Genomic DNA, 144,179 nt, shown 5'->3' with positions numbered 1-144,179 from the left:
TATTCTGAATATTGTTTAGATGATCTTCTCTGTGATAATCTATCAGGTGCGAGGCTCTTCATCTCTGCATACCCATTGCAGCTTACATCCATTTGAAGCCGCTTATTGTAGTCAAACCTTGGTCTTCCTCTTTAGTCTTACCTGACCACACTTCTCTCCATTCCCAACCTGATTGATTCCTATATATCTCTGGATGCATTTCTGCCGTCAATTTCTTTTCTCTTCACTTCGATTCTATACCTTCAGATACTTATTTGATCTACACATCTGTTTTTCAGCATTCTTCTACAATACCTAAATTCAAACTCTTGTATTATCTTCATGTCTGAACTGTTTATTGTTCACATTTCGGTTCCATATAAAGCTACAAGCTAGACAAATACCCTCAGAAAAATTTTCAGACATTTGCATGTCGTGTTTACAAATTTCTCTTTTTCAGAAATGCTTTTCATGTTGTTGCTAGTCCGCATTTTATATCGTTGACCATCATCACTTATTTTGTTGTCCAAATAACAAAACTCACCTACTACTTTTAATGTCTCATTACATAATAAGTTCTCCTGCGCCACTAGATTTAATTCAACATTTCATTTCCCTCATTTTGTTGTTGGTGTTCATCTTATTACTTCTTTTCAAAACACTATCAGTTACATTCAACTGCTCTTTCTAGACCTTTGCTGTCTCTTACAGAATTTCAGTGTCATTTTCCAAACTGTGAAGTGTCCATTTTAGAAGTATACTATACTTTCTTGGTGAAAAATATACCATATTTTATGGACTAGAAGACGCACTTTTTTCTATGAAAAATTGTCTCCAAAGTTCAGGGGCATCTTATACTTGAAAGTAATATAAAAATGTTCAGTGTTTGATATAAATTCCTGCCAGTCCTAAGAATGCTCATATATTCAGTGGAGTGGGAAACCTCTCTCTATGTGGCAGCATTTGATTCAACTGGCAGCAGCAGTGCACCCATGCAATGAACATGAGTTGTGGGGATTCACAAGCTTGCTAACACTGTCTCCCTCATGCCCCACCATCACAAACTCGGAACACTGTATAGCCTATAATACATCATTGCAGTCTATGGTGCCAATGAACTTCAAAGTGATTTGTGTTATCAGTAACAGTACAATACACTTGTTAGTAGCTAGTTTCGTAAAAAAAAAAAAAAAAAAAAAAAACAACAACACGTTTTTAATTGGCAGGCAAGTAAAGAAGAGCTGAAAAATTGAGGAAGACTAAATGTGCAAATACCAGGTGGGATGGAAAATGGCTAAAACTAGACGATGACATATTGAAATGGATTCAAGGTCATTGTCACAATAGCATTGGAATTAATACAAAAATGATTCAAATACCCGCTCGTAAGCTAGCGCTCCAGTGGAGCTTGACAGACTTCAAGGGTGATGTTAGTTGGTGCTACAGGTTTATGAAGCATCATGAACTAAGCATGTGAGCCAAAAGCAAAATGTCTCAGAAAATTCCACAAGATTATGAAGAGAAAATATCATCTTTCCATCACTTCAGCATTCAATATCGGGGGGGGGGGGGGGGGGGATGTGGGATAAAGTTAAATAGCATATATAGATGAAACTTCTCTGACATTTGATATGCCAAATAACAGAACTGTTGCTATGAAAGCTGCTAAAACTGTAACTATGAAAACAAGTGGATGTGAAAAAATGGACTACACTGATGTCCTTTCATGTTGTGGTGTTGATGCTAAACTTAATGCAGTGATCATTTTCAAGTGCAAAACAGTGCCAAAACCAGAATGAGATTTTAACTCTGCAGCGGAGTGTGCACTGATATGAAACTACCCAGCAGATAAAAAATTGTGTGCCGGACCAAGACAAACTCGGGACCTTTGCCAGGAAGTTTCATATCAGCGCACACTCTGCTGCAGAGTGAAAATCTCATTCAGGAAACATCCCCCAGGCTGTGGCTAAGCCACGTCTCCACTGTATCCTTTCTTCCAGGAGTGCTAGTTCTGCAAGGTTCACAGAAGAGCTTCTGTGAAGTTTGGAAGGTAGGAAACAAGGTACTGGCAGAATTGAAGCTGTGAGGATGGGTTATGCATCATGCTTGGGTAGTTCAAATGGTGGAGCACTTGCCTGCGAAAGGCGAAGTTTGCGAGTTCGAGTCTCGGTCTGGCACACAGTTTCAATCTGCCAGGAAGTTTCATATCAGCGCACACTCCGCTGCAGAGTGAAAATCTCATTCTGGAGACATCCCCCAGGCTGTCGCTAAGCCATGTCTCTGCAATATCGTTTCTTCCAGGAGTGCTAGTTCTGCAAGGTTCGCAGAAGAGCTTCTGTGAAGTTTGGAAGGTAGGAGATGAGGTACTGGCAGAATTGAAGCTGTGAGGACAGGTTGTGAGTCGTGCTTGGGTAGCTCAGATGTGTAGAGCACTTGCCCACGGAAGACAAAGGTCATGAGTTCGAGTCTCTGTCCGGCACACAGTTTTAATCTATCAGAAAGTTACAATGCCAAAACCTTCTGAAATACCACAAGGTGGTGGTGTTCTCATACATGACAAGGTTTGGATGGATGGGTCTGTTATGAAATTGTGGATTGACAGAATGTGAGAGAGAAGGAAAGGTGCTTTACTGAACAAGAGTTCTCTTCTTGTGCTAGATCAGTTTAGAAGTAATTTGAAAAATTGTGTGAAGAGAAGCTGAGACATGGAAATACACAGCTTGCTGTTATACCGGGAGGACCTATTCACAATTGCAATCTCTTAATGTCTCGATAAATAAACCATTTAAAGTGTATATGAGAGAGTAATGAAACTCGAATTTGTGCCAAAGGGAGCTTTAAACAGTTTGCAATCAAACAAGTGTGTCAGTGGATAAAACAGTCATGGTCTATAGTGAAAGAAGACATTATTGTTAAATCTTCCAAGAAAAGCAGCATAAGTAATGCTCTTGGTGGCAGTGAAGACCATTTTATATATGGAGACAACATCAGTGATGATGAAGAGTAAGAAGAACAAGAAGAGAGTTCAGATGATGATTTTTAGAAATTTGAAAGGTCAGTTAGGTTTTATGAACTAAAAAAATTCTTTTTTTAGGCATGGCTTTGCAATATTATAGTAAAACTGGTGAAAATGCTATTTTTTAAAACTGCTTAAGAATTAATGTGCATCTTATGGTCCATAAAATATGGTAATGGCATGTTGACCATATAAATGATTTTTTTACGCATTCAGAAGTTCTTCTTTGGTGTAGGAGAGTGCTCGAACAGATATGATTTGGTTTCTTTTAAAAAAAATATCTGTTGAATTTGTTACATCACTGGATAGAGTGCTGAAACTTTTTATGACCAAATACCTCACTCCTTTCTGTGTTAGACACACATTTTAAATTAAAAGGACTATTTAATCAAAATAAGATACTTTTGATTCAATACTTTGTGCAGATGAGTTTTTATAACTCCATAGCTTCAGGAAAAAAACAAAAAAAATTTAAAACAATATATTAACTGTCAAGTCTTTGTCAGCACAACCATCTGAATCACATAATTTGCATCAGATTTTAAACTACTGGGATGCATTTTTAGTTTGGGAGGAAGAAATAGTTGAGAATTGACAGACCCGGCCAATAAGGTAAATGGTGCAATATTGAGTTGTTTTTCACCAAATAAATGACAATTTCATGCTGCCAATTGGGGTAGGAAAAAAAAGAGGTGTGGGTGAATTTAGTGTTCTAGTTGGAGTCTTAAATCCCTTGTCAAAGAAGCTGTTGGTGCAACATACTCAGTCAATATTGTCTTCAACCTTGTTTTTTGTGAGTGTAGTTTTTCTGCTTGGGTGGTGGTGGTGGTGGTGGTGGTGGGGGGGTTCACTGATACATTCAGGAGTCTGCCCACGTCTTTACAGAATTATAGAGTAAAACAAAATCTTATCACCACTGTTGCAAGAAAATTGAATTATTGTGTGCATACACATACTTCGCCAATGGTCTTGTTGCAGTTGTAACATCGGTTTCCGTCGGATCATCTAAGTTACGTGCTGCCAGGCTGGGCTAGCACTTGAATGGATGACTATCCAGTCTGCCGAGCGCTGTTGGCAAGCGGGGTGCACTCAGTCTTTATGAGACAAACTGAGGAGCTATTTGATTGAGATGTAGTGTCTCCGGTCTCGTAAACTGACATATGGCCAGGAGAGCAGTGTGCTGACCACATGCCCCTCCATATTTGCATCTAGTGATGTCTGTGGGCTGAGGATGACAAGGCGGTCAGTTGGTACCATTGGCCTTCGGAGGCCTGTTCGGATGGAGTTATACTCACACTTCAGTAACAGATGAGCATTGGAAGCGTGAGATGGATGTAGAAAGGGGAGAGAAGGTGAAGAGCAGCAAGAAGAGGAGGAAGTGATGGACAGAGATGGCATAAGAGGAGAAGGTGGGACAGAGGGGGGTTGCAGAAGGAATGGATAGAGGGTAGAGGGGGGGGGGGGGGGGGGAATGGAGTGGATGAACAGAGAGCAGGGAAAGGAGGAGATGGGCAGAGAGAGAGCGGGGGTCCATGTACAGAGAGATGGGCTAGGAATGGGAGGTTCATGAGGCAAGTGGAAGATGCAGATGGGTAATGGACAGGTAGAAAAGGAAGAGGAAGGAGGAGATAGAGATGGGGGAGGAGGAGATGGACGGAGAGGGGGAAGGAGAAGATGGACGGAGAGGGGGAAGGAAAACATGGTCGGAGAGAGGGGGGAGAAGAAAATGGTTACAGAGGTGGCAGGAGAAGAAAGAGCTTTTTGTGTGTGTGTGTGTGTGTGTGTGTGTGTACGTACGTACTCACACACCCAAAATCTGATAAAAAAAAACTGTATACCCATTAGTGGTCCGTAGTATAGTACGTGTCCACTCTTCGCTTTTGTAATGATTTTTCTGCTGGGGATACTTCCTCTGCTGGGGGTGCTTTCAGTGAGGTGTACAAATGTTTTTTAGAGGAATTACAGCCTTTTCTTCCTAAAGAGCTGAAACCAAAGAAGGTCGAATGCAGGGTTCTGGAGTAAAGTCAGTGTTTTAAACATTAACTGATTCAAAATGTGTTACATTTTGTTGAGATCAGAACCCTGGACAAGCCAGTCCATTTCAAGGATATTTTGTGCACAAACCATTGCCTCACAGTCACATGAGCAACAGTCAACTTAGATGGGTTGAAATGTTGCTGATGGATTTGTTACAATGGTGACACCAATGACTAGTCCACGTTCAAAGTCACTGATTTCTCCTGGCCAACCGTTCTGGTCTTTCTGCTTTTCTACTGACAATGCAATACTCCCTGCCTCCTTTTATAGTGGCGGATCCACCTCTTGTGACATCTAGTAGTCAATTCTGCATTACGTAGGGCTGTCTGAATGCTTTTGATGATATGCAAGTGAATTGTGAATTTGCAAAATGACTACATTCCTAGAAGTACATTTTCAGAAAAAACAAAAAAACATTTACTATCTTACTGAAGTGAATATTGCACTAGATTATTGCGTGATATGCTACACACATCGAAATTACATAAGACTGTCATTACAAAAGCATGATCTTGTACTCCCTTCATGTTCTAATTTTGCTTTAAAAAAGAACAGCTTAAGTCGTTTTTCAAATTAACTTCAGTTGTGTTTGTTATGTAATAAAATTCTGACATATAAAAACATACAATTGTGTTTTCTGTATTGAAAAACATTCAGACTGCGTAGAACAGTAAATCACCCAGGGAAATAAACATACAGGACAACTTCCAAAGCAAAATTGCAAATTTACTCATTTGTCTTTGTTTGCCAAGCTGCAATTTTCTCATAAAATACTTTGGATTCATTGCAGTCTGGAATGTACTTGAGCATTTTGCATATATCTTTAATTTTATTTTTGTTGATTGGACGCACACCGTTTGGATAAGCATGTCTGTGTGATAATTCTTGGATACGTTTACATCCTGGCCCAAGGATGAAAATATGTAGAATTATTTTCTTTTAGCGCTAGATCTGACTATGTATTCACACATGTCCTTCGCTGTGTAGTCTGTCCGCACACCTCAAGTTATCTTTTCACTACTGCGAAGTCCCAATCATTTGGCAGAAAGGAGTGTCCTCTGATAGGGAAGAGAAGTCTGATGTTCAAAAAATGCCTGTGAGCACTTAAAACCACTAAAAACCTGATGAGAGTGGTGGTCTTATACTGGCCTGGACAGCCATCACAAAACAACAAGTGTTCTTCAATACTAGATGAGACACAGGTATTGAAACAGTGGAGGAGAAAACTGCATACCTTATTTGGACTTTTGTTAGCTTGCCTCTTGGTAGATTAGTTAGTTTTCATGTTATGCCCAGAGAAAAGTGGAACTGTCAGTTGACAATAATAATACATGTTCTGAAGTGGTATTTTAGGCAAGCAAACATTTTGCATGCAGTCAAATGTTACAGCAAGGAAAATCCTCTCTCTCAGTGCATAACTTGGGTGCATCTTCCAGTGTTTTGTAGTACTTTTTGCTGCGACATTTGTGAACTATGAGTTCTGCTGCAACAACACATTAGGATTGATCATTAAGTGCATTTCTGTTCACTTAAACATTCAGTTCTTCACACTTAATGGATGTGTCTGCACTGGGCCTAACAAATCTCAAAAGGAAATGGTTATTGAAATATCTGTAATAATAGTGTTAAAACACATTGCTATCAAGATATTTGACAAGAAACATTTCATGTGTTATTTTTACAGTTAGTTCACTGTTTACGTAGAAAACATCTGTGTTTCCTTACAGGGTTTGTTTAGTTAGAAATGACGCAATACGAGCATGAGGTATATCGGCCTCTTTTGTGTTTCCTGGTTTGTGTTTTCTACGCTGGTCTTTAGGAGACTTTCCGCTAAGTGGCAACTTACACAATCTCGTTATGCTGGATTTGGTAACACAATAAACACTGGGGAAGGCTTTCTTACATACTGCTATGCGCATGTCTGAATCTTTAACATAATACTTGAATATAGCTGCCCTAGTACCAGGCTCATCTTCCTTTCCTCTTCATCTTTTTATGGCAATTTTTACAATTTGTCCCTGTAAGAACATATCTTGTTCATTCTTAATTTCAAAATGTTTCATCTAATTAACTGCTTCTAACAATGAAGTTTCAGAAATCAAATTGAAACATTATTTCCTGCATTACAGTGGTTTATAAACAAGAGTCTGCATTATTAATGTCATTACCAGTTGCGATAAGCTGCAGTGATGTGTACAGGAACACTGTGTACAACAACATTGTGAAACAAAATTAAATCCAAATAGATTATCCGCAAGCAGGTCATGTTTGTGTAGGTGAATCTACCCCATATGATTTACATGCTCCAAACCTTTAATCTTAGCACATTTTTATTGTTTAAATGATTAATGGAAAATCTCATATAAAGATGTGAAACAAATACTAACAAAGAGATAGAGGGGCTGGCCAGTACTTACCTCAGCTCAGTACAGCCGATAGATACATGTGTATCTATCGGCTGTACTGGGCTGAGGTAAGTACTGGCCAGCCCCTCTATCTCTTTGTTAGTATTTGTTTCACATTTTTATTGTAGCTGTCTTGTATTCTGCACCCCTTTTAAGTCCTTTCCTCCTCATTTGGTCATTATTTTCTTCATTTCTAATAAAACCAATACATAAAGCACTGCTATTAGATGGCATTTTTGTTTTCAGAATATGTATCACAGGTCTACCACACAAACAAATGTAATATGGACCTTTTACCAGCTTAAGTCCTGGACTAAGGCTGTTTTGCTGGTAAACACGAATGTTCTGTTACTGTAAATAATGTAGAGAAGTTACAGACTAAAGTCATTTTGGTATTAAGCAATGTGAATTGGGTATTCGAACATTGCTGTGCCCATAACTCAAAACCTTGGAAATGTAGACTTAAGTTGTTGTGCAAATTAACAGTTCAAGTACAAAACTTAGTGTGTCAACCTATTGGCAATGATGTTTGGTGATAAAAACTACTACTGTTTTGTACTGCCCCAACCATGACCATCAATTACACTGTCAAAATGTTTGTTTTTCTGTTTTCAGGTGATCACCATTTGTGAAATTTCTGTTGATGAAACAGATTATTTCATGGGAGAGAGAGGCAATCAGAAAGGAAAAGTACCAAAGGCGTTCTTAGAAATAATCAATCCATAAAAGAAATGCAGATACCTGCTCAACTAATAGCAATATTGTCACATAGAGTGCATCCAGTTATGTTATATTTGCCATCAGTAAGAAAGTTGCAACAAGTTTTTGAAAGTGCCAGCGCAGTGGGTGTGTGGTGCGATGGGGGATTTGAGGGGGGCGGGGGGGGGGGGGGTGTCACTTACATGCACCTATGTTCATAAGAGAATAAAGGTTTTGGATAAATGTAGTCTAGAGCTTTACTGAAAATGTAGTTATAGTAAGATATTTGAGAATGACAGCTGAGAGAATGGAAAGGAAATAACATTCCACAATCTAAGTTTATTATTTCTCCTCCATGGGAGTAGCCATGGAGGAATCACTACCTTCATTTCCTATAACTGTTGTTACTATTTGGATTTGTGTATGACACTTATATTCATTTGGTCTGTGGGATACTAAACATCACATTAAAAAATCATATTTGTTACACTGGTGTCTACATTGCTGTTGCAAAATCTGCAATACATTCCTTTACTTCATTAAATCCAACAATTATGTAATTACTATGCATAAAATTAATGTACAATATATAGTAATGTAAGTGGGTAATGCCAACTTCTATGAGCTATTGTCCACAAAAATATTGTTGGTGTGTGGAAAACCAAATTCAGAGAAATTTGTAGTGAGTATAACATGGATATGGATTCATGTGTGTACCTTTACTCATACATGTATCTACATTCAGTAATACATTTTGAGAAAAAAATATAAGCTCTGGACTTTGTTTTCCTTGGCAAAATATGTTTTAACTCCTGTTGTGTTGTTTGTTATTCTAATAATTAAAAAATGAATAATGTAGCAGTGTCATGTCATGTCCTGTTACATTTTGGTATAACTCATAAATAAACTGCCTTATAACTTTATGAAAACAGAACGTAAAATTGTATCTTTCCAGTCAGATAGTGTTGGTAATAATCAGGAAATAACTGCAAATATAAAACGATAGAAGACTGATTTTCTAAAAATAAAGCTGAAAATGACAACTGGTTTGTAAATGAAAGATATTGATATTTTATTTCAATTCATTCTGTAACAAAGAAGGTAAAATATGCCCAGTATGGCATATATGCCTAAAGTATTATTTTTTATTGTTTTTATTCGTATGTCTCACACTGTTTATAACACCAGACAAATTAATCTTGTTGCTGTATTGCTTTGTATGACATTATTTTGGCACATAGTCAGTCTCAAAATCCGTGAATAATCTAATGATGTAAATATCAAATTCCATATACTATCTCACTGTAGAATATTCACTCTTTTTGGCAAAAAGTACATGTCATTAATACAACTTTATAGGCAATAAAATCCAAGCAATAAAAACTGTAGATTACAATGTTTCCCAGCACTCAGGTACCATTTGTATATAAACAATTACATAGTTTTCTCTGTGACTTCATATTCTTCTCTATGTTGTCAGTAACTTCCTTATAAAGTTTAAGGAGATACTGAGAAACAGTCTCATATATATTGTGTGTGTGTGTGTGTGTGTGTGTGTGTGTGTGTGTGTGTGTGTCAGAAAGTTAAACTTAAGTAAAGAAAGAAAATAACTCATGCAAAAAGCAACTACATGTTTTTGTCTATCTTTGCTCGGGTTTGGCAATCAAACAAATAAATTTTCACTGAAAGTGCATGTTGTCAAGTATGGTATCATTTTAGTCCCAGTTAAATTGTATGGAGATTTTGATACTCCTGATTTATATGAATTTTAAGCTTATATAGTTTTTTATTTTGTGAAGCCAGAGTTTATTGTGTATTATTGTTATGGATAAATAAGTAGAAAAATAAGTATGTATTACACTGTTTTATATGAAGTAGCCTGATGAAGTGATGTCCTACTTGTTTGTTGCAGCTCATATGAATAAACTAGACAGATGCACATCCTAGAAGGGCTGCTACCTATACACTACTTTGTTTTTCAATGTATTTCATTTTGCAATGTGATGAAAGTTTCCATCTCCTGAGTACAGGATATAAATTACATGATCCTCATGATAATTATTTTCTAAAGGCTTAGCTCTATCATTGCAACAATATCACTTAATCTCATATGTCACTTCAAGGTTTCCTGATAGGCCTTAACATGAATTCAGCTCATTATGATGACCTTCATTCGTATTCATACTTCCATTGCTTCTAGCCTCTGTTTATCTATTCTACTCATTGACAGCTCTCACATCTCAAGTAAGAAAATTCCAAACACTTTCTTTGCCTTGATGTTGATGTATATATTCATTAAGAGACTTTCCTTCACTTGGGATGCACATCTGGCAGTAGTTACCCACAATTTCCACAACACTTTTTTATCATCAGAATTTGTGCTCCCTAAACAGTAAAACTTTTTTAACTTGTCCACTTGCTGATTATCAAAGTACCACATTTGTAGTGATTTGTTGACTCACTGCAGGTGTGAATGTTTTCAGCATTCTGTTCGTATATTTTTCTGAATGTGCCACTAAAGCAATATTTTCATCGAGTCACATGCAATAGAAAGTTTCTTCTTTTATTTTAATTCACTTTGTTTTCACTTTTAAAATGTTAATACTCTCTTCAGTAAATATGTTGATCAAGTATGGTGAAAGGGGGCAATTTTATCTGATTTTTTTTCTGAATATAGTTCTTCCTTAAATAGTTATGTCTTCTGCTTCCTGTGTAGTTCCCTGGTGAACCTTCTATCATTCTCATCAATTCTCATTCTCCACCTAAGGTTGAATGTCAGTTCCAGTATAGCACATTAAAGTTCTTTTGCAAATCAGTAAAAAACTGCTGAAGTCTTTCTTTTTGTTGCCTGTCGACTCTCTAGTATTATCCACAATGATTATAATGTCTGTCACAGTTCTCATGCCGAATCAAATCCATCATTCTTTAAGCAAAATTTACCTTTTTTTGGTTCATTATTACATTTATTACATAGCAATGCCTTTGGTGTATAAAATAATAGAGTTATTGTTTTATAATTACTACTGCTGATATTTTCTTTTTTCAATAAGACAGTTGTTTTACTCTGACACCAGTCTTTGGGAATTTCCTCTTCTTCAAAGCAGTTGATAATTATTTGGAACAAGGGATTAATCACTTCTCAATCTCCTTATTTTTAGAAATTCTTATTCTATGTCATTGATATCCATTACTATTGCATCCATCATTTTGTGCAGAACGTGCTCAAATTCATCTTTGGTGAAAGTGGAAAGTTTCCTGAGCTTTCGTGATTTCTTAATCATTATACATATCTTGTGTGGATTTTTTTCCAGCATGCACATTTCTTTGCTGTCAGTTGGTAGGATCCATTTTTTGTCTTTTCCTTTGTAAATCTTGTTATTACTTTACTTTGAAGAATGCCATATTTAGGGTATCCTCTGCAGTACCAGGTGCCCGCTTTTCAGTTGCTTATGTGTACATATATAAAATAAGATTTAGTAATTCTCATGTAAGCTTTCAGACTATTCTGCTTAGGTTTTTTTCTGGTCTGTATGAGATCTAGTATCTCTTTATGTCAACCAAGATTTTCTTGGCTGCAGCTTTGTCTCGTCTGTTACCTCATCTACAGCCTTTAAACTCCCATACTTTATCTGGTTCAAATTCCAGGTATTTCATCTTAAGTTGTGTGTGATTTCTTAATTATATGGAATTTCTATTTTCCCTATACTCTTAATGATTTTCTGATTTTCTTGAACCTCATACTATCCTTAGCCACAACTGTCCAGATCTGGATCCAGACAACTATGGCTTGATGGTACTTGGCTTCATAACATTCCCTGCCTAAAATGGAACGTCTCTATACCTTGCTGAGGTTACCAGTAGTTGTACGCATATACTGTCTTCAATTTTGCAACTTTGATGTACAATTTTATCATCATCGTATGTTGATCACAGAATTACAGCAGTCTTTTACGGCTCTCGTTCTGTTCTGTTCTGCCATGCCAGCTACTTCTATAGCCTTATCCTTCCTGTAGAAACCAACAAAAGCTCCAAAGTTAATAATTATAATAATCTTTTGTTGTCTTTATAAAAGAGCAGACCATCATTTGTGTAATAAATATTGGTGTTCCAGAAGTTATGTTTGTTGTCATAGTGTACTGTAAGATTATTCACCAATATATCGTTTGAGATACATTGAACAGTGCCTATACAATAAAGGAGGTAGTGAATAGTGTATGGAGCCTTCCTACTGTTGAATGTAATTTAAGAAATTAATATGTATATGGCAGCATGAAAAAATTGTTCATAGATTGTTAATGATAATGGAAATATATAGTAGCACGTTGACATTACTGTTAGTGTTTAAGACAAAAAATTCTACAATTTGTAAATGGAGTAATAATAAGGACTTGCTGATTTTTTTTTTAAAAAACGTGTAATGCTCAAGATAATTCATGTTTCATTTGTACAATGGGGAGACTTTTTTTGGGAGAGGGAGGGGGGGGGTGTATTAGGTTATTGCAGATACACGCCATTTATATTTGAATGTCCATTTGTGGCGTATACTGCTGATGAAATCATCTCCGGCTTCTGTCCAGATGGATGAGTTGAAATTCTGTGATGTTTCAGTGAGTGTCACTCTCATCATCTTCTGGAGAAGTGTCGAGATTGTGTGGGCATCTCGTATATATATCCCTGAGTGGTGACTGACTCTCCCTACCCCATTTCCCATACACAGGTTTCAGTCTCACCCAGACTCACGAAGCATCAACAACTGGATGCATTCTTGGTGTAAAGCTGCTAATGCAGGGTTCCATGGTGAACTTAGCTGATAACCCTCATCCTTGTGTTTTCATTGGACCTTATCTCAGTGGATTCTTTGATGATACTCTCCCAAAAGCCGCTAGCTCATCACAACATTTTTGTTTTACTTAAATTCAAAAGTTCGTCCTTCATTGAGGCTATGTTCTGCCACTGCTGATTCATCTTTATACACCAATGTATGCATCTAATATGTTCCATGCAGCTTTGCAAGATGCAGTGCTGTGTTTGCCCAGTGTGCTTGTGACCATAATCGCAAGGAATGCTGCATATACTAGATATTTGTAGCTTTAGTTTTACTGATCCAAGCATATCCTGCATTTTTCATGTAGTCAAAAGATGGCCTTGAGTTGTTTTTTCCAAAGATTTCTCACAATTTTTCTGAGAGAGCCCCAATGTAGAGGATAAAGCAAGTTTTTCTACCTCTTTATTTTCCTCTATATTGCAGAGACTGTACGATTCATTTTCTTCAGTGCACATCTAATCTGCACTTCGCTGTACCCAGCTGAAAGGCTGCCTTTGTCATATATGGCATGTGCCTTGTGTGCTAGAGTGGTTAGAACAGTGTACTGCTGCACCAAATGACAGGTCTTTGCATGAAGGTACAGATCTGTGTGGGGCTTCTATCTGTATACTGCATGTACATCCGCTTGTCTTATTATTAAAATATCTAAAAATGGAATTCACCCATTGAGTTGTAGCTCCATTGTGAACTGTATATTTTGATGGATGCTGTTCATATGGTTCAAGAACTTGTTCAAGCCTCTCTTCCATGTTCCCACACAATAAAACTGTGACCTACATAATTTAATAAGTTTTTATGTTTGAGCCATGCAGGTTTTAGTGCCATCTATTCACAGTGTCCCATGTGGAGACTGGCTGTCTAAGGGGCAAGTGGTGAGCCCATGTCTACTCTGTCAGCCTATTCATAAAATTCCCCACTGCATTTGAAGTAGATCGTGATTATTATATGTTTAAACTGCTTCACTGTTTTGGGCTCAAAATGATCTGTTAAAGAGTACCAAGGCATCTTGAAGTGGTACTCATGTGAAAAGAGATGTCACATCAAAGCTCACCAGGAGATCATCCTTCTGTAGCGACATCTCTTCCAAGAAGGCCACAAAATCAGCCAAGTTCTTCACTCAGTGACTGGAGAGTCCCACTATCGGTTTCAGAAGTGAGGCTAGATACTTGGCCACCTCATATGTGGGTGCATTATTAATGTTCATTATAGGACACAGTGGGAAACCTTCTTTAAGAACTTAAGCAGTCCATACAAGCGTGGAGGTACTGGATAGAGCTGCTTCCTATCTTTTTTCATTAGCGCTGACTTGTGAAGCAAAGTTGTTGTTTTCTCATTATCAGTGGTGCTGGGTATTAAATACTTTTATCCGTTACACAGATGACACTTTCACTCTGTAGAAATATGGCAGAGAGACCCTGAATAAGTTCCTGGACCATCTGAAAAGTGTCCACCAAAACATACGAGTTCACAGTGGAGCTAGAACAAAATGAAAGTCGTCCATTTTTGGACATTCTAATAATAAGAAAAGCAGTCTACAAGAAGAAGACCAATACATATCAATATCTTCATGTAACAAGCTGTCATCATCCAACACAGTAGTACATACTCTAACAATTCCATTGCATAGGGTACAGGCCATTTGTGACAAAGAATGTAACACCTTAGAGATGTGTTTTGTCAAAATGGGTGCACTTATCCTCTATATTGGGCCTCCCTCAATAAAGATTGTGAGAATTGTCAGAAAAACAACACTGAGACCATCTTTGTCACCACAAGAAACAAAATCTATGCTTGATTTAGTAAAGGACAAACTGAAACTGAAAATACCCGGTGTATACAGCACGCTTTGCAAGTGGTACTGCCAGTACATCGGACAAACACAGTGCTGCAGCTCGCAATGCAGCATGGAACATTTGGACATGTATTTGTGGGGCATTTTGATTCAGCCACCTGGATGGAAGCCCAAGATAATTTCATTATTTATATTATAGTTTTGCAGCTGCAACCTCTAATGGTCAATAATTTCATAACTTTGGCTGTGATGTATATAAATGTTAAACATGTAATTTAATTGCATACTATGTGGATATGTGCTATCTAAACATCATTTGTTTTTTCAGCCTTTAAGGTTGAGCATTCATTTTTGCTGTGACCTCAGATGCAATAAGTTGATGTGATCATTTGTCATGTAGGTAGCTCGGGCATAAAACTCAACATTTCATTGTTCATATTATTTCAAGAAGAAAACCTATTTTGTTGTTTTCTTTAAGCAAGCCGTATTGTCTGATGTCAAGGATTCTGCAATCCAGATATATGTTCTCTGATACTACCTGCTGATGGAAACAGTGGAATAAAACTTTCTATAATTCTTTGCACACAATGATTGTTGTTATACTGTTTTTCCTTATTTCCTAACAAAGCCACTGTCATCAATTTTAACACCTGTTCTCTACTTCATGTAGACTTTCACATAAATGATATTTGAGTTAGACTTAATAGGGTTTACTATAATCTACATAGAGAGTCTTGGTATTTAATCACCAGATCTCTCCGTGATGTTGCACTGGTGCCTGCCTGCATTGTTCATTAAGCCCTCAGAGCCTCAATGATCAAAGTCTTGTAGAATAGCTGACAATTGATTTTTAGAAATTGTGCAGATAATGTATACCACACATATTTCCATGTGATGTGTTGTGTTTTCACAATTATTACCACCACAAAGATTATGATGACGAGATTCAGTTTTACATCAAATGTTTTTATGCAAACCTCTGCACTTCACTACACACCAATGTGGCATTAATAACCTAAGCACTGTCGGAAGCTACAGTCCTTTTTAGATGTAATATTTGAAGAACACAGTAAATGGTCCACAAACTCTAATTTTTGAGACAGTCACCAAGATGAGTAAACATAAAGTGCAGAACACAATACCAGTCTGAAGTAAACAACTTGCATCAATTCAAAAGAATTAATACAGTCAATACTTAAGAAAAGATCATCATATAACCAACACATACGAGTCATTCATATGTACACAGTCGAAAGATCCCCATAAACATGTTCGATATGAACTTCAGAAACATTGAATTGTGTTATTAATAGTGAGCCACAACTTTTCTACATAGAAACATTGTATATAAAGATAAGTTTTGAATGCAAGAATTGACTTTAACACAACCAAGATTAGCCATGGTTTCTCAAGATCCTGCATAGGTGTTGGGTGAATGCTTGCTGGTCCTAGACTGAAAATGTTGGTTGGTGTATGTGTGAAGACTGGCCTGTGAATGCACTGCATCTCCAAAACTATACAGTCATTTGAAAAATGGCTAGGTTAGATTTTTCTGTTTAGTATGAACTATAAGCATTAATAGTAACTTGGTTAGTGCAATATGTGGTTGTTTAGGAATTTAGAAATGATTATGAAACCATTTTATGCCTTCTTATTGGCAATATCCCATTTACACATACAAGCACTATATTGAAAATTATGCAAAAATCTTAATTAACAGCTTAATCAGTTAGTGAATCATGTGAACTCGTGTATAAAACAGACCAACAAAAGTATAATGGCAAAGGTTGGAATTTAACAAGGACGGGGGCAAAACCCGCAATGGAATATGTAGGTGGTCACAAACGTTAATGTTAGTTATGTCATAAGTTAATTAGTTTCACAGAAATTGAAACATATTACTGAAACATTGGAAAACCAGTCTTTCTAGTGGGTGATGTCACTGTGTCCATAAACACATATTAGTTCACATGAAAATTGCAGTGTCATCTTTAATAAAAAGCTCAATGATTTGTATCCTTTGATTAGCCAAGTTTTCAGTAAAACTAGATCCATTAAAACTAATCACTTGCATAATGAATTCAAGCAGGGAAAAACACAGTTAAGGCTTTGACAATGTTATGAATAGGATAGGTTGCTACTTACCTTATAGCAGAGATGGTTTGCAGATAGGCTCAACAGAGACTGTCAACCGAGACAGTGGTTTTTTTTGTGTGTGTGTGTGTGTGTGTGTGTGTGTATGTGTGTGTGTTTGTGTGTGTGTTTTGTCCAATTCTGAAGAAGGCCTTTTGGCAAAAAGCTTGGTTGTTTAACAGTCTTTGTTGTGCCTATCTGTGACTCAACATCTCCGCTATGTTGTGAGCAGCAGTCAATCCTTTTCATAATATTGTCATTATTCTATCCTGAATTTTCCATTGTTTGATTTCAGGCTCTGAAATATTTGAGCACCCACCACATGTATATTACACAGAAATTGTACATAAACTGAAAAATAAGTAAAAGGAGAAAAAATTTATTATTAAAAATTTTGCACTGAGAGCTGCTGGGAGATTCCAACTTATTCTGCTTCATTGTAGACTTCTATGCAAATGATATTTGAAGTTAAAAATTTCATGGACTTCGCTGTAGTGTCCATAGTGTGTCTTAGAAATGATGTGAAGGGTGTTAGTTGTTTCTATTCAGTCTGGTAGAATGAATAAGTTAACTGTTGTACACCTGAAAAAGAATTATCTACAGAAATAAAACCAGAAAATAATGAGATATGCATGATTAATATGATAATGGAAAATTCTGGCCCGGCTGCTGTGGCCGAGCGGTTCTAGGCATTTCATTCCGGAACTGCGCTGCTGCTATGGTCGCAGGTTCGAATCCTGCCTCAGGCATGGATGTGTGTGATCTCCTTAGGTTAGTTAGGTTTAAGTAGTTCTAAGTCTAGGGGACTGATGACCTCAGATGTTAAGTCCCATAGTTCTTAGAGCCATTTGATCCATTTGAAAATCCTGGGTGGAATGCAAACAGTGGAATGAGTGGAGGAAATATTATGCGATGCATGGCACATAAAAAAGAAGTTGCATTTATTCCTTTTGAACTTTTCATCTTTAGAGTTCGTGGATGTACTCTTGTTAGTGCTGGGCTGTCACTGGTTGTACGTTATCATATCCTAGTGAAACACTACACTCACACACAAATACCCAATTGCATTGTGTTCTGAACACTTTGAAAGGACTAAGTTCAACTTCTTGTTCGTGTGTCATATGGATACTTTCAGATTTGCAGTCTGATCCAGTGGGTAAGCTATGAAGAGCAACACTAGAATGTAAAACTTATTGTTATGAACTCTATGAATGCATGGTGTCTGTTCTTTTGGATCTGTCTGAAAGACCAGACACCACACGGAATCCGCAGCTGTGATACATATTATGTAAATGGAAGGTGGAAAGGAGAGAAAGGAAAGGAATGGAACTATTGCTGTCAGTTGGATTGGGATTTTATGTAGAACAAGTGGCGCCAAGAAAAAAGGGGGTGAAAACAGGATTCAAACCTGGGATCTGCTGCTTAGTAGGCAGTTGCATCAACCACTGTGCCATCCAGGTACAGTGTTTATCGTGATTGCATAGATTATCTCAACACACCTCCCAGCTGACCCCCGTTCCCACTTAGCACCACCTACCGTAGTCCCCATTCATGTCCTCCACGAATACTACTTTGTTCTTCTCACAGGAGGCCAAACATACTGTGCATCTGTGCTGAAGGTGTCTGAAAAGACAGACACCACACATTCATATAATTGTTTCACCTTGACAGGCATTGAATCCACCACCCTCAGCGGCAATAGTAATTGTTCTTCCATGGGTTATCGTGGCTGTTTGTTCAGAAAGTTAATTGTAACTGACATTTCCTGCTTTGTCTAACTGACAGTTTGTTCCAGCTGTTGTTGCTTAAAGGATACTCCAGCCTTAATTCCCTAAAATTGTTGTGTGTTTGGCATTAGCCAGTGAGAGCCATTTTTCTGAAGAAGTTTCATTTACTTAGTCATTGGTCAGTAACTAAGGTTGTTTAACACTATTTTATATTTCCTTTTAAAATATTTAATCTAACAGTTTTTACTGGTCATTCATGGCTGTTCCTTGCTTAATGAAAATTTGTACATTTATATACTCATAATGCCAGTTAGTGATGGCCATTCTCTCAGTAAAATTATGCGTTACATTGTTCAACGTACTTAGATGTTGCTTAATAATGCCCACATGCTTAATACTATGCTATTTTTTTAAATTTAATTTAACTGTTTCTACTGATAAGTCCTGGTCATCCTTACTCAATGAAAATTTGTGCATTCACATACTGATACTGCGAGTTAGTCATGGCTATTCTCTTAGTGAAATTGTGCCTTGTATTGTGTAAGTTACTAAGCTGTTGGTTAATAATGCCTTCTTGCTTAGTACTATATTATATTTCCTTTTAAACATTTAATTTAACAGCGAGGCAACCAGTGATCTCTTCATAGCCGATGAGATGCACACCAGCTCCAAATCATATGGGAATTGGTGAAATGCCACAAGTGATGAGGATAATGGGTAAGAGGCAGTACATTGGTAATGTGTGGGTAAGTTGAGAATTTGAGTCTAATGGGTGGTGCACAAGGGGTAGACCGTGCAGTTATCACCACTGTGTCTGGATGGTTTAGTGGTCAGAGAATCTGCCTATTAAGCCAGAGATCTGGGTTCAAATTCTGGCCTGACTCAAGTTTTCAACTTTTCCCCCTGTTTTCAGTCAATGCCTGCTTGCAGCCAATGTCTGTAACCCCTCTGTGTCTTCTTAATGGTCAGTTTCAATCTTCCTTGCTTAATGAAACTTGCAGATTCATATACTGATACTGCCAGTTAGCCACGGACATTCTTTTAGTAAATTATTCTTTTTATTGTTTAATTTACTTAGCTGTTGGTCACTTACTCCCTCTGGCTTAATGCTATGTTATATCTCCCTTTAAATATTTATGTTAACTGTTTCTACTGATCTGTCATGGCCATCCTTGCTTAAAGAAAATTTGCATATTCATCTACTGGTACTGCCAGTTAAGCATGACTGTTCCCTCAGTAAAATTATGTCTTGCATTCTGCTAAAATTAATTGACTGTTTAACATTTTGGATTACTAACATTTTTGGAAGAAATTGGTGTTATTAATGAATGAAATATTGGTGTTCTTGAACTAACTAAATTTGCTCAACTGAATTTGAGTCAGCCGTGGCCATCTTGCCAAGTGATATCTATTTTAAATTTATATTGTGAATATAATAGAGGGAAACATTCCATGTGGGAATAATATATCTAAAAACAAAGGTTCTGTAACTTACCAAATGAAAGCATTGGTACATTGATAGAAACAATAACAGACACAAACACACACACTGTTCATTTTACTGTTAGTTAGCCATGTCTGTTTAGGATGGATAAAAATATTAATGAAAATAGTTTGAAATTTCTATGTGGAGGTACAATCGAGACTGCTCTCTGGAATTAGTGGACTCATATCCTTTTTAAGAAAAGTGTAAGTGCTCTGAATTTGCTTGAGACAAAAAATTTAATGCAAATACGTATTTAATTGAAACTATTTGTATTTCCTAACACAACAGTTGTTCAAGTATCGATGTATGTACTTTTTGCTTTGACATTAAAATAAATGCTAAGTGGGAGCTCAGTGGTGTACCACTCAGGGACCATGATATCCAAGCAAACCAGCTTCAAGGTTATGTACCACCTATCCCCTACCCCTCCTGGGTGTGCTTCAGTAAGTATTTTGTGAAAGTATCAGCTAACATTTCTTCAGAGGTCAGATCTGCAAGTTAATAATACCTAATTAAATATTCCTTCTTATGTCAGTATGTTTGGATCTAGAATTTATCATTAGATTCTTGACTAACTGAATAGTTCTTTTATTACCACAATGTATATTAGGTGGCTTAACGAGACTACTTGGATCTACTTCAGACATAAGTTATCTTAATCACAATAAACCTTTAATAGGTGGTGCCATTTCATGTACTGTATTCAGCTTCACAAATAGAATGTGCAACAGGCTTTTGTTTTCTGCTAGACCACAAAATTAAAGAATTTCATACTTTATGCATGACTCAATTACAGTGTATCTTCCATTGATTTATTTCCCCAATCTGCATCACTGAAGGTCATTATTTGTTTATTGCAAACTCTAGAAAATTGTAGCTTGAGGCCCATGGAGCCCCTTAAGTATCTAAACACTCTTTTTACTAGCAACTAACAGCCCTTATTAAAACACTAATTATATCTGTTAAGTTTATTGACAGCAAAGCATATGTCGGATCTGGAGACAGGATGTACAGAGAAGACTTGACTCCTGATAAGGTACATTCATACAAGTTGATCTGGCTGCCTCATAGCTCAAACAGAGTTCTAGTGATGTTGACAATGGCTTGGCTTCATTGATTCCAAATTTCTCCAGAACTTTTATGGCATGGGATTCTTGGAAGCTCCTTTTTTTTTCTTTTCCATGATTTCATGTACTTTCCATACCTAGGCATTGGTTCATTGGTCCTAAGACTTAAAAAAAAATTGATTTGATTCGAAATACCTCTGTCATTTGAGAATAATAGCACATCATCAGCATATAAATCAATGACTAGTTTGGTGCCATCTTGTGTTGGTACTAACCTGGTTCAAGCCTTCTTCTTGGTAGTGCATCTGTTGTTGTTGTTGTTGTTGTTGTGGTCTCCAGTCCAGAGACTGGTTTGATGCAGATCTCCATGCTACAATATGCAAAAAAAGGGGGCAGTCATTTTTTAACACCCTTTAATTGTCTTCCATTGTGATGCATAAGTTTGAAATTTGGCTCAAAGTGCCTATAACCTTTCTCTGTAATGGTGCAAAAGCATGGTGCCCTCCACCATCACCCTTGGGTTCGGCGATGCTTCAGACAGCAACATGTCAACATGTGCAGAAAAAAGGCCAGAGCTCGGAAGTATATGTGAGGTGTAAGTTGGATTAATGTGTCACTCTAGGATCAAATTTCACCACAATTCTGCCCAGTGCCACCATACACATATCACATGATGGAAAGGTCGTCATACCTGCTCTTACCGAAATTTCACTCCTTCTTTTGATGCCTCCCTGATGCGGCCAGAACCACAGCAGCCAGCCTTCAAATCACACCATTTTCATATCTATGGTTGAGGAATACATTTGAGACACACAGCCATTCAGATCTGAAATGGAAAGGTCTTTGGAAGTGATGTAAAGTGCATCAATGAAACTACTCCTTTCGTTAGGGATTTGATTCTCCCACATTTTGCAGTCCAAAACAACAGTTCACAGTGTGACGAGCAACAGGGCAATGTTCTCGACAACATTCAACTCTGCTGACATTGTCCTGTTACTGGTCACATAGTGAACTGTTGTTTTTGACTGCAAAATGTGTAACAATCAAATCCCCAACGAAAAGTGTAGTTTCACTGATGCATTTTACATCACGTCCAAAGACCTTTCCATGTCAGATCTGAATGGCTGTGTGTCTGAAATTTATTCCTCAACCACCGATATGAAAATGATGCGATTTAAAGGCTGGCTGTTGTGGTCCTGACCCCCATCAGGGAGGCATCAAAAGAAGGGGTGAAATGTGGGTAATCCCTTCAACACCTCTTAGGTCAAAATACGCATTACAAAGTACAATATGGTAAACACAGTTTATCTTTGCAACAACCAAAGAATTTCACCTAGAAGTTTAACTGAGACATGTTGTTAACAACAAAAGTGACGCAGACAAATTAATTGCTTGAGATATGATGGCTCTACTGAAGAACTCGATTTGAATGAACGCTAACTTTCATTGAAATGTTAGTGAGTACTTTCTATGCACCAACTTTACTACACAATTGGTGTGAACATTCACGAAGATGTTAATTGTGTACTAGTACATGAGATCCACGCTACACAGAGTGCTGTCTGTTTCATACTGCACATGTGATTTACAATTATCGAAATATTGGGTATCTATCCCAGAACTGAAGATTTGTGGGTTGGAAGGGATATTTACAAACTGACATAAAGACATCTTGGGAAATTTATGGGAATCTTTGAGCTGTACATTCAGGCAATAATTTCATCTACACAGTAGGAGTTAGTAAAGTACAAACTATTTTGTGTGTCTACACTTTGGGTTGCCTATATACAAGTAGAGTTTCCATATCTGGAATTATGATAATTTAACCAAATTCTTAATTAATGCCTTAACTGATTACTGGAGTATGTCATCTGGTGCAGAAAAATTATTTCAACCAAAGTATAGTGATAAACTTGAGAATTACACAGGTACAGTGGCACAAAAGACAACAGTAATTTTGGATTTGTCTGATCTTTAATACCACTTATCTGTTAAGTTAATTAGTTCCTGAAAAATTAAAAGATGTTACTGTAAGTCTGGATTCCTAGCTTTCTAAGGGTATGCACCAATATTTCCAGAACAGTTGATAGTTCACTGAAAATCTGTCTATACATGCCGTTGTCATAATTTCAATTATTCATTGATTTTAGTTAGCATGGTCTCCAGAAAAACTAAACACATTATTATAGTCAGCATACTTTGGGCATACACTACATATGTACATGTGTATGACTAAACTCAAAATGAAAAATTAGAAAAAATTATTATAATAGGAGTGCAATAACAGCAGGTGGGATAGTTCTAGCTTACTCTGTTTCAATCTCTCTGCAAATAGAGAGAAGGATCAGTGTTTGATCTGATCAATTTCAGTTTTCTTTGCACCTCATCAATTTTTTTATTCCAATTCCAAGTAGCCTGTTAAAAGTCCATAAACAGATTTCTCCAGCCTCCATACTTTTCTAGAAGCTGCAAAAATGTCCCCATTAAGTGACATACATATATCCCATTACATCTCCATAGAGATAGGCAGTGGTGATATCAACATGACCAATCTCCAGGTTGCCTTGAGCTGCTGTAGCTCAGATATATGTAATGGATACATGCTGGACCACTGGTGTGAAAGTTTCCTGATAATTAACACCTTAAACTTAAGAGTGCCCTTTTACCACTAGATGTACTTTAAAAATGTTTCTGGTGTACTGTCAGTCCCGGGCTTTATCTATATTACCCACTTAGCCTTGAGAGGTTTGTGTCCCCAGAGTAGCACTACCTTCTTCTTCTTATTTTCATTTAAACATCAAGTTCTGTAGGACCAAATTGAGAAGCAAATCTCCAAGGTCATGGAACGCATCAGTACATGAACTTACAACATAAAAGTAATAACAGATAAAAATAAAATGTTTGTGAACCCAAAAAAATTCAATCCATAACTTAAAGTAAACACAATCAACAATACAACAAGAATCAGCTTAATTTTTCAAGGAACTCTTTGACAGAATAGAAGGAGTGACCCATGAGGAAACTCTTCAGTTTCGATTTGAAAGTGCGTAGATTACTGCTAAGATTTTTGAATTCGAGTGGTAGCTTGTTGAAAATGGATTCAGCAGTATACTGCACACCATTCTGCACAAGAGTTAAGAAAGTCTGATCCAAATGCAGGTTAGATTTCTGCCGGGTATTAAACGAGTGAAAGCTTCTTATTCTTGGGAATAAGCTAATATTGTTAACAAGAAATGACAGTAAGGAATATGCATATTGAGAGGCCAATGTCAAAATACCCAGACCAGTGAACAGGGGTCGACAAAAGGTTCGTGAACTTACACCACTTATTGCCCGAACTGCCTGGTTCTGAGCCAAGTGTGTCATTGAGAACTAGAGAAAAGAATAATTTTTTTGCATTTTTCCTGTCTTCCTTATTTATCCCTTCCAAGGCCTCTTTGACATCAATAACTTCATTTAGAAGTCCTTGCAAGAACTAAGTAAGGCAATCAGGCCATTTCTTGGGTTTTGGTTCCCTGATTGGCTGTAGAGTGTAACCCCTTGATGAACCATAGGATCTTTTTTTTTTTATTATTGTGATGATCCTTATCTTGAACTTTAGTTTTCATTGGATAACTGTCAAAACCATAAAAGCATTCATTATCACTGTCTATTGATTTAATTTCATCTTCCGTATGTGAAGTGTAGTTGTCATGAAGAAATTATTGTTGTTCCGTCCCTAAATGTTGGTGATCTTACATTCCTCTATCTCTGAACTTAGAAAATTCTCATCCTGCAGGAAATTTTCATACGTGCTGATAGTTACATGGCAACTTTTCCTATCAATAGCCTTTGGTTGCCTGGTAGTAGCCTACAAATGTCAACTCTGTGACTTCTTATCCCACTTATTGTGATGGGTTTGGGGATGTGAACCAATGCACTCCAGTCAAAAAATTTTCAAATGTGGTAGTGGAAGGCTTCCTCCTCTACCAAAATTCTTTTTTTCCATCAGTCTTCTGTCTGGTTTTATGCAGCCCACCACGAATTCCTCTCCTGTGCCAACATCTTCATCCCAGAGTAGCACTTGCAACCTATGTCCTCAATTATTTGCGGGATGTATTCCAATCTTTGTCTGCCTCAACAGTTTTTGCCCTCTGCAGCTCCATCTAGTACCATGGAAGTCATTCCCTCATTTCTTAACAGATGTCCTATCATCCTGTTCCTTCTCCTTATCAGTGTTTTCCATGTATTCCTCTCCTCTCCGATTCTGCACAGAACCTCCTCATTCCTTACCTTATCAGTCCACCTAATTTTCAACATTCGTCTGTAGCACCACATCTCAAATGCTTCAATTGTCTTCTGTTCCAGTTTTCCCACAGTCTATGTTTGACTACCATACAATGCTGTACTCCAGACATACATTTTCAGAAATCTCTTCCTCAAATTAAAGCTGATATTTGATATTAGTAGACTTCTCTTGGCCAGGGATACCCTTTTTGCCATTGCTAGTCTGCTTTTGATGCCTTCCTTGCTCTGTCTGTCATTGATTATTTTATTGCCTAGGCAGCAGAATTCCTTAACTTCGTCTACTTCATGACCATCAATCCTGATGTTAAGTTTCTCACTGTTCTCATTTCTACTACTTCTCATTACCTTCATCTTTCTTCAATTTACTCTCAGTCCATACTCTGTACTCATTAAACTGTTCATTCCATTCAGCAGATCTTAAGCTGATTGTGCGGTAATTCTCGCACTTAACAGCTCTTGCTGTCTTCGGAATTGTGTGGATGATGCTTTTCTGAAAGTCAGATGGTATGTTGCCGGACTCATACATTCTACACATTAACGTGAATAGTCGTTTTGTTGCCACTTCCCCCAATGATTTTAGAAATTCTGATGGAATGTTATCTATCCCTTCTGCCATATTTGATCTTAAGTCCTCCAAAGCTCTCTTAAATTCTGATTCTAATACTGGATTGCCTATCTCTTCTAAAATGACTCCTGTTTCTTCTTCTATCACATCAGACAAATCTTTCCCCTGATAGAGGCTTTCAATGTATTCTTACCACCTATCTGCTCTCTTCTCTGCATTTAACAGTGGAATTCCTGTGCACTCTTAATGTTATCACCCTTGCTGTGTGTGTTTTTTTTTTTCCCACAATCATTTCGTTTTTGATGTCTTCACATTTTTCCTGCAGCAATTACATCTTAGCTTCCCTGCACTTTCTATTTATTTCGTTCCTCAGTGACTTGTAGTTCTGTATTCCGAGTTATTCTCGGAGCATTTTATACTTTCTCCTTTCATCGATCAACTGAAGTATTTCTTCTATTACCCATGGTTTCTTCACAGTTACTTTCCTTGTACCTATGTTTTCCTTGCCCTTTTTAGAGATGTCCATACCTCTTCAACTGTACTGCTTACTGAGCTATTCCTTATTGCTGTATCTATAGTCTTATAGAACTTCAATCATATCTCATCATTCCTGGGTACGCCTTACAATCCAGTATCTTATTTCGGAATCTCTGTCTGACTGTGATGTAATCTAATCAAAATCTTTCCGTATCACCCAGCTTTCCAAGTATACCTCCTCCTCTTGCAATTCTCAAACAGAATATATGCTATTACTATCTGAAACTTGTTACAGAACTCAGTTAATCTTTCTCCTCTCTCGTTCCTTGTCCCAAGCACATATCCTCCAGTAACCTTTTTTTCTACTCCTTCCCCTAAAACTGCATTCCAGTTTTCCATGACTATTAGATTTTCATATCCCTTCACATATTGTATTACCCTTTCAATATCCTCATACACTTTCTCTAGCTCTTTCCTTTTCAGCTTGCGACATCACTACTTATGCCTGAACTATCGTTGTCAGTGTTGGTTTGCTGTTGATTCTGATAAGAACAACCCTATCACTGATCTGTTCACAGTAACAAACTCTCTGCCCTACCTTCCTATTCATAACGAATCCTACTCTTGTTGTACCATTTTCTGCTGCTGTTGATATTACCCTATACTCATCTGACTAGAAATCCTTGTCTTCTTTCCACTTCACACTTCACTGACCCCTACTATATCTAGACTGAGCCTTTGCATTTCCCTTTTCAGATTTTATAGTTTCCCTACCATGTTCAAGTTTTTGACATTCCACACCCTGGTTTGTAGAATGTTATCCTTCCGTTGATTATTCAATCTTTTTCTCAAGGTAACCTCCCCCTTGGCAGTCCCTTCCCAGAGATCCAAATGGGGGACTATTCCAGAATCTTTTGCCAATGGACAGATCATCATGACACTTCTTCAGCTACAGGCCACATGTCCTGTGGATACACGATACATGTCTTTAATGCAGTGGTTTCCATTGCCTTCTGTATCCTCATGCCATTAAGCATTGCTGATTCTTCCGCCTTTAGGGGCAGTTTCTCACTCCTAGGACAAGAGAGTGCCCTGAACCTCTGTCTGCTCCTCCACCCTCTTTGACAAGGCCATTGGCAGAATGAGGAGTGACTACTTGTTCCGGAACTCTTCGGCGGCCAATGCTGACTATTAATCAAAGCTTAAGCAGCAGCAGGATTCAATCCCGGGACCGAAGACGTTGGGATTATGAATGAAAGACGCTACCCCTAGACCACAGGTGCAAACAAAATTCGTATGGCATTTTATCTGTAAGATTGGTGGATGGGAAACAATGCGATCTTCCATTCAAAACTGCGAAAGGCATCTGAAAACATCTTAGACTTACCAGGTTCTGATTTTTGTGGTGGCCAGTGGAGACAGCATCTATTGGTGGAAATGGCTATTTTCTCACATTTATTAACGATCTTTCAAAATACAAGGGTGTATTTTGAAGAATGGGGGAAAAGACATCCTGATTCTACTGAGATACTGCTCAGTATTCCAGAAGCCTGGTCCTGGTTAAAATGAATTCAAATTGAACATTTCAGAATTCAGTTTGGTACAGTTAAGAACCAAAAAGTCAAATAGCAATGAACCAGGGAGTTATAAATGATCATAACAGTCAATTTATGTAAGTTAGTTACTTGCCTGTTCCATGGATGATAATTGTGATTTCTCAATATTTTGCTGAATGAATCTGTTTACAGTTACAAAGCAATGCCCCACTAAAAAAAAAAACATGGCATTGTACTGACCATTACATGACTGTTTTTTTAAATTGATCTTAAACTTAATGGTGTGCTCCTGATAGCCTGATTGAGTTGTAGTTTCCATCTCATCCACAATATTTTGACAACGGATCCACCCATTTTCTTCAGGTGCTGAGAGTTTTGTGGTTATGTGTATTTGCTGCCTGTATTCCAACCAGACTGTGAAATATTATTAGTCTCATGCTGTGAATTATAGCAGAGTTTGATTCCTGATGCCCACTACAATCACTGAGGCTCTCTTATTTTTCAGAGCTGATAGGGATATTTCATGAAGCACAAATACTCTCAGCAGTGCCCAACTCTGATGGAAGTGATGGCTAAGATCTTAATAAATCGAGTGCTGGACATATAGCCTTGTTTAAACTGAACCATCCATCCCTGTTTATTAGGTTTCTGACACCTTTATTTTGATAAGATTGCTTAGTTACATTGTCTCAGAAACTTAAATTTGCGCTATGATTCTGGTCTCATTGTACTTCAGTTCTTGACTATATGACTCGGTGACAGCGGATTTGCTTGGTTGTTCCAGTTTGGTGTGTCACTGATGTTCCTTGATCATCTTCTGAAATTACCTTGTACCTTGATTAGTAGAATTGAGCACTAGGTCAACTGAGCTTCTGAAAAATTTATCTTTACAGATAAGCCATTTGCCTGGATTAGCAAAAAGTTTAACCCCAGAATAGAAGCTTGAGGCAGCCGCATGATACTGTATGCCAATTTTGAATATTAATTCAAACTATGAAAGATCCAGGATAGAATAATGACAATATTATGAAAAGAATCATTGCCACTCACTATATAGTGGAAACACTGAGTCACAGACAGGCACACCAAAAAGTCTGCAAACAAGTTAAGGTTTTGGCCAAAAGGCCTTCTTCTGCATTATACAACACACAAACACACATTCACACACATGCAAGTAACTCCGCTTCAGTGGTACTGTCAAGGAAACATTACCATTGGGATGAAGGTACTGATTGTGCGTTGCCACTAGTATACTTAACATACAACCAGACTCTCTATAGATTTTCTGCCAGATTTCAAGATGGATTTACATTGTGGAAACTGTGAAAAGTAGCTCAGATTGAAGTTCACTATAAGTTCTGAGCATCTGTAAAGCTTTGCCAATCTTGGGAGATTTTGCATTCTTTTAAATCTGGTGTGTATTTTTCCATTGTTTCTGTGATAGTCCCCTGACCTGATTTATGTACAGTCACGTATCTCTTTCATCTCTCATTACTTGGTATAAAACGCTCAACTGTCATCAACACTATTTCTTTGAGTTTAAGCCACATTTGGGCAGTGGTTACATAGTTAGTACGGAAGGGACAGAGATTGTCTCTCGGAAGGTGTCTACTGAGCTTTTATATGCTTTGTAATTAGATATATTGTATTTTGCATTTGTTTTTGATGAATTTTTATGTTACAGCTGCTTACCATATGCTCAGGATTGTTTGCTGTCAAGAAGTCTAGTTTGTTATCACAATCTTTACACTGTGTGTGGGCTCATGAAAGAGAGCTCAAAATAATTTCTGGGGAATGCTTTGAATACACTTGAATCATTTTAAGATTGATAAAGAACAATAAAATGAAAAAAAGGGCACTGTGAGAAGTTGGTAGTAGTTTGTTGAGAATGTGCATGATGAACCTAGCTCATTAATATCCATGCAGTTTCATTAGAAAAAAAAGAAAAAAACCAGAAGTAGCAAGATGTACACTGCTGAAAGACCATAATGCATGAAAAAGTGTATTGGAGGCTTATATCAGCAGTGAATGTCATAATAATGTGAAGTCAAATTTGTGTTTTCTCCTGTAAAATGTCTCACAAACTCAGTTTAATGGCAAATTTATTGTTTATTGTGTTTACAGTGTAATAAAGCCACTGAGAGCCCTTCGAATTGGGTCAGATGGTGGTGTTAACACTTTGAAATGTTTTTACCTTATTATATACAGGTGGTGATGATGGAAGAACACACAGAACAGTAACAAAACACATAACAATAATAAATTGTGTGCAGGGAAGCATAACATATTTGGCAGGCGTCTGAAGTAAATTCACCATATTTAGTAATAAATTAAAATACAGCTTTAACAATTGCTTATCAAGTAGCAGAACTGTATGAAATTTTTCAGTAGCTTTCTAGAAATGTTCAATGAAACCTTTCCATTCATAGCCATACCTAACCAACCCAGAGAAAAGTAGACTTCAGTTGATAAAGATATAAACATTTTTAGTGGCAGTTAATGGCAATTTCAGACTGAATTAAAACATAGTAAAAATTGGTATTTTACTGAATGTCAGATACATTTAAATGTTGTAACGGCATGAAAATAAATGGTAAATAAAATTTAATTTCAGGATATAAAAGTAATAAGAAGGTACTTTGGTTGGTTAAAAAATCAGATAAGATATTAGAGTTTGCAGTTTATGCAATATTAAAGATTAAGTTAATCAAACAATGGAAAATCCAGGATGGAATGTAACAATATGAGAGAAGGAAAGTTGATAGTCACCATATAGCAGAGATGCTGAGCCGCGATAGGCATAATAAAAAGATTCACACAATCATAGCTTTCGGCCATTAAGGCCTTTGTCAGCAGTAGACACACACACACACACACACCTACTCACGCAAGTGCAACTTGCACACACATCTGCAGTCTCAGAGAGCTGAAACTACACTGCGAGCAGCAGCACCAGCGCATGATGGGAGTGGCGACTGGATGGGGGTAAGGAGGAGGCTGGGGTGGGGAGGGGGTGGTGGATAGTATGGTGGGAGTGGCAGACAGTGAAGTGTTGAAGTTTAGACAGAGGGTAGGGGAGAAAGTGCGGATGGGGGAGGGGGTAAGTAGTGGAAAGGAGAGAAATAAAAATAAAAATTCAAGAAATTAAAAGACTGGGTATGGTGGTGAAATGACGGCTGTGTAGTGCTGGAATGGGAACAGGGAGGCGGCTGGATAGGTGAGGACAGTGATTAACAAAGGTTGAGGCCAGGAGGGTTACGGGAACGTAGGATGTATTGCAGGGAAAGTTACCACCTGCACAATTCAGAAAAGCTGGTGTTGGTGGCAAGGATCCATATGGCACAGGCTGTGAAGGAGTCATTGAGATGAGGGGCATCATGTTTGGCAGCATGTTCAACTACAGGGTGGTCCACTTGTTTTTTGGCCACAGTTTGTCAATGGCCGTTCATGCAGACAGACAGCTTGTTGGTTGTCATGCCTACATAGAATGCAGCACAGTGGTTGCAGCTTAGCTGGTAGATCACATGACTGGTTTCACAGGTAGCCCTGCCTTTGATGTGATAGGTAATGTTAGTGACCGGACTGGAGCAGGTGGTGGTAGGAGGATGTATGGGACAGGTCTTGCATCTAGGTCTATTACAGGGGTATGAGCCATGAGGTAAGGGATTGGGAGCAAGGATTGTGTAAGGATGGATGAGTATATTGTGTAGGTTCAGTGGACAGCGGAATACCAAGGTAGGAGGGGTGGGAAGGATAGTGGATAGGACATTTCTCATTTCAGGGCACGATGAGAGGTAGTCGAAACCTTGGCGGAGAATGTAATTCAGTTGCTCCAGCTCCAGATGGTACTGAGTTACAAGAGGAATGCTCCTCTGTGGTCGTACTGTGGGACTTTGAGAGGTGGTGGGAGACTGGAAAGATAAGGCACGGGAGATTTGTTTTTGTACAAGGATGGGAGGATAATTACGGTCAGTGAAGGCTTCAGTGAGACTCTCGGTATATTTAGAGAGGGACTTCTCGTCACTGCAGATGTGATGACCACGGGTGAAGGGACTTCTTGGTATGAAACGGGTACCAGCTGTCGAAGTGGAGGTTTGCTGGTGTTTAAGTTAGCTGACTGTATTGAAAACCTCATCAGCTATGAGAGTACCTCAGTGAGTAATTCTGTCAAAAGTCTGGCAAACAATTAGACAGGTGAAGTGAAGTTTGTTTACTGCAAATGTGGATCTTTCCCTGACTGTTTAGATGTAGACCAAAAACTGTATATTCATTTCTTTCCAGTCATTCAAGTTGAAAATTAACAGACAGTCACTTCCTACACACATTTGTAATAATATTGATTCTTTTCTATCATGAAGTGATTCCCAGGCTTGATAATGAACAGGTCAATTGGCGGTTCAGTTGAAGAAGTATGGCCATCTCTAAAACGAGCATACACAGAAGTTGGAAAGAAAAAGATAGGTACAAGGAAAGTAACTGCAAGGAAACCATGGATAACAGAATAAATACTTCAGATGATCAACAAAAGAAGGAAATCCAAAAATGTTTTGGACAATTCAGGAATACAGAAATGCAAGTCACTTAGGAATGAAATAAATAAGAAGTATGGGGAAACTAAGGTGAAATGAATACATGAAAAATGTGATGAAATCGAAAAAAAATTATTGTCAGAAGGTCTGACTCAGCATATGGAAAAGTCAAAACAATTTTCAGTGAATTTAAAAGCAATGGTGATAACATTTAGAGTGCAATGGGAATTTCACTGTTAAATGCAAAGAAGAGAGCAGATAGGTGGGAAGAGCACATTGAAGGCCTCTATGAGGAGGGGGGAAGTGGGAGTTAATAGGGAACAGATACAGGATCCAGTATGAGAATCAGAATTTAAAAGAGCTTTAGAAGACTTAACCCTTCATTCCCTGTTGGTGCTTCTAAATACCACCTCTTTTAATCATTGTTTATTCTGAATGGACATATATATCCCACATCTTGAGCTGATAATACCTTCAAATACATGTTTGCCTTCAGTGGGAAAAACTTCACTGCCTTCTGTTCTCATTTGCTATTTAAAAACTATGTTTGTATGATCTTCGTGACTACTGAAGGTTAGCTTTGGAAGTACCATATTTGTTTTGTTTACTGTCATACAGCTGTTGGCTATTTTAGTGTTTATTAGTGCAGAAATGACAGAGTACCATACTTTTTTCTTCTCAGTTACCTGTTTTGTTAAATCTGTGGGGTGTATGTGTGAAATAAACCAAAAACCTTGTTGTACTTTAGAGTACCATCTGCCCATATGTGTATCCTTTGTGTGCTGCTACACTGTTGTAGTTTGTTGCTTTCTTTGATTTTTTTGTTGTATTTTACCAGCTTTATTCATCCAGTTGCATAAAGGTCAGGCTCCTTTTACTGTTAGCATGATTCTCCTGGCTGTAAATAGTGTTTCGCAGAGAAGTACCATTTATTGTGCATCAAAAATACTAATAGAAAATGAAATTGTTGCCATTCTTCTCGAAGGTTTGTGAGATGATATTGATGTTATGGAAGTAGAGGATGGTGAGGACAATGATGCTGATGGAACTGATTCTACCGATCCTGCAGCTTTAGGTCTTGATGCAATTTTTGAAAGAGGTTGTTTGATAGAAAGTGTACCAGTGGAGCTCAAAATCAGTTTACTTGAAGCTGTATAGAAATAAGAAAAACAAGAGATAAATGGTTCCAGAATTAAATTTTCACTTGACAGTAGTGTGTGCACTGATATGAAACTTACTGTCAGATTAAGACACTGTGCCAGACTGAGTCACAAACTCGGGCCTTCGCCTTTTGTGGGCAAGTGGTCTACCAACTGAGCTACCCAAGCACGGCTCATGACCTAACACTTGACCGCGAAAGACAAAGGTCACAAATTTGAGTTTTAATCTGCCAGTAAGTTTCAAGAGATAAATGGTGACATACACAAACACCTTGTGGAAGTAGAAAGGTGCCTGAGACAGTGGGTGGAAGAAATATAGATGATCCAAAATTTTCTGCAATGGGGGAGGGGGGGGGGGAATTCAGTGAAATAACCCAATGCAATGAACCCTGTGTAACACAGTTATAAACTGTAGCATGTTGCAGACTAGAAATGCCACATTCTTACCTTTCATATTTATCAAAGGAGAAATGAGACCCTGGACAAGTAATTTGAAAATTATGTGTTAGGAAAAAGGGGTAGTTTCAGGTTCACCAAAGACGTTTTGGGCAAAAACAGGAGACTGGGCCTCAATAAGTTTTTACTTACTTTGCCCTGTCTGGAATGCTTAAAGCAGAGAAAACTTTGGCTTGTGGCATAATGAGTTGTGTTGTGGTCTTCAGTCCTGAGACTGGTTTGATGCAGCTCTCCATGCTACTCTATCCTGTGCAAGCTTCTTCATCTCCCAGTATCTACTGCAACCTACATCCTTCTGAATCTGCTTAGTGTATTCATCTCTTGGTCTCCCTCTACGATTTTTACCCTCCACACTGCCCTCCAATGCTAAATTTGTGATCCCTTGATGCCTCAAAACATGTCCTACCAACCGATCCCTTCTTCTAGTCAAGTTGTGCCACAAACTTCTCTTCTCCCCAATCCTATTCAATACCTCCTCATTAGTTACGTGATCTACCCACCTGATCTTCAGCATTCTTCTGTAGCACCACATTTCGAAAGCTTCTATCCTCTTCTTGTCCAAACTAGTTACCGTCCATGTTTCACTTCCATACATGGCTACACTCCATACAAATACTTTCAGAAACGACTTCCTGACACTTAAATCTATACCCGATGTTAACAAATTCCTCTTCTTGAGAAACGCTTTCCTTGCCATTGCCAGTCTACATTTTATATCCTCTCTACTTTGACCATCATCGGTTATTTTACTCCCTAAATAGCAAAACTCCTTTACTACTTTAAGTGTCTCATTTCCTAATCTAATTCCCTCAGCATCACCCGACTTAATTTGACTACATTCCATTATCCTCGTTTTGCTTTTGTTGATGTTCATCTTATATCTTCCTTTCAAGACACTGTCCATTCCGTTCAACTGCTCTTCCAAGTCCTTTGCTGTCTCTGACAGAATTACAATGTCATCGGCAAACCTCAAAGTTTTTACTTCTTCTCCATGAATTTTAATACCTACTGCGAATTTTTCTTTTGTTTCCTTTACTGCTTGCTCAATATACAGATTGAATAACATCGGGGAGAGGCTACAACCCTGTCTTACTCCTTTCCCAACCACTGCTTCCCTTTCATGCCCCTCGATTCTTATAACTGCCATCTGGTTTCTGTACAAACTGTAAATAGCCTTTCGCTCCCTGTATTTTACCCCTGCCACCTTCAGAATTTGAAAGAGAGTATTCCAGTTAACATTGTCAAAAGCTTTCTCTAAGTCTACAAATGCTAGAAACGTAGGTTTGCCTTTCCTTAATCTTTCTTCTAAGATAAGTCGTAAGGTCAGTATTGCCTCACGTGTTCCAACATTTCTACGGAATCCAAACTGATCTTCCCCGAGGTCGGCTTCTACCAGTTTTTCCATTCGTCTGTAAAGAATTCGCGTTAGTATTTTGCAGCTGTGACTTATTAAACTGATAGTTTGGTAATTTTCACATCTGTCAACACCTGCTTTCTTTGGGATTGGAATTATTGTATTCTTCTTGAAGTCTGAGGGTATTTCGCCTGTCTCATACATCGTGCTCACCAGATGGTAGAGTTTTGTCACGACTGGCTCTCCCGAGGCCATCAGTAGTTCAAATGGAATGTTTTCTACTCCCGGGGCCTTGTTTCGACTCAGGTCGTTCAGTGCTCTGTCAAACTCTTCACGCAGTATCTTATCTCCCATTTCGTCTTCATCTACATCCTCTTCCATTTCCATAATATTGTCCTCAAGTACATCGCCCTTGTATAAACCCTCTATATACTCCTTCCACCTTTCTGCTTTCCCTTCTTTGCTTAGAACTGGGTTGCCATCTGAGCTCTTGATATTCATACAAGTGGTTCTCTTCTCTCCAAAGGTCTCTTTAATTTTCCTGTAGGCAGTATCTATCTTACCCCTAGTGAGACAAGCCTCTACATCCTTACATTTGTCCTCTAGCCATCCCTGCTTAGCCATTTTGCTCTTTCTGTCGATATCATTTTTGAGACGTTTGTATTCCTTTTTGCCTGCTTCATTTACTGCATTTTTATATTTTCTCCTTTCATCAATTAAATTCAATATTTCTTCTGTTACCCAAGGTTTTCTAGTAGCCCTCGTCTTTTTACCTACTTGATCCTCTGCTGCCTTCACTACTTCATTCCTCAGAGCTACCCATTCTTCTTCTACTGTATTTCTTTCCCCCATTCCTGTCAATTGTTCCCTTATGCTCTCCCTGAAACTCTCTACAACCTCTGGTTCTTTCAGTTTATCCAGGTCCCATCCCCTTAAATTCCCACCTTTTTGCAGTTTCTTCAGTTTCAATCTGCAGTTCATAACCAATAGATTGTGGTCAGAATCCACATCTGCCCCAGGAAATGTCTTACAATTTAAAACCTGGTTCCTAAATCTCTGTCTTACCATTATATAATCTATCTGATACCTTTTAGTATCTCCAGGATGCTTCCAGGTATACAACCTCCTTTTATGATTCTTGAACCAAGTGTTGGCTATGATTAAATTATGCTCTGTGCAAAATTCTACAAGGCGGCTTCCTCTTTCATTCCTTCCCCCCAATCCATATTCACCTACTATGTTTCCTTCTCTCCCTTTTCCTACTGACGAATTCCAGTCACCCATGACTATTAAATTTTCGTCTCCCTTCACTACCTGAATAATTTCTTTTATCTCGTCATACATTTCATCTATTTGTTCATCATCTGCAGAGGTAGTTGGCATATAAACTTGTACTACTGTAGTAGGCATGGGCTTTGTGTCTATCTTGGCCACAATAATGCGTTCACTATGCTGTTTGTAGTAGCTAACCCGCACTCCTATTTTTTTATTCATTATTAAACCTACTCCTGCATTACCCCTATTTGATTTTGTATTTATAACCCTGTAATCACCTGACCAAAAGTCTTGTTCCTCCTGCCACCGAACTTCACTAATTCCCACTATATCTAACTTTAACGTATCCATTTCCCTTTTTAAATTTTCTAACCTACCTGCCCGATTAAGGGATCTGACATTCCACGCTCCGATCCGTAGAACGCCAGTTTTCTTTCTCCTGATAACGACGTCCTCCTGAGTAGTCCCCGCCCGGAGATCCGAATGGAGGACTATTTTACCTCCGGAATATTTTACCCAAGAGGACGCCATCATCATTTAATCATACAGTAGAGCTGCATGTCCTCGGGAAAAATTACGGCTGTAGTTTCCCCTTGCTTTCAGCCGTTCGCAGTACCAGCACAGCAAGGCCGTTTTGGTTAATGTTACAAGGCCAGATCAGTCAATCATCCAGACTGTTGCCCCTGCAACTACTGAAAAGGCTGCTGCCCCTCTTCAGGAACCACATGTTTGTCTGGCCTCTCAACAGATACCCCTCCGTTGTGGTTGCACCTACGGTACGGCCATCTGTATCGCTGAGGCACGCAAGCCTCCCCACCAACGGCATAATGAGTATAAGTAGGAAAAGCTACTCATCAGACCTTTCATCCTCCAAGGAAATGAAAAGAAGTGACTTTGATGATATCATCAATGTAAGGAAAAGATAGATTCTACTTACCATAAAGATGACATGTTAAGCTGCAGACAGGCAGAGCTAAAAGACACTTACACATTAGCTTTGAGCCACAGCCTTCATCAGAAAGAGAAACACACACACATCCATTCACATAAGCAAGCACACCCCACACACAAATGATCACCGTCTCTGGCAGCTCAGACCACATTCTGGTCCTTTTGGCCAAAATCTGACTTGTGTAACAGTCTTTTTGTTGTGCCTATTGGCAACTCATCATCTCCACTATATGGTGAGTAGCAATGTATCCTTTTCATAATATTGTTTAGTATACATACACATGTATAAGTTTTAATGATCACAGTAATATATTGGGTAAGTTACACCGTTCTACAATTTCAGTACAAAATTTTTAAGCCAGTGAGACAGCTGCAGCTTTAAAATTATATGCCAATGTACTGACTATCAATAATGGATCTGCCTAAACTGCTGCGAAGATAAATGATATCATCTTTGACTCAGCCTGTTTTCATTACATAAAGTGGTCACATGTAATTATATTCACCGAGTATAATGCCTCATTCCCACATTGATCCCGATTCATTTCTTTCATTTGCAAAATATGTGTTGTGTTTTACCGGTTTTGTGCCAGGTCCTGTAAACAACGGATCGCTTATCATGTTGTGACTCAAATTCTGCATGCCTGGTTCTTAATTAACTTTGACTGTGAAGCACAAATTCTGCCTTTTTAGTGCTTCCCAGATTCATTTGTGCATGTACACTCACTTCATACTGGTGCTCCAGTGCCTAACCTCACCCGGCCAATGCCACCATGGCTGTACTCATGCCCCTACATCTTGGACCACATGTGTGTTTCTAGGCTCATTCAGCATATTCAGGCTGTGTACCACACAGTTTGAAGCACAAAGCCACATTGCCTCATCAATTTGCCAGACTGACACCTCTGTCTTCACTACCTTAGCAGCCTGTGAATTTTGTTCATCCATGTATACTGCAATGTTCTGCTCACTGATCCGAATTGTTTCCTACAAACTTTTCAAAAAGTTCTACAGTGACAACAATGGTCACCCCATCCACATGATTGGGGTACCATATGTGCTAACCATGCCATGTGTGTTCCCACCTGCCCCCTCACTTAGGCCTCGGGTAATGCAACACATCCTCTGCCTAGCTTGTCAGCTGCTCTATATCACAATTCCACCACTGACGGTGTCCCTCCTCAACTACCTACCTCTTCACCATTCATTTGTCAGCCCATGTCCTACCCTCTTTTGCTGCAGCATGTTGCTGTGGGCAGATTCCCCAGACTTCCCTAGCCGCAATAAGAGAACCCAAAAACATGGTTTACTCTGGTGGGTAACATCTCAGACATTCGTGAAATAATTAATCATGACACTTGTTTTATTTGTCTTATTAGCCATCACCATGATCATGCAGACCTTATTAGTAGGGCCCGGATTTTAATTACCTAAAAAACAGTGAAATATTCAAGCATTTATGACCTAACACTTACATAAATATGACCTTAAAAATAAAATATGACTTAATAGAAGTTTATTTAAAGCATTCTTCTTTGTTTATTTAATTTTTTATTCACCATAAAGTAATACAAAATTTACTTGTCAAAATGTTGTAAGTACAGTTCTTTCTTTCTGTAGGGTTTGTGGCTGATTTGCACCTACTTTTTGAATGTCTGAATGTTTTATTTTCTAAATACGAAGTACAGTGAAAAGTTCATCTATTGAAACAGTAAAACAATGTTTTTATTTCTACATAGTATTTTAAGCGTTTCACATTATTTAATATCGTATGTCAATCTTCAGTATCTGCAAAGTTGCACTGGATCACAAGGTGCATTTTCAGGTTTTCCATTGTCAAAGATATTTGAAGGCAGTCAGGTCACTGGAGTTCAGCTTTGTTTCAGTATCTTCAAATGTTGCGGCATTCCCTGAAAGACTAACACTAATTTTGCACAGTGTAGAATATCCAGGATTCCATTGGAGAACACTTTGCAATTTAGTTTTCACTTTGTCAGCCACATGACCACGAGCTCGACCCAACTCACTCTGCACATGTTGCACAATACTCAGGGCCTCACATAGCTGAGTGCCAACAGCTTCCAGTCATTTGATGGCTTTTGATATCACTGAAACATTGGCGTTGATGTATGCCAAGTTTCAAGACAATGTATCTGTAAAAACTTCTTTCACAATTTTGATAGCACTTGATTCATCGCTATCAAGCTCACAGAAGATTGTCTTTATTTGGGTGTAGTTGGTGCAGTAATACTCAGCAGCTTTAAGCCAAGAACCCCATCGTGTAAGAACAGGTTTAGGTGGAAGGAGCGTTGAAGGTGCTTGTTCCTTGAATTTCTGCACCCGTAATGGAGCCTTCACATAGATTTTATTGCCACAGGAAATTAATTTGTCCATCTCAGGGTAATTTGATTGCACCTCTTCAGCAACTCTGTGCAATGCATGTGCAAGGCAAGTGGTGTACACCATACTGGGGTAGAGAATCTGAAGCTCTTTGGCTGCTTTAGCCATATATGAAGCACCATCTGTTACAAGCAGCAAAACGTTGTCTCTTTTCACACCATCCAGCCACAGTAGCTTCAGAGAGTTATCAAACAAAATAGCAATCATCAAATTGTTTACTCTATCAAGAGCTTCACACATTAGTAGGAACATATCTCCAGGGCCATCAACTTTTTAGAACACCAACAACATCATTTGCAATATATCGCCCACTAATATTTGGAGTTTCATCTATCGACAGCTAGATCTTTTGCTCAGCAATAGTAATTCATATTTTGTTGAGCACATCATTGTAGCATATGGATAAATAGGTCTTTCTCAGTGTTGATTCATCTGGAACTGGATGTGTTGTGTACTTCTCCCAGAACCGTCTGAAGCGTGGATTCTTCAGCTTTTCCAATGGGATGTTGCAGGACACCATCATCTCACAAAAATCCTTGCAGAATGATTGCACGGTTGACGATTGACCCATCTGTTCAAATAACAGCGTTTGCCTGCTGATATTTTCAGCACTTCGTTGCGCACAGCTGCTGTGTTTAGCGGTATTACAGTGTTATTGCACGTTAAAGCACTTTTCTGCACTAACTTTAACTTCACACAGTTTACAAAATAATATTTTCCCATCAGTACTAAAGAACTTCTCTCCAAATTCTCGAACATATCTCACAACTTCACACTGTCGGAGCACTTTGCTTTAGGCATGTTGAACAAGGCAAAGGCTGTATTCAAACTGGTTACTGGGAACACCTGTGCGACTGCGATGATTATTATGGCAGAAGTCGCCTTTGTTGGCTCTGAGAGCGTATTATCGACTCTGCGCAACAATGATTTATGTTCGCAAAACGACTGTTGTGGTACACCAATTTTCTGCTACAGTCCTGAGAAATAAAGCTGTGTACTAATTTACCTGTTTATCCTTCATAATAGCACATTAAATATTGTCTCATGAGCAACATATTCATTTTCTTATTCATGTGTACTGTAAGATACGAGAAAAACGGTATATGCATTTTTGGCAAAAGTTGATGGAAATATGACCTATTATATTAAGTTAGCCGCAATATGACCTATTATTAAAATTTGTTGAAATATGACTTTATATGCACAATCAAAATACATTTTTTGACACTAAAATGCCTAGATTTGTGTATAAATTGTTCTAAAATTCACCCTATAGTTCAGAGAAAAATATTACTTGTCATTAAAATCTGGTCCCTACTTATTAGTGATCTGCTTCTCAACTCGCGAACTTAATATAAATACATCACCATGAAGTCTCTCATTGTTGAGTGCATGTTGCACTCTGTGTCGGAAGTGGTACATTACATTGTCCATGGCGTACAACTTCAAGCCAGAACACCTCCACAGCTATGGAGGCACTTGCAAGTGCAGGTTGCTCATGGCCGCTTTATGGTGTGGACTTGGCCTCTGCACCTGCTGCTCCCTCACCCCCGACCGTGCTTCATACAACTCAGGTCAGAGACACTCAAACTATCAATGTTTCATGTGATCAGGTGCTTCCATCTCATGCTGATATGTGTGTGTTCCCCATACATACTCAAACTGCTCTTTTTGGCTTAATTGAAAACGATATCTGCCATAGGTTATCCACTACAGACGGCCGTCTGGTCCACTACAAGGCCCAACACCTAAACTCTAAGAAACTCTGTCACACAAAAGTAACCATTCATAAACTCTTAAATGGCAGAATCATGCATCCATAAAATAGCAATTTGCTGTCACTTATTCATTAGTCATTCACGAACTCCTAAATGCCAGAGTTGTTCATCCATCAGATAGCAGTTCATCTAATCCATAAGAAAGACGGTTCATTCCAGTTGTACAGGGACTGTTGCATGATCAACACATGTACCATTAACAACAACTACTCTAGTCCTCCCATACAAGACTTTGCTCAACAACTCGACAACACATGGATATTTAGTGTGATTGACTGTCCCAAAGCATATCATGAGATTACTATGTACGAAGACAACATACCAAAAGCAGCATCATTAAGCCATTCAGCTTGTTTGAATACCACCTTATGCCATAAGTTCTCGAGAATGCTGATCAAATGTGGCAACAGTTCATTGACACTGTACCTTTCTCACTACCTTTTAGCTATGTCTGTCTTAATGGCATTCTCATCTACTCCACCAAGGGGCACAACCAACACTTAACACAGGTCCTGAAAGCACTCACCAACCACAGTGTGGAGATTAACTATGACAAATCACAATTGCACCACACTAGCATTACCTTCCTCAGTCACACCGTCACTGCTGAAGGAATCTGTCCAGCATCAGACTGCATCACATTTATCAATGACTTGCCATTGCCAGAGACCTACCACAATCTGTGATGATTACTCAGAATGGTAAATTTCTTCCTGTGCCATATACCTCACATTGCTTCTCCCCAGATCTCTTTGATGGACACCTTCACAGACAACACACTTGTGGGGCATGGAAAGTGCAGTCATCCAACAGCATGATCTGCACATTCAACACTCTCAAGACTACCCTCACAAATGCCGTTACACTCGCACACCTACGTATTGATCCTCACGTCTCTATTATGACCGAAGTGAGTGAATTATCAATCGGCACTGTTCTTCAGCAACAAGTCGATGATACGGCCCAGGCTGTTCAATTTTTCACAAAGAAACACCCTTGTCAATGCAAGTGGTCGACATTCAACAAGAAACTCCTTGCAATCTATGAGACTGTTTGATACTTTTGTGAGGACATTGAAGGTTGTGAAGTCATGATCTTCACTGATCACAAACTGCTGCCAGCAATCTTCCCCCACAACATTTCCATCATATGGACCTCATTAGTCAATAAACCACAAACTTCCACTACATTGGTGGTGGAGGGGGCGGGGGGAGGGGCTGATAATGTTGTTGCCAACTACATGTTGCATATGCATGCCATTTCTTCTCCCTCGGACTTGCATAAACTAGTGCACTTATGAGTGGATGACCCAGACATTCAGAATCTCCAACAAGACACTACCTTTGTGTTGACAGTGGAATCCCACTGTCTTCCCGATGCTTCACGTCCAGTGGCGTGTGATGTCTCTATGGATATTCTCCACACCCTTGTCCTGGTCTCCCTCCAACATATGGCTTTTTCGGCCATTCATGACCATGCACACCTAGGAATTATGGCTATCACTGGCTTCATGACATATATCTCATCTGGCTTGGGATAAAAATGACTGTCTCTCTCTGACATGCATGCGCTTACCTTGCTAGTGTAGCAAGGTTGGTCATTATGCTCGATCCCCTCTAGGACAATTCAAAATACCAAAAGGGTGGTTCCATCATGTACACCTCAACCTTGTGGGTCCTCTTCCCTCCCTCAAAAGGCTTTAGGTATATACTATCAGTCACTGACCATGCCAGCAGTGTGTTCCCCTCTCAGACACCTCTGCAAATTCAGTCATATGAGCCTTTGTCTCTTCATTGTTCTCACATTTCAGCTACCCATCTTCTATCATGACCAAACACGGCAGACAATTTGAGTGACTCTTCTTTACTAGGTTCTGTGCCCTGTTCAGTGCCAACAAATCCCACGTGGCTGTGTACCACTCCCAAAGCAGTGGACTGGTTGAGAGTTTGCACCACTCATATGTCACTCAGGCTCTTGGTCAGAGGCCCTTGTGTGGATGTTCTCCCACTTCCGCACAACCTTTGATGACCTGAACTCTTCCTTAGCTCAAATTTACACGGCAACAGTCTGATTCTCCCTGATGAATTTATTGATGACTTTGATCGCCCCTCCCCTCCCTTGCCAAGGTCACTGCCTTTGTTGAGCGCATCTGTTTGCCTTTGTCGAGCACATCCATTCGCACTCCACCTCCACACACTCACACTGTACCATGAGTGTTTGTATACAAAGATCTAAGCACTGTTAGTTTGTTATGCTCCGTGATTACACAGTACAGGCAGCATTACAACCTCCTTACTCTATCCATACTGGGTGTTTCATTGACTGAATAATACTTCAGACATTTGCCTCAATGGGAAACAAAAGACCGTATCACTTAACAGAGCTAAACCCACTTGGACCCTTGATGAGGACCCTCCCTCGATATCCAATTTTGAAATGTCATCCCTAGACATGCCTTCCTCCATGTGCATTGGCCAGTTGTCCTGAGTTCACATCTCCCTGTGTACCTACCAACAACAGTGCTCTACATGATGACTCACTGCCAGATGACTTGCTCTCCCTGAGTGTTACATCTGTACCATTGTCACTGCATTCTTCTCCCAGTATTGCCATCTTCATGATCAACATATCAGCATGTTGCATCAAAGATCTCTCTCTCCAATTCTGAAACAGCATCCTCTTCATTTCCACACTGCTCCATGTACGCTTGATGATTCAGCAACTGCCCACATCACTCTTCTTTGCTCCTTCCAGTTTCTGCACAATGCTGACAAGGACAACATTGCAGCTTCCTCATTGTCCCAAATGCCATGCACTCTCCCTTTATGGTGCTGGACACCCGGTCCCTCTCTCTCAAGTGGACCGACGTCTGTGTCTTCCTCACTCATTAGAGAACTACGGGGCCCCAAGCCTTCACACTGCCTCCAGCCTCGAGAAATGGTCCAGTTGTATCTCCTTCATTGACCTACCATGACGTCACTGATTGCGCTATCTTGCACACCTCCTCGTCTGACGCCAACTGGCTGCCACTCCACCCTTTCGACCAATGTGCTGGTCCTTCATTTCCTTCCCCATGCTCTAAGGTGCCAGGTGGGGTCAGGGGGTAGGGAGGTAGGTCTCTGTGGTGACTATCAATAGCAGACTGACTATCGAGAGTCTGCCTAAACTGCTGTGAATCTCAGTGATACCATCTTTGACTCAGTTTGTTTTCTCTTGCTGTTGTGATCGTTAGTGAATTATGACTTTGTTTTTGTGTATCATAATAAATATGTTTTATTACATGATGTAGTCACATATCATCATACTCCCAAAGTATAGTGCCTCAGTCTCACACTGTTAACAAAAATATTACAGCAGCTTTTTGGAAATCAAGCCATAAGAATTTAAGAATCAATTTGTAGTAATCTTAGAGACATTGTTCCATTTTTCTCTACCAATAGTGTCTTCATTCTAATATTGTGTTTAAGCTTACTGAGTGTAATTGGCGAAACAGGTCCTTAAATGATGTCTGCTCATTCTGTAAGATGAACTATCTTTGTTATGTTGGCTTTGCTGATTTAATCATCACCAACATGAATTTCACCTTTAACAGAGTTAACTCATCACCTTCCAACCTCTGTCTAATTCAAAATTCTATCTGTGGAATGTTGTCACAGAACTGTATGTTAAACACCATATCTTGGACAATAAGATAATCAGAAAAAAGGAAAATCAAACTTGAAATTAAATAGATGTTGGCATTAAGAAACAATTAGAAGTTGTACTTCCTTACCACACACAAGAAATCTAAAACAAATGATTCAAAGCGTTGCTGACTGTACACATAATCTTCTAAACTTCATTATCATCCATCGTATTGTTTTGCTCTATCATCACCTATTAACCAAGAGCAATGTGCAACTAATATTCTCTCTCCCCCTCCCCTCCCCCTCAAAATAATAATAATAATAATAATAATAATGAGAATAATAATTTGAATAAACAATAAACAATACTTTTCCAATAAACAATACTTATTACAAATTAAATCTTTGCACATGGATGCATTTAGTTCACTTCTACATTTTACCATTCTTCTAACCCAGTTTTAGTTGCCTTCTTTGAATTTTGTCTTTATATCTCCCTAATTTTAAAAACTCATCTCCATGGAAGAGCAAAAATAGTACATGGTCTCCAAGCTGAATGAACCTCAATATTCTTTTTTTATTAATTGATCTAAACTAAAAGACGATTACAGGAGAACATTGGTAGTGCTACTACCAGCCATGAACTGATTACGTTTAAATGTTTGAGTCTATTTCATCTATATTTTGCTGTTAGTTCAGCATTCTCAGTAATTTTGCAAATTTGTTGTGACAAAGACTGTGTCATAGTATAAACAGAGTGCATTGGTAAACTTGGTGAAACACTTTATGGATTTCATTTCATAATGGTAAATATGATTCTCTACTGCCATGTGTGTCTGACAGTTTTCATATTGTATGGCTTTTTTTTTAGCCAGTATGAGAGTTTTAGCTGTGCTTCCTGTTTGTTTATCATACATTTCCATTTGCATGTTCTTGTTATAAATGAGCCGGTTCTGAGAAGAGTTAGTTTGAAGGCATGAACACAAGACAGTGTGTTGTGATATTTGTCTTGTCTCATAATACTGAATTCCGATTTTTAAAAGGCTTTTGTTACTGCTTGCCATCTTCTCCCAGCAATATGTGTTGGAATACCCTTAACAAAATGTGTTGTTGTGGTCTTCAGTCCCTAGCTTAACAAAATATATGGATGTAAATAATAACATCCTTGTATATAAATAATCTGTTGTTAGCTACTAGAAAATAGTTGTATAAGATTCATTGTCTAAGTGTTCCATGGATAGCCTTTCCAAACAGGCAGAAATCCTGGTATGTCTACACATGTGTGGGAGAAACAGGAAGTGGCCTATCTATATGATAACTGCAAAGCTTCATTAGGAAGTCTCCCTTAGTGTCAAGTGTCACAGCTATCACAGTAGGCATAAACCATGTTTCTCATAGGCTCTGCACTATTTATTGTTACTGAATTGCTATTATTGCAAGTAAGTGTGATCCAGTGTCTTAGTCTATGCCAGGAGGAAGGTTGGTCATGTGAAGTAGAAGGTAAATCCGTGAACTTACTGTACCGTTGTAATGAAGACATTGGGTGGGTAAGTACTGACAGAAAATGTGTAGATTGCTGTAGTCTCACACCTGAAATACATACTTACTACTATTTTTCCCATTAGAATGCTGTCTTTGAGGAGAGTGTACTGACAGTACCTGATGGAACACACAGCATAACAATTATGGACTGCTATGATGTTATGATTCCACTGTCATTCAGTTTCCATAGTGATTTGAATCAGAGGCTGCCAAAGCTCAGTATAAATAATGTTGCTAGTCTGCTCTTGACAGCAGCTCCTGATACATTATCCATTCCACAAAATATTATTCTGAACAACATTCATTGGTTGGACTGTATAAAAAGGAACACTTTCTCAGGAGACTGGCAGTCTATAGCATTTTCCAATGTAACCATTGACAGAATTGACATGTATGCATTTGCAGAACTTAATGTTGCTGTGCACATTGAATGGGACAATGTGAATGTAAACCTTTTAGATACAAACGCCATTGCCAATGTTTTTATTGAAGAAGGAAGTTTCAAAATCAAAAATTCTGTCATTGAAACTATGGAAATAATGTCATTTGGAATAAAAGCTTCAAAGGTAAGCGTCATTAATTGTATGTAATTCAGTATACATATGTGTGTGTGTGTGTGTGTGTGTGTGTGTGTGTGTGTGTGTGAAGAGAGAGAGAGAGGGGGGGGGGGGGGATAAAAGAATTTGAGGAACACACAAACATGGAATATAAGGGTCAATCAAAAAGTTTCCACTTGAGGGCATTTTTACAGCATATATGCAACATCGTGTGATTTCGATGCAGGTATATAAGAACTGACATGTAGGTAAGGGATTAATGTGGCAATTGTGTCTTTCCAATATGTGTGCAGTAGAGGTGGCCACATGAATTTTGGCGACATTACTATTGAAAGTGTCCAAACAGGACCAATGTGCTGTTAATCTTTTCTTGGCTGCTGAAGACAAAACCAATAGACATCCAACAGAGAATGAAGAATCTGTATGGAGCAGCACATCTGTCCGAAACCACCATTGTGGAATGGTGCAACAAAGGGTGCTGCTGCTTCATGATAACGTTTGTGTGCGAATTGCAAATGTTGTAATGCAGGAATTACACCAACTCTGGTGGAAGACACTTAAACACCTGCTGTATCATTCTGATCCGATTCCTTTTGGATGAGGATGTGCAGCAGGCAGTTATAAACTTCTCCACGTGTAAGTAGACTGTGTTTTACTAAATGGGCATCTTCAACGTGGTGTGTCAGTGCAATGATTGCCTCAATATTCATGGTGATTTTGCCTGACTGTCATACCAATTTTGGACTGTATAGCTTTCAAAAAGAAATTTTTTGATTGCCCCTTATATTATTATTTATTATTAGGTTTGTTATTTATTATGTATTATTATTATTAGCGTTAGTAGAAATTATCATTAATTTCTCACTTTTAAATGTGTTGATCAGCCACTCTATCTCTCTGTAATTTTCTCAAGTGGGCTTTTCATTTATTACCAAAAATAAAATTGTTACTCTAGAAATCAAGTAAGGCATATGATTGAGTCTAGGGAATATGATTAAAATGTGAAACACAAACTGTACAGGAACTTTTACCAGAATCCATAACAAGATCATTCATTCATTCATTGTGTTCCATAGATCCCATCAAGAAGGATAACCTTCAGGAATGTGGAATGAGTCAAGGCATACATTAACACAAGACACAGACATAGTAGAAACTTAATCTGTATGCTGTATTAACAGTAAACTGTGGCTACACTGCTTAATGCTATTTGAGGATATGCTACCTAAATTAAGCTGAGTTAATTAGTAAGATGCTACTCTGAATAAAGCTGCTGCCTCCCCTATTTCATTATATAGCTACTATTTACCTGATATTAGCAGCTTAATATGTACTTGATCACAATCATATTTTTCAAAGAAAATACTGTTATGTCATATAAATACTGAGTCCTGTTTATAGTACATTATTACTTATCATTCAGGTTTATGACAAACTGTGCTGTTGCCATGTAATTAAAGTAATTTACAGTCCAGGAATCCACATATTCAGATGCTGAAGTTCAGTTAGGCAGTACGGTATATTGATGATTACTGCAGTGTAGTATGTACTGTTGTTGTATTTATTGGTCCTGTTGTCTACAAAGCAGTTTATGTATAAGATATTGGACAAATCAAGTTATAAATGTACTGCTGAAAGTCATTTCTAGGCATATGTATTTAAGGTTACAATAATACACTTTATACATAAGTATTTACATAACACACTTCATAAATTTAAATATTCTTCAATGGAGTAAAAGCAGTGATGCTGTAAATATGACTTTAGAGATTTTCCAAAGGTATTGGCCTCAGTGGTAGGTTTTATGTTTTCAGGAAGTTTGTTATGAAGCTTAACTATCATGTGAAAAGTACCTATCTGGCACAGAGCTGTGCTGATTTCAGTTATATGTAAGTTTTTCTTTCATCTGGTGAAGTTATCATGTATATTATAGTTTTTTCCAGTCTGCAGTCCTTACCTATTAGATTTATTTTAAAGAATAAAAGGGTTTCCATAATGTATACACATGGTAATGGAGGAATACCAGATTTCTTAATCAGAGGTTTACAAGAGTCTCTAGGCTTGCACTCAAACAAGATTCTAATGGCCCTTTTTGCAGTTTAAAAGTGCTATTAGCTGTTTTAGAGTTTCCTCAGAAGGTGACCCCATATCTGAGACGAGAATGAAAGTAGGCATGATATGCATTCATTACTGTTTTCACACTACATCATGACTGTAATGAGCAAAGAAGGTAACATGTTTTCCTCAGTTAAGCATTGAGATATTCAATATGCTTATTCCATCTGATGTTACTCTGCAGCCAAAGTCCTAAGAATTTCGTTTCAGTACTGTTACCAACTAATTAATCATTGATAGAGACCAATGGGATAAACATGTCCTAGTTAGGAGCATTGTGGAATTTTAGTGCAATGGTTTTTTACTGTTTATTACAAGCATTCTGTGCCCAGTTGCTAAATTGTTTCGTGCCACATTTACTGTCTGCTGTAACTGTTTGTTGCTGTCTCCTTTTAGTAGAATTGTGGTGTCATCAGCATTTAAGTTTAGATAATTTGTGTACAGAAGGAACAGAAGGGGTCCCATTGCTGATCCTTGGGGTACACCACATTTAATTTTTTTATAGTCTGACAAGTGTTTGGATAGAGTTTTTAGTTCAATATTTGTATGCTTGATGCACACTGTGTGCTTACGATTAGTCAGGAAGGAACTGATCCATTTGTTGGACAAACCTTGAATACCATATCTTTCAAGCTTTGATAGCAGAATTTTATGATCCACCATGTCAAAAGCTTTTGACAAGTCATAAATACTCCTATTGATTCCTGTTTTTTGTCCATCAGGTTTAGGATGGAATTGATGCAGTCGTAAATAGCAGTTGTCGTTGACCTCTTATTTCTGAATCCATGTTGTTCATTATTTACATAGGATGCTGGTTTTGCTCACACATTTCTTAAGTTTGTCATACATTTCTTTTTCTAATACTTTAGAGATGCAGGAGGTAACTTTGATGGGTCTGTAGGTATTTACATTGTCTTTCTCACCCTTTTTATATACAGGAATAACTTTTGATGTTTTCAATACATCAGGGAAAGTGCCTGCCTGAAGTGAGCGGCCACATAAGTGTGTGAGTATTTCAGTTAGGTTTGATGCACTCTTCTTTAATACTGTTGCAGGCATACCATCAATGCATGCAGAGTTGGAATTTCTTAGTCCTTTCATTGCTTTAGCTACTTCATCTTGTGGAACAGAAATGATGTACATTTATCCTCTACATGCACTTATTTTATATTAATTTGCCTGGGTGCTCTTAAAGTTTGATTGTAACATACTATTAGCCACACCTTGAAAAAATTGTTAATTATGTTGGCTACTTCAATGGATTTGTTACCTTTTTTGTGATAGTGTTACATTTTTGCAAGATTGTCTGTATTCTCCAGATTCTTTTTTTTATAACACTCCACATAGCGTTTGATTTATAAGCTGAATTATAAATGTATTCATCATTATGCATTATTTTTGCTGCTTTTATTACTTTTCTTAATATTTTGGAGTATTTTTATAGTATTTTTTGAGTTACATTTGTTATAAAGTAGTCTTTTCTTCTGGCATGATGCCCTTATTGCCCTAGTGATCCAGCTGTTTGTTCTAGAGTTCCCCCACATGGTTAATGTTTTCAGTGGGAATGCAGTCTCAAAGAAATGGGTTAATGCATCAAAAAACTGGTTAAAACTTCTACATGAGGTTCTGAAAGACATGTTGTTAATAATACTGCCTTTTACTTTTAAGCTTAACATTTGAGGAAGATGGCCACTAAAACCCGAACTGAAAATTTTTAGTGATGTGTTGTGTAAACTCTTCTTGCCTAGAAACTGATCTAGAGCTGTTTGGCAAGTTTCTGTTACTCGGGTATCAGCTTTTACTCCAGTCTTTAAATTACAGGATGTTGGAAGGTTCTTAAGGGTCTCTCTTTTTCCTCTGTTGTGCATCATTGCTAGAGACATGGTTGGTGTCAGCAGTTGCAGAGGAACTGGATGCTGCACCATACTTTTATTTACTAGCTGATACCAAGATGAGCATATTCGATTTTACAGCTCACTCTTTTGTGGAAACAAAGCCCAGACTTGGAAGTACTGTTTCAACAAATACAAATTCCAAATGTATACTGATGCTTTGCTGTTTTTAATTTTTGATTGATGGTGGGAAATATAACTCAGTGTGTGAAAGATCACATGCACTGCAAAATGCAAATTTTATTTATGTTTTAAAAGCCAGAGTGAAGTGAATGGAACTCTCACTTGTTTTCACACTAGTGTAATGAATACTGTATTTCTTTTGTTCAAAGTATAAATGGAATTCAGACAAAATCATGGGCAATGTGATTCCATAATAAATAGAACTAATTGTATATAATCATAAGACCTTTCAGAAGTCAATGTAAATTCAGCTGCACAACATTTTAAGATTCTTACTAAAGTATTGGACTTTCCTTACATTATCGCTCTTGTCACTTGTGTTAATCCACCAAACCAGCTGTGTTATGAGTTAAGTGACAGAGTACATGAGTGTTTGTGTAGAAATGATGTTAGCAACTGAAGTCATAAACCTGTCATGTTATTGTTCTAAAAATGACTCCCACAAAAGATGGCACAGTTTAACATGCACACAGTTATGAGACAATCATGTAGCAGGTTCTGATTCCTAGTTTAACTTCTTTTTCATCTTAATTTGAATGTGTTTACATATCTCCATATACATTATGTGCTTCAACCCATCTCAGTCCTTCCAAATTAAGTAGTGCTCACTTGATTAATGAGCGCTACTCATATGTATACAATGTAAAGTAAGGATGACTTACAAATTTCAGATGTTAATTATTCCATTCTCCATCCTTACCTGTTTTCATTAGAGTTTACTTTTTGACTATTTTTTATGTTAATTGTAGATAGTTATACTGTACTAGTGTAAACCATCATGTATACAAGTTACAAAATTTGTAAATTATAATAATCAGTTTTTAAGGGCAACTATAAAAAAGGTGAGTTTAAATTATAACAGTTTCATTTTATGGCAAGAAGAATACTATCTTTTCTGTTGAAAGATAGTGATAAATGGTAAGTCCACACGCTCAATAATATGTCTCCTTTATTTGTGAGTCTTTTATTCTTCCATATTACCGAGATCATGGCTGTACTATGGAACAATCATGAGCAGGGTAAAAAAGACCTTTTGTACCATGCTGACTTCTTTTATTGCCTTCTTTAGAATATTATTGTCAAGCTGCTACCCCACCACTCACATAATGATATTCCTGGCAGTCATGTTATATAATCAAGAACAGCTAAATGCAACACAATCTGAAGCCTTTTTGGCTCCATTTTGAAACATTATACTGTTTCAAAATCTGTTGAAATATAAAAAATTTGTCACTGTTCATGACAACAACTAATATCGTGAACAGTCCATTATATGGGGTGTAAATTCAAGCAGTACAACACTTATCTTCTCATTTTCTTCTTTGCTGCAACAGTTGATTCTTATAGACAGTCTGAAATTCCTCCAATCTGCAAACTTGATATGTGATATGTATAATAATCAAGTATACAGATGCACCATTTTAAATAATACTGTTTATTATCACAGTGTTAGGACCAATGACAAATATAGATTTTGCTTCAAAATCTGATGAAAGAATGACCTGCTGGCTACAAAAATCCGCGAGTATTTCATTGTATAACACTACAATGGGTTAATTGTTATTAACAGATTTCAAATGAATTACAATTAAACATTTTACATTGAGTTGACAATTTGGATGGCAAAATACTTCTAATTTACTGGTACATGTTTTTTTAAATATAAAGATCACAGTATTTTTTATATTTTAGTAGTGAAATACAAGATGTTCAATTTAACAACAATTCAATTACTTCTTTCTTTACTTATGGGCAAACTAATCAATAAAAACAGTTCCTACTATACACTGAGAGATTACATTAAATATAGCAAAACTTATGTATCTGGCTCAGTTATCAGAAAGTTAGATTTTTTATATTTCCTAATAATGTCCTCACCATTAATTGTATGTTTCTAACATATTAACTTGTTACTGTAGCTTTAAACACATGAAAAGTTTAATGATGTTTAATAGCAATACATCTGGGTTAATATTACATTGAAATATGACCGTATTAATGTTTGATAAAGTATGTTACATCTCTCATTATTTGTGATTTCATTTTTGCAGATTACAAAAGAGCCAGATAATCTTATTCATTACTGCATTCATTCATGTCAGCAGTACATTACAATAGAAAAAACATTAATACATAGTTATTACTACCAAACCCTTAGGTGATTTTTACTCATGTTTAGCTGTTTTGTATTATTTTCTTTTGATATTGTTTGCATCTGTGGTTACATGTATTTCATATGTATACAGGGTGTCCCATTTATCTTGACCTCCACTAAATAACTATTTATCCAGATGCAAATTACAAAATGTTTCAAGCAAATGTTCTTTAGCTGTCAGGGGGACATCAATCAGCATGATTGCCTTCGTTGTAGCTTTGTTTCTTACAAAGATATAAACAGTGGTATGGCTTTTTTAAATGGTACCCTGTATGTTTTATTTGGTTATTCATTTCCTCTCCTAAAGACCTATTCAAACATGTATCAGAGTATACCATTCACTGAACACACAACGTTATTAATTACATAACATAACATTGACTCTGAGCCCAGGATCTCAAACTCATCCACTTCCTGGAGTTGTCAGAAAACAAATGAAAACCAAGTAAAAACATTATACAAAATTGACTTTGACTCTCCTGTTACCATTGCCCAGGAGTAGAACATACAAAGGTGCTCAAAGTGGTGACCCTGGACACCGATACACTGGTGCACTCATTGAATGAAAGAATTATTTACCGCTTCCAGTGTTAGATGTTGAAGAGAATTACAAGCAAGCATGATACGCTCCTGCATGTCCTCTGGAGTTGTTGGAATACCGTGATAGGCAATGTCTTTAATGCATCCCCAAAGAAAAAAGTCCAGAGGATTTAAATCAGGAGACCTAGCAGGCCAAGTAACTGTTCCTCCTTGACCAATCCATCTGGCAGGATACCTCTGGTTCTGAACATGACGTGCACGCAAGGCATTATGTACTAGACATCCATCGGGTTGATACCATACAAGCATTCTGGTTCTTAGTGGAACTTCATCCAGAAGAAGAGGAAGAATTTGTCTGAGGAAGTTGGCATACGCTGTGCTATTTAGACTACCATTGATGAAATAAGGGCCAATAATTATAGTACCAAGCATCCCACACCAGACATTAACTCTCCATTGACACTGATTCTCCACCTGTCTAACCCATTGTGGGTTGTCGCTGGACCAATAATGCATGTTCTTGTATTTACCTGTCCTTTGTTTGATAAGAAACATTCATCAGTAAATAGAACATTGGAGAAGAAGTTCAGGTTGGCGAGGATTTATTCCTGTGCCCACTGACATAACTATAACCAATTCTGGAAATCATTTCCATGCAATTCTTGATGTATGTGTACATGGTAAGGATGGAACCGGTGACATGTAAGAATATGATGTACACTGGTTTTAGGAATGCCAATCTCATATTCACACTGTCGTATGCTCACATGTGGATTCATAGCAACAGAAGCGAGAACAGTAACTTCGGCAGCTTCATCTGTGCGAGTGCTTCAACGATTGTGTTTTCATGGGTCAAAACTTCCTGTTTCCTGAAGCATTGCAACAAGAAGAGGAAACATCCACCGGGAAGGTGGGTTCTTGTGAGGCTATCACTCTCTGTACAGTTCCGCTGCCTGCGCAGCATTTTGCAACCTTTAGCAACAATAATAAAAGAAATGATGTAGTTTGTAGGAAGGACAACCTTTACTGTATGACTAATCTACACAACAGTATTTAAAAGGACTAAACTACTGTACTAAATGTTGTTGTTGTTGTTGTTGTTGTTGTGGTCTTCAGTCCTGAGACTGGTTTGATGCCGCTCTCCATGCTACTCTATCCTGTTCAGGCTTCTTCATCCCCCAGTACCTACTGCAACCTACATCCTTCTGAATCTGCTTAGTGTATTCATCTCTTCATCTCCCTCTATGATTTTTACCCTCCACGCTGCCCTCCAATGCTAAATTGGTGATCCCTCGATGTCTCAGAACATGTCCTACCAACCAATCCCTTCTTCTAGTCAAGTTGTGTCACAATCTCCTCTTCTCCCCAATTCTACTCAATACCTCCTCATTAGTTATGCGATCTACCTATCTAATCTTCAGCATTCTTCTGTAGCACGACATTTCGAAAGCTTCTATTCTCTCCTTGTCCAAACTATTTATCGTCCATGTTTCACTTCCATCCATGGTTACACTCCATACAAATACTTTCAGAAATGACTTCCTGACACTTAAATCAATACTCGATGTTAACAAATTTTTCTTTTTCAGAAACGCTTTCCTTGCCATTGCCAGTCTACATTTTATATCCTCTCTACCTTGACCATCAACAAGTATTTTGCTCCCCAAATAGCAAAATTCCTTTACTACTTTAAGTGTCTCATTTCCTAATCTAATTACCTCAGCATCACCTGACTTAATTCGACTACATTCCATTATCCTCGTTTTGCTTTTGTTGATGTTCATCTTATACCCTCCTTTCAAGACACTGTCCATTCTGTTCAACTGCTCTTCCAAGTCCTTTGCTGTCACTGACAGAATTACAATGCCATCTGTGAACCTCATTCTTTTTATTTCTTCTCCATGGATTTTAATTCCTACTCTGACTTTTTCTATTGTTTCCTTCACTGCTTGCTCAATATACAGATTTAATAACATCGGGGAGAGACTACAACCCTGTCTCACTCCCTTCCCAACCACTGCTTCCCTTTCATGTCCCTTGACTCTTATAACTGCCATCTGGTTTCTGTACAAATTGTAAATAGCCTTTCGCTCCCTGTATTTTACCCCTGCCACCTTCAGAATTTGAAAGAGAGTATTCCAATCAACATTGTCAAAAGCTTTCTCTAAGTCTACAAATGCTAGAAACATAGGTTTGCCTTTCCTTAATCTTTCTTCTAAGATAAGTCGTAGGGTCAGTATTGCCTCATGTGTTCCAACATTTCTATGGAATCCTAACTGATCTTCCCCAAGGTCGGCTTCTATCAGTTTTTGCATTCGTCTGTAAAGAATTTCTGTTAGTATTTTGCAGCTGTGACTTATTAAACTGATAGGCTGGTCATTTTCACATCTGTCAACACCTGATTTCTTTGGGATTGGAATGATTATAATCTTCTTGAAGTCTGAGGGTATTTCGCCTGTCTCATACATCTTGCTCACCAGATGGTAGAGTTTTGACAGGACTGGCTCTCCCAAGGCTGTCAGTAGTTCTAATGGAATGTTGTCTACTCTGGGGGCCTTGTTTTGATTCAGGTCTTCCAGTGCTCTGTCAAACTCTTCACACAGTATCATATCTCCCATTTCATCTTCATCTACATCCTCTTACATTTCCATAATATTGTCCTCAAGTACATCGCCCTTGTATAGACCCTCTATATACTCCTTCCACCTTTCTGCTTTCCCTTCTTTGCTTAGAACTGGGGTTCCATAAAAGCTCTTGATATTCAAGCAAGTGGTTCTCCTTTCTCCAAAGGTCTCTTTAATTTTCCTGTAGGCAGTATCTATCTTACCCCTAGTGATATGCACCTCTGCATCCTTACATTTGTCCTCTAGCCATTCCTGCTTAGTCATTTTGCACTTCCTGTCGATATCATTTTTGAGACGTTTGTATTCCTTTTTGCCTGCTTCATTTACTGCATTTTTATATTTTCTCCTTTCATCAATTAAATTCAATATTTCTTCTGTTACCTAAGGATTTCTACTAGCCCTACTCGATCCTCTGCTGCCTTCACTACTTCATCCCTCAAAGCTACCCATTCTTTTTCTACTGTATTTCTTTCCCCCATTCCTGTTATTTGTTCCCTTATGCTCTCCGTGAAACTCTGCATATCCTCTGGTTTAGTCAGTTTGTCCAGGTCCCATCTCCTTAAATTCCCACCTTTTTGCAGTTTCTTCAGTTTTAATCTACAGTTCATAACTAATAGATTGTGGTCAGAGTCCACATCTGCCCCTGGAAATGTCTTACAATTTAAAACCTGGGTTCTAAATCTTTGTCTTATCATTATATAATCTATCTGAAACCTTTTAGTATCTCCAGGCTTCTTCCATGTATACAACCTTCTTTTATGATTCTTGAACCAAGTGTTAGCTATGATTAAGTTGTGCTCTGTGCAAAATTCTACCAGGCAGCTTCCTCTTTCATTTCTTACCCTCAATCCATATTCACCTACTACGTTTCCTTCTCTCCCTTTTCCTACACTCGAATTCCAGTCACCCATGACTATTAAATTTCTGTCTTCCTTCACTATCTGAATAATTTCTTTTATATCATCATACATTTCTTCAATTTCTTCGTCATCGGCAGAGCTAGTTGGCATGTAAACTTATACTACTGTAGTAGGCATGGGCTTCGTGTCTATCTTGGCCACAATAATGCATTCACTGTGCTGTGTGTAGTAGCTTACCCGTACTCCTATTTTTTTATTCCTTATTAAACCTACTCCTGCATTACCCCTATTTGATTTTGTATTTATAATCCTGTATTCACCTGACCAAAAGTCTTGTTCCTCCTGCCACCGAACTTCACTAATTCCCACTATATCTAACTTCAACCTATCCATTTCCCTTTTTAAATTTTCTAATCTACCTGCCCGACTAAGAGATCTGACATTCCACGCTCCGATCCGTAGAACGCCAGTTTTCTTTCTCCTGATAACGACGTCCTCTTGAGTAGTCCTCACCCGGAGATACGAATGGGGTACTATTTTACCTCCGGACTATTTTACCCAAGAGGACGCCATCATCATTTAATCATACAGTAAAGCTGCATGCCCTCGGGAAAAATTACGGCTGTAGTTTCCCCTTGCTTTCAACCGTTCGCAGTACCAGCGCAGCAAGGCCGTTGTGGTTAGTGTCACAAGGCCAGATCAGTCAATCATCCAGACTGTTGCCCCTGCAACTACTGAAAAGGCTGCTGCCATTCTTCAGGAACCACATGTTTGTCTGGCCTCTCAACAGATACCCCTCCGTTGTGGTTGCACCTACGGTACGGCTATCTGTATTGCTGAGGCACGCAAGCCTCCCCACCAACAGCAAGGTCCAAGGTTCATGGGGGGAGATACAAATTAGTGAACACTAATATGGGATCCACCCTTCATCAGATACAAATTAGTGGACATTAATATGGGATCCACCCTTCGACTTTATGGTGGTTTGAGCTCTGTTGGGTACCATTTCAAGGAGTTGCCTGAAGGTCTTTCTTCCTTATGGGCTGAAACCTGGTAAGGTGGGACACTGGGGGCTGGAGCAAAGTCTACATTCTAATTCATAACAAAGCTGTTCCATTGGGTTCAGGCTGAGACTCTGGGCAGGCCTCTCCATTTCAGGAGTGTTGTTGCCCTCAAACCATTGCTCCATAGATGCTCATTTATGATAGGGTGCATTGTCACATTGATACAATCAACCATTGTCTCTGAAGTTTTCCTCTGCTGTATGCAGTGCACAATGCTGCAGAATGTCTTACTATTCTTCTGCATTTAGTGTTTCCTTATCCACAATACGCAGACCGGGGGAAGGGGCGGGGGGGAAGCCCTTACCATAACCATAACACCACCTCGTCCATATTTCACTGTTAGCCACTACAAGTGATAGCAGGTATCATCCTCCAGACATTTGTCACACCCAAACCCTTCCATCAGATTGGCACAGGGTTGTGTTATTGTGGTCTTCAGTCCAAAGACTGGTTTTGATGCAGCTCCCCATGCTACTCTATCATGTGCAAACCTCTAGATCTCTGAGTAACTACTGCAACCTACATCCTTCTAAATCTGCTTACTTTATTCATTTCTTGGTATCCCTCTATGATTTTTACCCGCTGTGGCAGCACGGTTCTTTCTGTCCCTTTACAACGGACCTGCACCTACCTGTGAACATTGTCTCAGCAGATCATCTGTAGGAAAGCTGAGTGAAACCTACTGTACTTCGACATGAACGAGGCTGCAATTTAAGTCACTAATCTATGTTTCGGGAGAAAGTCTTCACACAAATGAAAGTTTGGAAATTTTGTCCTCAATTAATATATTCTGAAACTTAGGTGAACAAGTATCACTGCCAAGCCCATGCTAGTCTTAAAACAGTCACTCACAATCCCTTTCACTCACGTTAGCAAGTTTATGGTGTTGCATTTCCCAAAAATGTAATAGCTACAAAAATACTGATTGTTTTTGATTGAGAATGCTCACCAAATATTAAGTCTGTCGGTACCAAATGCAGTCACAGTTTTTAGCCAATATGCCACGCAGAATATATGTCTTTTCTCGTCACAAAATTCACTTAAAAAATCCAAAATTTCTACACACCCATTGGAATAATTATGCTGTCCCTTTACAACACTTTTGATGTATGAAATACTGCTAGATCCAGCAACTTATCATTTCCATTGGAACTTCTACTACCACACACATCTGAACTGTTTCACAGTTAGGCTCCCATTCTTCTCTAGAATACTCTAAGTCTTTTCTACCAGCAGAGAAAGGTGCACAAAGAATATTGCTTTACCATTGGTCAGTTTACTCAACAGCCAATAGCAAAACAACACTTTCCCGTGTCAGTCCGCGCTTTTCATCAATAACCAATCACAAAATAGTAAACCTAATGACTGCACTTTTTACCGACATAATTATCTAATATGCTGACTTTTGCTTATGCATAAAGTTATTTACTATTGTTATTTATACCTGAATTAACTTTCCCTTTACCATAAACTTACTTTACAAATCTATTCTACAAAAATCCCCTTTGTTCATATCCATACTTCTTTGAAATGTTCCCACACTAAATCCTACTACATAACTCGTTAAACAATTATCTTCATATTAACCTTAAACCACACTCACACATCATTCATACTGCTAAAACACATTTATAGCATTTTACATACACAAAAAGAAATAATAACACTTTATGAAAATACTAGAACAGTTTATGAAAAACATTCTATTACTTTAGTGCACTCTAGTGGGCACAATCGAAACTAAAATCACAGTCCCCCTATCCAATAATGTCCTCTATCAGCTAATACATAAACTACGTGCGCGTCCAGTCTCGCATCACCATCTGTCACTATCCAGCTCTGAGACACATCTCCCACTTAACCGCCTCCAAGGCAGGATCATTATACAGCGCTACACCTCACCGCCACACTTATGTCCAAAACTAAACTGGTGGTCCTTTGATGTTTCAGAATGTGCCCTTCTTTTAGTCCAGTTGTGTCACAAATTTTTTTTTTTCCCCAGTCCTGTTCAGTTTCTCCTAATTAGGTATGTGATCTACTGTGGCATTTTATTTGTGTTGGCTGAATGGTGATGGTTGTCTCAGTCTGGTTGACATGGAACAGTGTCGATAGATTGCGACGACTCTGATCTGTAACTGTTAAAAACAAACTCCTTGCTTGGTTGATTAGTTTCAGACACTATCTCCGTTAGACTTATATCAGCGTATCGATGTAGCAGCACACTGGAATGTGTAAGCAGTCCTTGTTTAAAATTGAAGCACTGGTGTTCAAAGTCTGTCAGTCTGCTTTACTTCAAACCCACAGCAACTGCACTTCACAATACCGTAACAACTCCCTTGATCTGAAACAATTAACCAAATATGCTCCACATGTTCACAACAGGCTGATAAGTTTACGCAAACTTGATAACTGTAGTTCTTATGCCCAGTTTACGAATGAGTGTTCAAATGCAGATAATAGTATATCTTGAATTATAAAGTCCATCACTCAAGCTGATGCCACATCATAGTTTTGCGAGGATGCTGATTTATTAATTAATATAGCATTGTCAAGGTGTGACTAAAGTGTTAATTCAACAACTATTACAATGTAATTCCAGATATAAAATACTCTTCAGACAACGTACAGAAAGCATCGGATTTTGGTGTAAACTTGCTGTTCACTGTTAATAAAATCATTAAATCACCTTTAACTTCTGTGTTCTCTCAAGAAATAGTAAATTTCACAATTACACAATAAATTTCCTTTAAATGACGTAGCCGACACGAAGCATTAAGGTCATATTGGAGTTTATTGAACTTTCTAATTATTTAAACCTGCTCTGAAAACACACCAATCTGTCATTGAGGGTCTTGAATCTATTTGCATCAGTGACATTGACTACAGCTTCCAACAACACGGCGTAACTGTTAGTTCTTCGTGATCACATGTAGCTGTTTCCTACTCAAGGCTAACAATAGAGTTTGGTATATTGCTGTGTCCTTTGATGTTTGTGACAATCACAGGTCATGAAGGCTAAGTCCCAGCGTTAATCAGGTATCACACAATTTACTTTTCTTTCACATATAATAACTGCTCCACTGTCTGGCTAAACTGTAAATGTTATTTTACTTCAGTTCAAAATTCTGACTAGTATGTCAAGTCGATAATGGAAAGCTTTTAAAACTTCAGATCGGTTTGAAACAATCTAGTAGCATTCAATAGGCTTACTACTACTGTGATGTCTACAAGAGAGACTGAATTAACATCTCCATTGCAGTGTCACATTGTAGTCGCAGCGAAATTACAGCTTGATGTGGCTACAACTCTCTTCTTGGATAAATGTTATCTCTGATCTATTTATGGTCTGGGCTTTAACCTTTGTAAATAATATATTTTGAATTATTTATTTAAAGTTTCAGGCTTCATGTCATCTGATAGTCTTTCATTTAGTCCTTTCTTTATAATAAACATTATTATCTACATAGTATTCCTGTTAGTCAAACTTGCAATAGTGTTAATTTTGTTGTCAGTAGCTCCTGTCAATGTCAGGATAACTAATTTTGCTATTTCTTTTGCTACCAAAGGGCTTTCATTAGGGGTTCCATATTTGGGGTGTTACAGTACCCATCTAATCTTCAGCATTCTTCTGCTGCACCACATTTCAAAAGCTTCGATTCTCTTTTTATCTAATTCGTTTATCGTCCATGTTTTACTTCCATACATAGCTACACTCCAGACAAATACCTCCAGAAAAGACTTCCAAACACTTAAGTCTATAGTTGATGATATCAAATTTCTCTTCTTTGGAAACACTTTTCTTGCCATTGCCAGTCTACATTTTATATCCTCTCTACTTCAGCCGTCATCAGTTATTTTGTAGCCCAAATAGCAAAACTCAGCTACTACTTTAAGTGTCTTATTTTCTAATCTCATTTCCTCACCATCATCTGATTTAATTCGTCTGCACTCCATTATTCTTGTCTTGCTTTTGTTGATGTTCATCTTATATCCTTCTTTCAAGAGACTGTCCATTCTGTGTAACTGCTCTTCAAAGTCCTTTGCTGTCTCTGACAGAATTACAATGTCATCGGCAAACCTCAAAGTTTTTATGTCTTCTCTTTGGACTTTAATTCCTACTCCAAATTTTTATTTGGGTTCCGTTACTGCTTGCTCAGTGAGCAGATTGAATAACATGGGGGATACGCTACAACCATGTCTCACTCCCTTCTCGACCACTGCTTTCCTTTCGTACCCCTCAACTCTTATGACTTCTGTCTAGTTGCCTTACAAATTGTAAACAGTCTTTCACTCCCTCTATTTTACCTCCTCCTACATTCATAATTTCAAAGAGAGTATTGCAGTCAACATTGTCAAAGGCTTTCTCTAAGTATGTAAATGCTATAAAAGTGGGTTTGTCTTTCCTTGACCTATCTTCTAAGATAAGTCATAGTGTTGGTATTGCCTCATGTCTCCCTACATTTCTCTGATATCCAAACTGATCTTTCCCAAAGTCAGCTTCTACCAGTTTTTCCATTCTTCTGTAAAGAATTTGTGTTAGTATTTTGTAACCATTACTTATTAAACTGACAGTTTGGTAATTTTCACACCTGTCAGCAACTGTTCTCATAGAAATTGGAATTATTACATTGTCCTTGAAGTTTGAGGGTACTTCACCTGTCACATGCGTATAGCAGATCTGAAGGAAGAGTTTTGCTGTTGGAAGGTTCTGCCAAGACTCTCAGTAATTCTGATGGATTTTTGTCTACTCTTGCTTTGACTTAAGTATTTCAGTGCTCTGTCAAATTCTTCTTGCAGGTCACAGGGTATAGTACGATTTACCACTTCACTCACTTCCAGTCATAGGGGGCCTAAGGTTCTGAGGATTCCTTAAAGCTCCGCCTGGACATCAGGAATGGGATTACCTTGGCAAACTTTGTATGTGGTGTTGTCTGAAAGCTGACGCAGTCCCTCAGCCACATACCCCCGACGATCAAGTACCACTGTCGTGGAACCCTTGTCCGCCGGAAGAATGACGATGGAACGGTCAGCCTGCTCTGGAATGTAGAATGTAAAATGTAGAATAGGTCCTATATCCTATCTTTTTTTTATTCTGTCACCCAGGGATCATTTCATAATGATTTAAGATTTTTCATCATAATTCAATGAAGGTAAATAACTCCAATATACACTCTAAGACAAAGAAACAAAGGAATTATTTGGATGGGATGGAAATCAGTAGATGTGAGGTAAGTGTACAGACAAACAAATGATTCCAATTACAATTACAATTACAAATGATTACAATTTCAGAAAAATCCCATCACTGTCCGGGGAATCTCCAAACACATCTTTGGCCTGAAATCTCACTGAGTGGAGTAGAATTCTGTTCAATGATGAGTGTCACTTTGAAATGAGCTGTGATGACCAGCAAAGATGTATCTGAAGATGCCCTGCAAAGCAGTGGGATACCAACCTGACTGTCACCCACTGTAAAGCCTGACAACCAGTGGTGATGGTCTGAGGTATCATATCATTTCATAGCAGGACCCCTTTGGTTGTCATCCTCAGCACCGTTGCAGCACAGCAATACACTGACAATATTCTATGCCCTGTTTTGTTGCCCTTCATGGCAAGTCATCTTGGCCATACATTTCAGCAAGATAATGCCTGCCCACACATGGTGAAAGTTTCTGCTGCTTGTCATTGTGCTTGCCAAACCTTACCTTAGCCAGCAAGGTTGCCAGTCCTTTCCTCAATTGAGAGCCTTTGAACATTCTGGGCAAGGCCTTCCAACCAACTAGGATTTTCATTATCTAACACATCGATCAGACAAAATTTGGTATGATGTCCCTCAGTAGGACATCCAACAACTCTCTCAATCAATACCAAGCCAAATAATTGCTTGTATAAGAGCCAGAGGTGGACCAGCACATTATTATCTTGCTCCATTTGTGAAGTTCTTTATCCTGAATAAATAATCTAATTTTTCTGAAATCATAATCAGTTGTTTGTCTGTACATGTACATCACATCTACCGATTTCCATCCAATTCAGATAATTCCTTCATGGTGCTGCTGCTTTTTTTTTTTTTTTTTAGATTGCACAATACAGAGAATACATAAGTTTGCTTATGATTATAGGACAGGTGGTCAGCCATGGCCTTGCTGAAAGAACAGTTGCAGCATTTGCATGAAATGATAAAGGAAAACCTAAATTAGAATGGCCAGGCAGAGCAAACTCCATCTTTCCAATGTAAAGTCAGTGTCTTAACAACTGCATTGCATCATTTGTATGGTCCGTACCATGCAGTAATCTCTTTGATAATACACAGTGAACACCGAATATCTTACAACAAAGTTGGCATTGCACCACTGCAGACACTATAGCTGCACACTCATGACCATGAACTTGCATGTTCCACATCCTCTCTTCAGTCCATTTCAAAAACTGAGTCAGTATCCCACCTAATCAATGAAATGTTCAGCTCATTAGAGTGACAAAGCATTACTATCATGCACTACAGATCTTGTCACATTTGCTTGTAAAAGCATAACATTATGATTATGCATTTAATATAACAGGATGTTGTAACTGACCCTTTTCATTATTAATGACATGTATAAGATAAACTTTATAATATAATTTCAGTTATTTGAAATATATGAGCTTTCATTGTCTTTGCTTTCATAGAAACCTGGTTCGAAAAACAGTGTAGGTACAGAGTAAGGAAGGTGATGCTGAAGGTAGCTCTTTATGGTCTGCTCCTGCTCACAGCAGTCCATATCTAAGAAACAGCTTGTTTCCTGCATTATGTGCACCCAAATTCTAAAATGACAAAGAAAAAAAGAGTGTATGTTGCACATAAAAGCAAAACATGACTAATTTTGTTACAAATGGGCCATGTTGGCTGTGAATGTTTATTTTTTGTTTTAAGAACGGAGAAGCTCTCACTATACATAAGTATGTTGCACATAAAAGCAAAACTTGGCTAATTTTCTTAAAAATGGAGCATGTTGACTGTGAATGGTTATTTTGTTGTGTTAAACATGGAGAAGCTCTCACTATACATAAGTACAAGAAGGGATCATATGAGAATAATTATTAGGAATAATGACTACTAATCAAACAAAGAAACCATAATTCATTTTAAATTGTATGTAGCAAAGGTTTGAAGCAACAGGAAGAAAACTCATATTATTTCTATTTCAGTGCAAAGTAGCAAGTGTATTCACGTACAAGCTAGATCAATATCACAGATATTGTGCAAAAATTTTATACCAATATCATGTCTTTTTCTTATTAGATTGCAAAATCATGGGATACCTGTGGAAGCTTAAACCATATGAAGGTGATCTTCAGACCTTTTTGGGGAAGTGTAGTGAACTGCTTAGAACATATAGTGTGGTGTTAAAATAAACTAAGAAAAGAAATTAAATTACAAATTTAATATAGAAAGTTGTGATCAAAATTGTGTATCCAGGTCTTGTGTTATTGCATCAGAATTTGCCCACATTACAAGTGAGCTATGTATTGATTTACTTGAATATGTACTGACATTACTTGAATGTGTGCTAACATAACTTAATCAAACTGTTCTAACTAGGAACACAAGGAAGCACACATCCAGAAAAGAAACACAATTTATTGGCTCACAGAGTGACAATAACATGCGTACAGTGGAGTGACAACAACAAAAATACGGTGTAGGCAGTTACATGTCTCATAAACATTAACAACTGAGGGCCTGGAGGCTCTTGCATGTCCTTATAAAGACACTTCCCCATCAGGTGTCACTGGAGTAGTGTTGTGGATGCACTGAAAACCAGGTGATGGCAGTTGACTGGGGGACTCTGGTGCCCACCTCAGGTAGTTGTGGGCAAGTCAAGTGAATGTTGGTGTGCACTATATTTGCTGCTGTGGCCTAAGGTCTGCTGTGGACGGCAGTTGTAGTGACCACTTGGTTATTACACTCCTCCTTCTTGGAGGAGGGAAAAACAAGGCATCACAGCCCACAATGCTGTGAGTGAAGAGACATCCATGGCATCTGTGGCAGTGCCAGCAATGGCAGTCAAAGGTGGGAGAAGTTCCCGATCTGCCTACACTGGCCCATATGGGCAAAAGTGAGTGGGATGAGAACATCTGCACTGCCTGTGCACCCCAAGGTGACTGGTGAACAGGGCCAGTGATGGGGGCACAAATCATCATGATGTCAGATTGGAAAGGAGAGGTTCTGGTGACAGACCAGGCTTCTGTCCCCATTGACAGCAGCACCTACTCAGCACAGTGAGAGGCACCAGCACCTGCTGCAGGAAGCAAACTCACTGTCAGTCCTGATAAAGCCCTAACTGCCAGGATAAGCAGGCTTGAGCCAGCCTATATGACTGCCAAAGCCACCAAGGCTGACAAGGATGAAGTGTTGAACCCTTGGCCCGAGGACTAGCAGATGCCTGCCCATCAGCAAGAAGATGAGCAGTGCTCGTGGCTGAGAGCCATGCAGAAGCTCAGCACGACTGTTGGCCCTAATTGGCATCATTCTGTAAAGGCTTAAAAATTGTGAAGGCCTCCTTGGCTGGGAAATCATCTATGTACTTGCAAATCTGCATCTTAAACGTTTGGACATTGCATTCCACCTAGCTGTCTGACAGCAGATGGAACAGAGGCACCATGACATGACAAATCCCATTATATGTACAAAAGCCCTTGAAAGACTGTGTCACTAATTGAGGACTGTTGTCCACACCCAGGTTGCAAGGCAACAGTCATGCCAGCTGCTGCAGATGGATAAAAAATGACATAAAGAAAACAAGAAAAAGTATGAATTGCCAATAATCATAAAGTGTCCAAAACATGATCAGTTAAATCAATGTGGACCTTTTCCCAGGGCTTTGTAGGGGCCAGCCATATTGAAAATACAGTGCATGGTATTGCCTGCTGTGCTGATCTGAACACATGTGGCAGGCCACAAGAAGGTGTTCCACCTCCCAATCAAAGCTCAAGCCCAACACATAGCAGCACACGAGCAGTTTTGTATGAGGGATCCCCAGTGACCCTGATGTAATAAGCAGAGAACCTCCCAATACAGAGCATCAGAAACCACAATGCAGGGCATGGACTAGTGTTGACAGGAGAATTATGTCATCCAAAAGGGAGAGGTGGTGGTCCAATGCATAAAAATTATAAAGTGGGTCCAGTGTCTGGCCTGGCAGACACTCAGGCCATCCATGTTGTATCATGTTGCCAGAGCACTGGATCTGCCATCACAGCAGAGGCAACATGGGAAGTGGATATGGGGGAGTCAGCCACCATGTCCCTCACCTCCATATCCAGCTGAAAACAAAGCAGTTCCTCCTGGACAAATGAGAGGTCAGAGGCCATGGGAGCTGGGACAGACCATCTGCATCTGTGTGTTGCAATGAGGGACAAAAATAGATCTCATAATTGTACTGGGACAAGAACGGAGCCTAATGCTGAAGAAAATGAGTTGATTTATCTGGTAAAGACACCAACAGTTTAAACAGGAAAATCACCATCTTATGGTGGGTAAATAAATAAAATTTTGTGCTGTACAAGAACACATGAAAATTTTCAAAGCATAGACAATAGCAAGACCTAATTTTTCCACCTGAGAATAAAGTTTCAGAGTTGAGTTGAGTGTTTTTGATGCACATGCAGTAGGCTATTCAGAGCCATCAGAATGGCAATGGGCCAGTATCACACCCACTCCATACTATGATGTGTGGCTGACTCCCCCATATCCAGTTCCCAAGTTGCATCTGTGGCCAAGACCAGATGCTTGCTGGGTTGAAATATTGCAAGACATGGTGCAGAGTGGAGACTTGTTTTAAGCTTTACAAAATTACAGTATCAGGCAACAGACCAAACAAAGGAGCATTTTTCTGAAGCAACAGGTGCAAGAGCTGGGCGATAGTAGCCACTCTGGGAATAAACTTGTGATATTATGCCACTTTGCTGAGGAATGCTTGAAGTTCTCATAGGTTAGCTAGACTGGAAAAAGCTGTATGTTGGCCACATGTTGTTCCATGTGTATCGGTTCCTCCTGCCTTTGTTTCTTCATTTGTTGGTTATCCTCAGTGTCAACATACTGTGGTGCTACACTGGCTGAAAAATGGGGTTTGTAATTTGATCACTGACTACTGTAAATGATGTAGCCGACAGATGCACAGTTGCATTTCACTGTCTTCTACTTTCACTTTTCACAGCGCCCCATATATACATTTATATTGCCAGCACACTATTGTTTAACTTTACATAAGCGTCATTAATAGTTTTCAGGTGATCTGCTACAATAGTTTCCTGTTGAACGTCTACGAGCAGTAAAACCTAATCAAAAAGTTCACAGTTCTTGAAGAAAAGAAAGGTACTTATGGAGCAGACACTGTCACTGATTTGACACACGGCCTAATTGTTTAACACTTATTCCACAGTTAATTTCAAGCGTTGTTGTTATTCTAACCAGCACAGGTTTCTTGTCTGAAACTCAGCCGTGGACTGACTGTCTCGTGACCAAAAATCGGGCCCTTATATATCATCATAATAATAGGTACTGAAACTACACATTGTTTAAAGTTAAATTTACATAAATCATAATTAAAACTTAACTCATTAAATTAAATGAATACATCAAAAAATTCGTTCTTTTTAACAGTTTCTTCTACTACAAGAGTTAAACCGAATTATCTGTTTAAATCATGAAATTAACAAATATAGTTATGCAAACAATACTTTTGACAAAACTGTTAATTACTTTGGAATTAAGGACTGGCTTTGCTAACATGTTTTTGAAGAGAGTGAAATAGAGACTTTAAGATTACTAGTATTTCGTCTTCCAAATGTTTATAATTATTACAGAATTTATATTTGTTTATATGTCAACAACAGAATTTAAGTTACAAAACAATTACTGATTTCACCCTATATTGAGTGATACTAACTAGTAATAATCAGAATAAATTGGAAAATCAATTACAGACATAAAACTAAGCACAAAATTAGATCTGGTCTTATATTATTTAAACTGAGGGCCAATCTTTCTCTTTTATGAAAATGCAGATTATATTCACGAATGCTAATGTTAAATAGTTAAAATTAAAAAAAGAGTTTAACAAGGCAGATGGCAAAACAATAGGGGAGTTAAAATTATCCCAGCGTGCTTTGTCACACATTGAGTGACACCCTGTCAGGAAATTTCATGACCCAAATAAACAATGGAAGGCTGGAAAAAGTGAGACTTACAAGGGAAACTCCCCATTGCACCCCCTCAGATTTAGATGGCCCAGTGGATAGCTCATTAAAAACTGAACACAGATCAAGCATGGAAACAGGAATGGCTGCTCTACATTGCACTTCTTGTCCATTGAACATTTGTGGCAGTTATCGACTGCAAGAGTCGACCGCCTCATCTTTGAGAATGAACTTCTTTGAAAACTGTTGATCTCAGTGTGTTCCGAACTCTGTTTTTGAGCGGATGTGTTTGTACTGACATGATCAAAATAAAGTTAATTCATTATAAACGAGTGAATACTTAATGGTTGGTACGATATTACCATATGTAACATCTCCGACCACTACACTGGTGACCCCAACACTCACAAACGCTGCTTACGATGCCAGAAATGTGTACTAGAACATTGCCATGTACAAACAATGCAGCAACCCTTTGTCGGATTTCTACGTCCATTGACTTCACATTGTGCCACATCTGGATGCAGTGTACAGGAAGAGTAATTAGTGTGTAAATTCCCGGCTCTTGTGTGAATAGTGCTTTTTGGTAACTTTTGTCACCTTCTCACACATCGACAATGCGACCGAGATGCACACGTCATCCATCGAAACCCACTCAATGGGTCAGTAATTTCACTTCCGGACAGTGCAGCTCCTTCGCCAATTAATTTGGACAATTTTGACTTGCTTTTGTGTGAGAATTATTACAGTGACGCCGCCAGTGCAGTGCTTCCACACCGGACAATCATGCCAAACAATGGAATGCAACAAATGTGGACTTTGTTGCAAATCCCAGTTCGCACAAACTCCGAACTATGGCTAAATTGCATGCCTGGTCGAATTCACAAATGCCCATCACAGCTACCGCGTCTTCTGCGCCGTGTGCAAATTTGTTCAACCCGGCTTCCGCACAGCCCGTCTTCCAGAGTTCGAATGTTCGCGCCAACTTTTCTGCCGCTTCTCTGCGCTTGTCCCTCATTTGCAGCATTCAACTACCAACATTTCTCTCAGACCAACTTCCAATGTGGTTCATGGCAGCGGAGTATATATTTTCCTCTTATGGCATCACTGACAAAAGTGAAAAATACCTCGTACTCTTCAGGCACCTAAAGGACTATCATTATATAATTACGGACATTATCTGTGACAATTTGAGTGACAAGTACACCAGAGTGAAAGCTGCTTTAATTCAGTACCTGTCACCAACATCACAGGAACAATTTCATCAACGACATCCTATCGATCAATGACAATGCACCAATTACACCGACGACAATGCCGGCTGTTTCTCAGTGCAACACTGGACGTGCCACGCCTCCCTCTATGCAACACCCGAGCCGCACTGACTCTGCTCGACCACTACCGACAGCGACGTCACGGCCGCCGCCTACTGTCTCACTGACCTCGACCCAGTCAATACAGACAGCTGCGTGACATACGATCCCACCACGGCTACCACACCCGCATCTTGTCAACAACTCGCCAACACTATGCATGCTTACCCGCCAGCCGTTCACTACTCAATCGCGCCCGCAACTTGTTCACCCACCCCAGAAGACGATTTCAGCCGTATCAATGCTCTATACAGCAGTGAACGTGTTCTCACTCCGCCGCCGCCGAGTACTGAGTTTCACATTCACGATCGCACACACGATCTCTTCTACTCGCACTGTTACATCAATACTGTGCCGCTGACCTTGTCTTGTACGCCAGGTTACCCTTTGATAGAGACAGATTCTGATTTTGATCCCATCTTACTCAGTGATACACAGCAGACTGCTTCATGATATACATTTTCACCTGAACAACTGTGACAGCTACGTGAGCAAATTGCAACATACAACTTGCTGGTACAAGATCAGTTACACATGCTGCAGCCGACACCGACCGAGCACGACATGCAACAAGATGCTCCTGTCATTGTTCTGCCTCCAACTGCTGACGATCATTTGCCATTACTACCAGCTACAACTAATACCCTGACGATCACGCTACATGGATCTATGTCCAAGATGTCACAACTGTCATCATCACGCCGCCTCAAGTGGAAATTCTATGTTACTGATGTGAGACAAGCAGCTTATTTACGCCACTGCCACCTTTCCTTGATAGTTCCAGACACTTCGTTTCTGTACCACGGCATAACCAGCCGCATTCCAGTGCCGCTTGCTTTGCCACCCTCTTCACTACCTCTGCATGTACGACCAACACATCTGCCATTTCTGCTTCGATGAGTGAGCATCTTTCTGCTCCGACACACAACCTTGCAGCAGTTTCATGTGAGCAGCTTGCAGCCTTACGACTCGACCACAGCGCCAACAGTGACAGCACACACGCAGCTCCAGTTCCATCAAACTGTGTCGCCTCTCCGCCACGGACTAGTAGTTCATGTGCCAATTCGACTTCTTCACGTTCACATTACGTCTCATCGCCTTCCTGTTCCAACCATGGTTTCACTGACCACGTCCGCCTTCCACCACCTGTCGCAGTCGGCATGCCTCATGCACAGGGCTCACGGCCACGCCACCCAACCTTCGATCACGGCTGTTTCGCACACCAAAACACTGACACTGTCAACTCCGCTTGGAACATCCTGCCATCTACTGCTGTAACACACTCACCATCCATGGACTCTGAGGTGACGCTTCCGTCTACACCGAAGTCATCCGCCGCCAAGGTCAGTCATGTGCAGCTTGCTGTTTTTTCCCCTGCTGCAACATCAAGCGCCTCTATAACTCCGTCATTACCGCAAGTGTTACTCATCCGGCATCTCTTACGCAACCTGTTAACCCACAGCATGCTTGCTCCTTTATGTCATATGGCCAATAACAAACTGTTGCCGGACACATTGCACTTACTGCAGTGCCCACCAGCAAATACTTTGGCAATACATCGCACTGCATCTTTGACGCACTCTGCACCTTTGATCAGATCAAAACCCCGCTGCGCTGCACGGCCTCAGCACGACGATGTTCTCCCAACTGACACGTGGACACCTTTCATGCCTCCTTCCCTCCACTGGTTGTGCCTACCAAGACATCGAGAAACGGTCCAATCGCACCTCGCACTAGCACCTGCCACGACACGATCGGTCATGCACACCTGCACCATCAGTCGGCCGGGTGCACACACGCCTCTCATCATCCTTACCGTGCTCCGCACTGCCGGCGGGTGCTCTGTGGTGGTTATCGACTGCAAGAGTCGACCGCCTCATCTTTGAGAACAAACTTCTTTGAAAACTGTTGATCTCAGTGTTTTCCAAACTCTGTATTCGAGTGGATGTGTTTGTACCAACATGATCAAAATAAAGTTAATTCATTATAAATGAGCAAATACTTAATGGTGGGTTTGATATTACCATACGTAACATCTCCGCCCCCCACACATTCACTGTTTCTATTTTGCTTTTTTTTCATGATTCAGTACATCTTCTTCCCATTTTCATGCTTGATCTGTGTTCAGTTTGTGATGGGCTGTCCACTGGGCCATCTTACAACTAGATCTTAGAGGGGGGAGGGTGGGCACCTTTTTAGTGAGATTACATTTGAGAGCCACTGTGCTGGGGTGGCACAGTGATTAGTGCATCTGCCTAGTGAGCAGGTGACCTGGGTTTGAATCCTCACCTTTGTAAAAATTTTCATTTGTTGCTTCAGTCTGCATGTATACTTTATTAACAATAAACTATAATAACTCTGTGTAAAGTTAATCACACTTATACAATATAAATTTAATCAAGTAAACTTGTAAAAAAAGCTGCTAATTTGAAAATAGCTGCTCTCTCCTTATCGTTATTGTATAGCTGCTGTTTATCTCCTTTTAGTAGCTCAATATTGACTTGAATGTAGTGGTATTTTTCAGAGAAAGTATCTGTAGGTACTGAATCCTATTTGTAGAATATTATTACATGTTATAAAACTTTATAATGCTGCTACTCATGACTGGTAGCAGAAACATTATTTCATTAAAAAAAACCTAATGTTTTTATAGTCGTAGATTTTCACCTAACATTTCTGATAAATTAACATGGACTGCTACTTTCCAAGTACCTAACCAGAAAGTTTCAATCCCTGAATCTAGATATTCATGTAGTTTGTAAATAGAGTTGCTAATAAGATATGTTTTAAAACTACAGTGGAACTTTGATTTCAAGTTCTCTGATTTTATGTTTTTCATGATTCTAGACCATAAACTCCTAACCCCTGTGAAAAACATATAAGATAAATTCTAAAAAATTTCCTAATTTTACATTTCTTCCTAGTAAGGTTTACCTCAATGTCCGCAGTTTGTGGTCTTGCTGTAGCATTCTCGCTTCCTGCACACAGGATCCCGGGTTCAATTCCCGGCGGGGTCAGGGATTTTCTCTGCCTTGAGATGGCTGGGTGTTGTGTGTCCTTCATCGTAATTTCATCATCATTGACTCGTAAGTCACCGAAGTGGCATCAACTAGAAAAGAACTTGCAATACGGCAGCCGAACTCCCCCCACATGGGGCCTCCCGGCCAACAATACCATACGATCATTTCATTTACCTCGATTCTACATTTTTACTCAATGCCTCATTTGACTTCATCCCATTTTCTTCCTATTGACATTTGATGAGACTGAACAAGTTATAAGCGGCACAATACACAAACAGTTTGTACTCCAGGTGGTGGCGGAGTTGAGGGAATATTTTAGGCCATTGTGTAGGAGGGAGATGTGAGAGAGAAAATGCTGGTGTAGTCCATGATTGGCATTGCTAACACAATTTGCAACATTTGACTTCACTGCACAATTATAGCTTTATTTGAGTGAAAGTGAAATCTTTTCAAACTGCCTCTGCTGTACAGTGCAGTTTTGTCATAGTTTTGACCATCAGTACTCTTTGGGTTTACTCAAACACATATTTCGCATGTTTTTCTGTCTGACCACCTGTATTTCCAGTTGACTCCGCAGCTCTCTTCATGTTGCTCAAATGTATATGATCTGAATAATGAAACAGTGCACCCAGTATGTATTTTTTTTTCATGCTCAGCACTACGGATTTTGAGAATTTATTCTCATTATCAAGAGCAAATATTTTTGCAACTATTTTGTGTGCTGATTCTATGTGAGTTGTGCCTCTCTTGCATTGTACTGTGTCGTCTTTTTTAGGTTAAGGTACCATACTGTGTCTCCTATATTATGTACACACACACACACACACACACAAACACACACACACACACACACACACACACACACACAGTGAAATTTCACAAATAATATGAGTGTTGGTTTGTGTGTGTGGTTTTCTGCACAGTGCCGGAGACACAGCATCCCATAACCTCCAGAAGATGGCCGCTTTGCAAGACAGACAGTACAACACAAAAATACTAATCTTATATGTGATTATGACAATGAGAAGGTCTCAAAATACTTCATGCTAAGCATGAAAAAATATGTACTTGCTGCAGTGTTTCATTATTTAAAGAATGAATGACAGTTGCAGGATTTTCAAAAACTCCAAAAACATCAATTATGTTGAACGAAATTGAGTCAAAGATTTCTGCTTCCCACTTGTGGTCAGAACTTCTTGGAGAAGCAGTGATACAAAATGTTAACTGAAGCTGGTCTTAATTATTTCTGACACCAGTTTCCTCATCAACATCCTGTTTTCTTTTATATATTCTAATTATATGTGTATGATGAAAATATTTGATAAGCATGTCTCATTGATTTTAGTAACACAAATTGATAATACAATGCAAATAATTAGTACCAATGTTAACAGACTAAAATGTAATAAATTTCCAAACATCACAAATGCTAGATTTATCTAATTTGAACAAAAATTATTGTTGGTTTAGTTGTTTGGGTGTGGCTGCAATGTGCCCACTGTTTATGAATCTGGTATGCAGATGAATTTCACCAATATATGTATGACAGCATAGCTTGCTTATTTCTACCTATACCATCTCCACTCTAAAGAGAGCCAATTTAACTTAATGTGTGCATGTCATTTATAGCAATAAGTATAGTATTTGACCCCCAATTATTGGCTTTTGCAATCAGGTCCATGCATGGAATACACAAAATTTATGCATTTTGAAAGTGACTTTAAGAGAGGGATAGTGTGATCCTTTTGCTTTTGATACCCCAGGTTTTATACAGGGTGGAGAAAAATTGTCTCACAAAATTTTAACCCTGAATAGCAGATGCCATAAGGAACCAAAATTACTGATGCCGTGAGATTGCCCGGTTGCTGGATGCTCTGGACAAAGCATGACCGAGAATGCTTTGCTTGCCGAAGAACACGATGTATCCAAGGCAGCCCACATGCTTGGTGGTAACGCACTCTGGAGGCCTGGGGGCAAATCCACCTGGGTCCCAACACATCCATTGTAGTTTCATGATAAGATGTACTGGGAACAAACCGGTCAACAGCTGTTAGTTTGCATACAGAAAGTCTTTTTCCAAATTGTGTCGGCCATGAAAAGGGCCTTTTTTGTAGGACATTGTTTACTTAAAGCAGGTGCTCGAATTGGTGACCCTCTGGCACGACACAAGCTTGGTAACATCAAACGGTGTTTTGCTGAACTCTGTCAAAGATTCCTGACATTGCCCTGATGCGATGGCATGTTGAATGCAATCCATTAATTCCTCTTTGTTTCTAAGTGTTTCACATCCAGGTGGGTGAACTAGAACCTTGAAGAATCCCCACAGGAAAAAGTCCGGTTGTGTGAGGTCGGTGAGCATGAGGGCCATGTCCTGCGAGCACCTCTGTCAGTTACCCAGCTGTCGAAGAGTTCATTTTAATATCTGCGCACAGCATGACTATGTGCAGGCACCCCATCATGCTGCAACTACATGCAGGGGAAAATCTTCCAGCAGGCCAGGTAGAGCTTCTCGCAAAAAGTGAAGGTATTTTGGCCCAGTAAGTCAAGGAGCCCCCCATGAACCATGGACCTTGCCATTGGTGGGGAGGCTTGCGTGCCTCAGCGATACAGATAGCAGTACCGTAGGTACAACCACAATGGAGGGGTATCTGTTGAGAGGCCAGACAAACATGTGGTTCCTGAAGAGGGGCAGCAGCCTTTTCAGTAGTTGCAAGGGCAACAGTCTGCACGATTGACTGATCTGGCCTTGTAACAATAACCAAAACGGCCTTGCCGTGCTGGTACTGCGAACGGCTGAAAGCAAGGGGAAACTACGGCCGTAATTTTTCCCGAGGGCATGCAGCTTTACTGTATGATTAAATGATGATGGCGTCGTCTTGGGTAAAATATTCCGGAGGTAAAATAGTCCCCCATTCGGATCTCCGGGCAGGGACTACTCAAGAAGATGTCGTTATCAGGAGAAAGAAAACTGGCTTTCTACGGATCGGAGCGTGGAATGTCAGATCCCTTAATCGGCCAGGTAGGTTAGAAAATTTAAAAAGGGAAATGGATAGGTTAAAGTTAGATATAGTGGGAATTAGTGAAGTTCGGTGGCAGGAGGAACAAGACTTTTGGTCAGGTGAATACAGGGTTATAAACACAAAGTCAAATAGGGGTAATGCAGGAGTAGGTTTAATAATGAATAGGAAAATAGGAATGCGGGTAAGCTACTACAAACAGCAAAGTGAACGCATTATTATGGCCAAGATAGATACAAAGCCCACACCTACTACAGTAGTACAAGTTTATATGCCAACTAGCTCTGCAGATGACGAAGAAATTGAAGAAATGTATGATGAAATAAAAGAAATTATTCAGACAGTGAAGGGAGATGAAAATTTAATAGTCATGGGTGACTGGAATTTGAGTGTAGGAAAAGGGAGAGAAGGAAACGTAGTAGGTGAATATGGATTGGGGCTAAGAAATGAAAGAGGAAGCCGCCTCGTAGAATTTTGTACAGAGCACAACTTAATCATAGCTAACACTTGGTTTAAGAATCATGATAGAAGGTTGTATACATGGAAGAAGCCTGGAGATACTAAAGGGTATCAGATAGATTATATAATGGTAAGACAGAGATTTAGGAACCAGGTTTTAAATTGTAAGACATTTCCAGGGGCAGATGTGGACTCTGACCACAATCTATTGGTTATGACCTGTAGATTAAAACTGAAGAAACTGCAAAAAGGTGGGAATTTAAGGAGATGGGACCTGGATAAACTGACTAAACCAGAGGTTGTACAGAGTTTCAGGGAGAGCATAAGGGAACAATTGACAGGAATGGGGGAAAGAAATACAGTAGAAGAAGAATGGGTAGCTTTGAGGGATGAAGTAGTGAAGGCAGCAGAGGATCAAGTAGGTAAAAAGACGAGTGCTAGTAGAAATCCTTGGGTAACAGAAGAAATATTGAATTTGATTGATGAAAGGAGAAAATATAAAAATGCAGTAAATGAAGCAGGCAAAAAGGAATACAAATGTCTCAAAAATGAGATCGACAGGAAGTGCAAAATGGCTAAGCAGGGATGGCTAGAGGACAAATGTAAGGATGTAGAGGCTTATCTCACTAGGGGTAAGATAGATACTGCCTACACGAAAATTAAAGAGACCTTTGGAGATAAGAGAACCATTTGTATGAACATCAAGAGCTCAGATGGAAACCCAGTTCTAAGCAAAGAAGGGAAAGCAGAAAGGTGGAAGGAGTATATAGAGGGTCTATACAAGGGTGATGTACTTGAGGACAATATTATGGAAATGGAAGAGGATGCAGATGAAGATGAAATGGGAGATACGATACTGCATGAAGATTTTGACAGAGCACTGAAAGACCTGAGTTGAAACAAGGCCCCCGGAGTAGACAACATTCCATTGGAACTACTGACGGCCTTGGGAGAGCCAGTCCTGACAAAACTCTACCATCTAGTGAGCAAGATGTATGAAACAGGCGAAATACCCTCAGACTTCAAGAAGAATATAATAATTCCAATCCCAAAGAAAGCAGGTGTTGACAGATGTGAAAATTACCGAACAATCAGTCTAATAACCCACAGCTGCAAAATACTAACACGAATTCATTACAGACGAATGGAAAAACTAGTAGAAGCCAACGTCGGGGAAGATCAGTTTGGATTCCATAGAAATACTGGAACACTTGTGGCAATACTGACCTTATGACTTATCTTAGAAGAAAGGTTAAGGAAAGACAAACCTACGTTTCTAGCATTTGTAGACTTAGAGAAAGCTTTTGACAATGTTGACTGGAATACTCTCTTTCAAATTCTAAAGGTGGCAGGGGTGAAATACATGGAGCAGAAGGCTACTTACAATTTGTACAGAAACCAGATGGCAGTTATAAGAGTCGAGGTACATGAAAGGGAAGCAGCGGTTGGGAAGGGAGTAAGACAGGGTTGTAGCCTCTCCCCGATGTTATTCAATCTGTACATTGAGCAAGCAGTAAAGGAAACAAAAGAAAAATTCGCAGTAGGTATTAAAATCCATGGAGAAGAAATAAAAACTTAGAGGTTCACCGAGGACATTGTAATTCTGTCAGAGACAGCAAAGGACTTGGAAGAGCAGTTGAATGGAATGGATGGTGTATTGAAGGGAGGATATAAGATGAACATCAACAAAAGCAAAATGAGGATAATGGAATGTAGTTGAATTAAGTCGGGTGATGTTGAGGGTATTAGATTAGGAAATGAGACACTTAAAGTAGTAAAGGAGTTTTGCTATTTGGGGAGCAAAATAAGTGATGATGGTTGAAGTAGAGAGGATATAAAATGTAGACAGGCAATGGCAAGGGCAAGGAAAGCGTTTCTGAAGAAGAGAGAAATTTTTTAACATCGAGTATAGATTTAAGTGTCAGGAACTCATTTCTGAAGGTATTTGTAAGGAGTGTAGCCATGTATGGAAGTGAAACATGGACGGTAAATAGTTTGGACAAGAAGAGAATAGAGGCTTTCGAAATGTGGTGTTACAGAAGAATGCTGAAGATTAGATGGGTAGATCACATAACTAATGAGGAAGTATTGAATAGGATTGGGGAGAAGAGAAGTTTGTGCCACAACTTGACCAGAAGAAGGGATTGGTTGGTAGGACATGTTCTGAGGCATCAAGGGATCACCAATTTAGTATTGGAGGGCAGCGTGGAGGGTAAAAATCGTAGGGGGAGACCAAGAGATGAATACACTAAGCAGATTCAGAAGGATGTAGGTTGCAGTAGGTACTGGGAGATGAAGAAGCTTGCACAGGATAAAGTAGCATGGAGAGCTGCATCAAACCAGTCTCAGGACTGAAGACCACAACAACAACATGTCAAGGAGGTAGATGGACCAGCCCAGTCAGGTGGTTACCCACAGTGCCTGCCCAAATGTTGAGCAAAAATTGTTCCTGGTGTCTGTGGATGTACGTGCTGTGAGGATTTCCCCTTGCCCAGTAATGAACGTTTCGGCCATCCCAATGGAAGGTGCACTTGTCCATAAACAACACAATGGCAGGGAAGTCAGGATCTTGTGCAACACATCACAGAAACCACCAGCAAAACCCTAGCCTGTGTTCATAGTCTGCCACAGGATTTAGGTCTTGGACAGGGTGGAAACTAAATGGTTGCTGGGCATCATCCCTCAAAACTTACCAGACTTACCGATGAGTGACCCCCATGTTGTTTCTAACCACTCGAGTACTTGTCATAGGTGCTTCCTCAAAGTGCCAGAGAACAGTCTCTTCAAATGCAGCATCCCGTCGTGTTCAAGGTCTTCCAGCATCACCATGATATCACACTAACAAGCCTGTTTCGCCAAGTTGCCAGTGAATTTTTGTAAACATTTCGGGTATGGGTGGCATCTTGGTGGCTACCGTTCCTCATACAGCCATTGAGCTTCATGCACCTTGCCATCGGCTAGTCCATAAACAAAACCCATATCTCATTGTTCTTCAGATGATAGCGGTTCTAGGCGCTCAGTCCGGAGCCGCGTGACTGCTACGGTCGCAGGTTTGAATCCTGCCTCGGGCATGGATGTGTGTGATGTCCTTAGGTTAGTTAGGTTTAAGTAGTTCTAAGTTCTAGGGTACTGATGACCATAGATGTTAAGTCCCATAGTCCTCAGAACCATTTGAACCATCTTCAAATGATACTGTGCCGCCATGCTTACTGTATGACTAAATCGCAGGTGATGTGTGTGTGCTCCGAAGTGAAGCTTATGTGTGAATGCCTCTGACATGTGGCGGATACAAACAGCAAGACATATTCAAAATGTGTGCATATCACGTTGCACAATGACAGGGCGAGGGGTGTTTGTATGTGTGAACCGACAACCATAGCGCTGCCCATCAACCTATGAATGGCAACAGGGCAATCCCACAGCCAATCAGAGTGAGTGGCACCAAGTTTCCATACTTTAAATATGGTGCGTTGTCCACCTACACAATATTAGTAATTTTGGTTTCTACTGGCATCAGCTATCCAGGGTTAAAATTCTGTGACACATTTTTTCTCCACCGTGTATATGCAACACATTTCTAAAGAAAAATCCATCAGTGGAATAAAATTACACTATGACTTATTAAGTTTTCACAGGATTGAGATGTACAGTTCCATCAAAAGGCTAGCAGGAACCTAGTTCTCTTTGGAGCAGGCTTATCAAAGGCTTTAGAGCCAATCAGAAGAATTTCCTCTTATCAGTCAAAATTAGTTGCAACCATTCATTGGCTGCAACTCAAACATCATTCACTCAGTCACAAACCACAGGAACTGGGAGCAGGTCTATGTTAAACACATTCACATGCTTGCAATGGTTGCAACTGTATCTTGAATGAATCTTATGATACAAACACTGCAAGGTTGCGGCAGCAATGGAAAAACACAACAGTCGACGTGAAGTGTTCTGGACTGAGCCAATACATGATGAAGGGGCCTAGCCACCACCTTTTCTTGTGCCACATACAACTCATTCTCTTCTTTGCATATATGAGGGTTGGAACTTTAATAGTGGCAACTATTTATTTACAGCTCATACAAAATAGATAGTGTGTTTCAAAGTTTTACTGACATTCAGAGTAGTCACCAGCATTGTGTATAACCTGTTTCCAGTGATGTGGAAGGCATAGGATACTCTTAGCAGTGCCAGTTGTATTGACAGTTCAAGCGGCACAGCCTATTGACCGACAAATTTGTAGCAGTTCTGAAGTGAATGCTGTGAAGTGTTTCCTTCAATTTAGAAATGAAGTTGAACTTAGGAGGGCTTAAGTCAGGGGAGTGCAGTAGCTGGTATAGCACTTAGCAGCCCCATCAAACAAACCAGTAACAGCTTGCACTGTATGTGCTTGAGTATTGTCCTGCAAAATGGTGGTCAGGTCCTACAGAAAGTGTCGTTACTTCTTTCTCCATGCTGTTCCTTTTTGGAACACAACCTACGGCCAGGGTTTTCCCACTAGCAATACTGTAGGGTTCATAACTGAAAAGACTATCATATTTGATAATGATATGTGAGATAATCAATGTACATCTTTTTTGTATTGGTACGACTACCAACCTCCTGTCCACCAGGATGAATGGCCACTGCCAAACTGTGGCCAAGTGCAAAGTAGATGGTAGATGACACTGTGGCATGACTTGCAGCTGAACATAACATGCTTGATTTCAGTGGCTGCTTCACTATCCTAGCCATTTTGGTCCTTCCCTCCACGACCATCTTTTCTGAACTGCACAGGCGGAAGTTATCCTTACAACACATTCTCTGCTCTGGTAATCATCCCACCCTCAACCTATGGTAACGTGCTGTCCTCAGACCCTCCACCCAACAGATTCCACCCCCTCTGATCATCATCTCCTCCACATTCTCATCTCCCACATTCTTTGTTTGCCCTCATCTCCAACATTCTTTGTTTGCCACCCTCTGCCAGTACATCCACCCATCTTTTTCCATTCCTCTCCTTTTTCAATCCTTTTTTTCTCCTCCTCCCAGCCCTACAACCTACTGACACTCCACCTTTTGACATACTACTTCCTGCACTCTCTGCCATACAGCATTCATCTCACCCCCCACCCTTACATTACTACTATTTACCCTTCACCTTCCCCTTCCCCGCCCTCTCCAAATTGCTGTTTGTGTCCCGTATGATAGTTGCATTCCAGTCCAAACCGCTGAAGCTGGCAGTCATGTGTACATGAGGTGTGCTTGCTTGTGTGTATGAATGGTGCATGTTTCTCTATTGCTGATGAAGGTTGCAGCCAAAAGCTTTACGTAAATATCTTTTAATTGTGCCTGTCTACAAGTTAACATGTCTTCTTTATAGTAAGTAGCAACCTATCTTTTCCTACATTGTTCTTATTCCTATCTGGAGTTTCCATTGCTTGATTTTGCTGAATGGCTTTTCTTCCATCCTATAAACTGTGTTTATTCACCGCCTTCCAAACCACATCTACTTCTGAGCCACACTGTATCAATGATCATCCACAAACAACACAGGCTTTGTGACCATGTAGATTGTTGGTACAGCATCTGAAGCCCCAATAGTTATATGTATTCCTACCGGTCCCACTTCATCCCTTATTCAGACGTACCTCAGTGTTTTATTTTCCATACTTACCTGTGCCATACATACTTGTGATTCTCAACCTAATCCATTCCCCACCCCTCTCTTCCCTTATCGCAATACATACACTCTTCCATACCTCATCATGCCTTTCCTCCCACATTTCAGTACATTTTAATGTATCTATGCATATTTTGATGTGGTTTCATGCACTTTCATGCATTTTTGTGTGTTTTTACATATTTGTGTGTATTTTTACGTAGCTGTGCATATTTTTGTATATCTACATGTGTTTCTGCATGTCTTTACTTATATTTTATGCATATTTTCTCTTGTACAGCTCCTCTCACAACCATCAACATCTATTTTGCCCATTTCTGTGCCATTCCCATTTCTGTTACACCATTCCTGCCGCAGTAGGTTCCTGCTCCATCTTTGTTCAGAAAAGTGTCCCTTTCCTTGGCTAAAACCCAGTCCCACATCATATTTCTCAAATGATGCCTAAACTATGGAATCCCCCCAAATGGTCTAACTGTTAACATACCTTTCTCTGGATCCTACCCCCTCCTTTCACAATGATCTTTACCTTCTGTCCAAACCTGATATTGCAAAAACACTTCTCCATGGCACAGGCATCCCAGAACCATCTCTGCTTCCTCCTCAAGATACTACTACTGTACAATCCCTACTCCACACATCACGTCTCTGAAACTGAATCCCAGAAAATGGAATTTAGTATTTTGGTCTTATCTCTGTTATTTTGTTGCTAGCCTGGTCACTGATTAACAGGTACATGGCATTGATTCATTTATCAACTTCATTTAAGGCCAAAACTTCTTGACTTTTTTGTCAAAAGAGTAAATTGAATTTTATCTTTTGAATTCATTGAACGCTTCATGTACAGCTTCCCTTATGTTCATTTTTTATACATTCAGTTTTTGTTTGTCATGATGGCTTTGGTAGCATATTGAGGTACACTTAGCTTTCAGAGCAACCTGCTAACACAACTGTTGAACCCTAATGTGTCTTTACCATCCCCTGCAACTTTGCTTGGCATATACCTGTCTCTCGCATATTTTTCCATTTGTACTCAATGTATGTAGTCTCAGAGAAGCACGTTTGATGTTGACCGCTCATGTAATCTGTTTCTTGTCTCTCTCACTGTGCAGAAATATCTCCCCTATCTTTCTTCATATTCCTATGATACCTGTTATAAACATGAATAACACAACAAATATATCACCATTCTACGGTTTATTGACACAATACTGATAAAAAATAGTTCTGTTACCGAGAGCTTAGTTGTAGATAAACATTTTATGGAAATTATATAAATTGATGGTGGTTATACCATTGTTCAGGAAGTGGAAGTGAAATGCAGAATTCTGGCAGAAATCACAAGTCTATTGACATATTAAGTTTAGTGAACATTTAAGTCCAAGTTCCAGTATACCGTATTTACTCGAATCTAAGCCGCACTCGAATCTAAGCCGCACCTGAAAAATGAGACTCGAAATAAAGGAAAAAAAATTCCCGACTCGAAATTCAAGGGGAGAGAAAAGTTTTAGGCCGCACCTCCAAATCGAAACGAAGTTGGTCCATTGTAATATGAGACACAATTTAGGTCGAATGAATGACGATACAGCTTCTGTAGTTTGGTTCGCGTCGTAAGCTTAGCAGTTAAGCTTTACCACGTAGCCATTGCTATGCGTCAGGCGCTCCGTCCGTATTTATACGGGCACCCTTCCTTTTTCACGTGCTTCGTCTGGTTTGAATCGATTGCTTATTTTGCTTTGATCTGATAAATGCCGTTTTCTTTGTTATAGGTGTTTGCGTCACTCTTAAAGCTGAAAATGCATTACTGCACTGTGTCATGCATTGTTTGTCGCATTCTGATAGTGCGTGTTTACGGCCTGTCGCGGCACGCAGCATGGCTTGCTTTTGTACGCGCTACCGCCGCGTACAATTTAAAAAAAAAAAAGGCAAGAGACTGCTATTTGTTGTTACTTACACTGCTGCTTTCTTTGATAATGATCAACAAGAATCAAATAATAGACTGCGTATGATAGAACATGTTCTGAACGAGAGTTAGGCGAAAATTTTTCTCCGTTTGATAATCTTTGCGGCCGCTTCTTTATTACATCAAATTCTGCACAGAAATTAGAGTCATCTTAGATTTAAAAATCTAGTCACTTGCCATGCTTCCTTTCTGACTGTAAGAATAATATGAATATAAACATGACACGATACGTATATTCTTCCGCGTTTGCTGTTGTCTCACTCTAGTTTCGTAGTTTATTAGGCAGACAGGATTTAAATGAGATAGCAGCAAACACGAAAGAATACATGGCAAAATGTTAATATTCATATTATTCTTATGGTGAAGAGAATACTGTATGTGATTGATATTTCATCAGGTTCCTATTAGCAACCATCTCTTCTCACAGATAGGAAAAAATTCAGAACGTAGAGTTGGCCATATTGACAAACATCCCAAACAGTCTTGCCAGTCAGATTTTCGTAATACACTGAAATTGTGCTACATTCGAAAATGAACAATACGGAATTTGTATTTACTTCGTTGGATAATGTATGAAAATGCAGTGGTCGAAACTCGCGGCGGAGAAAATAAGCTCGTCTTCCACTTTTTTTTTAAATTTATTTACTGACGCAGAGGTTTTGGCGCCAGTATTTATCTTTGTGCCTACAACGCATGCCTGCGTAGCGCTACATATATTCGACGGCAGAAGTTAGTTGTGGCGGCACGTACCAACATTTTTCATAACTTCCGCTTGCTTTGCACTCGATTCTAAGCCGCAGGCGGTTTTTTGGATTACGAAAACTGGAAAAAAAGTGCGGCTTAGATTCGAGTAAATACAGTAGCCTTCAGATTCTAAGTCCAGAGCACAGCCAAATCAACATCGAACAGCAGGTCCACCGCAGCATATGTAGCACTTCTGCCACTTTTATTTCTTCATTGATCATTTGTTGTCCTTGGTGTTGATGTACTGCATTGCTACACTGACTGAAAAATATAGGTTTGTAATTCTGACACTGTTGTTGTTGTGGTCTTCGGTCCAGAGACTGATTTGATGCAGCTCTCCATGCTACTCTATCCTGTGCAAGCTTCTTCATCTCCCAGTACCTACTGCAACCTACATCCTTCTGAATCTGTTTAGTGTATTCATCTCTTGGTCTCCCTCTATGATTTTTACCCTCCACGCTGCCCTCCAATACTAAGTTGGTGATCCCTTGATGCCTCAGAATATGCCCTACCAACCGATCCCTTCTTCTAGTCAAGTTGTGCCACAAATTTCTCTTCTTTTCTTGTCTAAACTATTTATCATCCCTTATGTTATAATTTATAATTAATTTATAATTTATATTTATAATATATTTATTATAAATATAATATAATATAATTTATTATTTATATTACTACTGCAGAGACAGGCTCTCTAACCATTAAGAACCTAACATTAATCATTGTTTTATTATTCCATTATTGTTTCATTACCTAATTAATAAATTAATTTAATTATAATATTTAATATAATATATATATATATAATATAATTTATAATTAATTCTGACACTGACTACTGTAAATAATGTAGCTGACAGATGCACAGTTGTGTTTCACAGTACTTTAATTTCACTGTTCCCAAACCCCCCAGTAATACACAGTTATTTGGCCAGTGCATTATTGTTTAACTTTCGATAAGCCTCATTAAGAGTTTGCAGGCAAACCTCCACATACTGCTACAATAGTTTACTATTGAACGTCTATGAGCAGTAAAAACCTAACCACAAATTTCACTGTTTTTGAAGAATAGAAAGGTACGTATGGAGCAGACACTGTCACTGTTTTACACACAGCCTAATTGTGTAACACTTATTACACTGTTAAGCTGATGCATTGTTGTCATTCTAACCAACACAGGTTCCTCGTCTGAAACTCGGCCATGGACTGACTGTCTCGTGACCAAACATTAGGCCCTTATATATCATCACCATAATAGTCACTGAAATTACAAATTGTTTAAAGTGTAATTTACAGAAATTACAATTAAAACTTAACTCATTAAATTAACTAAATACATCAAAAAATTGTTCTTTTTAACAGTTTCTTCTACTACAAGAGTTAAGCTGAATTATTTGTTTAAATCATGAATTTTAGGGAGGCAGATAGAAAACAAGAGGGGAATTAAAAGTATCCCAGCTTGCTTCATCACACATAGCTTTTCCTGGTTGTGAAGTAGAACATAGCATGATGAGAACTGGCTTATGGACGTCAGTAGGGATGTTAAATAAGGATCCATAGTCAATGGAGCTCGTGGCTGGGGTCGCTGTATACTCCAGGTGGCCAATCGCCAAGTGCTGTGGGTGGCCAATCACTGAGGTTTGAAGCACACACCTGAAGTTAGCCTGTGATGCTAGCAGTGAGCCATGCATGGAGAATTGCAGCCAATGATGCATTTCCCAGCTGCATGTAGTAACATGCCACTGCTCGGTTCAGAGTTTTAATAGTCATGGATAGCACACCCCTTCCCCCTTGGGAAAGTGGGGAAGCATCTGCTGCAAATGACTGCCACGTCCATGTAGTACTTCTCTGAGTCCTCAGCATCATTGGTGATTCAGGGCACAGGGGCAGCAGAGCAGGAGGAGCCAGCAGTGTGTCTTCATCTTCATCCAGAATCACTTGTAGCTGGTGACTGGGTGACATCTCATAGTCCAGGAAGGGCAGCCACTGGGGCTGGGTGACATCTAGGGTAATTTGCTCTTGTTGGGGGTGTAGTGTTGGTCAGCTGGCTGTGGGCAAAAGGCATGTACAAAGCTGGCGCTACACTGGCTGTTTGGCTTGGGTTGGTTGGTTGGTTGGTTTGGGGAAGGAGACCAGACAGCGTGGTCATCGGTCTCATCGGATTAGGGAAGGATTGGGAAGGAAGTCGGCCATGCCCTTTCAGAGGAACCATCCCGGTATTTGCCTGGAGCGATTTAGGGAAATCACGGAAAACCTAAATCAGGATGGCCGGACGCGGGATTGAACCGTCGTCCTCCCGAATGCGAGTCCAGTGTCGAACCACTGCGCCACCCCGCTCGGTGGCTTGGGGTAAGATGGAAACTAGAGGACTGGTAATGCTGGTGCAGAGAGGGGGGCAGAAAAAAAGTGTTGGGAAACTCGTCGGATATGAAGTTGATTGGCATGTTGTAGAACTTCTCTGTCCAAAAACTGCACCCTGAAAATCTTCCAGTCCCAGTGCTAGTTGATTGTTCTTGGAATCCAGGCTGGTTGTCAGCCAAATCCTTTCTCCCATACCAAGGTCCCAGGGTGGAACTTTGAAGCAGACAGTGGTGGTGCTGGCCGTGATGTTAGCATTAGCAGGCTCAGGAGGGTCCAGGGCTGCCATCCGTGGAGAAATTCTGTTGGACTTTTGTCTCTGATGGGTGTGGATCTGTAAAAAAAAAAAAAAAAAAGATGTTCGTGATCCATTGGTGGAGAGATCCTGGAGGTGTTTCTTCATCTGAGTTTTGAAAGTGTGGACCATTCTCTCAGCTTCTCCAATATGTTGTGGATGGGAGGGAGGGAGTTGGAATGTGGCAAACGCCATGCTGGGCACAGAAAGGACAAAATTTCTTGCTATGGAATTGTGGACTGTTGTCAGTTATGAGCACTTCCAGCAGACCTTCAATCGCAAAAATTTTTTTCTAAGGCTGTGATGGTGTTGGGGGTTGCATCAGACAATTTAGAGAAATGTGGATTAAGCATCAACCACTGCCAAGAACATGGTGTTAAACATTGGCCTGGCAAAATCAACATGTAACTGCTCTGAAGGGCAAGCACGTGGTGGCCAGGAAGCAAATGGATGGCATGGGACTGCCTGCTGGCTTTGGTAGGATGGACACATTCAGGTGAGTCATCTCCTGTTTCATGCCCGGCCAGTAAGTGAACCTGCAAGCCAAGAGTTTAGTTCAGAACACCACCCAGTGACCTTGGTGCAATGGCTGCAGGACTTGCTGATGTAAAGAAGAAGGAATGACTACTTGGGGGTGTCCATTGTCAGAAATAAGTAGAATTAGTCCATTGATCAACATGAGCTGATGGTAGGCATTAAAGAACTGACAGGATGCTGTGGAAGCCTTGCAAGGCTGTCATTCAGGCCATCGATGAAGTATGTGACTTTGGACTTGTTGGAGTACTTCACCATTACTGGTTGCACCTCCAACCCACATGGCATGCTCAGTTGTGTTGCAGAAGTGAATCTCATACTGGTAGCATACCAAAAATAAAGCCTAGCACGGAAGGCAGTGAGCAGTCCAGTCTGAAATCTTCGCTGCTGGATTGAATAAGGAGATCAGTGGTTAACTGTCTGTGATGATGTGAAACTTGTGCTATAAACAAAACTGTGGAATTTCTTTAATGCAAAGATGATAGCCAGTGTTCTTTTTCTGTATGTGAGTACCTGCATTCCATGTCAGTCAATGTTTTCAATGTATAGGCAACAAGGTGCTCAAAGCTATCCACCTCCCTGTGTGCCAGCACTGCTCCGATGCTTTTATCAGATGCATCCATGGCAATAAGTGTCTGCTTTGTTGGATCAATACATGTGGGGCACAGGGCCATCAACAACTGGGATTTCAAACTGTGGAAGGAATGCTCACAAGTTGGTGTCCAGTGGAAAGGCACCCATTTTCTGCATAACGGTTACAATGGGTGGTTTCTGTTGCTGCTGCAGGTAACAACTTTGGGTAGTGCAATATCTTCCCCAGAAAAGAATGAAGTTGCTTAAGTGTTGTTGGTCTGGCAAGTTTGATTATGGCTTTGATATGTTTATCCACTGAACAAATGCTTGAGCTGGAAATGATGTGACTGAGGTACTCAATCTCCAGCTGGAAAAAACAACATTTTTCTTTTCTGCATTTTAGGCCAGCCTCCTGTAAGACACTGTATTGTTTCAGGTTGCAAAGGTGTTCCTCCATGGTTCTCCCCGTTACAATATTGTTGTCTAAAAAGTTAATGCATCTATCCACTTTGAGTGCTAATTGTTCCAAAAACATTGAAAAATGGTGGGGTACTTGTTGTACCAAACATTAATCATTTCAAATGATAAAGCCCTTGTAGCATGTTAAGTATAAGAAACTGTTGAGATTCTGCATCAAGGGGAAATTGGACGTATGCATCTGCTAGATCTATTTTAGAGAAGAAGTTTCCACCTTTTAATTTTTACAGTATTCTTCTGGCTTAGGAATAGGGTATGTCTAAATCTCTGATTGGGCACTGACACTTATTTCCAAATTGCCTCTTAGACGGGCCCTCCCCAATTGCTTTCACACTATGACTAATGGGGTAGTCCACTGACTAGAAGGAATAGGTTCTAGAACTCCAATTGCAGTTAGGAAATCCAGTTCACCCTTTACTTTGCCTCTTAGAGCTAATGGAACGGTGTGGGCTCAAAGTACAGAGACCATGCATTATGTTTCAGTGCAATGTGCACCTCAAAATCCTTTGAGGTGCCAAGTTCCAGGGTGAATAGGTCCTCATAATCCTGGCAAAGTGTCTCTAGGTCAGAGTATGAAACATCTTTGGATACCAAATCCACAGAATCATCTACTGAAAATCCAAATTTCTTAAAAGAATCCAACCCAAACAAGTTCTCAATGGAATCACTCTTAATGACTAAGAAGGTAAATGGCCATTGGAAGAACAGTGTTGGCAATAGGCCCATCTGTCAGGACAGTCTTCACAACAATGTTTTTCAAAACAAATGGACAAGACAGCAATCGTTTCGATATCCAAGACCGGTTTGAGCAGCTTGGGCAAGGTGGAGGACAGTGTTGGTTAATGCTACAGCATCCTGCCTGTACTGTTGCTACATCCAAATCACCACTAGTGTGGCCATTGGCTGTTGGCTAGTATGTGCTTACACTAATGGTTGCTATGTTGATCCATGACTAGTTTCTTGCCTGCTACTTGGACCACATCGAAGCTTTGTGCTAAGTCCAAAATTTTGTCTAATGATGGGTCTTTAAGTTGAGGTGCATCATGCTGGAAATCCCTGTCGGGAGTATCCCTGTTAATAATGTCCCTGAACATTTCTTCTTCATAGGACTCCTTACTTTTAGGGGTAACAAAATGATGTTTTCACCCTAAACCTTGCAACTCTATGGTCCATTCTCTATGAGTCTGGTTTGGCTGTTTCTTGCATCATTAAAATGCTACCTGGGAGGAAATAACATGGGTATGCTGCTGGTAAAGATCAAGACAAAAACAAAGATTTCGTGAGGTTGGCATCATTTACCTTGAATGCGTGTAAATGCTCCAATAATCTTTATTCATAGGCATCCCAATCCTCTAAACCCTCATCAAAGGAGGAAAAGCTGGCACTTGCTGAGTTGCTTGAGTCTGCAGTAAGCCTTGAAGAAGTGGTTGGAGGGTACCAACTTCTGGTTCCCATCCTGCTAATGAATAAGTTGCAAGAGTAGAGCTTCAAATGTAGAGGGTTGCTGGCTCAGTGCCATTTTTATTGTTTTATAACCAGGGATAACACAATAAACATATCATTGTTCTACGGTTTATTGACACAACACTAATAGAAAATAATTCTGTTACAAAGTACTAAGTTGTAGATAAACACTTTATGGAAATTATATAAATTGATAGTGGTTATACCATTGCCCAGGAAATACAAGTGAAACACATAATATGGCAGGAAATCACAAGTCCATTGTCATACTAAGCCTAGTAAATGTTGAAGTCTAAGTTGCAGCATAGCATTCTGATTATATTGTGGATGGGAGGGAGCACAGCCAAATTAACATTGATCAGCAGAGCTACCACAGCATAGTGCGTCCTAGTTGTGGAGTAGAACATAGCATGATGAAAACAGCTTGTAGACATCAGTAGCAGCATTAAATAGGGCTCCATAGTTAATAGAGCCAGTAGCTGGGTTGCTGTGTATTCTGGGCAGCCAATCACTGAGTGTTATGAGTGGCCAAACGTTATGGTTTCAAGCACACGCAAGCAAAGGCAGCCTGCAATGCTAGCAGTGGGCCATGCATGGAAAAGTGGGGCCAATGATGGATCTCTCAGCTGCACGTAATAATGTACCACTGCTCAGTGCAGAGATTTAATGGTAGTGGATACCACAATACCAATAGTCAGTGAGGCTTTAACTGCCTTGTTATCACTGACTCCATGCTTGTGTTAATTAACTAAATAAAAAAGTTAGGCTTATTTACAGCTAGGAGATGTAAGATGTTACCAACACAAATCAGCTGTCTGACTAGCAGCTCAAGGTAGTTTTTAGATGAGGCATTTAGGACAATAGCACACAGATCATTGACCCTACCACTTACACTAACCATTCAAGTTTCCTTATCAATAGCTAGTATGTTGAAATCGCCCTTATAATATAACATGCTCAGGAAATTAATATGCACTTTCTCGAAGTTTTTTTCAGAAATGTTGCACCGCCATTGCCCTGAGGCAGCTTGAATTGCAATTCCATTTTTAAGCAAATAAAAACAGGTTTGTCAATCTGGATTTTATCAAACTTACCAAATATCGCATACAGAAAGCTAGCTCTCCATTATCTGAGCTAGTGTGGACCCAAGAGAGCACAGATAACAGAAATAATGGACAATACAAAACACAAATCATTACCAGAAACTGATATTTACAGCTTTTCTTTGAAAAAAGATGTACCTATCACACTGAATGCCCACTGTGTTACTTATACATTACTTGCTGGAAACTGACTACTTAGTTATAAAATTACAGTAATGTATTTTGTATCACTTGCTTTTAGTTCACTTTTTGTAAAAATTGTCCACCATTTTGTTTCTATTTTTCATTCAATTTTATCCTATTGTCCAGGGAGTCAAAATATCATTTTAGTCAAAAAAGTTTTGTCCTGTCTACTCTAATAAAAGATCAACACTTTCATTATGTATCAACATGGAGCAAGATTACTGATGGGAATCATGCCAGAAGAAAACCTAAATCATTTTTTGTTTACTGTTGGCTGTAAGTGAGCTGAAAATTAAAAACATTTAGCTTCTAGGGAAAGAGCTAGGCAAAGATGCAGATAAGAAACTGACTGTGGGTCTGTTACAAAGGTAGAGTTCCCACATTCACCTGAAAATTAAATGGGAAACAATGAAAAAGTATTTCAGGGAAGTTTGGTCATGGGATTGCGGCTTTGCATCATCCTTCAATGGTAAAACATGAGTCACATGAATAACAGTGTATTCTAAATAAAAATATTCTTTCTAATAACATTTCATGCTTCATTTTTTAGTGTTTAAAAAAATTTCTGACTGTACTTAGATAATCCCAATCCCAATAATCCTCACATTAAAAATCAGGAGCTTGCTGTACTTTGACTCTCCATTTCCCCTCATTCAGAATCAGACTAACTTGCCGTAAAATAATGTGAAAATACTGCACTATTATGAAACACACTTTCTTCAACTTTTGCAAACACAAACATATCTTAATTTTACATTGACTGTTATAATCCAGTGGAACAGCATGAGATTATATTATCATAAAAATCAGTGTTACCTTTTTTTTTAAAGCTGTGAATGTTGCAGACTGTATTAAGTATTACAGCAATAAACATAAATGAAGTAATGTAATATGGTAACACAATAGTTAAAACTGAATTTGTAAGGAATTTATAAAACTAAGAATAATTATAAAAATGTTTAAATGAAATACAATGAATAAAATAATTCAATTTATAAAGAAACACATGACAGAAGCACAACATAAAACTAAAAATGTCATAATTTTAAATGTTGAATGATAAACTTTACTATATTCATGTCATAAATCACTATCTTGTCCAGTACACATCAAAAGCTTCTTACTTTCATTTGAGAAAAGTATTACTGCTGAACAACTAATATCAGTTCACCTGTTGTACTTCATAATTAAATAATAATAATAATAATAATAATAATAATAATAATAATAATAATAATAATAATAATGGTCGTATGGTGCAATGACCATGTGCAAATCTTTCAATTGGGCCTGACTTCAGCAACTTGTGTGTCCCATGTATGGTTACTTATTTTATTAAGTTGCTTTGCAACATAAAAGTCACTATTATCCTTAAAAACATGTAAGGTACACATGCTGTGCTGTAGGGCTATCTGCACAGTTGTAAATGAAGAGCACACTTCATTTGTCACAGTCACAGTGCAGACACTTTTATTGTTCCAAAATGATCAGTTGCAACAGTCGATGCTTCCATCATCTGATATTATGGAACCTGTCATAAAATTGCAGTGTTACATTACAAGAAGTAAAAGTATAAAAGGCACTCCACATATATACATATCTTGATAGAAACACAGGTAGTAAAATGCACACAGTTGATAAATATAGGAACTTTAGCATCAGAATTTTGAAAAGAAAGTTACCAAAAATTTTATATAGACCTTAATATATGAAACAGGAGTGCATACCAAGTACGATGCTGGGTGTCAACCAGTTTGTCATAACTTCAAACCCAAATGTTCAGAATTGGGCAGTACTGGGAGTCACCACTGTCAATTCTTGATGTACGTGAAAAATGCTAAGTTGCTCCTTTGTTTTATTTATTTATTTTAATTTGCTCCAGTAACTCATTTTAGTACATTGTTTGTACATATGATATAAAGCAAGTCAGGGGTAACATAATTTATAATTATAATAGTTATTAAGTGAGAGTATATAATCAACACAGTCAGTGTGCATAATAATATAATTAACACTGTTTGATAAATTACTTTTTTTATTAGGTTTTTCCAGAAATTCAGAGACAGAGTAGAAGCAATAGTCAAGGAGGAACTGTTTCAACTTGGCTTTGAATGTATTTAATGTTGGCAAGCGTTTTAGTAAGAAGGCATATGGTTATATAACACAACTCCAGTGTGATATGCTCCTCTTTCACATAAGTTTATACCTACTGTTTTTACGTGTATGATAAGCTGCAGCCTAGTTTCATATGAGTGTAAATCATAGTTATGTTTGAAAGTTTAAAAATAAATAAAATGCTGCCTTTTGTGAAGACCACTATTTCATATAAATATATAATAGAGGGAAACATTCCACGTGGGAAAAATATATATAAAAAACAAAGATGCTTTAACTTACCAAACGAGAAAGCGCTGGTATGTTGATAGACACAATAAAATAAAAAACACACACACAAAGATTCAAGCTTTTGCAACCCATGGTTGCTTCATCAGGAAAGAGGAAAAGATGAAAGGATGTGGGTTTTAAGAGAGAGGGTAAGGAGTCATTCCAATCCCGGGAGTGGAAAGCCTCAGGGGGAAAAAGGACAGGTATACACTCACTCACACACACACACACACACACACACACACACACACACACACACACACACACATCCATCCGTACATATACAGACACAGGCAGACATATGTAAATGTAAAGAGGTTGGGCAGAGATGTCAGTCGAGGCGGAAGTACAGAGGCAAAAATGTTGTTGAATGACAGGTCTACATCTACATCTACATTTATACTCCACAAGCCACCCAACGGTGTGTGGCAGAGGGCACTTTACGTGCCACTGTCATTATCTCCCTTTCCTGTTCCAGTCGTGTATGGTTCGCGGGAAGAACGACTGTCTGAAAGCCTCTGTGCGCGCTCTAATCTCTCTAATTTTACATTCGTGATCTCCTCGGGAGGTATAAGTAGGGGGAAGCAATATATTCGATACCTCATCCAGAAACGCACCCTCTCGAAACCTGGTGAGCAAGCTACACCGCGATGCAGAGCGCCTCTCTTGCAGAGTCTGCCACTTGAGTTTGTTAAACATCTCCGTAACGCTATCACGGTTACCAAATAACCCTGTGACGAAACGCGCCGCTCTTCTTTGGATCTTCTCTATCTCCTCCGTCAATCCGATCTGGTACGGATCCCACACTGATGAGCAATACTCAAGTATAGGTCGAACGAGTGTTTTGTAAGCCACCTCCTTTGTTCATGGACTACATTTTCTAAGGACTCTCCCAATGAATCTCAACCTGGTACCCGCCTTACCAACAATTAATTTTATATGATCATTCCACTTCAAATCGTTCCGCAGGCATACTCCCAGATATTTTACAGAAGTAACTGCTACCAGTGTTTGTTCCGCTATCATATAATCATACAATAAAGGATCCTTCTTTCTATGTATTCGCAATACATTACATTTGTCTATGTTAAGGGTCAGTTGCCACTCCCTGCACCAAGTGCCTATCCGCTGCAGATCTTCCTGCATTTCGCTACAATTTTCTAATGCTGCAACTTCTCTGTATACTACAGCATCATCCGCGAAAAGCCGCATGGAACTTCCGACACTATCTACTAGGTCATTTACGTATATTGTGAAAAGCAATGGTCCCATAACACTCCCCTGTGGCACGCCAGAGGTTACTTTAATGTCTGTAGACGTCTCTCCGTTGATAACAACATGCTGTGTTCTGTTTGCTAAAAACTCTTCAATCCAGCCACACAGCTGGTCTGATATTCCGTAGGCTCTTACTTTGTTTATTAGGCGACAGTGCGGAACTGTATCGAACGCCTTCCGGAAGTCAAGAAAAATAGCATCTACCTGGGAGCCTGTATCTAATATTTTCTGGGTCTCATGAACAAATAAAGCGAGTTGGGTTTCACACGATTGCTGTTTCCGGAATCCATGTTGATTGCTACATAGTAGATTCTGAGTTTCCAAAAATGACATGATACTCGAGCAAAACACATGTTCTAAAATTCTACAACAGATCGACGTCAGAGATATAGGTCTATAGTTTTGCGCATCTGCTCGACGACCCTTCTTGAAGACTGGGACTATCTGTGCTCTTTTCCAATCATTTGGAACCTTCTGTTCCTCTAGAGACTTGCGATACACGGCTGTTAGAAGGGGGGCAAGTTCTTTCGCGTACTCTGTGTAGGTGAGGTACGAGGGGCGGCAGCTTGAAATTAGTGGAGGTTGAGGCCTGGTGGGTAACGAGAAGAGAGAATATATTGAAGGGCAAGTTCCCATCTCCGGAGTTCTGATAGGTTGGTGTCAGTGGGAAGTATCCAGACAACCCGGACGGTGTAACACTGTGCCAAGATGTGCTGGCCATACACCATGGCATGTTTAGCCACAGGGTGATCCTCATTACCAACAAACATTGTCTGCCTGTGTCCATTCATGTGAATGGACAGTTTGTTGCTGGTCATTCCCACATAGAAGGCTTCACAGTGTAGGCATGTCAGTTGGTAAATCACGTAGGTGCTTTCACACGTGGCTCTGCCTTTGATCGTGTACAGCTTCCGGGTTACAGGACTGGAGTAGGTAGTGATGGGAGGGTGCATGGGACAGGTTGTACACTGGGGACATTTGCAAGGGTAGGAGCCAGAGGGTAGGGAAGGTGGTTTGGGGATTTCATAGGGATGAACCAAGAGGTTACGAAGGTTAGATGCACGGCGGAAAGACACTTTTGGAGGAGTTGGGAGGATTTCATGAAGGATGGATCTCATTTCAGGGCAGGATTTGAGAAAGTCGTATCCCTGCTGGAGAGCCACATTCAGAGTCTGATCCAGTCCCGGAAAGTATCCTGTCACAAGTGGAGCACTTTTGGGGTTCTGGGTTTGAGGGGATGAGGAAGTGGCTCTAGCTATTTGCTTCTGTACCAGGTTGGGAGGGTAGTTGCGGGATGCGAAAGCTGTTTTCAGGTTATTGGTGTAATGGTTCAGGGATTCAGGCCTGGAGCAGATTCATTTGCCACGAAGACCTAAGCTGTAGGGAAGGGACCGTTTGATATGGAATGGGTGGCAGCTGTCATAATGGAGGTACTGTTGCTTGTTAGTGGGTTTGACGTGGACGGATGTGTGAAGCTGGCCATTGGACAGATGGAGGTCAACGTCAAGGAAAGTGGCATGGGATTTGGAGTAGGACCAGATGAATCTGATGGAGCCAAAGGAGTTGAGGTTGGAGAGGAAATTCTGGAGTTCTTCTTCACTGTGAGTCCAGATCATGAAGATATCATCAATAAATCTGTACCAAACTTTGGGTTGGCAGGCTTGGGTAACCAAGAAGGCTTCCTCTAAGCAACCCTTAAATAGGTCATCCTAACCCACAACTTCTTCACTTTTGAAGGCCAGTCATACCAACAATTAAAGAGAACAGCCATGGGTACCAGAATGGCCCCCTCGTACACCTGGTAGGCCCTACCAGTGAGTCAGCATCTTTAATATGTGGTCAGTTTTTTATTTAGATTGTTAAGGTGTATCTTACATTTTGAATCCTCCTGAACATATATGCCTAAAAATTTTCTATGACTTACATATGATACATTTTTTTCCTACAGTGATGGAAACATGGTTTTCAGGATGGTGGTTTTGTGTGGTGTGAAAGTTAACTGCCACAGTTTTTTTCAGAATTTATGAGCATGTTAGCCCGGAACCACTGTGTTAAACTTTCGACAACTGATATTGTAGTTTCCTGCAGATTTTCCTTGCTGGGTTTTAATCGATATGCTAATGTCAACTGCAAAGGGTACTGTTCCATCATTTACTTTATCAGCCAAGTCATTTACATAAAGCAGAAGTAAGACAGGTCCCAGAACTGACCATTGTGGAATTCCATACTTGAGTGTTTTGTTGTTCCTTTCTGTAACCTGTTCATGATTGTTGAGTTATGATTGGATCCACATTTTAGACTGACTTCTAATTCCATAATTATTTGACTAATGCAAGAGACTGTTATGATCGATAACACAATGGCTTTACTAAGATCACGAAATATTTCACAATTATATTGCTTATCATTTGCTGTTTTTAGTATTTCTTTTAAAAAGGCAAAAATTGCTGAATCAGTTGACTTTCCAGCTGTAAACCTATGTGAGTCATTCATCACAATTAGTTTATTTAAGAAGGTTGTTAATCTTCCAAGGAACATTTTCCCAAAATTTTGCCGAAGTCTGACAAAACTGAAACTGGCCTATAATTAACAGCTTCACATTTGGCAGCCTATTCTGCAGATGTGTCACTTTTGCAGACTTTAGTCACTCTCAAATGATGAATTTACTACATCTGTTAGCAGTTCTACAGTAAATGTTGCATTAGCTTTGATCATAGTATCTGGTTTCTCTTCAGCATCCTTTTTAATATTTATTAGGTAATCTCTTTATAATTGTAGATAGTTCCCTAGATTTGTAGGATACATGAATAACATATTTGCATCAACTCCTTGATCTGACTGTATTCTCTTATTGTCTGGTAGCTTGTCATAATGTGTGTTTATCAACTGCTATGCTATATTTGAAATGTAATGGTTGGAAGCACTAGCAACTTGTCTGGGGTCAGATAGTTTACTGTTTTTCTTATTCAGATCTGTAGTACCGTTATTATCTTACCTTGCACCAATTTCTCTTTTTATAATTAGCCATGTTGCTTTAATTTTATTCCTGGAATCACACATCAGTTAGTCACTTCCTGGTTTTCTTGCCTTTGAAATAACTTGTTTCTTCTTTTGAAATATGTAATAAAATCATGGTTACTATTTTTAGTACTGCCTCCTTTTATTCTGACATGCCATCTTTATCCATTTTGGGCTCCACTTGTTTGTTTATTTGGTCAGAGTTAAATATAATTGTTTTTTTGGGAACATCTATTTCCAAAGTATACTTAAATGTGCCCATAAACTTATCATATTTGTCATTGGTATCATTACAGTTGTATATATCATCCAAATTTTCTCCCTTCAGAAGGAAACAATAGTATTCCACATTTTCTGTATTGAAATCTCTTACAGTGCATCTTATTCCATGGAGTTTCGAGTCTCCTGTGAAATTCTTTATAAGAATTTGAACATATTAATCCCTAAAATATGTGTATCACTTGTGTGTTATGGCATATTTGCATGTATTTATCAAAAATATTGTTTCAGTTACATTGGGGCTTATATTGAATAATTCTTGGGTCTCTAATTGTCAGGTTTATTAGCAGCCTTCCTCTTGAGAGTGGTATAAGTGGTGCAGGTGATGTCCTCCATGATCTGGTTGATGTATTCTAGTCTTTATCTGCTTCTTATGTTCTTCCCTTCTACTGACCCTCCAATGATATTTTTAATGGTATCATCTGGTCTCAACAGTTGGTCAACCCGTGTATCCCTTCTGTATTGGAGCTTTTCTTCCTGCTCTCTCTAATTTGATATCTTGTCTGCTACTGTAGCACCACATCTTGAAAGCTATTATTTGGGGGTTTTCATCCTTCTTGTGAGTGTTCATATTTCACTTCCATACATCAGAACAGTTGAAAGAATATAGTAAACTTATAATATCATCTGTGAATTTATTGGATTTTGAGAAATCATTATTAAAGTCACCAAATATTTATATTTTTCTTGGGAGAGTTAATTTCTTCTGAATGATTCTCCATGTGGTTCTAAAACCCTTTTCTGCCTCCACGTGATGACCTGCACATGCAAATAATAACTGGAATTTGGCTTGGTAATTCAATTATAGTGTGTTCTATTCAGGGTGGTTTTTATACTGTGTACAAATTCTAGGGATTGATTGATGAGAGGATACAGAACGAAAAAGGTCTATGGAACTTATGTCTGGAAATGCATGGTTTTCACATTAGAGACCATTTATTCAATCATATATTGTTAGAGAGACTGCAGTCTAATACACACTGCACCATGTAGCCACAGTTACAGTATGTATGGTTTCCTCCTGGACAGTGGTACTGTTCCTCATATGTCATGCCCAAGCACCCTCTCTTGCCATAGTTGTGTCCAATTCACTTCCCTTTCTGAGTCACCCTGTAGTGGATGTGATACAGTGTTACACAGAATGTTCCTGTATTCAAGTCACAAGCTTGTCGACTTGGTGTTTATTTACAGAAAGGCAAATGTCAATGGGTAGCAGGCAGCAAGGTTGTATCAGGAGACCTATCCCTGCTGGCAACAACCACAGCATTCAATGTTTGCAACAGTGTTTTGCTGTTTGTCTGAGACAGTTGGCCCACCAGTACAGGATAAGCCAGATGACCACCTGGAACATCCTCCATGGCTCTTGTTACTAGTCTTATCAATTACAGTGCTTGCAGGCTTACTAGCAACAGACTTTCCACATTGGGAGCAGTTTTGTCACTGATTTCTTTACCAGGCAACCATGATTCCTGGATTTGTGTCATCCATCCTATTCACAAATGAAGCCACCTTCACCTTTCATAACAGTTGTCAGTGGGATAGTATTCAGAATCCTCATGATATGGTGACATCACATGATCAGCATCAGTGCAGCTGGAATGTGTGGGCCTGGATAACTGATGACTATATTTTGGGACTAGTCTTCTTTCTGCATTACCTAACAGGCAAGAACTATCGGTGTTTCTTGGGTGACTTTGCCTGCCCTGCTGGAAGAAGTGCCATTGATGATTTGAAGGGTTACATGGCTGCTACATGATGGTACTCCAGCCCACTTTGCCACTAACGTCTGAACACATCTTGATAGTGGCTTGCCTGGTCAATGGATTGGAAGAGGGGGTCCAGATGCATTGCCTGCTAGTTCACTGGATCTCAACCCGTGCAATTTCTGATTATGGGGCCATCTTAAAATTATCATGTATGCAGAGCCCATTCCAGATGTGGATACCATGGAGCACTGTATTCTTGCTGCTTTTGACACTGTTCAGATGCGGCCTGGCTGATATGAATGTGTGAGACAGAACATGCTACGGCATGTACATGCATGCAGTGAGGCACGTACTGTAACTGTGGTTGCATGTTACAGTGCATTCTAGACCACAGACTCTGTAACAATTTATGATTATATAAATGGTCTCTAGCGTGGAAACCATGAATTTTTTTGTTCTGTATGCTCTTGTCGATCAGTCCCTACAGTTTGTATATGATGGCAAAAATCACCCTGTATATTCTTCACTAGACACATTATTATATTTAGTTACAATTGTTGGATTCCATATTTTCTCTAAGAAAAAGGATCAAGATCATTTAACACTGTTTTCGTTTGATCAAGTTTATTGAACAGTGATTGAATATTCTCATGGAGCATTTAAAGTTGAGCACAGGGATTTATTATTTTTTGCTTGACCACGTAACTCACTTTTTGTACTAGTGTCTGTAGTAGAAAAGATATCCTGATTATTCTTGTTGTTTGGCTTTTGCCTTGTTTGTATACTAGTTGCGAGACTCTGTAGTTCCTCTGTCAAGCTGTTTCCAATTCCCAGTGTATTACAGTTCTTTTTTCACCTATCTATCCATTAGTGACTGCACTGTTACTGTATGTATTGGTTTGAAATTCAGCTCAGTAGGTGTGGTGTTGTTTCTTCCCTTTTGCTTGTTTGTGCTCACATACTGATGCATAATTACAAACTTGCAGCAAGCTAAAGGTGAAAAATAGGTCTGAATTTTGTCTTAATATTGAAGTAAATGGTCGTAGCTCTGCCATATGTTGCATTGAGAAGTATCCATTTTTTGTTTCTTGATGGTGGCTAGTTTCGGATACGTGTGTCCATCTTCAAACCATCCGTGCTGTAAGTATGAGAAATACAGGCAATAGCCTATGTACAGAATCTGCCTCTGCAGTAATCAAAGTAGTATGTGGCCAACTTAACAGCAGCAAAGTATACCACATAAGATGGACATTAGAGAACATTGTATTTGGGTTTTCCATTTTTGCCATATACATGAAAGAGGCATGCCTATTGCAAATGTGAATCTGTTTACATGGAGACAATGAGCTGTGTATTTTTCTTTCCAGCCATTCAGTGTTGAAATTTGGAGTGTTTCTTTGTACACACATTTACAGCCGTATTGATTTTTCTATCATGAAGTGATTCAGAACTTAATTTTTACATTCAGGCCTTGGGCATCTGATGTAAAAGGTGCTGGATGAATTATTCCATTGATTTTGTGGGTTAGTTCCAGTATGCATTCCAGAGAATCTGTTATGTTCCTATGCAATTCTTCCAGAGGTTTTGCTGTGTCATTTGAGCCATCAATTTCGTGAAAGGTTCTCAGTTGATTTGTCTGTGTTTGTAGTAACTTCCTTGATGGGTGCACCAGGTTGTACAATACTTTGCAGAGTGAAGTGGCTAGCTAATTTGTCCTGTAGCAATTTCCCACAGTTCCTTCATTGACTATCAGTTATGATAAGCATTTTGTCTCTTTGTTTATTTGTTATCAATGCATTACACTTTTGCTTTTCAAAGTCAAGATCACCACACATATTATGTAGCACTTCAAACCAGTTGTGTGTTGCACCTTGCTGGCCAATGTCTTTAATAGAAGTTATTTTAGGACTAACCACTCATGTGTTTTCACTTGTATCATAACTCAGATTTTTCACTAAAGCTTGTTCATAATGGCTTTGGGTTACATAATAAGTGCAAGTCTCCTTATAAGTTTTGGGTAAGTCAGTTCACAGGCTGGAGGAAGGCAGTACCTCCAGTAGCATCAAGTCTAGTAAACCACTGTTGTGTTCAAATGACCTTCGTGTTGAGGACAGCTCTGCACAAACAGAGATGAGCAATCCCAAATTCAGAGCTCCATGTCCCTGAAAGATGCTCATGCTTCACTGTCAGTTATTAGCTGTGCACAGATTTTTAAAGGGGGGTGTTGATGAAAACCATACACTACTTCAAAAATGCACCAAATACACAGTTTTGGAGATATGGCAATGAAATTTTGTACCATTCTTTACATGAAAGTAACACATTTACATATAAAATCCTTTGATTATATATATTCAACTTTTTAAAATGAAATTTGAAGTTTTATTTTCAAAAACTAATGTATATGTTCCTTTTTCTCAGAAATTATTCAAGAGATTTCTACAAAAATTTCTCTGTTTCATCTCTTTATTTGTTGTAAGCTTCTCTCATGATGTTTCTGGAACAGGTCAAATAGGAGAATTTTCATAATTCTTTTAATTCTAATTCCACAAGTACAATTTTAAATTCATGCAAAATTCCAAGCACTTTGCCCCATATCTCAGCTTGCAATCAGAATTTCAAAATTTGCTCTTGAGACAACGTTTATTAAGTTTACAGAAATATGTGTACTAAATTTCATAATTCTAGCATTCATATAATCTGAGGAAAATGTACATAAACTTTAAAAAACAAACTTTTCAGGAAACACAATTTAAAGTTCAACCTAACTTTTTTCCTTATGTCACTTCTTCAGAAGGCACCACATGTGTACTCTGGGTTGTCTTTCTCTTCATGGCTTCTCTTCTGGTTTCTTGTTGTCTGTCTTCTTTCCTTTACCAGGTATTCAACTGACTTTTCACCTGAAGAGACGCACTGTAAATCTATTTTTCTTAGGATGTCTTGAGTAAAATTTCCTATCTTGAAGCCCATACCTTAATCCTCCCAACATTCCCAACATTAAATACAATAACTGCATCATAAGTTGCAATTCTGACAACTGTAGCTGATGCAAATGTGTTTTTAGGGCATCGTTTCCATATGAGCGAATTTAGAGACTCATTTGGATTTTGGGTTTTGCCATGAACACACTTTTTGAGAAGTACAGGATTGGCCAGAAACCTGTAAGTGGGCTTGACAAGCTCCTGGATACAATTTGGAAGCCTCTCCTTGTGAATGTAGGGATTGTTATCCCTCTGAGCTTATACATATTTATATCAGCTAATGTGGCACAGACTATGAATAGGGTGTTCATCTGTTAGCAACATGTGGAAATATATAGCCCATACTGCATTTTTCATGTCATTTACACTGGATAGGTTCTGTCTGATAGCCTTGCCATAATACACTTGAAGAGAGTCTATCATCTTCTTTGTGAGTCTGGTGTGTCCGCCAATGCCCTTTCCATCTTCCAACTTTTTGCCCTTCATGTCACTGACAAGTTTCCTCAATCTTGAGCCCATTCTCTTCTGGATGTGACCTATGCATTCAAGTTTCTCAGTTGAAAGCTCTCCATAAGGTTTGCTCTCATTCACAGACTTGAATGCTCTGGAGTCACCATCCCCAAGATATTTCACATATCTGACACAACGTTCCTTGACAGATCTCTTAAAAATAATTTGCATACCAGCTCCTGCCATTCCACTACTAGAACCAGAAAATGTTTTGCTGCAGTTATGTCCTTTTACATCTTCTTCACATTCTCCACTAAGTGCACAGTTATGGCAGAATCTGCTCATAACTTGAACATCTAGTACCTCCCCTGTGTCAATACTTACGACACTTGACACACCATATAAAGACGTATGCCCTCTTTTCATGAATGTACCATCACGACACAACAAGATCCATTCTAACATGACCAGAATCGTTCTCATCTAATGAGTCATTGTTTGAAATAGCTTCTACTGTAGCTGCTATCATACTGTCCTCACAGACATCAGAAATTATGTTTTCACACAGTTTATTTGTGTAAATTTCCGGCATGGTGCTGGCATATTCATTATTCCGCACAATAAAATTCCCCCTTCTCTCCCAACTCCAATGCACCTCAATCCATAGGTAAACCTCATATTAGCTTCATAGTACCAGTTTTTACATTTAGAAGTTTTGAATTAGCTATCACCATCACATTTTTTGCATACAATATGCAGATTGGCTGCCAAGCCTACTCCCTTACAATCATCTATAATCTGAATGTTATCACTACCACATGTCTTACAAACATAAGAAAATTTCAATGCTGCAGTCAATAATTCAAGGTCAATTAATGTAAATCCAGTGTACCGAGATTCATCACTGTAGTATGCACCATTCACCTCACCAATTTTTCGCTTGGAGCTGCTAGGAGACGAGTTCACATTTTCAGCAGGTGTTCTTACTTCGGATGTAGCCTCATTGCTGGTTTGTCATTGTTTCTCACATCTTCCATTCACTAACTTATTCAAATGCAGTTTATCCAGTTTTTTTATACACTCTTTGTGATCATGGCAAAACTGAATGAAGAAAGAATTGAACACTTCTATAAATCTCCATCAGTATCACAAGGCAAAAAAAGGATTGCTTAGTCATAAACAATGCAGCTAATTTTTTATTGTTTATAAGATACAGAACAGAGTCAAAGATGATCTATAAAACGAAAGAGTATGTATCATGGCCTTCTAGATGTATCCCGCACACGCTTGGTTGAAAGTAGTACACAGAATCGTTGTTCACTGAGCCGGTATTGAAGTGCTGCTTCAAAACATGGGCGTGGCAGGGAGGCCATGTCGCTTTTTTAATTAATTTTCAGGCACTTCGGATGTGATTTCAACATTGAAACTTTGGGAACTTATAGTCCATGAGTTGTACTAACAAATAAAAAATAAATCGAAAATTGACATTTTTGGTTAATTTCATCAACGTCCCTCCTTAATATCCTCCTTGGCAAAATAAACATGCTAACTTTGTTTACTATATTGCCCTCAAGGATTTGCCTAACAAAATAGGAAGATAAACATATGCAAAATATATAAGCAGATTTTCTCACAGCCAAGAAAATATTGTTTTTTGAGATAATGGGGAATATTGTAACAGAGATTAATGAGTTTTACCAGGAGCATTAAATATCTATGCAATACTATGTCTTAACTACAATTCATGTTCTGGAATAAATGTATGTGCACAAAATAATTAAAGATAGTGTTCATAAATAGCATATCTTAACAGACACTGCAAATGATCCATTTATGGATATCAATGAATTCTTGTGCTTTAAGATGTTATGACTTATTAACTTCACAATTAATTTTATATTTCAGGTTGTTATTGAAAATTCGCATATCAAAGATATTCGACTACATGCATTTAATGTTGAAGCTGAAACATTCATAATGGTAAATAATTCAGGATTCAGATCAGTAATGCCTGGAGGATTCATCATTTCTGCACATCACATTGAAATAAGTAGAAATAGATTTGGTTATTTAATGACTAGGTCATTAGAAAACATAAGATCAAATTTATTGTCACATTCTACCAACCCCATTTACATTTTTAAGCAGAATTACATTGAATCTGCAGATGTAGGATCCCTTCACTGTAATGTTTCTTCCTATACTGAACATAATGGTATAATATACATATCAGATAATAAATTTGTCTGTTCATGTATTCATTTAAGTTGGATCACACAGATTGCAGATTCAGAACCAGAACTTGCTCAGTTTTACAAAACACTATTGGAAAATGCTAAAAATAATACTTGCTCTATAGGTCTGTGCACTTTCCCCCTCAGTTCATTGCGGAAAATGATAAACACAGAATATCAGTGTGTTGCAAACATTACTTATGATGAAATATGTAATCTTTATGCCATTTTTTCTATTTCTAGAAGCTCTTCCCAACAGGCCAACTTTCTTGCTGTTTTACTATTGGTTATAGCAGAAATAATAGTCACATCACAATAAACTTGTATGCATTATTCTGACTGTTCTTGTTGTAAATTTTAAAAGTGGAAAAGAAAAGTAGCATATAATTTCTTGGTCAGAATATACTTGATATATAAATGAAGAATGTACACAATGCTTTCCCTGTCAATCAAACATAAAACTACCCAGAAGCTAAAAGGTAACTAAGAGACATTCCATAAATTTGACAAAAAGATGTAACTGCAACAAAAGTAAAACATATTAATGAGTACTGGCACTGCAGGATGTAAACGCCTGAATTTCAAAAAGTTAGTTTTAATTTGATAGGAAAATTGTGACCTTCAGGGCTGTGAATGTATTAAACTGAAGTTTACAAGGGAAGTTTGTTGACCAGACTGAAAACCAAACTTGTGAAGTAGAGGACACGAGTTTAGCTATTCAACCACATCTCGATTCACTGACTTTCGGATATCATATAATCTACAAAAAGATCTGCTCTCTCTCTCTCTCTCTCTCTCTCTCTCTCTCTCTCTCTCTCTCTCTCTCTGCAAGATATTTTGTGTTTTTTTGTTAGAATGACATATTGTTATCAGTTTTCAAGAAAGCCCTCGAAGATTTTGTTGTAACTATCATAGACAGATTTTTATTCAACACAAGAATATGAATAGAGAAGTACACATTTGGAACTCAAAGCTGCAAAGTTACAATACTGAGAATTGTGTGACATTGCATGACTTGAGGAAACTCCAGAGAGACAGCAGAATCTACTGACAGCACACATAGGATCTTATATAACAGTCTACAGCAAGTGCCCAATTACAGTCAAGGTCACAATGGATGGATTCTGCTGGTGGCACAGTAATACTAATGTAAGGCAGTACCACAGATGCAATAAAGTTGAATGACTGTGCTGCAGCCTTTATGCAATGGGGACATGGCCCATACAAGTTAGCACGAATTAATAAACTGGCAGTTCCGATATGTATTCTGTGGTGGTACCTTACATGGCATGCTTCTTTGAGCAACACAAGTGTGCTACTGAGACAGATATCCATAGATGAAATAGCTACATATGGTTGAAAGTGCCAGTCCTCTGAAGCAGTGAAGGAAGGATGACTGGAGCTCATATACCATCTTCAGGGTCCACCATGAAGTCTTGTGACGGTGCTCACTGCAGAAGATATGTCTCATTGTCTGGCAGCACCATCCAACCTGTTCGGCTAGGGTTGGAACTGAGGGCATTCGAGTCAATGCTGGCTGGCCATGGTATATCATTGGTGCCCAGCAGCATATTCATTTTTGCAGAAATTCTCCACAGTCACAGCCAAGTCATAAACAGTGGCAGAGGGGTGATCCGAAGGTCATGATTTAATAACCCCACTGTTATGAAGTTCTGAGTTGCCCATGGGCATAATGACTTTACCCAAGGCACTGTGTACCACCAGAAGTGAAACAGTTGCTGCAGATGTACTTGCTAGACAAGACAGCAGTGATGGTGGAAGTGGCTACACAGATGTAGCTGGTTGATTTGAAGTCAAAAAGTGCCACGATTGGTGGCTATTGTTTACAAGGATGTGAGGTCACCATACACACATTCACTATGCTGTCAGTTATACTAGGCACTTACCAAAACAACCACATCCAAATAAGAGCACCTTTATGGAAATGAGGGGATCATTTTGAACACGTGTGGGAAGCAGGCAGCTGAAGAAGTGAGAATAGTCCAGAATTATCTAGTGTGGAATAATTCTACAGAGATTTTGCCATTCATACGTGAAGGCTCATATCAAAGCATTATGCTCCTGAATGTATGTGTAGTTTTGCGTGGTAAAAAATCAGTAGTTGACATTAAGTAATAATCTGCTTTTATCAAACATGTCAGTATATCAGTTTGTTTCCAAAGAGAGATAATTTGTTCAGGTATAAATTCAAAAGATCTTTAAAAGAATAGCGGGGGAGGGGGGTGGGGGGTGGGGGCAGCACAGCTTCCATCTCTTTTCAACAGTATGTTCCCTCAAAAATTGCATAAAATTTTACAGTGCTGTTTAGTGCATTACCATGAAAACCAGAAATGTTAAACAGCTGCATTACAGTAACCTGGATTAATGTCAGAGTTTTAAATTGTTTACTCGAATAAACTTAAATTAGTTTTTTAACTTTTAAATATTTCTGATCACTCATCACTTTTCAGGTAATTTAATGTAATACTTTTCACTGGTATATAATTTATATCAACTTTCTTTTCAGTAATAATCAAAATATTCAGTCTTAAATCTCCATTCATCATATATAGTCTGAATTAATATATTGTCTAAATTGCTATCGTATTTAGACTTCAATTTTGATGTCTTTTATCAGTGATTTATGAATTCTGTTTCAAATATACAAGGTTAAATAATTTCAGGAAAATGTCACAAATAAAAATTCATCAAACAACTCCTTATTGGTTTTCAAAACTTCCATTATAAAAATATGTTGCTTTATTAACAAGCATGTGAAAGCAAATGAGACTGAAAATGAACTGATACAAGATTACATTAACACTAATATCTTCTTGTCTTTTCTTTTTTTCCAATTACAATAATCATCAGCAGTATTCCTAACACAGCCGAACACATCTACTGTGAGGAGTGGCTGTTGGGTAAAAAATAACTCAGTTCAGCATCTCTAAACCTGCAGACCATACTAGACAATCCATGAGCTTTTACCATGGTTCCACATTGAACACTTAACAAATAAAAAACACAAACATCCAGTAGTATTTAGACAATGACACTTATTAATCTAACAAAATTAATTGCCATGCATTGAAATAAGTAGCATGACGTACTTAACCACGTACAATGATGGCAGTCTGCTCTTTAGTGGTACAGCTCCAAATGTTGAAACACGACACACATACTCGTAAAGTCCAGTTAATGCCTGTCTTATAATTTCCCTAGCTACATTTGTCATGTGACATTCAAATATGCATGTTAGATTTTCCACTTTCCCCTTACTCTAGGAGTAGATTAAGGAGGAAATCAATTATGGATGCTATTATTGGTGGTAAAAAATTGAAAATTATTGCTAGATAAACTGTTGGCCATTATCAGAGAAACATGTGGAAACATTATTCCAAAGAATTTGGTAAGTGCCTTCAATATCTCCTGTTATGTTTGTGCATTTATAAACAATGCTCAGATAATTAGAAAGAGCAGGGACTGTAATCAACTGCATCAACTTTAAGAATGGATTCAAAAAATTATATGAATTGGCTGCCACAGATGCATGGGATCGGCCATAATGCGAAAGAGGTAATCAATGATATATCACTTTTGCTATGTTCTGTGACAGTCAGTATCTTACTGTTATTGGTGTCATAGTTTGCCTCTGAGTTTCAGTTGTGTACTACTGTTTTCATAGCCATTGTGTTCAATAAACATCTGCCTACTTCAGATAGAACAATCTTTTCATGTCATGTCTTGTCAATTTTACATTTCATTAACAAGTCTGGGAATGTGTCTGATTCCTGTTATATTTTTTTGTATCTATACTGCTTTCATGTTAATAAGAAAGAATGACACTCTTCTATATTGTGTCATTTTCCTTACCTTTTTTCATTCTGTCTGTTGTCTTTTTTTTCTTTTTTTTCCTCTCTCTCTCTCTCTCTCTCTCTCTCTCTCTCTCTCTCTCTCTCTCTCTCTCTCTCAGTCAGCACCTCACCGGTGATAATTCTTTGATCAAAGATGTTGTTTCAAGCACTTATAATAACTGTCTCTGACTACTTTACATAACTGGTACTTTTGGGCATGTGTTCAATTCATTGTATTTCAAACTTCCTGTGTACCTTTTAGAGAGTAGTCACAGACTACATAGACTTAATAAGAACTTTAAGAAACACATTCCTTCTCTTTCTCGCATTTTAACATTATGTAAAGTGATGGATGATGATCAACCATTTTGAAATTTTACTATGTTTCACAAAATATGATCATTTGCAAGTATCTTACTGTTATATTTTATAATATACAGTTACATTTGTGTTAAGTGCTTCAAATAAAGGAGCAGATCATTATGTTAGTTTGTTGCATTGAACATTCACTGTATTTTTAACAGTGTAGTCATTGGTTTAGTCTCTGTGGCCAATGGTAACCTTATAACCCTTATGATTTTAATAGTCATGGGCAGAATTATTGACTATTTTCACAGACTACATACACTATTATATACTTTGCCTCAGTTAATAATTCATTGAGAGATTATTTCCCCATTTTACAATAAAACAATTGCTACTGCAGTCTCAGGTAGGGAAGTGAACTGTGCCCAGGAAAATGTACCAAACAAGGTGAAATAGGGGTAAGATACTGGACTTGCACTAGTGCAGTTCAAATCCTTGTTTAGTTAACCAGATTCAGGTTTTCCACAGTTTCCGTGAACTGCTTAAGGCAAAGCATGATCAATTTCTTTCCCCCTTTTTTTATGATCCAAACCTTTGCTTTATCTTAATGACGTCACTGTTAAACCTTAATCTTCCTTTTCTTTTGTTATCTACAAAAAGTATTGTTTTCTTCAGTGTGTGCTTCTGAGTGTTCTGCTAAGTTATTCTTTCCATTTTATGTACACCATTAATCAATCACGCGAAAAAGCCTGAAAAATCATATTAAAGTTATACCAACGTCATTAAAATTAGTTTTCATGCATGCTATTGTCTTTGGTGGTGTTACTTGTGTGACGATAGTTTTAGAAGAATATTCGTGTTTTGTCTCTTGCTATTTTTAACATTACCATTCTCAAACACTGTCCAATTTGATATCCTAGTCCATAGCACAAATACGGTAACACTTTCTTCAAAAGATCTGATTACTTAATTTTCCTGTTATGCTTTTGTTCCTTGCATACATAAGAATGATAATGTGCAACCAAACCTGGAATAATTCCATGAAGAACCAAGTATTTCACTTATATTTTCAGCAGAAACAAAGAGCATTTATAGGTTGAACAGTGTGTCATGCACCAGGCAGACGTGGATGTCAATTGCACATGTAGTTAATTTGATATTGTAAAAATTTAAAATTTATGAAAGGCAGTTTCTCAACTTGGGTACTCTCTATCAGCTATTTTCTGTTTTACTCATGTAGCAAAGAAATGTTGATCCTAATATTAACACTAAAAACATATTTTTTACTGCTTGTAATTTCTAATGTGTTTCACAGTTCCTCAGATGAAATGTCAGATACAGTCAATCAGACTTCATCAAAAACAGTTTTTAGAACCAATGAACTGATTTCAATACTAATTTAATCTTTGTTGTTAAATGATTTCTACTTAATGTAATATTTAAGAATTAAAACTTGAACTGGAAATTGTGTTATATTTTTCTGTGTGTTCAGAATAAAGAAATCTGAACTGCAGATATGATGGCAGCTATTAAGATAACTTGCGCAAAGACCAAAAGACCTGTAATCTAATTCAGCCAGTTTTTGGTTTTATATTTCATTGTATTGGTGCATGATAACAGTATAAAATTCTTATGAATGTAACAGATGAAATAAAGATGTGCAAAATATGAAAATGAAGGTCTTTCTTTGCAAATCTTAATCTTGAAATTCCTACAATGTTAAACTCTCACAGCAACCACAGTACTAGCTCTGGTATTGTCATGATGCACTTCCTCCCTGATGGTAAGTTTTAGAATATCACTTTTAATACAGATTGATCAAACAAAGGTGTACAAATTCACGATCACCAGTACAGAGAACCTGGCCTAATGAGTCAGACATAATTTTTTGTGTTGCTGAAATGTAAATGATGTGAGAATAATGTCAACATAAAAGCAAACCCTGTAAAATACGTAATTAGAAGAATTCAAAATGTAGTTCTTCAGGCTGTCCTGATGGTCCGCTTACATCTTGAGGTGTCGTGTCTTCTGCTGGATATAAGTGCCATCCACGCAGTGTTTCAACAACTTGACTCATGTTCTACATCATGTGGTACCTATAACTGTTAGTCAAGTGGACTGGGTCCAGTGTTTATACCTGCTGCCTCCCCTCTTCATAGTCAGCCCTAGGTACTCTGTCTGCAATTCATTCCCCATGTCCATATTCTCAGCACTTCTTTTTGTTGAGTTCTGCTGCTGCAACCATTTCACTTTTAGCGACTTCAGTGCAGGATCCCAGATATTGCTGAGCTAGTACCCAGTGTCATCATTCATGAGGTTTTTCACCAACTTTATCTCTACTGACTTTACTGTTAACTCTGTCCCAGTATCTGGCATCTGTGCCAGAAGCCTCTTTTTTTTTTATTGATCAAGGTCCACAGTCCTGGTTGTCTGACCAATGTAAGACTTTGATGTTATGCTTCTTGAGAATCCTGTTGGTCTTGGCAGAAATACTATTTACGTCTGAATCCAAGACAAGGATTTTACCAAAAGTTTTTGCCCGGAAGTAGGCAGTCATCTTACATTCACAGCATATGATGCAGAGTTTTCCTTTTCCTTATCAGACAGAACCTCAAGCTTCCATTATGCTGTCCCTCTGCTTTCTGCCGCACCTGCCACGTTAACCTTGAACATACTTATGCGCTTGGTGCATTGTTATATAACAGCAGGATGTGTCTCTCACGGCAATTTTTTAATTAGATGTTGTTTGACATTGGAGATTCCACTTCTAAACTGTCTAGTACAATGTTTAATAGGTCATTGTGTGGAACAATGTGGTCCAACATCAAATTTTTTATATAAATGTGCAGTGTCTTGATGGGTAATGAATCGACCATCTTCAGTGCAGATGCTCAATAATGTTCAACCTGGTGCAGAAATCTCAAAGTAGTGAGCATGGAGGGACTGCAGATAGGTGGCACTCAGTGGATTAGCCAGGAGGCATGTGAATATAGTCCACCCAAGTGCAATAAACATTGCATCTGTATGGTGCAGTGGTTAATGTAACTGCCTTGTAAGCAGGAGATAGCGAGATTGAATCCCGCTCTGGCACACATTTGCCACTCATTGCCACTGATTCCACATAAAGTCCTGATGCAGATGACATCAATAGTTCCTTCCCTTCCCTTTCCCTTTCCCCACTTCTACCCTCAATTTACATGATCAATTTTTTTAACAGGATGCATACATTACTATGGAGCAAATTTCAAACCCTCAAGTTGTTTAGCATACAGAAGCAACAAACAATTGTGCAGCTTTGAGAAAATGTGAAGAAACAGAAGCCAATGTTGAGAGATCGTAAAAGGACAAACAATGTCCAAAAAATGTGAAGTTTACCTGGAAAGCTTTCAGTAGCCCACAGATTGGATAGTTGAAAAATATTGAAACCTAAGTGGTGGCATTTTCACATGAGAAATATAAAGAAGGAATGGCAGTTTCCTGGGATGTCATACAAAATAAAGCATGTGAATAGGCACAGGAACACAGTATCCAATTTAAAGCCAGCTCTGAGTGATGTACAAGTATGATGTGATGCAATGGACTTGTACTGCAACATCAAACAACCCTTGCTCAGTGTCATCCAGCGTTGCATGTGAATAAGTTGGTTGAGTGTCAGTGATACATTATAAGACTAAGAAAAGAACGCTGGTTGGTTGGTTTAAAAGAGGGGGGAGGGACCAAACCATGAGGTCATCGGTCCCTTGTTCCAAAGGAAACGATGCCACAAGGGTGAGAATACGACAATGAGACTTGCAACTCAAAACAGATTGAAAGGAAAAACCACAACAACAACTGAAGGACAACAAACACTTAAATGGACAAAAGGGGACAAGAAAACCACAAAGACGCAAGAAACAGATACAAGAGGTTAAAACAATAAAGCAGGTTACCATGTCTGGCTGACCATGAGGATAAAAGGGAAAAGCCAGCCACTCTGCAACATATTGAAACCTCCACCCTGAAAGCACTAGGGTGTTGAGGCATTGTTGCCCAACACCAAAAGTAGGATGCTGGAACAATTTTAAAGTACACTGCAGAGCGCCTAAAAGTGGGCAGTCCAGCAAGAATTGGACAACCATCATTCATGAGCCACAGCAGTACTGAGATGGGTCCTCGTGGCGGAGGAGGTAACCATGTGTCGGCCACATATGGCCAATGCGGAGCCAACAGAGAACCACAGCGTCCCTGTGAGAAGTGCACCTGGAGGTCTTCCACACATTCATAGTTTCCATAATAGCACACATCTTGTTGTGCATACTGAGGTTATGCCATTCCGTCTCCCAAAGCCGCAAAACCTTTCAGCATAATAATGAACACAGGTCAGTTTCAGAGAATCCAATCTGCATAAGTGGTTTCCACATAGCCCGTTTGGCCAGCCTGTCAGCAAGTTCATTGACCCTGGGGTTGATAGCTTGTAGGCTGGTCAAGGAGTCAGCACACAGGAGAAATTACTCACCTGGGCATGAGTGGATGTGCTCAAGAGCACGAGATATGATTGCCAGCTCTGCAGTGAAAACCCTGCAATCATCTGGTAAGGAGTACTATTCTATATGTCCTCCATGAACATAGGCAAAACCAACCTGACCATCAGCCATCAAGTCATTGGTGTAAACCACTTCATGGCCCTGGTACATGTCAAGAATTGAGAGGAAGTGACAGCAGAGAGTCGCAGGGTTAACTGTGTCCTTAGGACCATGTGAAAGGTCCAGGCGAAGCTGCGACCTAGTTGTATACCAAGGAGGTGTTCGTGAATGAACCTCAAGTATTGGTGGTAAAGGCAAGGACTCTAGTTTGGAAAGTAGGGATCGGACACAAACTGCAATTGGTAAGCCCTGACCTGGGCCACCGATGAGGGAGATGAACCACCGTGGGCAGGAAAAGGAGAACTACAAACATGTGCAATGTAACTGGAGAGCAATTGTGCATGCCTAAGGTGCAATGGAGGGATTGCAGCCTCCACCAGTATGCTGGTCACCGGACTCATCCTAAATGCTCCTGTTGCTAGGTGAACACCACAGTGGTGCACTGGGTCAAGTAAATGTAACACTGAGGGTGCTACCGAACCATAAACCAGACTCTCGTAATCGAGGCAGGGTTGAACAAGGGCTCTGTAGTGCTGCAGCAATGTAGAGTTGAAGATGAAGAGAAGATGTCGCTTGTAGTCAGATGAGAGATGTTTAATCATCTGATTGTGGATCCGATCTGGCCCAGGAGCTGTGTCGGGGCAATGTGCAAGGGCACTGAGGAGCTCCCACTCTGTAAATGGGGCGTTACAGGGTTCCCTATGGTGTGTAGTGAATGAGAGGACTTTCCTTTCCATCCGCCATTTGAGGGTGCAAAAGGCTGGGGATTAGTTCTCCGATGCAGAGGCTTGAGCATAGTGCTCAGTGAAGTGCTCACCAATTGTGTTTGCATCAGCAGATAACATGCCATATATGTTAATGCTACGGACACCTGTTGGGGTCTAGTACCCAAAAACACATCTGTTCTTCGTCCAGACTTGGGAAAGAGACATATGGCACCCAATGGTTGAGACGTTTCTCTCCCAACAGTCCTGCTTACGTCTTTTGTTAAGCTGGTGAACGCGGGCATGGAGCCTTTTAAAGACTATGAGGTGCTCCAGGGAAGGGTACCGCTTATGACCACCTCAGCGACTTCCGGCAACCACCAAGTGACCGCCTTTCACAAGGTGGCACCCTAAAGAGCAAGGAATCGCATTTTATGCCGCAGTAATGACTGTTGTAGTCACCTGCTCAATCATCACATCAACGTTACCATCTGGGGGAAAGTCAACGGTGACCACAGTGGTGAAAGTTTCCCCTTGTTTAAAGCCCATCTGGACAGACGTTCATGTGCCTGATGCTGGGGCAGTGACAGGAAGATGGGGAAGTGCTCACTACCACACAGGTCATCATTTGCTCTCCAGTGGATAGATGGGGCAAGTCCTGGGCTGCAAATGGATAAATCAATGGCCGAGTAACTTCCACGAGCAACACTGAAATGTGTGGCGGCCCCAGTATTTAAGAGGCAGAGGTCAAACTGAGACAGTAAACTTTTGACATCTCTGCCTCGGCCAGTAAGCACGGTGCCACCGCACAAGCGGTTATGGGCGTTAAAATCTCCCAAAAGTAGAAAATGTTTAGGGAGTTGATCAATCAGTGTAGCTAATACATTCAGGGGTGCTGCACCAACTGGAGGAAAATATACATTGCAGACAGCCACAGCTTCAAGAGGGGGTTTGAAGAGGCACAGTGTCATTACAGACTGAGTTTACGACATAAATGCAAACTCCACTTGACACTTGATTATAGTCGCTACGGTTCCTGTAATATCCCTTATAGCCACGGAGGGCAGAAGTCTGCATTTCCGGGAGCTGGGTTTCCTGGAGGACAATGCAGAAAGCTGGTGTAAAGCTTAACAGTTGCCACAGCTCAGCCAGGCAGTGGAAAAACCTGCCGCAATTCCACAGGAGGATGACATCATCATGAGACTGAGAAGGCACGGAACATTCAATGAGGCAGTTTACATTTCAGGTTCACCTGCTGCCACCGACTTATTGCCTGAGCAGTCTATATTCATTGTGTCTGAGGGTCCGGCGAGATCTAGGTCCTAAGCAGATGCCAGAATCTCTACCTTATCCCCACACATAGAGCTCTTAGGTAGCGGTGGTGTGGGTGCCACCACAATTTCCTTCATCTTAGGGGTCTTCTTTTTGGACTTTTCTCCATGCTCCTTGGGTTTCTCTGGCTGGGAGGGCTTCACTGATTCAGTTTCTGGGACTGAGGATGATCGTGAAGCCCTACAACCAGCTGCTTTTTGGCACTTCAGCCACTGGCGGCTGTCATCTTTCCATTAGCAGAAACCTGGGAAGGGAGTGACCCAAGGGACCCCTTCCTGGAGAGAGGAGCCAAAGAAGACTTACGCTTCTCCATCTGAGAAGTGGGGACTGGTGTCCCCGATGGTTGGAGGGGCAATGCTCCCGAGGTAAGTGGGCGGCAGCAACAGGAGAGGAAGTGCCCCCCACCATCAAGGGAGCAGATGTAGCCTTCTGGCTCTGAGAGCCGACTGGAATTCATGGAACTGATGGGGCTACAACTGCTCTCATAGCGGTGGCATATGAGGAGGTCATAGCCACAGGATGTAGGCACTCATATTTTCTCTTAGCCTCAGTGTAGGTCAGTCGGTCCAGGGTCTTGTATTCCATGATTTTCCTTTCTTTCTGTAAAATCCTGCAGTCTGGTGAGCAAGGTGAATGATGCTCTCTGCTTTGACAAAAATGGGAGGCTGTGCACATGGATTATTCGGGTGTGATGAACGTCCACAATCTCGACATGTGACACTGGAATCACAGAGGGAAGACATATGGCCGAACTTCCAGCACTTAAAGCACCGCATCAGGGGAGGGATATATGGCTTGACATCACAGTAGTTGACTATCACTTTGATCTTGTTGGGTAAGGTGTCACCCTCTAAGGCCAAGATGAAGGTACCGGTGGCAACCTCATTATCCCTCAAACCCCAGTGGATGCACTGGATGAAATGAATACCTCACCACTCTAAATTGGTGTGCAGCTCATTGTCAGACTGCAAAAGGAGGTCCCTATGGAAGATAATACCCTGGACCTTATTTAAGCTCTTACGTGGTGTGATGGTAACAGAAACATCCCCCAACTTGTTACAAGCAAGTAAAGTCTGTGACTGGGCAGCGGATGCTCTTTTTATCGAGACTGACCCAGATCACATTTTGCGCAAGCCCTCCCACCTCCCAAAACTTGTCCTCTAAATGATCTACAAAAAACTGTGGCTTCATCGAAACAAAGGAGTCCCCATCGGTTCTCGTACATAAGAGGTACCAGGCTGAATAAGGTTCGCTGCCATTCTTAGCCTGGCACTCCTCCCTTGGTGTGGCCAGAGGGGGGAATGATTTCGGGTCATATTTCTAATATATGAAGGTAGTATCTGTTCCCAAAAGCACAGATACCATTGATGATCGTGCAGCTTCTCTAGAATGAAATGATAATTAAATGAACACCCTAGATGCAAACAGGCGTTGATATACATTTGATATACATCATTGGGGACATGTTGAAAATGTGTGCCCCGACCGGGACTCAAACTCGGGTTCTCCTGTTTACATGGCAGATCCTCTATCCATCTGAGCCACCGAGGGCACGAAGAATAGTGCACCTGCAGGGTCTTATCCCGAGCACGCTCCACTTGAGACCCACAATCCCAACATGTCCACACAGCTACATTCGTAGTGCGCCTAACAGATGTTTGCCCATCACACTCATTGCTCGTGACAGATTAACCTACCAAGTCTCGTTCAAGTTGGGGCATAGTGTATGCGTTCACACACTAGAAGGTCAATGGCCGGGTAGCCATATTTTAACTATATATATGAAGGTAGTATCTGTTCCCGAAAGAACAGATACCATTGATGACTGTGCAGCTTCTCTAGAATGAAATGATAATTAAATCAACACCCTAGCTGCAACCAGGTGTTGATATACATCATTGGGGACATGTTGAAAATGTGTGCCGCGACCAGGACTCAAACTCGGGTTCTCCTGTTTACATGGGAGACACTCTATCCATCTGAACCACCGAGGGCACAAAGGATAGTGCACCTGCAGGGTCTTATCCCTAGCATGCTCCACGTAAGACCCACATTCCCAACATGTCCACACAGCTACATTCATAGTGCGCCTAACAGATGTTTGCCCATCACACTCATTACTCGTGACAGATTAACCTACCAAGACCCGTACAAATTGGGGCATAGTGTGTGCATTCACACACACAAGGTCAATGGCCAGGTAGCCATATTTTAACTATATATATGAAGGTAGTATCTGTTCCCGAAAGAACAGATACCATTGATGACCGTGCAGCTTCTCTAGAATGAAATGATAATTAAATCAACACCCTAGCTGCAAACAGGTGTTGATATACATCATTGGGGACATGTTGAAAATGTGTGCCCCGACCGGAACTCGAACCCGGCATCTCCTGCTTACATGGCACACACTCTATCCATCTGAGCCACCAAGGGTACAGAGGATAGTGCACCTGCAGGGACTTATCCCTTGCGTGCTCCCTGTGAGACCTACATTCTCAACATGTCCACACAACTACATTTGAAGTGCGCCTAATAGATGTTTGTTCATCACACTCATTACTCCTGGCAGATTAATCTACCAATTCCTGTACGAGTTGGGGCATAGAGTGTGCGTTCACACACAAGAAGGTCAATGGCCGGGTAGCCATATTTTAACTATGTATTAGGCGCACTATGAATGTAGTGGTGTGGACACATTGGGAATGTGGGTCTCACGGGAAGTGTGCAAGGGATAAGTCACTGCAGGCACACTATCTTCTGTGCCCTCGGTGGCTCAGATGGATAAGCATCTGCCATGTAAGCAGGAGATCCCAGGTTCGAGTCCCGGCTGGGGCACACATTTTCAACATGTCTCCAATGATTTATATCAATACCTGTTTGCAGCTAGGGTGTCGATTTAATTATCATTTCATATTTCTTAGCATTGAAGCTAGACTTTGCCCGCTTAGAGACTGCTGGTGGTGGACCACCAGCAAGAGACAACGTTCTACGCTTCATGTGATGTCGTCCACCTTGATGCCACCTACTCTGACCAAGGGCCCTTCCCACAAGTGCCACCCAGCCTCAACAAGGGTCACCTGGCAGGATGCCCATTGCTGGGAGTCCTGATGCCCCAGGGAGATGGGCATCTACTCCATGACATATGTGGGGAGTTAACAGCGCAGGCATCAGCAGAGAAAGTGGGTTGAAGATCTCTATGCATGAAGGACACGATGCACCATGTAAGGCACCCTTCCCCAATTGGCTTGCTCTTTGGGAAAATTTAGAAAGGTGGAGGTCAAACCCAACAGGGGACCATCACATAAAGGCCGAAATGTGCGAGACTCCTTTTAGTAGCCTCTTACGACAGGCAAGAATACATTGGGCTTATTCTATCCCCCGGACCCGCAAGGGGGAAAGGAACATGCTTACCTTTTAGGGCAAGTCAGAAAGACTAACAAGGCTCCTGATAATTCCACATGCCATCCAGTACAGCAGTTGAAGAGAAAAGCACCAAAAGTGTATTGGTTCACACTACAACAATGAGAAATCACTAAACACCATGGTGATGTGTGTGCTTGCCGATGGGACAAAGATGAAACCCAACGTCATCCTCAATCATAAAACGATGCCAAAGGAAAAGCTGCTGCTTGGTATCATATTTCATTGCAAGAGAAAACGATGGATGACCAATGCGTTGGTTATAGATTGGCTGAATACAGTCTGGAGCAGGAGGCCAGGTGTTCTTCTAAAGAACCATGAGATATTGATCCTTGATGCTTTCAAGGGGCATCTGACACCAGCAGTAAAAACATAAATCCTAAAATTAAACACAGATCTTCTTGTCATTCCAGGAGGTATGACTTTGTAACTACATGTGTTAGACGTTGTGGTGAATAAGCCATTTAAAGACCATCTGAAACAGCAATTGCTCACTTCGAGGTGGTCAAGCCCTGACCCTTACTGGGAGGCTCATAAGGCCGTCAGTATCTTTAATTGCAGAACAGATCCAGACTGCTTGGACACACATGCCCAGTGCATCAGTTGTAAATGGCTTTAAGCAGTGTTGTGTAATACATGGATTAGATGGGAGTGAAGACTATCTACTATGGGAAGAAATGCAAGCCAACCATGATAGTGGACCATTCCAATGAGGAGGGCTAAGTGGAATCTGTATCTGATTTTATTTTCTATGTGCTGTTACTTTAATTGTCTCCTTCAGCTGTCTATAATAATAAGGTAGCACTTTGTAAGTTATCACAATAAACATAGTATGTGTATACATATTTTTCTGCAATCCCTTGTTGAACATTGGGCAGTCATCTTGGATTCAGAGATACATGGTAGATCATGCGTAGAGCAGGCAAGCCACAGTCTGAGCTTCATCTTGGTCTTCTTCTCTGTGATGAGGCAGAAGGCCTGGTTGAAAGACCTTCTCACTCTGTTTAACCATGTATGTATTTTTTCAGAAGAGTTGATCAACTTCTTTTGAACTCCATTCTTTACTGCTGGTTGATGACAGTTCCTAGCTTGCAGGTATAAATTGGTGTGGTTTGCGATACAGTGACGAAATAGTCTATCTGCTCTTCTTTTGACCAGCAAACCGAAAATGGCAGCTGACCATCAGTCTCCAGTTCCATTGCAAACTTTATACTTGAGTAGTGTGGGTTAAGATGTTCCAAAAACTCAGTGGGCTGATCATGGAGGCATCATCCACATACCTGAAGTAACACATGAATTTCTGTCTAGCCACCTCTAATGCTTCCTTCTGAAATTTCTACACAAGGAGATTGGCAACCACTGGAGACAGAGGCCTATCTCCTTGTAATATTGGTCACTATACAAAAATATATTAAAGTGAGTACACACCTAAGCAGGTCCACCAGAGCATTGTCATATTTTTCTGCAGCTGGTTCCAATAAGTCTTTCAGTAGTAGATTGGTAAACACATCAACACTGAGCTTTATGTCAGATTCCATGATACTGTGGTGTCCAAAATTAAAGCTACAAATGGAAATTTTTCAAGGTTGCCTTTATTTTGCCACAAAACAGTATAAACAGGTGATAGTAAAATATAAACAATGTAAATACAGAAGGTAATCAACTACAACTTGCATAACAGTAGGAAAAAAAGGTGCTTCATTTTTTTTCAACTTAACGGATTTGCACACACATTCAGACAACTGGTTAATGGGCTCAGTATAGGGTGTGACCACCTCTGGCACCAACACGGGCCTAACAACAATGGGACATGCTGTGAATGATGTCATCGATCTCATGTTAAAGCAATACTGCCAATTCTTTCTGCAGAGCTCCTCAAAAGTCTTGGAGAGTGGTTGGTGCATGCTGACATGATGCAATCCGTCTCTCTACTGCATCCCGGACATGCTCTGTGGGATTCAAATCAGGAGAGCGAGCAGGCCAGGCCAGGCCAGGCCTGCAGTATCTTCCGTTTCCCAGAAAACAACCACCCGTGCTTTATGGGGTCGAGCATTATCGTTCATCAATACTAAGTCTGGGCTCACAGCACCTCGCAACAGCCACACGTAAGATCCCAAGATCTCATCACAGTTAAATCTTACTGATGCACCCATACAATTTCATGAAAAAGTTTTGAGTGGTCAGCATAATCCCTGCCCATAACATTATGGATCCTCCTCTATATCACTCTCTTTCCACAATTTTTGGGTACCGAAATCATATTCCACGTGCCCTCCAGATGCGAATCTGATGAGAGTCACTCTCCAGACTGTAGGGGAAAAGCCTACTCATGCCATATAGAATTCATATGCTTTCCACTGTGTGCCAGCCTAGTCCACTGCAACTAGCTATTACGTCACGAATGTTGCGCAATACCTTAAAAGTAAATTAAATAATCTGAAAAGTTAATAGCATGTCAGGAGTAATGCTAAAATGATAATGTGTTAAGTTTCAGTTTAGTAACTTTAACAGTTTTCGAAATTTGAACGTTTTACATAAAAATCAGCGGCACAACAGGAAAGAGCTAGAAACTTCAAAATTTATATTTGGATTCCTTTTTCACTGTAATTTAATGGAAACAGCATGGTGGATCTCACAAAGTAATATTTTGGTTGAAATTCATGATTTTCTGTTTTTGTGTCGTAGAAGTACGAAAGCAAGATAGATTAAGTAAGTGATTAGATAAAGCTAGGATGTTAAGATTTAGGTAGAATGGAGATACCCTATAATAAGAAAGATGTGAGAAGTTTCCAAAAGGTAGCTATAAAACACTAGATGTAGTGTCTCTCCAAAGGGCAAGTTCAGAGCTCATCTATTGTGTGCAGTGAAACTAAAATAATTCTCTTGCCAAAAGTATTTAACCTAGCCGCATCCGAAATTTATTATAGATACATACCTGTGTGCTGATTGCACAGTTATATTGAGAGCTTCATCAGCCTTCTGTGAATGAAGCAATTAATTATTTAGTAACTTGAAGTGGTGCTCTACTAGCCCCAGTGGCTAGTCAGGGAGGCAAATTTTGTCGGCTGCGCTTTCAGTGGTCCGCACCACGACTATATAAATAAGAGCACTGCGAGCTAGAACCAGGTCCCAGTTCTATTCTAGATTCATATCAGAGTGCACTCCATGTCGGAAGCTGCATCGCATCTGTGCAGTTGCAAGAAACAACCTTGGATGCTGTATTACGTAACTCGGTACACACGTAACAGTGAGTTCACATTGGGATAAAGTGTTTATTGCGAAACGACCTCAGTGGTTTATTCTCAGTTTGTGTATGTCATATTTTCACGTGCCGTTGCAGGACAGACCTTCTATCATTACTATCTTGGCGTTTGATGAGTATTAACATCAAATTTTGGCGAGCATTCACTTTGAACATTTACATCGATAACAATTATTGAACAGTTTCATTATCTAGGGATAATAAGATCTGTGCAATAGACTCTGAACAGCTCTGATAGTACAATAGCTGATAGTAGCATTGCTTTGGTAAACTTTCATCTGGAACTTCAAGCTTTATCGTTTTCAGACTATAGTGAAAATTGTTATAGTAAACTGCATTTTCTATGAATCCTAGACACCATCCTAAATCCTCAGCATAATGAACTTGAATGATGAATAACTCTATTTCTCCATCAGAGTGGGCACAGTGAACTTTAATTACAGGCATCACATTTTTTCTAATCACTTTCTGTAGTTAGAGAGCCTGTGTTGAGAATGGCAACATTAAAAATTTTTCCACCCCCCGCCCCACATATGGTGCTAACTGCCAGGAAAAATACTGTTAAACTGAGTGAAAGTGATTTTAATTATTCGGATTCGGGAGTGAAATGCGACACACAACTGAACAATAGAACAGTGATAAACAGTGTTACGTGTGAACATTGACAATGCAATTGGACTAACGACGCCTTTGGATTACAACGCATCTGGATTGACAAAGCTGGCGCTGAAGCTAGCTGTGCCGCTGGCATTGCAGGAAGCCAGTCTTGCCCCACCGCAGTCATCCATCCACGTGACCGGAGCTGCACCTGCTGTTGCGGGCCACGCACACACACAGCAGTTGCCGAAGTGCTGTGTGCAGTTCAATGCACCGCACCGCATCAGTAATCCTGGTACACCGCGCTGGCATTGCCATAAGTCATGCAAAAGGAACTAAGTTAAGTGAAAAGCTGTTCAACTTTTTACTAGCCTTCACTAAGAGACTGTTGTCAAATCAACCGCCAAAAGAATCTGAGGTTAAAATTACATCAGATCCAATGTCTGATGAAGAAAGTGCAAATCCAGACAATGGTTCAAATGTAAATCTGCTTGAAAATAGTGATGTTAAAGTGAAATCGAACCATTGTCTACTGACAATAATGTGGAAAGAGGTAATGATTCAATAATAGAAACCTCTGTAATAAAGCAGAAATCAGAGATTGTTAATTTACTGGATGATAGTTTCTCTGATGATTTAAAAATGAAAGTCATCAGAGGTGGTAGTGTTTACAAAGGAGAAGTTGGATATAACAGATCAATCAGATGTTTCGTTTAGTTTTGATGATTCTGGTATTGGGTCTAGTTTTTCGTCACCTGAGTGTGATAAGAAACCAGCTAATGAGCAACCCAAAGATACTGGGGCAATTGATTGAAATGTAATACTGCAGGCAATATAAGCCAGTAATGCTAAAATGACAGCTGAATTAAAATCTGATATAACTGAGGTAAATAACAGGATTGTAGCCAGCCAAACTAATTTTAATAAATGGTTTGAGGTAATGGACAATAAATCAGAATCCACTAAAGCAGAATTAGAAACTTCCTTCAAGGCTGGCTGCAATAAGTTGAATGAGGATTTAAAAGCTGAGCTCAAAGCAGATCTGGACAGTTATAATTATAAGATTGATTCCAACCATGCTGACATTAAGGAAAAGGTTGCTCAGCAATTATCTGAGTTGCATAAAATGGTAAAGTCCAAAATGCCGAGGTTTGCAAAGACTTCCAAAAGGAAGATGCGAAACTGGAGCAAAAGTTAACAGAAAAGATAGAGGCGGAATCCGAACTGTGCTCAGATAGATTTAAAGATGTTAATGTAAAAGTTAACATATGTCAAGCAGAGGTAGAAGCAATTAAGACTGATACTTCTCATGTTGTGCATAGAATAGGTCATGTTGAAATGAAAGTAGAAACTATTAGTACTAACATTGCAAAAATTGAGAGTAAAGTAGCTTCAGTAGCTTCTGGTAATGGTAGTGTACAAGTTGTAGCTGCAAACGCCGCTTTTATCGGGTGTCGGCAGTTCTTACCATTCAATCCAGACAAAAGTATCCATCCGCTTCATTTCTGGAACAATTTTGAAGATGTGTTTCCATCAGTTTGGTCTGACTGCAAGAAAATTTCATTTATTAGAAGTCATTTGGCAGTTGATGCCATGTGTCGGTCAGCTGATGCCATGTTGAAGTGTAGCACATTAGCAGAATTTAAGACAGCTTTCATTAATGATTACTGGTCTACTCATAAGCAGAATGAGGTGTTGAGAGAATTTTGGAGTGAGAAATGCTTCAATGCAGGCAGTGAATCTATCAAAGAGTTTTCCAGATCTTTGATTTCATGTCTGTCACATTTGACGGAAAAGCTGAAACCTGAAATCATAATACTAGGTCTTGAAGCTAAATTGCCATGCTATTGGCAAACTAGAATCATATCCATCCCTACAGACAATCTTGACCATTTCATTGAATATTTGGAACATGCAGAGCATGTTGCTGCCCATGAAGAGCAGGCACGTAATAATAGAAACAGTAATAGCACTAATAGAATTTTAAGAATGAGCAGAATGGCAATGTAAACATCAAAACAGTAGGTGTTCGCCATCCTAAGAAAGGTAGGAAATGGAGAAATAATAACCACAATGGCAACCTAAACAACATTGTTGAAAGCAATGCTGTTCCAGTTAACAATAATGGCAATAAGGGAAACAGTAGTCGGCAGAGACAGGAAAACTAGTTCCCATCTGTGAGGACACTGGCACTCACCAGGCGGTTACTTTTCCTAAGCCAGTAATTACAGCGATTGGTAAGACAGATCAAAATACTCAAACCGAGCATTCAGATGACGAGTTGGTAGCATCCAATGATACAGCAGAAATATTAAACCACTCACAGTATTTAGTTGATACCATGTTAGGGACACTTTCTAAGTGGAAAGAGCAAGAGAGGCCGCAGCAACATAATGTTAGGGAAGAGCTACAAAGTACTGAATTGTCAAGTGAAGAAGCAGAAGAAATTCATGCTTCTATTTATGATGAGAATGATGTGCTCTTATCTAAAGTGCCTGTGCAGGATGTTGACACTCTGCTGATTAATTTTTTTTAGTCTCATTTTGTTCTATATCGTTTGTTGACTTCGTTCGTGGCGGATGTCCGATGACATTCGTTGAGGTTGTTCGTTGATCCGTTCACTCAGTTTTTTATTACAGAGGGCAGCTAATCCTCTGACTGAACACGCTGAGCTACTGCACCGGCAAACTGTGTGCTGGTGTGCTGGACTGAGACTCAAACTCGGGACCTTTGCCTTTCGCGGGCAAGTGCTCTACCATCTTTCTTTTGTTGGACATCGTAAGACATCCGGTTAAGTTCGTTGTTGATCGATTAACTCAGTTTTTTTATTACAGAGGGCAGCTAACCCTCTGACCTAACACGCTGAGCTATCATGCTGGCAATTGATTTAGGGCAGGAGGTAAGTTAAAATGTAGAGGGTAGCCTGTTGTGGGTCGATGAACCCAATGGCTGTGACCAGTTGTCACTTGAGAAGGAACCTGACGATAATAATGAAAGTGGTTTAGCTGAAACTACTGTTATGCCCGAATTGGAGGCACAGAGTCGCTCTGACCACAATAATTTGGGTCACGTTCAGCAAACTAAATGTAATGAAGTCGTGAAGTCATGCAATGTTTTGATTTGAAAGTAGTAAACCGACTGGAAAAGGCAGCTCACAATGTGGTTCAGGAAACCCCTACACACCTTGATCTAAATGTAATGAAGACAGATGTCGATCACTTTAGCTGGAACAAATCCAAAACGAACTGTTGGATGAATTTGAGGAACCACCAGTACAACCTAGAATAAGCCACCCTATAATACTAGTAAATATATTAGGTATAAATGTACGTTGTTTCTTAGACAGTGGCAGTGAGGTGAGTGCGTTGTCTCAGTCCTTCTTCAATGCATTACCTAGTAAAGATAAGCTTACAGTAATGAGTACCAGGACTGAGAATAATTGGTGCTACTGGCAAGGTGTCAAAAACGGTGAGGCAAGAAGCTTTGCTGCTCTTTAATATTAATGGTAACGTAATTGATCATCCATGCTTAATAGTAAACAATCTCAGTATCGAGGCTCTAATTGGCATACATTTCTTGTCAAAGTATCAGGGTGTTATTGACTTTGAAAGAAGCCAGTTAAAAATGGTCTTCCCAATAACGGAGAAATTACAGTACCATTTATTGACAAACACATAGTAACTAATGACGAGACTTGGGAGCTGCCAATACGAGTTCTGAAAAATAGAAGGTACTGGGACGAAGATGGTTGGTTGGTTTAAAGGTGGGAGAAGGGACCAAACTACGAGGTCATCCGTCCCTTGTTCCTAATAAAACAATGCCACAAGTGTGAGAATAAAACGGACAAAACATATAACACAAAACGGAAAGAAAGGAAAAGGCACAAGAACGAAGGGAAGGCAACAAACACTAAAAGGAACAAAAGAGGACAAGAAAACAACAGAGATGATAAAAACAGAAGAGAGTAAAATATGAAAGCAGATTACAGTGTCTGGCCAACCAAGAGAATAAAAAGGGAAAGCCAGCCACTCTGCAACACATTAAAACCTCTACGATAAAAGCACTTGGGTGGAGGACACAGAGGGACAAAGGACATGCGCTAAAAACTACATAGAAGTCATAAAACCCATTCTCACGGATAAAACGTAAAACTAAAGCTGCTGTGGAGGCATTGTCGCCCAACACTGAAGGCAGGGTGCTGGGAAATTTAAAAGTATGCCACAGAGCGGCTAAAAGTGGGCAGTCCAGCAAGAGGTGGACGACTGTCATTTGTGAGCCACAGCAACACTGAGGTGGGTTCTCGCGACTGAATAGGTAACCATGCGTTAGCTACATATGGCCAATGTGGAGCGGGCAGAGGACAACTGATTACCTGTGAGAGGCCTGCATGGAAGACTTCCACACATTCATAGTCTCCTTAATGACACACAGTTTGTTGTGCGTGCTGTTATGCCATTCCATCTCCCAAAGCCAGAAAACCCTGCAGTGTACGACAGAAAGCAGGTCAGCTTCGGAGATGCCTATCTCCAGAAGCGGTTTCCACATCGCCTGTTTGGCCAGCATGTCAGAAAGTTCGATGCTGGGGATTGCGATGTGTCCTGGGATCCACACAAACACCATGGAACAGTGGGACTGTCCCAGGGCATAGATGGACTCCTGAATGGATGCTACCAGAGGGTGGCGAGCACACTGGTCGATAGCTTTTAGGCTGCTCAATGAGTCAGTACACAGGAGAAATGACTCGCCAGGGCATGAGCGGATGTACTCAAGAGCACGAGATATGGCCGCCAGCTCTGCAGTGAAAACACTGCAGCCAACTGGCAAGGAGTGCTGCACAATATGTCCTCCATGAACATATGCAAAGCCTATGTGACCATCAGCCATTGAGCCGTTGGTGTAAACCACTTCAGAGCCCCAGAACACTTCAAGAATCGATAGGAAGTGACAGTGGAGAGCGGCGGGGTTAACAGAGTCCTTAGGGCCATGCAAAAGGTCCAGACAAAGCTGCGGCCAAGGCATACACCATGGAGGCGTACGTGAACGGGCTGCAAGTAGAGGTGATAAAGGGAAGGACTCCAGTTCGGAGAGAAGGGACAGCACGCGAACCTCAATCACTAGCTCCAATCTGGGCTACTGATGCGGGAGATAGACTCCCGCGGGCGGGAAAAGGAGACAGTTATTCAGATGCTCAGGGGAACTATGAATGTGTGCTGTATAACTGGCAAGCAGTTGCGCACATCTGATCTGTAGTGGAAGGACACCAGCCTCCAGCAATACGCAGGTCACTGGACTCATCTTAAAAGCTCCTGTTGCTAATCGAACCCCACAGTGGTGCACAGGGTCGAGTAAATGCAATGCTGAAGGCACTGCCAAACCAGAAACCACACTCTCATAGTCAATTCAGGATTGGACAAGGGCTTTGTAGAGCCGCAGCACTGTGCAGTGATCTGCACCCTAATTGGTGTTGCTCAGGCAACGGAAGGCATTGAGGTGCTGACAGCACTTCTGCTTAAGCTGACGAAGATGAGAGCCAAGTCAATTGAGCGACGTAAACCAGTCCTAGGAATTGATATGCCTCCACTACAGTGAGTGGATCATCATTAAAGTAAAGAGAGGGTTCCGGATGACGGGTACAATGCCGACAGAAGTGCATGACACACGACTTTGCGGCTAAAAACTGGAAGCCCTGGGCTAGAACCCATGATTGCGCCTTGTGGATGGCTCCCTGGAGGCACTCAATACAGAGCCCTGCGGGACTCCATTCTCCTGGATATGGATGGAACTATGGGAGTCACCAACTTGGACACAGAAAATATGGAGTGACAGGAAGTTTTGGATAAAAATTGAGAGTGGTCCCCGGAGACCCCACTCATACAATGTGGCAAGGATATGATGTCGCCAAGTCATGTCGTAAGTCAAAAATGACAGCAATAAGGTGTTGCCGTTTGGAAATGGCTGTTCGGATGGCAGACTCAAGGGACACGAGATTATCAGTGGTAGAGCGACCCTGGCGGAAGCCGCCCTGACATGGAGCCAGAAAGCCATGTGACTCGAGGACCAAACACAACTGCCGACTTACCGTACATACAAGCAGCTTACAAAGAACGTTGGTGATGCTGATGGGCCAATAGCTATCCACATCAAGTGGGTTTTTATCGGGTTTGAGCACTGGAAAGATGGTGCTCCCCCGCCATTACGATGGAAAGACGCCATCGCACCACATCCGGTTGAAGTTGATGAGAAGATGTTGCTTGTAGTCAGATGAGAGATGTTTAATTATATGGCTGTGGATGTGATCAGGCCCAGGAGCTGTGTCGGGGCAATGTGTCAGGGCACTGAGGAGCTCCCACTCTGTAAATGGGGTGTTATAGAATTCACTGCAGCGTATAGTGAATGAGAGGAGATTCCCTTCCAGCTGTTGTTTGAGTGTGCGAAAGGCTGGGGGTTAATTCTCCGACGCAGAAGCTTGAGCAAAGTGCTCGGCAAATGCGTTTGCGTCGGTACATAACTCGCCATTTATGGTAACACCGGGGACAGCTGTTGGGGCCTGGTACCCGAAAAGATGTTAGATCTTTGCCCAGACTTGGGAAGGTGATGTGTGGCACCCAATGGTGGAGACGTATCTCTCCCAACACACCTTCTTCTGATATTTGATAAGGTAGCAAACATGGGCACGGAGCTGTTTAAAGGCTATGAGGTGTTCCAGGTGAGGGTGCCACTGTGAAGTTCGCCGACACTCCTTAATTGCTTCAGCGATTCTCTGCCTTGGCCAGTAAGCATGGTACCACCCCACAAGAGGTTATGGACATTAAAATCTCCCAGAAGTAGGAAATGTTTAGGGAGTTGATCAGTCAGTGCAGCTAATACATTCAGGGGTACTGCACCATCTGGAGGAAAATATACATTGTAGACAATTATTTCCTGTGTTGTCCTTATTCTGACAGCCACAGCTTCAAGAGGGGTTGGAAGGGGCACATGTTCACTACAGACCGAGTTTAGGACACAAACGCAAACTCCACCTGACACTCGATTATAGTCACTACAGTTCCTGTAATATCCCTTATAGCCGCGGAGGGCAGGGGTCCACATTGCTGAGAACCAGGTTTCCTGGAGTGCAACGCAGATAGCAGGTGTAAAGGCCCCAACAGTTGCTTTAGCCCAGCCAGGCGGTGGAAAAAACCACCGCAATTCAACTGGAGGATGACATCGTGAGACTGGGAAGGCATGCAACATTCAATGAGGCAGTTTACGCCTCAGAGTCACCTGCTGCCACCAATTTATTGCCTGAGCACTCTATATCCATTGCGTCTGAGGGTCTGGCGAGATCTAGGTCCTCAGCAGATGCCAAAATCTCCACCCCATCCTCAGCCGCAGAGCTTGTAGCTCGAGGTGGTGTGGGTGCCACCGCAATTTCCTTGGTCTTAGGGGTTTTCTTTTTGGATTTCTCTTGCTGCTCCTTGGGTTTCCCTGGCTTGGAGGACTTCACTGGCCCAGTCTCCGGGACTGAAGATGAGCGTGAAGCCCTATGAACAGCTGCTTTTGGGCTCTTCAGCCACTGGCAGGTGTCGTCTTTCCCACTAGAAGAAACCTGGGAAGGGAGTGACCCAAGGGACCCCTTCCTAGAGAAGGAAGCCAAAGCCTTACGCTTCTCCGCCTTAGAAGTGGGGACAAATGTCCCCGATGGTTAGAGGGGTGTGGCTCCCGAAGTAGTTGGTGCAGGAGCAACAGGGAGGGAAATGACCCCCACCATCAAGGGAGCAGGTGTACTCTTCTGGCTCTGAGAGGTGACCTGGGTTGGTGGAGCTGATGGTGCCAGAACTGTTGTAGCGGCGTTGTAAGACAGTGTCATACACACAGGAAGAAAGTGCTCAAATTTTCTGAGCCTCAGTGTAGGTCAGTTGGTCCAGGGTCTTGTACTCCATGATTTTCCTTTCTTTCTGGAGAATCCTGCAGTCAGGCGAGCAAGGCGAATGGTGCTCTCCATAGTTGACACAGATGGGAGGCAGGGCACATGGAGCATTGGGATGTGATGGGTGTCCACAATCTCGGCATGTGATGCTAGAAGTACAGCGGGAAGGCATTTGGCCGAACTTCCAGCACTTAAAGCACCACATCGGGGCAGGGATAAAGGGCTTTACATCACACCGGTCGACCATCACCTTGACCTTCTCGGCCAATGTATCACCCTCAAAGGCCAAGATGAAAGCACCGGTGGCAACCTGATTATCCTTCAGACCCCGTTGGACACACCGGACGAAATATACACGTCGCCGCTCTAAATTGGCACGCAGCTCATCGTTGGACTGCAAAAGAAGGCCTCTGTGAAATATGATACCCTGGACCATATTTAAGCTCTTAAGGGGCTTGATGGTTACAGAAACATCCTCCAGCTTGAAACTTCCTAGCAGATTAAAACTGTGTGCCAGGCAAAGACTCGAACTCGGGACCTTTGCCTTTCGCGGGCAAGTGCTCTACCAAATGAGCTACCCAAGCATGACTCACGCCCCGTCCACACAGCTTTACTTCTGCCAGTACCTCGTCTCCTACCTTCCAAACTTTACAGAAGCTCTCCTGCGAACCTGCAGAACTAGCATGTCTCCGCAATATCCTTTCTTTCAGGAGTGCTAGTTCTGCATGGTTCGCAGGAGAGCTTCTGTTATGTTTGGAAGGTAGGAGACGAGGTACTGGCAGAAGCAAAGCTGTGAGGACAGGGCGTGAGTCGTGCTTGGGTAGCTCAGTCGGTAGAGCACTTGCCCATGAACGGCAAAGGTCTCTAGTTCGAGTCTCAGCCTGGCACACAGTTTTAATCTGCCAGGAAGTTTCATATCAGCGCACACTCCGCTGCAGAGTGAAAATCTCATTCTGGATCCTCCAGCATGTCACAAGTGAGTAACTCCCGTGACTGGATAGAGGATGCTGTCTTGATCAAGACTGACCCAGATCTCATTTTGGACAAGCCCTCCACCACCCTGAACCTGTCCTCTAAATGCTCAACAAAAAACTGAGGCTTCATTGTCATGAAAGATCCCCCATCAGCTCTCGAACATACAAGGTACCGGGGGGAATAAGATCCGCTGTCATCCTTAGACTGACGTCCCTCCCATGGTGTGGCCAGGGAGGGCAATGATTTGGGGTCGTACTTCTGTGCGTTAAATTGAGCTCATGATCACTTAGAGACTGCTGGTGTTTCACCAGCAGCAAGAGATGATGGACCACGCTTCATCATGTGTCATCCGCCCTGATGCCACCCACTCCGACCAGGGGCTCTCCCCACGGGAGCCACCCTGTCGTAGTGAAGGCCACCTGGCAGGGTGGCCATTGCCGGGAGTCCCGATGCCACAGGGGAGTGGGCATCTACCCCTTGGCATACGTGGGGAGTTAACGGAGCAGGCATCAGCAGAGCGATCCCTGTGTGGTCAGGGGGCTACAACCAACAGGGTACATTGCGGCCCCACCACAACAGACTGGCTATAGTGCTGGATATCAGGTGCAAAGAAGTCCATGGTCATTGTCGACACAGATATCGACACTGCACAGTGCATGGTGGAAAATGCACCCAGGAAGGTGTCCTTGCCCAAGATATGGAGAATGCAACAATGAGAAAGTGGGCTAAAGATCTCAATGCACGATGGACACGATGCACCTTGTAAGGCGCCCTTCCCCAATTGGCTTGCTCTTCGGGAAAATTTTGAAGAATGGAGGTCAAATCCTACAGGGTACCATCACATAAAGTCTGAAATGTGTGAAACTCCTTTTATTCACCTCGTATGACAGGCAAGAATACCTATTCTAACCACTGGACCCGCAGGGGGGTGGACGAAGATGTTGATCTTAGTAAAGGTAGGTTGAACGCAGCAGAAGAAGAAGCAATTATATTCGACAAAATAGAAGCTAAATTACAAGAAATTGGCAAGATCTCAGCTAGTCAGAAAGAAGAACTGAGGTAGGTTTTAAAACAGCATCATAAGATAATTGTTTATAGCGACCATAAGGCATTGACCTTTTTAAAGACCTATAAGTTGAGGAATGCTCGTTTGGTAAGATGGTCATTGCATCTCCAGCAGTTTGACCTTGAGGTTACATGTATCCAAGAAAAAGATAATCTGGTAGCTGATGGGTTATCTAGAAGTGCGGAGCTCTGTGATGACGCGAAAGCTGTACCTACCAGTTTTGAGATAGATCAGTTAGTCCTTATCAAAACCAAGGAAAAGTCTAAGAAAATTAATACAGAAAGAAATTCATGTTCATATACCAAGCACCTTTCATGATTATAGGAAAACCGCATGCAAATCGTATAGGCTGGAGTACCTGAAGAGTAAAAATGTATTAGGTCTCACAAACATGATCAACCTAAAAAAATTCATAGGTAGTGAATGATTTCTGTAGGGAGGAGGTTGTTCTGTAACCTCTATGCAGTGTGGCAGCCGTGCAGTCCCAGTTGTGAGAGATCATCTTTCCCCCTTTTCAGGTCTCTCTCATTCTTCACCTTTCCTATCCCCAAGATTTCGATTTCTTCTTCCCATAATAAATTCTGCAAATATTGCCAGTAACAAACCATGAGTTCTTCAAACAGTTCTATCCACCAATTAGTGAAGAAACTTTATAATGATTAACTTACCTTGTATAGCAAGGAATGGCAATGATAATGGAACTGAACAGTGTTTGTGGTGTAGTGTGTGCTAGGACACGCCTACATGTATTAAGGTTATAAGTTGGAGGCGTGGATGCGACTGTAGGTACCCTTAGGTTAGATGAGACAAAGCAGCTCATGATGTCCTATAGGGTTAAGGAATTTAGGATAACGCATATCCATCATTACTTAATGCACTTTAGTGGTAAGTCGAGAGAGACGACCTGTGGTTTCAGCATCCGATTGAGTGGAAATGGATTGCCACATGAGCAAACTGATCAGCTGCAATATACCATAGAAATGAAACCAATGTGCTATCATGTGCTTTAATCGTTAATACAGTGAATATTACATAGGTACATAAACTAGCAATGTAATTGAATAATATAACTGCAGACGTGAAACATTATTAATAGCTCAGCATAATTAAACTTCAATGAAATGTGGAACTGACACAGCAGCAAAGGACCAATAAGTTAATTTAGTAATCGATTAATCAGTATGTTTTGAACACTCAGCAATTGTACTCCTATTACCACAAGTTACTCAAATGTACAGAGAAGCTATGAATGACAACCAATAATTAAGTATACTCATATTGTCTCTAAGAATGAGATAGTTTACGATGAGTCAGCCTGTAAATAAACACAGATGTGTCAGGAATGTACTGACAAGGGAACCTCCACATCGCACCCCTCTCAGATTTGGTTATAAGTTGGCACAGTGGATAGGCCTTGAAAAACTGAACACAGATCAATCGAGAAAACACGAAGTTGTGTGGAACTATGAAAAAAATATACAAACTGAGTAGTCCATCCGCATGATAGGCAACGTCCAGGATGGTGTAAGATCAGGAGCGCCGTGGTCCCGTGGTTAGCGTGAGCAGCTGCGGAACGAGAGGTCCTTGATTCAAGTCTTCCCTCGAGTGGAAAGTTTATTTATTTCTTTATTTTCAGACAATTATCAAAGTCAGGCACTCTCACACAATCAAACCTAAATCGGGCAATGTAGAAGAATATTTTTACCCATTCGCCAAGTGTACAAGTTAGGTGGGTCAACAACATATTCCTATCATGTGACGCACATACCGTCACCAGTGTCGTATAGAATATATCAGACGTGTTTTCCTGTGGAGGAATCGGTTGACCTATGACCTTGCGATCTAATGTTTTCGGTTCCCATTGGAGAAGCACGTCCTTTCGTCTACTAATCGCACGGTTTTGCAGTGCGGTCGCAAAACACAGACACAAAACTTATTACAGTGAACAGAGACGTCAATGAACGTATGGACAGACCATAACTTTGCGAAAATAAAGAAAGTAAAATTTTCACTCGAGGGAGGACTTGGACCAAGGACATTTTGTTCCCCAGCTGCTCACGCTAACCACGGGACCACGGCACTCCTGAGCTCACAATATCCTTGATGTTGCCTATCTTGCACATGGACTACTCAGTTTGTATATTTTGCTTATTTTTTCATAGTTCCACCCAACTTCTTCCTGTTTTCTCAATCTGTGTTCAGATTTTCAAGGCCTATCCACTGTGCCAACTAAATCTGAGGAGGTGCGATGGGGAGGTTCCATTGTGAGCATTGGTTCAGTGTTCCGGCCCAGAAATAATAATCTGAGATTTAAAGGTTTCATGATTGTATGCCTTGGGCATAATTTTTTCTTTAGTATGTGATTAACATTGTATGGAGCCATTTGTTTACCGACTTAATTACAGAAAAGTAACCATGAGATTGAAATAGAAAACCGTTCTGCTAACTTTGTTTCAGTAACGAGTTGAGAGGTAAAATGTATATATCCCCCATTTCATTGTGGTCCTCCCTTAGCTGTTAAGTGAATGGAGTCCGAGGCACTCTTTTTGTTTGATCTACAGGACAAACCAGATAATGGCAGCCTGGTAGCTAGGTGAAAGCATGGAGTGACTTGAACACAACTCACAGTGCCCCTCCTCTTTCCCCATTGCAGTATAGTGGACGTGAAGGATGCACACCATAGCAACTTCCCCCTCTAAACTTGTGAATCAAAATGAACGTCAGCCAAAGCGGCTACAACAATGTATGTAAAAGTGGAAGGGTTATGATTGGTGAATTCTCTATCAGGTATGGAAGCGACTGCTAAGATTTCATTGTTTACTTCTGTAACAAGAATAACCATGTCATTTTCTTTGTACCTATGTATGTAAATATATCTAAAATTTAATAGCTTTAAGACTTTCACCTAATTAAGTGAAACTTGAGCTGGACATTTTCATAATTTTACATGTTTGTGTGTTTATGTATTTGAGGCAAAAGGTATGCCAAACAGTTTCATTGATTTTCGGAACTACTTAAAATTTTGAGTGATTTTCTAGGCAGTATCATGCCGTCCGTTTAATACCTCTTTCATGAATAATTTAATATGCAAGGCATAAATATCATGAATTTTGCAGACTTGCAATTTACATAATTCATAGATGTTCTGATCAGTTTTGCAATTTTGCCTAAGAGGCAGTGAATATACCAGCAATCTAAATAATTGCTGTAGGTAATAAATTTTCTTTTAATATTTTTAAATGTTTAAATTTCAATTTTTCAAGAAGCCTACTCGCACCATATAGAATTTGTATGCTTTCCATTGTGTGCCAGGCTAGTCCGTTGTAACTAGCTATGACATCACAAATGTTGTGCAATACCTTAAAAGTTAATAGCATGTCAGGAATAATGCTAAAACGATAATGTGTTAAGTTTCAGTTTAGTAACTTTAACAGTTTTCGAAATTTGGACGTTTTACGTAAAAATCATCAGCGCAACAGGAACAGGCTAGAAACTTCAAAATTTATATTCAGATTCCTATTTCATTGTAAGTTAATGGAAATATCATACTGGATCGCACAAAGTAATATTTTGGTTGAAATTCATTATTTCATGTTTTTGTGTCCTAAAAGTACGGAAGCAAGATAGATTAATTAAGTGATTAGATAAAGCTAGGATGTTTAGATTTAGGTAGAATGGAGATACGCTATAATAACAAAGATGTGAGAAGTTTCCAAAAGGTAGCTATAAAACAATAGATGTAGCGTCTCTCCAAAGGGCAAGTTCAGAGCTCACCTATTGCGTGCAGTGAAACTAAAATAATTCTCTCGCCAAAAGTATTGAACCTAGCAACATCAGAATTTTATTGTAGATACTTACCTTGTGCTGATTGCACAATTATATAGAGAGCTTCATCGTCCTACAGCGAGTGTAGCAATTAACTATTTAGTAACTTGAGCTGGTGCTCTACTAGCCCCAGCAGCTAGTCAGGAAGGCAAATTTTGTCGGCTGCACTTTCAGCAGTCCGCACCACGGCTATATAAATAAGAGCACTGCGAGCTAGAACCCCACTCCAGTTCTATTCTAGATTCGTATCAGAGTGCACTCCATGTCGGAAGCCACATCGCATCTGTGCAGTTTCAAGGAACGGCCTTGGATGCCATATTACGGAACTCGGTACTACGAAATGACCTCAGTGATTTATTCTCAGTTTGTGTATGTCGTAGTTTTACATGTCGCCGCAGGACAGACATTCTATCACTACTAGCGTGCCGTTTGATGAGTATTAACATCAAATTGGGACGAACATTCATTTTGAACATTTACATTGAGGACAATTATAGAAGTTTCGTTATCTAGGCATAATAGGATCTGTGCAATAGACTGAACAGCTCTGACAGTACAAGAGCTGATAGTAGCAATGCTTGGGTAAACTTTTGTCTGAAACTTTAAGCTTTATCGTTTTTATAGTATAGTGAAAATTGTTATAGTAAAATGCATTTTCTATGAGGTGCTGCAGGTAAGGGTGCCACTGTAGACCTTTCTGACGCTCCTCAATTGCTTCAGCAACTTCCGGCAATCACCACGAGACTGCCTTACACCTAGAACACCCTAAAGACAGAGGGATCGCGTTTTCTACTGCAGAAACAATTGTGCTAGAAACCGGCTCAACCATCACATCGGTGTTACCGTGTGGGGGAGATTCAGTGGTGACAGCAGAGGTGGAAGTTCCCTAGTCCGCCTTGTTCAAAAACCATCTGGGCAGAAATGTTGGAACACGTGAGGCAATACTGACCCTACAATTTATCTTAGAAAATAGATAAAGGAAAGGCAAACCCACATTTCTAGCATTTGTAGACTTAGAGAAAGCTTTTGACAATGTTGACTGGAATACTCTTACAAATTCTGAAGGTGGCAGGGGTAAAATACAGGGAGCGTAAGGCTATTTACAATTTGTACAAAAACCAGATGGCAGTTATAAGAGTCGAGGGGCATGAAAGGGAAGCAGCGGTTGGGAGTAAGACAGGGTTGTAGCCTATACCCGATGATCTTCAATCTGTATATTGAGCAAGCAGTAAAGGAAACAAAAGAAAAGTTCGGAGTAGGTACTAAAATCCATGGAGAAGAAATAAAAACTTTGAGGTTCGCCAATGACATCATAATTCTGTCAGAGACAGCAAAGAACCTGGAAGAGTAGTTGAACGGAATTGACAGTGTCTTGAAGGGAGGACATAAGATGAACATCAACAAAAGCAGGATGAGGATAGTGGAATGTAGTCGAATTAAATTGGTTGATGCTGCCAGAATTAGATTAGGAAATGAGACACTTAAAGTAGTAAAGGAGTTTTGCTATTTGGGGAGCAAAATAAGTGATGATGGTCGAAATAGAGAGGATATAAAATGTAGACTGGCAACGGCAAGGAAAGCATTTCTGAAGAGAAATTTGTTAACATCGAGTATAGATTTAAGTGTCAGGAAGTCGTTTCTGAAAGTACTTGTTAGAGTGTAGCCATGTATGAAAGTGAAACATGGACGATAAGTAGTTTAGACACGACGAGAATAGAAGCTTTCGAAATGAGGTGCTACAGAAGAACGCTGAAGATTAGATGGGTAGATCACATAACTAATGAGGTGGTATTGAATAGAATTGGGGAGAAGAGGAGCTTGTGGTACAACTTGACTAGAATAAGGGATCGGCTGGTAGGGCATGTTCTGAAGCATCAAGGGATCACCAATTTAGTACTGGAGGGCAGCGTGGAGGGAGACCAAGAGATGAATACACTAAGCAGATTCAGAAGGATGTAGGCTGCAGTAGGTACTAGGAGATGATGAAGCTTGCACAGGATAGAGTAGCATGGAGAGCTGCATCAAACCAGTCTCAGGACTGAAGACAACAACAACAACAACAACAACAACTGGGCAGGCATCCATGTCCCTTACGCTGGGGCAGTGACAGGAAGATGGGGAAGTGGTCACTACAACATAGGTGATCATGTGCTCCCCAGTGGATAGATGGGAGAAGTCCTGGGCTGCAAACTGATAAATCAATGGCCGAGTAACTACCATGAGCCACATTGAAATGTGTGGCGGCGCCAGTATTTAAGAGGCAGAGGTTGAATTGAGACAGTAAAGTTTTGACATCTCTGCCTCGGCCAGTAAGCATGGTACCACCCCACAATGGGTTATGGGCATCAAAATCTCCCAGAAGTAAAAAAGGTTTAGGGAGTTGGTCAGTCAGCGCAGCTAATACATTCAGGGGTGCTGCACCAAATGGAGGAAAATACACATTGCAGACTATTTCCTGCGTCATCCTTATTCTGACAGCCTCAAGAGGTGTTTCAAGGGGGCACATGTTCACTATGGACCGAGTTTAGGACATGAATGCGAACTCCACCTGACACTCGATTATAGTCTCTACGGTTCCTGTAATATCCCTTATGGCTGCGTAGGGAGGGGTCCACATTGCTGGGAACCAGATTTCCTAGAGCGCAATGCAGATAGCAGGTGTAAAGCTTAACAGTTGCCTTAGCTCATCCAGGTGGTAGAAAAAACTGCCGCAATTCCACTGGAGAATGACATTGTGAGACTGGGAACGCATGGAACATTCAATGAGACAGTTTACACCTCAGCCACCTGCTGCCACCAATCTATTGCCTGATCAGTGTATATCCACTGTGCGAGTGTCTGGCGGACGCCAAAATCTCCACCCCATCATCAGCTGCAAAGCTTGTAGGTAGCGGTGGTGTGGGTGCCACCGCAATTTCCTTGGTCTTAGGGGTTTTCTTATTGGATTTCTCTTACTGCTCCTTGTGTTTCCCTGGCTGGGAGGATTTCACTGGCCCAGTCTCCGGGACTGAGGATGAGTGTGAAGCCCTACGACCAGATGCCTTTGGGCTCTTCAGCCACTGGCGGGTGTCACCTTTCCCACTAGAAGTAACCTGGAAAGGGAGTGACCCAAGGGACACCTTCCTGGTGAAGGAAGCCAAAGACAAACGCTTCTCTGCCTTAGAAGTGGGGACGGATGTCCCTGATGGTTGGGGGGGGGGATGTTGCTCACGAAGTAGGTGGTGCAGTAGCAACAGGGAGGGAAATGCCCCCACCATCAAGGGGGCAGGTGTAGTCTTCTGGCTCTGAGAGGTGACCTGGGTTGGCAATGTATCACCCTCAAAGGCCAAGATGAAAGCACCGGTGGCAACCTGATTATCCTTCAGACCCCGTTGGACACACCAGACGAAATATACACCTCGCCGCTCTAAATTGGCGCACAGCTCATCGCTGGACTGCAAAAGAAGGTCTCTGAAATGTGATACCCTGGACCATATTTAAGCTCTTATGGGGCTTGATGGTTACAGAAACATCCTCCAGCTTGTCACAAGTGAGTAACTCTCGTGACTGGGTAGAGGATGCTGTTTTGATCAAGACTGACCCAGATCTCATTTTGGACAAGCCCTCCACCACCCTGAACTTGGACTCTAAATGCTCAACAAAAAACTGAGGCTTCATCGTCATGAAAGACTATCAGCTCTTGAACATACAAGGTACCATAGTGAATAAGATCCGCTGCCATCCTTAGCCTGATGTTCCTCCCATGGTGTGTAACGATTTGGGGTCATACTTCTGTGTGTTGAATTGAGCTTGTGATAGCTTTGAGACCGCGTGTGTTTCACCACCAGCAAGGGACGATGGACTGCTTCATCGTGTGTCATCCGCCCTTATGCCACCCACTCCAACCATGAGCCCTCCCCACAGGTGCCACCCAGCCGCAGCAAAGGCCACCTGGCAGGATGGCCATTGCAAGGAGTCCCGATGCCCCAGGGGGGACTGGCTTCTACCCCTTGGCATACGTGGGGAGTTAACGGAGCAGGCATCAGCAGAGCGATCCCTGTGTGGTCAGGGGGCTACAACCAACAGGGTACATTGCGGCCCCACCACAACAGACTGGCTATAGTGCTGGATATCAGGTGCAAAGAAGTCCATGGTCATTGTCGACACAGATATCGACACTGCACAGTGCATGGTGGAAAATGCACCCAGGAAGGTGTCCTTGCCCAAGATATGGAGAATGCAACAATGAGAAAGTGGGCTAAAGATCTCAATCCACGAAGGACACAATGCATCTTTTAAGGCGCCCTTCCCCAATTGGCTCGCTCTTCGGGAAAATTTTGAAGAATGGAGGTCAAACCCTACAGGGGACCATCGCATAAAGGCCGAAACATGTGAAACTCCTTTTATTCAACTCTAACGACAGGCAGGAATACTGCGGGCCTATTCTAACCCCTGCACCCGCAAGGGGGAGACCTGTGTGCATCC

General features: G+C 40.0%; 2 protein-coding genes across 4 annotated transcripts in view; both read left to right on the top strand.

The window, feature by feature from the left end:
• LOC126191306 (endophilin-B1) overlaps positions 1 to 8,295 on the top strand; it is a 224,580-nt gene extending 216,285 nt beyond the window's left edge. For both annotated transcript variants that reach the window (XM_049932133.1, XM_049932134.1), the window contains one exon: positions 8,053 to 8,295. In XM_049932133.1, coding sequence (XP_049788090.1) covers positions 8,053 to 8,163 — 111 coding nt within the window. In that variant the 3' untranslated portion in view covers positions 8,164 to 8,295. The remainder of the gene's footprint in view (positions 1 to 8,052) is intronic.
• Positions 8,296 to 46,929: 38,634 nt separating this feature from the next.
• On the top strand, positions 46,930 to 110,052 carry LOC126191554 (uncharacterized). 2 transcript variants are annotated; one of them, XM_049932464.1, is made up of 3 exons: positions 46,930 to 47,127; positions 47,206 to 47,688; positions 107,512 to 110,052. In XM_049932464.1, the coding sequence occupies exons 1-3, from the start codon at positions 46,966 to 46,968 to the stop codon at positions 108,157 to 108,159; spliced, it is 1,293 nt and encodes a 430-aa protein (XP_049788421.1). In that variant the 5' UTR covers positions 46,930 to 46,965; the 3' UTR covers positions 108,160 to 110,052. The 2 variants fall into 2 exon arrangements, with proteins under 2 accessions (XP_049788421.1, XP_049788422.1); XM_049932465.1 differs by lacking the exon at positions 107,512 to 110,052 and adding an exon at positions 48,756 to 49,370.
• The last annotated feature ends 34,127 nt before the right edge of the window (positions 110,053 to 144,179 follow it).

The sequence above is a fragment of the Schistocerca cancellata genome, chromosome 6, assembly GCF_023864275.1.
Source record: "Schistocerca cancellata isolate TAMUIC-IGC-003103 chromosome 6, iqSchCanc2.1, whole genome shotgun sequence".
Lineage (NCBI taxonomy): Eukaryota > Metazoa > Arthropoda > Insecta > Orthoptera > Acrididae > Schistocerca > Schistocerca cancellata.
The sequence above is the reverse complement of the archived record's forward strand: the minus strand, read 5'-3'. Positions and strand labels throughout refer to the sequence as shown.

Bases quoted from the DNA above. Each gene is read 5' to 3' on its own strand.
- LOC126191554 (XM_049932464.1), top strand. From the start codon at position 46,966: ATGTTTCTCATAGGCTCTGCACTATTTATTGTTACTGAATTGCTATTA. The intron at 47,128-47,205 runs GTAAGTACTGAC...TTTTCCCATTAG, and splicing joins GTAATGAAGACATTGGGTGG to AATGCTGTCTTTGAGGAGAG. The intron at 47,689-107,511 runs GTAAGCGTCATT...TTTATATTTCAG, and splicing joins TTGGAATAAAAGCTTCAAAG to GTTGTTATTGAAAATTCGCA.